The sequence below is a fragment of the Larus michahellis genome, chromosome Z (assembly GCF_964199755.1).
Source record: "Larus michahellis chromosome Z, bLarMic1.1, whole genome shotgun sequence".
Classification (NCBI taxonomy): Eukaryota; Metazoa; Chordata; class Aves; order Charadriiformes; family Laridae; genus Larus; species Larus michahellis.
Window position 1 is genome coordinate 67,787,613 of NC_133930.1, and position 144,179 is coordinate 67,931,791.

The following is a 144,179-nucleotide window of genomic DNA, read 5'->3' on the forward strand; positions in this document are numbered from 1 at the left end:
CTGTGTGGAAACATTGTCTAATATCACACATTGGGCAACAACCTGCTGTTTGTAACACTAGTAAGATTCAGAGGAAAATTAGAAAGACAGAAACCTCATTCCTTCAGTGTTGTATTTTCCCTATCTTCAACCTTTCCGTTTTACTCAGTCTTAGTCACTGATTGTTCCAGGCAAAACCTTAAGTGGAGAATAATATTTTCAAATCCACAATGAGAAAGATGAGGGGGGATGAGCAGTCTGCAAATATGATGAATATGAGAACCCAAACCCAACCACCCCTCTAGCAGGCTGCCCAGACCAGTACTAACTAACTGGGGCATCAGGCACAACGGACTTGCGGAAAGACACCAGTTACTGGTTCTGGTTGGGGGCCCAGTCCACCAGATGCTCCTCACTGGCCTGATGCTGGCTAGTAGTGACAACATACACCCACTTTGCTACTGGGAGTATTCCCAAGTGAGAAGACCTTGCTCTCTTTGGTGCATATGTGTCCCGTGCTCCTCAGTGTTCTTCAGACTGGGAATTTTCAGAGTTAGCTGCTGATTTCCCTGTGTTTTTAACCCTCTGAGTTGTTTGGGTGACCACAGGGAAGTGAACAGTGCTTAAGTAAGTCCACTAGGCTGCACACTTGTCTGCAGCACAGGCCTCTTGAGATAAAGAGCAAAGCAAGCCTGGCTTGGCCAGCAGCTGTCACCAGGCACTGGTCACAGCCTCTGACCCACCTGTCCACAGGGCTAACTTTGAGACCTAGGATGGCACCACTGATTTAAGGGGCTATAAAGAGCTACTTTAAAGCTAAGTACTAGTACTAGTAATTGGACAGCAGTGTAAACCAGCATTCACAATCAATCAGAGCCACAACGCAGGACTGCGTCTTGCAGGATTTCGATTATTAAGGGTGAACCATTTGGAGTAATATGCAATTAAAGGAAACTACAATCCAAAAAATGACAGGAGAACTGTATCAAGAACATCAAAATGCAGTGGCAAACATCTGGCTGGCCAGTAGTGTGTGGACTGTTAACCTGACCTGGGGAAGCCGGCAGCGGCAGGAAGGTGCCTTGCATCTACCTCAGTGGGGTAAAAACTTCCAGCCTGGACTGATTGTCTTCGACGGGCATCACATAAGAAATACCCTCACCACCAAACTTTTGGAGAAGGAGAACTTTTGTGTATTCTCCTCCATTCCTTTGCAAGGATTCATAAGCAAACAGCCCTTGGAAAAATACACCCAAAAGGAGTTTTGGCTGAAATCCACAGACCTTCATTCGTTTGCCTCGCTGGGTGATTGGACTTATCAAAACACGGTGTTGATGAACTCTTGTAAAAGCAGGAAGGGAGGGAGAGGCTCTCGGGCCACAGCCTGCTCCTCTTCTCCGGCAGAGTTTTGGGGAGACGCTGCCCGAGCCAGGTTTATTTGTTCTGGTGATAGGGCTAAGCCTCTCCCATGTGAAATTTCACTTTTCAATGAAAACTTACTCGGGGAGGAGCACCGCCAGTATATTTCTCGTGTGACTCATACACAGAAAACCCAAAAGTCAATAGTCAAGAGTTTATTTGATGGAGGTTTTCTCCTAATTAAGAGGTCATTAAGGGGATCCGACTGTTACTCAGCGCTGAGACGAAGGTCCCCAGCAGCTGCTCCAGCCCGGGAGATGTGCCGGCCAGCACATTTTCCAGAAATATGTTTCCTCTCTCGCTAGCGGCCCCTTCCCCCTCCCCGCCACCCCGTTTCTAGTCTCTCCAGCGCTGATGAGCTAATAGCATTTTTCCTTTGCATACTTTGGCGCTGCCCCACGGCATACTCTGGCAGCCTACGTGTGTCTGAGCGCGCCCGCCCGCCGCAGGCTCGGCTCGGCTCGGGGCGCGGGGGGAGGCGGGCAGGGATGGATGGAGGGAGGCAGGGATGGATGGATGGAGGAGGGAGGGAGGATGGGGAGCCCCCGCCGCCGCGCCGGCCCTCGCCGCCCCCACCCCCCCCCGCCACCCCGTTCCCCCCTCTTCGGTCGGGGCGGGCGGCGGCGGGCGGGGGGCGGCCGTGCGGGAACTGTCAGGGCCGCACGTTTCCAGCCGCATTACGTGAACAAATGGCGGGGGCGCAGCCAGCCCAGCCAGCGGGGCTTGTGTAACTTTGCGAGCGTGCCAGCAAGTTTAAAGTCCCTGGTCTCTCCTCCTCCTCCTCCTCCTTCCCTCGCTCCAGACACCAGCGCGGGCCGGAGGACGATGAGAGGCTGATTGTTTGCTCCGGCTCCCATTCGCATCCCCTCGCCTATAAATACCGGGGAGAAGAAAAGCCGCTCCCGCCGCCTCCCCCGGGCCGGGTTTCCTTCCCGACGGCCCGACCTGCCCGATGGCACCGCCCGGGTGCCGCCGCGCCTGAGACCCCGCTGCAATCCTAGCCCTTCCAGAGGCGCAGCCCGCATCCCCCTCGGCCTCCCCACACACCGCCACCACCACCCCCCCCACCCCCCCCGCGCCATCCCGGGCAGGAAAGGCGCCCCTCGCTCTCCGCTCGCCCCCCAACCCGTTTTCGCCCGTTCTCTTCCGCGCCGGCACTCAGGAAAGAGGAGAAGATGCATTTCGCGCCGCCGGGGCTCCTGCTCGCCCAGCTCCACGCGTGCATCTACTGGAGCTGCCTGTGGCCCGCCGGCTGCCAGCAGCCGCCGCCGCCGCGCCGCGACCCCCCGCCGCCCCCCGCCGCCTGGAGGCAGCGGATCCAGTGGGAGAACAACGGGCAGGTGTACAGCCTGCTCAGCCTCGGCTCCCAGTACCAGCCCCCCCGCCGCAGGCAGGCGGCGGAGGCGGCGGGCAGCCCCATCGTGCTGCTGCGGAACAACGGCACGCTGCCGCGGGGAGCCGCCGCCCGAGCCGCCGCCACCGCCACCGCCACGGCCGCCCAGCCCCAGCCCGCCGCCGGCAACCGGGGGGGCTCCGGCGCACGGCACTGGTTCCAGGCCGGCTACCAGGCTCCCTCCGGGGGTCGCGCCGCCGCCGGCGGCGGGCAGCGGAGCCAGGGGGCCGCCACCCCCGCCGCCGCCGGGGCGGCCAGGAGCGCTTCCTCGGGGGCGTCGCGACCCAGCGCCCCCACCAGCCCCGACGGCGGCACCGGCACCGACGGCAACCGGAGCAGTACCGGGGCGGGCGGCCTGCCGCCCCTCAGCAGCTTCAGACCAGGGCGGGAAGATGTTATGGTAGGAGACGACCCCTACAACCCCTACAAGTACACGGACGATAACCCCTATTACAACTACTACGACACCTACGAGAGGCCCCGCCAGGGCAGCAGGTACAGACCCGGCTACGGCACCGGCTACTTCCAATACGGTAAGAGCCCTCCTTCTCCATCCCGTCCCGTCCCGTCCCTTCCCTCCCCTCCCGCCGGCCCCGGCCCCGCCGCCCGTCCCGCTCCCTTCCCGCGCACCACGCTGCCAGCGCGGCGCGTCCCGCGGGATGCGGTGCGGGGGTCGGCGGCCCTGACAGCCCCTCGCTCGGGGCAAAACCTGACCGAGCGGGCGTTTGCACCGCTCCGGGGCGGCGGGAAGCCCGGTGGGCGGCAGTCCCCGCGGCTGGGGCCGGGGAGGGGGCTGGTGGCGAGCTGCGGGGGGATGGGGGCACGGCGGGAAGCCCACCGCGGGGGTCCGGGCGTCGTGCTTGGGATGCGGTCTTTGAGAAAAGCCGAAGGGCCTGAGCAAAAAGGGAGAGCGAGCTCAATGGGGAGGGCAGGGGTCCTTCGCAAAGCGACGGCTCCTAAGGATTGGGATGGAAGCCAAGTATTTGCAGACGTGTCCTGGGTTGATCTTGCTGTTATGTGGTTGGTTTGATGAACTGCAGGTCTCCCTGACTTAGTCCCGGATCCCTATTACATCCAGGCGTCCACGTACGTCCAGAGGATGTCCATGTATAACTTGAGATGTGCTGCCGAGGAGAATTGCCTGGCAAGGTAGGCATCACCCCGGCTTTTGCATCTTCGCTGTGGGTTCTTGTGCTCCTGCGCCCACCGCAGAGTACCTGAGGGCACGGTGAAGAGTGGAGAAAAGTGAGGCTGGAGGGCCCGAGGAAACATAGCCCGGTTTGTAACTTTCTTCAGACCCTGTGGCAGATGGTAGGGTTTGCATGTAAGAAAACAATACCACCATATTAGCGAGACAAACTACAGATGCTTTGAAGAACCTACATTTTTGTGAAAAGTTATATTGCACATTTCTATTTTCAGGCTCATTTGAACATATCTGAGTTTTGCAAAATAGAGGCACCTGAAAAACCCACTTGAATCTGGTGATCTTCATGTCCTTCGTCTAATCCAACCAGATCATATTCTACTCCATTAAAAAAAACACCCAGCACAAGCTACTATTAAAATTATAACATGCTAATTGCCTCTGGCTATTAGCCTTGTAATGTCTCTTAAGACTGAAATCTCCATGAAAAGTGTTTCAGCGTCTTTTAACAGGCTGAAATAACAGCTTTGCTATGAAGCTAGGTCCTGTCCAGTTGGCAAAGAGGGATTTTTCCTGTTTTGTTTGGAAAGAAATCGACATGGCTGTTTTTAACCATTTTAACTTGTTTGATACCTTATCATGCAAAACAGATTTATTTATTTACCAACACCATTAATTGATGTCAGACTGTTTCCAGGGTCAATGCTCTTTCTTCGCTTGCTGGAAAGAGTGGCATAAGAACCAGTATTTTTTATGCTAACTTTGCAGTGAAGGCTAATTGAAATGTTCTTGCTGGCTATCAGTTGATTAAAATATTCCAGTACTTAAAAGACTGTAGAAAATGGCTATGTGAAACAGGAAAATGCAGCCTGAGGCATATATTTATTCATTTTTTTGACAACAAAACCAAACATCTGTTGTGTGATCTTACATACACAGTGAGTTATTTTGGTTAACAGCAACTAATGAAATTGTATTTTTAGTACCAGAGTAATTTTACAGCTAAGTGATGATCTGCTTCAGAGATGGAGGCAGAGAGTCAGCGGCCAAACTCCTGCTTATATTATTAGAAGCGGATTTGAATCTTACCCAGGTCTTGGTCTGACACCAGGCACTCTGAGCATCACCGTGTGGAATTATTGTCTCCAATGCATGAGCTTTAATGGGGCTGAAAAGATCTTTGCTAACAGTTACTTCTGAGACAATATAAAGTGGTTTTTAAAGTGTTTCTTGCATATACTTATGATTCTCTTTTGCATTATTACAGTTCAGCTTATCGAGCAGATGTTAGAGACTATGACAATCGGGTGCTCCTGAGATTCCCCCAAAGAGTGAAAAATCAAGGCACGTCAGATTTTCTGCCCAGCAGACCCCGTTATTCATGGGAGTGGCACAGCTGTCACCAGTGAGTGAAGTGCTCAGTATGGTACCTTCTAATTATCTTTTTCACTAAGAAATTGTCACTGATATGGTGACATTTTCTAAAACTCCAGTGAAGCGGGAGGAAGTCATGGGGAAACTTTAGCTTTTTAGTGTCTGATTAATTTATGGTAGTGGTAATTACTCTTTGTATAGCCACATGAAACCAAAATGGATATGAAACTTATCTAAAGTATAGAAGTATAAATTCATTATAAATACAAGTCTCAAGTCAGTTTTGACAGTGGCACCTTTTCCCTTTAAGTGTATTTCACACAGGTTATAGTCCGGTTACATTTAAGTGGAACGAGTAAATAAAAGTCCCAATCATGTTATAATAGCTGTGGAAACCCAAAAATGTAAATTTACTATAATGTTCCCTATAAGATACCATTGTAAGCATTGACCCATACTAGACCTGCATTTCATGGGTTAGTTCTTGACACAGAGTGGTCTGGTCGATATGGTAAAGAGAAGATACTGAGCTAACTTATCCCATTATCAACATCCTTATATCATGATGCTTTCAAATAGCAGTGGTGCCCTAGAAATAGCAGAATTGCTGGACACGTGGCAATGTAAATGTAGTAGGACATTTTCAACATTTTGGGAGCAGGTAGCGCTGCAAACTTGTACCTGTTCAGAAAATTCACATGCAGCTGTTGGCAGGTTTGTTCCAACATTTGCTGTTTCATAGCAGGGCCAATTGTAAAATACTAGAAAGCTTACCTTACTTCCACCTTACTTAAAATACAGTACTGCTGTTATGGGTACATAAGTGGTAACTTAATATTATGCTATTAAAAAAATAGCATGTAATGTGGGCTTGAGCTAAAGGCCCCTGGAGTCCATGGAATATTTCTCTCTAGCTTCAGAGACTTTATGCTTTGCATGAAAAATCAGTATCATTAGAAGAAATTCTTAAAAAAAAAGACTGTTATTACTAGTTTATAAATCTTGTAAAGATCAAAGAGCTAAAACTAAATCAAACCAAACAAAAAAAAGCCTCCATAAATGCTTTAGTTAACTGCCACCCCTAAAAAACCCACCACCACCAACAAAAAAAAACCCAACCCTGATGCTTACAAAGTTGCTAAATGGATGAAATGGATAGAGAGCAATTGAAATCTTCCATTTGTAGAAAAGCAGTTCCTTACTCTGCCACGCTATCACTGTCCAGATGCAAAGTGTCTCTGATGTTGATTCAGTTCTTGGACAGAAAATACATTGCCTACAAAAAAAAAATGCATTTTTTGTGATCATTTCCATGACAGTGAAACAAGCTCATTTGGAAATGAACTATAACTGCCAATTAGTTTGGCTAGCCATCAGACTTCAGTGTTAGTCATCATCATCTGTGGACCGGTTTTAGCATTCCTGACTATGCAAGACTCACAATGCGCGCTTGTGAAACTTGTGTGCTCCCCTTCGTTTCAACAATACGTTTGGATTCTGTTTAATTTTCTCTTTTTCATATACCTCTTGAGCTGAAAGCATTTGTAAATAACAGCAGCCAAATGCTGCACAGACAAAGTGCAGGTAGATAGTACAAGTTTAGTTTTCCACATGTTTAGAAAAACTGAAACTACAAGAATAATGTGTGTTCAAGTCCACAGTAAGAGCAAGAACTCACTTTGTGTGAGAGCAAGAAAAATGCGGTGCCCAGATCAAAAGCATGCACACTTTTGAAATGGAGACTACATTAAGTATAGACTACGAATTATTGTCAGTGGACAAGATCTGCATTGCCAATACACAGAAGCTGATTTCTTTATGCAGATTTTGTTGTCTCTAATGTTATGAATGTGTACGTTTATTGAGGGCCATGGAAATGTGAAAGCAAATTGTTGGGTTTTTGCCATCAAGTAGCAAGCTTCCCTGGAATTTATAGCATGTGAGGTAAGCATTCCTAGTGAAACTCTGGCTAAAGGCAGTTATAAGATGTACAATTCAAATATGAACTACTTAATACTTACTATTGTTAATGGAAAAGAGCTGAAACGGGAAATTTTGGAAAAGCAGTGCTGCTATGGAGTCTTTCTCATAACAAATTAAAATCTATTATTTATTTATTTATAGAAGATGGCATTTTCATAGTCATCGAAGATGAGAATAATGAAAATAAAACTTAATTGAATGGCCAGTAACAGCAAAGTATACTAACACAAAAGTTCTGTATAATAAATAAAATTTGGCCGTATCTAACAGAAGGTAGTTCAAATAGGATTTTGTTAAAATGTTACTGACAAGTTGTGATCCATCCTTAATAATCTGTCTATGGTTTAACAGACATTATCACAGCATGGATGAATTCAGCCACTATGACTTGTTGGATGCAAGCTCACACAGAAAAGTTGCTGAAGGACACAAAGCAAGTTTCTGTCTTGAAGATACCTCCTGTGATTATGGATATTATAGACGGTATGCATGTACAGCGCATACGCAGGTAAGAGTTGGTTCAGAGACAACCAAGTTTCTTTCCTCCCTCTAATTTATCTTTGGATATTTTTTCCTACCAATCATCTGATGCCCTAAATTATCTGATGCCCTAACTAGCTCTGAAATTCTCCATCACAGAGGCCAGGAGAGCAACTTGGAGACTTGCCATTTGCCCAGGTGCTGCTAAATGTGGGCATCTCATTAAAACGCAGGGACACTCATTAGCCTAGCATCATTGTTAAACACAACACAAGTTCTTGTGCTTACAAGACTGGTCAAGCGAGCTAAAGGGAACTCAAGACAGAGTCAGTAAAGAAGTGGTTTCCAGTGTTCATCCCCCACAAACTGCTCGGTGATGGCCCTTGGCTAGTCCCAGTGTTCATAGCGAGTATTTTCTCCCTCGCAGAGCCCGAGGCTGCAAGGTGCTGAATTCCCGTAATACCTGTAGCTACTGGCTGGCAGCCCGACACAGAAAACTTTCAGCATACTTGTATGCGTGTATAGAAGGCTGTTCAAGAGACTGGCAGCTGTGTGGGCATTATGATAGGTCATATACAAATGTAAAGCAAGGTGTTAGGGCTTATTAAAGGAGTATATAAAAAATAGAATGTACCATTATGATATTATACAAATCCAAGATAAAATTCCTACCTTGAATATTGCATGGTCGCCACCTCTCAAAATTGCTACAGAAAAGCTTAAAAAACCAAGCCAACCAACCCCAGGAGAATAATACGATCAGCAGTGTAGTACAGCTACCACAGTAAGACATTTCGTAGACTATTCCATTTGGAAAACCAGAAGTAATGCCAAATCTTGAGTGCTCCTGGATGGAAAGAGGAAATTGTTGATATCCGTGGTTTCTCACAGTCCAAGAATTTAAGACTATCCAAAAGAACTGTCAGGCAACAGCTTTAAAACAGAGAGGAGCAGTCTTTTGACCCATGAATAAAGTGTTAAATTCCTTGCCATAGGATGTTGCAGAGATGAAAAATAACTACATGGGTTCAAAAAAAATTTAGACAAAGTAATGGAGGTTATTAAACACAAAAATCAGATGGTACCCCATGTCTTAAATACAGTTAAATGCCTGGTGGAATGAATCTGCTTGGGTAAAGGACATTACACATCTCATTTCTTCTGTTATTTTCTCCTCAAGCATCTGCTGCTCACCACTGTCAGAGACACTACACTGAGTTTGATGGATCTGTGGTTTAACTCACTGTGGCCATACTTATACATAAACTTGTATCCCTTATTCTGCAGTTTTTAATCTAGGAGGTAGTTATTTTATCACAGAGAAATGACAGCTATGCTTCACTGGCTGACGTGTCCACATTTGAATTTTAAATATAATGAATGATCTGCAATACATAAAGGCTTTGAAGAGGTTTTATAAATATCTTTCCTCCTTCTGTAGACTATGACATCTAACTAAGCAATGTACATATTTTACAGCTGGAGTATTTGTGTCACTAGAATCCCGGCTGTGTCAGCGTTTCCACTGGAAGCCCATATTTCAGGGGTTTGTAATTGGACTGTAAAACTTTCCTCCAGCCTCAGACTTGGCACATACATGCGGGAGTCTGAGCTGATCACCAGCTAGGTCAAGAGGGAATTCCTGCAGGACTTGGGTTTTGTGCACTCACTCTGTGTGTCACCACGACAGATCAGCTTTGCCTTGAGCCATCCGTATCGGCCACGGTTAAAGACACCAGATTTGAACCGCCGATACATTCGTACGTGGAGATGCTTACTAATGTTCCTAACAGCAAAGAAGTTTTCAGAAAAGATTCATCTGAAAGAAAGGCTGCATTTTCAGTTCTGTCAGATTCTTGTGTCACTATTTGCCTCAAGAGATGCCATGGAAGAATTTTTCTGTGGAAAAATTCAATGCGGAAATGACCCTGGACTCTGCTATTTGCAGATGGCACTTTGGCAGAGTACACCTGTAGCAAAAAATTGCATCATTCCTAAGGGTAGAGACAGGTCCCAACACGGTGATCAAGTTTGTACTCAAGGACCTCAGAAGCTATTGACACATTTGTTGAGATTTACAGATATTTAGGTCCAGTCTTTTTCCAGTTTTGATTTTATTCTCCCCTTTTGTAAAGAACAGTGAGTAATAGCATCAACAGAACTTACATAAAAGGAGTACTGTAACAAGTGATAATAAAATATAGATAAAATACAGATATTTCACAAATGAACAACTATCAATAATATAGGTGTTTTTTATGCAGTAGTAACACAGTGCTGTTTATAAAAGTGATATGTTAGACTTACGTGTTCTAGTTTAGATGCCAAGAAAAAATAAGTCTCATTGCCTGAGGAAATTTTCTTAGTGAAATGTGAAGGTTAAGTGAACTTCAGTCTGAGTGTCCCTAATGTCTAGAATGTTACTATTCCTGGTGCTTTTTTTGACATCCGTCTTAACTTTGTTTTTAAGGGACTGAGCCCTGGCTGCTACGACACTTACAATGCTGATATAGATTGCCAGTGGATTGATATTACAGATGTAAAACCTGGAAATTACATTCTGAAGGTAAGGGTATTGGGTGTGGGGAAGTTTGTTTTTTCTTTTGTTGTTTTTTAAAGCAGCAAATGATATGCATACCTCCTTTCGAGTGTAAGTTACCGACTTAAACCTGGAGGTAGGTAACACTGTGCTTTCTCCCCTCAAGGTGAGTGTAAACCCCAGCTATTTGGTGCCTGAATCTGATTACTCCAACAATATAGTACGCTGCGATATACGCTATACAGGCCACCATGCATATGCCTCTGGCTGTACAATTTCACCGTAAGTACATTCCTTTGTCTTTGCACCTGTTTTATATTCATAGTACTAATGTTGACAAACAGGTTTATAAAGCTTAGAGATTTACTTTATATTGAAAAAATAACTCCCACCATTCTTTAGAATGTTGTTTCTTGGGTTTCAGGATCTAGCGTGTTGATTCGAAATTCAGATGGTACTTTTCAAAGGTCATTTTTGGCAGGAATGATGGGAACAGTTGCTTTGCTGTTGGTAACTGCATGGGGTTCAAATCCAGACATCCAGTAATTAGACTATTTCAGTAAGGCTAGCACTGATTTTTAAAAATTATTTAGTCTTGAAAAGCAATCATAAGTGAGAATTTTGCTCTTGCAGTCGTGCCATCAGGATGTACAGCACTTTCAAAATTGCTGCTACTGTCTGGGCTGCCAGATAACTACCTCTGGGTCGTGCCTTCTTTGTGTTTGCACAAAAACCTTTCTGTGCTCATTCAGTACCCATTTATAGCATCCACACAGAACTGTCGAGCAGCTACAGAGTTCTTAAACCATTCTGCAAAATCCCACACATGTATGTTACTTTGCTGCTGCTGCTGACACAGCAGCCATCTTCCCTGAAACAGTTCTTCCAGACACGCTCCATTTACAGTTTAGTTCTTTAAAAGTTTAAACAATGCCACAGTTAGGCCTTTTTTCTTTTTTTTTTTTTCCCCCCTCCGAAAAGGCAAATTCATTTAATTAATGTTCTCATGGTCGATCTGCTGTAGCTTAGTATCTGTGAAACACACACACAAAACGCGATCAGCCTTATGTAACACAGAGGTAAGCAGTTCTCAGGATAATGTATTAGCGGCTCGTACGAAATATGTATCAAGGGGTTTCATTTGGATTGCATAAGGATGTGTTAACCTTGTACAGAGGTTCATGTGAGATAAATTCCGGAGCGGTAAATGAAAAGTAAAATAAATGATCAGTATAGTCTGCTGTAACAGTGAAAAAAACATACAGAATTAACGTGACTATTGCTTAATTGGCCTTTAAAATATACACTCCTTAATTTGTATTAGGAAGGCAGTAGTTAAATGAGGCTAAAATGAGAAACATTTTTTCACGCCAGTGTGGAGATCTGTATTTATCATCGCACTTTGGTCATAAAGGCGACAAGTTAAATGGCTTCAGCAGAATCCTCTGTTTGTTCTCACCGTGTGGTGGTCAGACTTGCAGGAAACAGAGGAAAAAGAACAGGCATCCTGCAGGTCATGAGCGATTATTTTTGGCGAACCCGTGGCAGTAGCTTTTAAAGCATTTCTCTGTCACAGGAGTGATTAATTGGTACTTCTAGGAACAGCGTTTCTGCTCACATGCACGTGGAAGGGAAATTTATGCTTCACGCTTTTAACTTCTAGTCTCAGCGTACCTCTGTAAATGTTATCAAGTAAATACATTCATGCAGCGTGAAGAAACAAGATTTCTGTTATTGTTTGTTGACGGCGTCTTCAAGCTGACAAAAGGGTATTTAGCAGATAACGTATGTGCTTGGTCATCTGCATAACTTTGTTTCTTTTCTTTCAACAGATACTGATAAAGATGCAAGAAAATGGATGAGATGGTGCCAAATGTTTTGAACTGAAGTATCATTATATAAACTTCGATAGGATGTAAACACTATAGAAACAAAACTGCAGAACATACATACACCCACACACCTTATGTGATTTTGAAGCACTTTGGCTGCTTCTCAGCCAAATCTGTAACTGGATTTTAAGCATTTAAATTGGCATTACATTTTTTTAGTATTGAAATGTGTGGAACTGGTGATTCATGCACAGATACGTTAAATTTTGGAAATCTAACTCATTCATTAAAAAATAAGCATTTATTAACTCCTGAAAATTTGGAGCTTAGGTGATAACAGACTTCAGTGAGAATATTACTGTGAATGAGTTGAACGTATTTTAAAAGGTAGCAAAAATTATGTAAAATCAATTAAATAAAATGCAAGAGAAAGTACTGATGTCAGCTATCTCAGAAAATACCAGAATGAAAAACAGCTTAAGAATAATGCTACAGTACCATTAAAATAAAACTTGCTAAGACATGTTGATATGAATGAGAAAAGTATGTTCAGTTTTCAAGGAATATTAACATATAGCAGAGAAGTACATATATATATATATATCAGTTATACCCCTGCAAGAAAAGTTATGTTTACATTTTTAATACATTAGAAGTTTTTCCATTTTCTTAAGTGAAAAACAGATGGGGTTTTGAAAGAAACCTTTCATCTGTGGAAATGAATTAAAGACCTTATCCACCTTTCTATGTTCAAGAGATTTTTCAAGGTGGGGCTTTTAAAAGACTTCTGCAAACTTAATGTGGATGAAAATAAATACCTGTCAAGAACAGGGCTCTGGGAGATCATGAAGAGTCCCTGATGTAGTCATCTGTGAGAAACATCCAACTTTAACAGGTTAACCATCAAAATAATACAGGCAATTAACTCAGGTGGCACCACAAACAGAAGTAGGTCAGAATCTCTAACGAAGTGTTTTTATGGTAAAAAAGCCTACTACCTGCTTCCCCCTTAAGTACTGTATTTGACTTTAAAAATGTATATTTCAGTATTAAACAATGAAGTTGAAAATATACTATATAGAGAGGGAGAACAAAAGTCAATGTATTTAACATCCTACTTTAGGCTGTTCAGGAACCAAATACAACATTGTTAAGGGTAAAAGCTTCCAGCCCAAATTAAAGTTTTTGCTGAACTGCTTAACTGGTGCTGGGTACACTACTCCTCCTCCCATCCCCAAATTATTTTGCTTTTGCAGAGCACCCTGCTGTAAGCTACAGTAGCTGTGATTTTGTTTTTAAACTGTGAAATAACATATCACAAGGGGATCTGGCTTGGTTTGGTTTTTTTTCAGAAGATTTCTGATCATGTAAAATGAAGGGATCTACTTTTGAAACAAAGGGACCTAGAAATATTGATTGGTATTGCTGAAGTTTAATCAGCAGTTCAAAACACCTAATGAAGCATGGAAAGCTCAGTATGTTTTTAAAAAAATTGAAAAATGTGCTATTCGGTATAGTTAAAAAATGAAAAATCTGAGGAGTATGGAGAGGTTTTATTGCTATTGGGAATACTTCAAGCGGCATTTGGAAGTATGTCACGCAATCGAACCTTATGTATTTAATTTGGAAGTTTTATGAATTATCGTAATATCCTTTAAGGATCAACTTGTTCTTTACTGCTACTGCTACATGTATTTAAACTTATGTCACGATTATAAAGTATTTCCATGTTAATCATAACTTGGTTACAAATTTGCACAACTGGTATGTATACTTAAAAAGAATTTAAGAGCCAGCAACCCAGTGATTACTGCGCAACACTGGGAGCGGGTGCAGAATGAGTACCATTTATACCTGCAGGTCCCTTTTTGTTTGCTGAGAGATCCATTTTAGCAGTCACTCACCAGAATGGGCAACGAACAGAAGCAAAATTTGGAAACTAGATGTATTAGAAAGCCATTTATTACATATGTCTGCAAAAATGAGGGTCTGTTTAAAGTCTAGGCTTCTGAAATCTCAGCCCAAACAGTTTTTAAGATTAAGAGGTGTTAAGGGATGCAAGTGCATTCACCATTCTAAAGACTTAGGTCAAAATTGGGGTGAAAGTCCTGATAGCAGCTTGGACGATGGACACAAAAGCTACTGTAATGGAAGCTAGGCTGTGGGCACGGGCTGCTTCCTGGAAAGAGGTTGTGTGCTCGTACCTCATTGTGCCTGATGCTGAATGTGGGACAAGAGAGCACTAACTGGAGACAGAGCAGCCACCGAAACTGAGTTTATCCTTCGGCTTACGAGCCAGTAACCTGCTTACATGTCTATACCCAAACTAGTTGCAGAACTCCACTGAAGTCAGCAAGGAGCTAGAGGACCTTGAGCATCTGTGTAGGTGGAGCAAGTTGTCGTACTGGACGTAGTCCTTTCAGTAGGAATGGCCTGGTTTGGAAAGGTGTTGAACGCCATGACTTTGAATATTGGGGATATTGTAGCTACAAAAATGTAGCTTTTTTTTCCGTAGCAAAATATTGTATTTGTTTTGAAATGTGTGTTAAGAAACATGACAGTGATGTACAATAGCACAAAAATTGCCTAAGATAACATGAACAGTCTATTTAGAAAAAACAAAGGATTTTAGGATTAAAAAAAATGAAGGAATGTGACTTTAACTTCCCCTGTTTAACTATAGTAAACCACAACATAGTAGAAGAGTTTATTGTATAGCATATGTAGAAGTAGTTCTAAATAGGGGAGTGCCAACCAATATTTTCAGTATCTTGGCTCTGCAGTTTTGACCCAGGCACCTTAACTCACTTTTTTCATAATGGATTATATTTGTGGGATTACATGCATTTTTGTTGAAAAACATCTATAAAAACTGTTTTGGTAAAAGCTTATTTTATACAGCAAATTATATTTTGGAATCCTTTTTACCAGACATAGGGCTTATTCCCATCAACTTTGAAAGGTATGTTGCCATTGGTCTGTGGGAGCAAAATCAGATTTAGAGAATTCTAGTACAAATTTGCTGTTTTGCAGTCTCAAATTTCCTTGAAAAGCAAAATCGTAAAAATGTGTGTGAAGCAGTTACCTCCCACATTTCAGATCTTTAGATAAAAATTGCACATAAGGAACATATTGTACGTCAGGCTCATTACAGGAGGGGTTTGTTATATATTTTTTTTAATCCTGAAATACATTTGATATTTGCATATTTCTAGACAAAAGTGTAACGAAAATGACAGATTGGTCACCGATGGAACCAACATATTGTGTAGATGATGTTTTTATGTTAGTAAAAGTCTACTCATTTTCTCTCTGCTCCAAAGTTTACTATGCAGTGTCGAATGAGTGCAAACACCAAATATACAATGCGTTGTTTGCAGTGTACTCATTCAAAACCAGCAGGGTGATGTCATAAATGAGACATTGAAAGGTGGTTTATCCTGTGTCTCACATTTATGCCGATAAGGCATTTTCATTTTCTCCAAATCCTAAAAGGTGCTGAAAGATTTTAACTTGAATTAAAACCAAAGAGTATGTTATTGGGAGGTTTTTATTATGCAACTAAATGCTACAGATACAGTGAAATGCCACTTGTTTTTTGCAACTTTTTTTGAAGGTTTTTCATTATTTCCTTCACTTTTCTTCCAAGAGTCTTAATTTCAGTAACTTTGCATCTTTATCTGAAGAGCTCTAATTTATAATATTCAGGCACTAGCTTTGTATTCTTCATTGCACTTTCATATTCTTGTGTTACATGCCCGTATTATGGTTGCAAGTTTATGTGAAAATGACTTGAATAAAATGTTTCAAGCGTTCTACTTGTCGAAGTATTAATGCATAGGCCAGATCCATCTCCCAATGAGAAAACTTCAATTAAAGTTGTTATATCTATATAAAAACACAGAAGATTCTGTCACACTGACATGGTCTCAGAAAAAAGTTGCGCCAGGGGAGGTTTAGACTGGATATTAGGAAAAATTTTTACACTGGAAGGCTTCTCAGGCATTGGAACAGGCTGCCCAGGGAAGTGGTTGAGTCACCGCCCTTGGAGGTATTTAAAAGACGGGTAGACATAGTGCTTATAGTTTAGATTAGTGACGGTCTTTATCGGAGTTAGGTCGATGGTTGGATTACATGATCTGAAAGGTCCCTTCCAACCTCAGCGATTCTATGATTCTAAGAAAAAAAAAGGTGCAAGGCATGATAAATTACCTCTCACAGTACACAAAGGCTTAACATGAAGTTGTAACAGGATGAGGTACGGTTCAGCTGGATAAAAAAAAGATTTCCTTACCATATCAGCCATCTCTGTAGGAACAGGAACTTAGAAACCACTTTCAGAATTTCTGCTGCAAAAACTTTACTTTGATGGAAAGATCATCTGAACAGTCCGTGGTAGAAAGTTTACGTACTCTGGAAAATTGACTAACCCCTTTAATACTCAGTTACTCCAAAAACACTTTATCCTTTGTTATTTACATTCTCTGAGTACAAACCAATGTCCCGATGCATCTATATGCTAAACTGATGAAATAGGCTGAATTGTGAACCATCTCTTGTTCCTTCATTGGGGAATTAATACAGAAAAGCATGGTTAAAAACTTTGGAATGTTCAGTCTAACAAGAGTTTGTCAAACACTTAAGTATCAACTAATGGCACTCTTGGCTTTGAGTAAATGGAGACAAAACCGATGTAGTATCTTTTAAAATTCATAAAATAAATGTAGAATTATTTCAAATATAAACAATGTTGTGATGTTTCTATACTTTAACAAAATTATTCCTATACCACTACATATTACAGCTAAGAGCTTCAAACTGAGAATTCCTGCAAGTGCTGTCCCTAGAGTGCAGAACGTGGTGTGGATCAGAATCCACGCAAATACAAAACTGTAGTCAAAAATGCATACAATTATTGCAGAAAGTCTATTCAAATTTATTGAAAATAAAGCATCTCCTAGTTTCCAAATACCTTCTACCTGCTATTCTGCTATCTCATTTTCATATTAGATCACCTGCCTAGAATCTTAAAATGATCTATCACCAGTCTACGATTAGAAAGAAGCCCAATACTTTGGGTTAAGAAAGTATTGCTGTAACTGAATTCTCATTCAAGCCCTGTTCCTCCTGACCTACTCAGTCCATAAAAACTGATGAAATATTTATGCCTGTTTGGAAATCTTCAAACTGGTGCTATCAATAGTACACCCGTCTTTTTTTTTTTTTCTTAAATCGTATTTATTTAAACAAATATTGACTCTGAAAAGATACTGAAAAATCTCAGATTGTTTTGTCAGTAAGTCTGAAGCGAAAAAATTGTGCAGCTGAAGCATTCTACTAGTATCTGATGGTATGTACCGCAACTGAGAACATTTCTTCTATGGCATGTTACTGAACTGGGAAGCACGGTTCTCAAGGTTTTTTGTATCTAATCATCACAGAATAATATAACTTTCCGTACCACTATAAAAATAAATTGGTAGTACTTTGTGAGAGGTCTCTGTCTAAACAGCATTACGGATACAAGTTATGTTAAAGTCATGTATATATTGAAAATGTTATGTTGTTATAGTGAAGAGAAAATGTTCTGAACTTTATCAACAACCTCCAGGCAAGTTCAGTTGGTTTATCAGTTCCCAAAAAGCTGCCCAGTTCCACACAAAAAATATTATCAAGTCTCAACCATCACTACTCATTTGTATAGCGCATTAAGGCTGTGACCCAGGTGAGTCACTAAGCACCAGCTAAAAGTAGTAGTGACCCACTGAAATATGAAGCAATGCCAGTAATCTAATCTCTCTTCTCTCATTCACATTCAGTGTATGTTATCTTTTTTCTTTTCTTTAAAGTAAGAGCTCAGAAGTGTTTTTGAAGACAAAAAAGAGATGTTTTGATAAGTCAGGCTTCCTTCAGGAAGAATTCTATGGCCACAAATTACAGCTGTAAGAATGGAGTAAGAAACTTGCTAAAATGCCAAGATAAACCAATGCTCTTAGATTTCAAAGCACATGCAGAAAAACACTTTAGAACATAAGCTCCTGAAAGAGTCTGGTTTGGTTTTTTTTTCAAACTATTTGCAATCTTTAACTTTTTGGACTTTACTGTGAATCAACTCTTAAAATAGGGTGCACATCTGATAAAAGGAAGATAAGCTATCTATGAAAAACTGTCTTATAGCTGATGACATCTACTTAAATTTTTCTCGCCTTTTATTGGAACCAGAGAATTCACATACCAAATATATTTTTGGTGTAGCATTTGGCTAGTTATTCATTTATTTAAAGCGTTAAGGATTAGCATTTGCATCTGGAAAACTCAAAGAGCTTGTACATAACAGGTAAATGCATGGCTTTTTCTACAAAATATGATCGATCCCTACAAAACCATAGTAAACCCCTTTCCATGTTTTATTTTGATGCTTCTGTCCTTAAATGTTGTTCCATATGGTACACTGAAAATAACAACAAAAAAACACGAAAGGAAGATAGAAGGTTATTTGAATTTCTAATTCCTCTGAGTGGCAATGCCATTCAGGAAGACACTACTACATATAATTACATTTGTTTAAGATGCAGAAAAGAAAGCCTAACTGAGCGGGGCAAAGACATGCCTAGATAGTAACACAACATGGAACAACTGGAACGTTTAGCCTTCAAGAATTTAACTCAGCATGGGAGAATAGGCAGAAATTGCTGGGCTACAAATAACAAGATACAAAGTCAGCAGAAGACAGAGGTGGCCATACCAGCGACAGAGTTACACTACATTAAAAAACCTAACCTGTTCCTGCCATTTGACTCTAATGTCATCCCAAGTGGAATACAGGGAGGCATTAAACAATGACTGTGTGGAATACAGTGAGGTATTAAACAATGACTACAGATTTTAGACACCTCCAATAACTTCCTGTGGAACTGCTGATGGTTAGGGAGTCATTGTGTGACTCCGTCCTAAGCACACAAACTCACAAGGAGTTGATGAGGTAGGAAAAGACCTCTGGGTATCATTCAGTTCAAATCCACTGTCCAAGGACTGTGTCCAGTCAGGTTCTGAGTATCTCCAAGGACAGAAACTCCACAATCTCCCTGAGCACCTGAGCCAGTGCTCCATCTCCCTCACAGTGAAAAAAGGTTTTTCTTGTTTAAGCAGAAGTTCTTGTATTGCAATTTGTGCTCATTGCCTCTTGTCCTGCCACTTGATAGCACTGGCAATCTTCTTTACACCGCCCTCTCCACACCTCCCCCATATTTATACACATTGACAGGATCCCTGGAGCCTTCCCTTCTCCTGAACAGTCCCAGCTCTCTCAGTTTCTACTCATATGTCATATACTTCAACCCCTTAATCATCTCGGTCACCCTTTGCTAGATTCATTTTGTCTGTCCTTGTCCCTCGTGTACTGGGGAGTACAGAACTGGACCCAGCATTCAGATGTGGCCTCACCAGTGCCGAGTACCACGCAAGGATCACCTCCCTCTGGCTGGCAACGCTCTTTCTAATGCAGCCCAGGAGGCTGCTGGCCTTCTTTGCTGAGACATACAAAAAGACTGTTTTTCGTAAGAGTGTAATACATAGGAAGGGATCCCCTTAGAGGGATTACAGATTCCACAAGTTTACATGGATTTAAAAGCATACGAATCTGCAGAAAAGAAATCCAATGAGGATTATTAAACACAATAAGCTACAATATCATAAGCTGTCCCTGACCTATAAAACTGGAAGCTCAATGAAGCTGAGTTGGAAGTTGGATGATGTATCACTGCGTGCTTCCTCTATCCCTATGCTTAAAGAATCCCTTTTTTGACTATTGTTGAAGGTATTAGGCTAGATGGAATTTGGTCTGAGGTGGGGCTATTCTTAGGCATTACAAAATGATACATGAATTGTACAGTGTATTCTCTTACCCACTGCAGTCATTTACTAAGTTTCTGAATTAATTTGATTATGAAAGATACAAGATTATGAAATGTAACTATATTTAAATAACACTGTTAAAGATTAATTAAAAGTTCAGAACTTGTTTCAATTAAAGCAGTAGAAAAGTCCCCTGAAGAAAAATACAATGAAGGTTTTACCTCATATCCCAACCAAATGAACTCCCAAACTCAGAATTGCACTTAAAAGTCAGATGTTTCTTAGTGTACAAAGAGCTTTTTCAGTTTTTCAGCTTTCTTTCAGAAAGTGCAAGACAGGCATGTTGGAGCACCCAGATACACCCACCAGGACAACAGTATTAAAGACTCTCAGTTCTTCAAATCGGCTGTATAATCAAAGGACAGAGATCATAATTTAACAGGCCAATATTTTATTGCTCTCCAGAAGTTCTCATATTGTGCATACTACTGATCAGCTTTTTCAGCTACATGATACATTCGTGAATTTGGGAAGTCTGTTCAAGTTTAAGAATCTCTTAATTTTTCTCAGTTGAGATGTATCTGAAAATATAGTCCTAGGATTATCACCTCAATATTTTGTATATCCCCCTCTCTTTTGACAACCAAGTCCTCATACAGTTTGAAGCACATTTTTACACCAAAAAAATCTGTACTATTCCTATAGTGCACAACTGATGTTCCTAAAAACCATTCATGCACATTAGGGTGTATTTCATAAATGGTGGCACTACGTAATGAAACATATGAACCAACTCCATATGACCATCCACTAATCAACAGACAGCACACTGAATAAACGAAGCAATCTGCATTATTAACAGATGGTTAAGTTCTAGCAGTTGCTATTTTATATGTTGCAAAGGATAAGGACAGTACAACAAAAATGTTCAAACAGCAGTTGTTACTTCCTAAGAAAATACCACAGGATGCAAATCTGCAAGATACTTTTTTTTAAAAATCTGAATTTACATATAGTCTAGTCATCAAATTTAATCTTTTTTCCTTGGAATGCTGTAATTTGAGACATTTGCTCCCGGCGTCTCTTGCTTGCTTCCCATGACGGATGAAGAGGCTGCTCCAAACGTGCTTTCTTATTGTCACATTTAATATCTGCAGCTTTTGCAAATGGTTGCTTCTTGAGCTGTTGTTCCTTTTTAAGAAGAGCTGTGCAAGAGGTACAAAATAAAACATTAACTACATTGTGAACCTTCATAAAAATATGCTAAAGCTACATTGGGATTGCAGATATTTTCAAGAATTTCTTAATAAGCCATGGAGAATACATTCATCTGAATGTTCACAACAAGATCTCCTCACCTTGCAGCCCAGAAGATTGTCACTTAGTAGGCTGCAGACAGTTAAGATTTATTATCACTGACCACATTAAAAATCTGTGTAGATAAATATTCAGTACAGTCTCAACTTTTTTCTTCACAATAAACCAATGAGATATTACACAGTGTAACTCAATGTGACTGAACTGGTATCCTTGATCCAATGCACTCCAAAATGGAACCAGATACTATAAATAGAACAAAATATTGAAGGAGCTATTGAAGGAATTACTCATGAGATAAACTACTTGTTAAATATCATAATCCGACACCTTTACCTGTGCACAGGTAACACTAACTGCTCAACACGAAGACAGATGGAAAAGCAATTTCTTGTGTAAACCCCACTTTAAGTATTTCTAATATTCAAAAATTAGCAAACAATATCCACAGATTAAAATGAAAGCTCAACAATTTGACCATTTTAACATCAAATGTTAAAATACGTGCCACAAAATTGAAATGACACAAAAAACAGCCTATCATGATTTGACTGCAGAGGCAACAAAATCTTAAGATGTTTTTACTCTTCTAACTTTACCAGGTTAAGTAATACACACCTGTTCTTCCATTTTTGAGAGGCTGGTCTTTAGTATTTCTGAAAATAAAAAGAGAATTTAGGATTTTTGAAGAAACTTGTAAGATGACAAACAACTGTGAATAAAGAATCATCGCCACCAAAACACTCATGCAATGACTTTTCAAGCATAACGTTCAAAACCCTTACATATTGTTTCCTCTTTGTTAATAAAGGAGTAAATATAGAAGTATTAGTAGTGATTTAATTTGGATGCAGGTCTCATTAGGAATCCTATGTATACGTCAGCGCTAATGTGAATATGAAAATTATGTAAGAGTTAACAAAGCACAAGAAGACTGCAGAGTAGTTTATGTAAAAATGTTCTAAGCTGTAATTGGCTGAAATTGCTTCTTGTTTGGTAAGGCCTACTAAAAATCAAAACAATGTCCATTACTGGGAAGAAAGGAGGGAATGGAGAACATAACAAGGGGAAAAGGTTTACCTTCTTCTGTGTTGAGATTTCTGATCAGAGGTAGACAAAGAACTGCAGAACATTGATTCGAGCTTGCTTGCTTTTGCATGTGGCTTTCCTTCTTCCATGATCAAACCTTGCGCTGTCCCAGGCACTGTGTTCTTTCCTTTCTTCACTATGTTTTCCTGAAGTCTATCCTTTTCTTTTGCTGAAGAAAGACCAGTATCGGCTGCTATCTTTTTCTTTCTTTTTACTTTGCCAATGAAGAAATCATCACTGCTGTTACTGTCAGAATCCGATGACTGGTTATAAAACCTCTCTTCAGTACTATCATCAAAGTAGTCTTCCTCATTAGGATGTTCCTGACCACTACCATGACAAATTTTTTTTTTTAAGGTGCTTAATTTGTTCATGCTTATATTTTCTTTGCTTTTTTGATAGCCAGTTTTCTTTTCTGTTTTATTCTGAGTGACTGCTTGCATTTCTACTGCCTGAAATGAAGATTCTTCCGGAGCATAACTCTCCATTTCCACAGTTTTCTGCTCAGCTTCACTCTCATGAAGTTCTTCAGCCACCCTGTCAGTTTCTCTTTTCATACTCATTTTTGGTTTGTGTCCTTGATCGTTTTGAGCTAGTTTAAGAGCTTGGTCATCCAAATTGCTATTGAAATCTTGTGCTGATTTAGGCTGTTCTTCTGACTTAGCCTTTTTCGAAGGAGTGGCTTTGGCTGTGTCCTTTCTTTCATCCTTAAAAGCTTTTACAGCAGCTACATAAGGGGCAGAAGAAAGATCTTTGTTCCAGCTACACAACTTTACATAAGTTATTTTAACATAATAAAATGCTTTTGCAAGTTAAATATGTTGTATTGAGTAAGCATATTTTGGAGGTCCTTATCAATCATTTACTGAATGCATGGGGCAAGAAATAATTTAAGAGCACAGCACCAACAAAAGTGAGGAAAAGAAATTATTACCAACTGAATACATTATTAAACTCAGGTTTAATTGTGAACTTCTCTTTCAGCAAATAATCTGCAGCTGATAATCATGTTCATTTAGGGCATTACTTTGTGAGTAAAAATGGCAAAGAAATAGTAAATTGCCCAGATATAATTAAATGCTCCATTTGTTAACAAAGCAATTTTTGTGACATTTTTACTAGGACTTGACCCTTTTTAACATCAATTTTAATTGGAAAATTTGAGTTTAAAGAGAACAGGAGATAACCTAAAGAGCCAGGAAAGATTCCCTAAGGATTCTGGGGACAGTTTCCAGAGAATTTTAAGGCAGTCATTTGCAAAAGCTTTTAGCTGCCTTTGGAAACCCAGTTCTAATGCTCCTTTTACCTTTGTATCTGCATATTATTGTGCTCATTGCCAGTTCAGTCCTATTTAATTTAGAGATGCTCCATTATATCCATTCAATTTTGAGAGTTTCCATTCTGAGCCCTGTTTGTCCTACACCCTATATCTTCAATGTCATATAGCATACTGTCATGTATAAGCCCATTTCAACCAACATAAATGACAAGCTCTTGACACTTGGTTAATGTGATTATAGGAGCTTTTCGTACTTTTACTTTTCTTTTTATACTACTTATTCATGTCAGGAATATACAGACACAAGGCAATGCACCAGTAATCTACTACTGAAGTCATATACACGTTAATATAATATTCCATACCTTTAAGCTCAACAAATCTGGGTTTCAAGATGGGGTGTGTTGCAAGTCTTGCAATGGCTCGCTCTGTTGCAGTACAATTTGGCTATACAAAATAAAATTAAAGGCATGAAGTCAATAGAAGTCTGTATGAGTTATGCTACAATGCATACTAATGTGATTCTGGACTATTAACTGAACAAGAGGAAAAGCTTATGATGCTATAATATTTGCGTATTTCTTATTTTTTCTGTATTACTGACATTTTAAATAAGGAAAAATCTGCCTGTCCAAACACTGACAGAAACGCAACAGACATGTAAATCTGCTATTTCTCAGGTATTGAATAGGGATAAGACGATTTTTATATTACAGGCATACCAGACAGACCTTTCAGAGCTAACATGCTGATTTTACATTGACTATTTCTTACACATGCAAAGCAAATGCATGAACCCCCTGAATAAAGAACATCATATTGGTAGAAAGCATCCTGCGTAAAGGAATACAGCAGCTTGCAAGAAGTATGGATGCCATAAAAGTAGGCAAAATGACACAGCAGGTACTGAAAGAATATACACTAAATGTGGTTGAGAGGCAAGGTCTAACCTGATCTTAAAGACAAACAGTCTTGAATTTCAAGTAGTAGAATACTGGAACTCTGTAGACCGATTCAAAGAACAAATATGATCTTCATGCTTTAATTTGAAGTAAAAAGGAGGAAAGTAGGAATTGCTTCCATTTCGGACCTCCTCTTTTATGTATTAGAAGTCACAGATATGACCCATTGTAAAAGCTATTTCATTTTCAGGTTCTTCTTTCAGCAGTCAACACTCTGCTTCAAGAACAAAATGAAAAGTATTTATGACTTTTCCAAAGACAGCTTTGCTGTCTTTTTTTTTTTGAAGGGAGGGAAAGGGGGTTTGACAAGCTTGTAAAACACAAATTTAGCAGGAAGATTTCTTAAAGCTTCCAGTGAAATTCCTTGCGAGACAGGAGAAAAGACACACCTTCCTCCCTTCCTCTTAGCGGTACTGCAATGGATACATGTTTAAATTGTTGCTACCGGTGATTTGAGCTACATGCTACAGGAAGTACTACAGCAGAAGACACCCGAACCAACAGATGATGAGCCTCTTAATGAACCAGCCAAGTGTCCTGTGACCCAACCTGAGCTGGTTTTGGTGCCCAACAACTCAACACAACATGCTGCCTCTCTTGTCCTGAGCAACCAGAGAAATCACAGGTATGTAATGGCAAGGAATAAAGGGTGGAGATTCTACTGGCTCTGCCCTGGCATACCGTTAACTTCTCCATAGCAGCCAAGATGGTGCTGCGCTTTGGATTCGCGACTAAAACATTTTCGAGTTGGTAACACACGAATGTTTTAGTTATTGCTGAGCAGTGCTTGCATGGCATCAGCCCTCCCAACAGGCAGGCAGGGTGTGGGCAAGAGGCTGGGAAGGAAACACACCTGGGACAGCTGATTCAAATTGGCCAAAAAGGATATTCCATTCCATATCAAGTCATGCTCAGCAATAAAAGCTCAAGTAAAGGAAAAGGAAAGGGGGGATGTTTGTGGTTATGGCATTTGTTTTCTAAAGTAACCGTTATATGAAATGAAGCCTTGCTTTCTAGGATGTGGCTAAACATCTGCCTGCCGATGGGAAGTAGTGAATAAATTCCTTATTCTCCTTTGGTTGCACACACAGCTTTCCTTCGCTTATTGAACTGTCTTTATCTCGAGCCACAAGTTTTTCTCACTTTTGCTCTTCTGATGCGATACCCAACCTGCGGGGGTAGCGTCAGCAAGCAGCTGCTGGGTGCTTAGTCGCTGGCTGGGGTCAAACCACAACTCAAACACTACCTAATACATCAGCAATGCATGTTTAAAATATCTGACATAGAAGTACTTGGTGGGGAATCTTACTTCTTTGTATGTATGTTTTCTTCCAGCAGAATTATGCCACTTAGTATAAATGGTTATGTATTCACTCCATAAAGATAGACGTTCAATTTCATGCCAACTACTACTGCCGAAGAGTTGCTTTCAGCGCTTTGGTCTGAATGAAACAGAGCAGAAGACGACACTTCCAGCCACAGCAGAGCCAACAGCTCTAAATGCAGAAACATTTAATTGGTTTGCAAAACATAAATCTTGTTCCTCAACCAATGCAAAGCAAATCCCATTTGTATTTCTTTTGCTGTAGTTTTAGAACTTACAAAATATACTCTGGGTATGTCTGCTCATATTTCATGTTTGAAGTGTAGAGCATCTGGGAATTCTAGTACTTTCCTTTCTCCTTAAGTCCCTGCTATTATAACTTTAATTCTTCAGGTCAAGAAAAACTGGAAAAATGTTTTCTCTGTAGACTGTCTACAGAAATATGAACACTGGCCAGAGGAGACAGGTCAAAAGATGGGTCCATTTCCAAGGGCCACAGACTGGCTTGCTTTCAGGCTAGCCTACCTCTGAGAACTTGAAATCTGAATTTTGATCCCCATGTGACAGTGCTGCACGCTGCCACCAGATTCCTGGGACAGCAAGCTCACATTTCTGAAGATCAAATGCTATTTTCTTTGGAGATTTTTCTATAGCTGGAAAATCTATTTCTGAACTTAATTAATACACTTTTTCCCTCAGCTACTTCCTGTGGGTTTTGAAAGAATATAGCATGAAGTTCAGAAAGCAGGAGCAGCTTCTGTGCAACATCTGGTGTCCTTTAATTCAAATATTTATAGAAAGGATTTAAGCATATATACATGCCAATCCATATGGAATAACTACATTTTTTCCTTATAGCAAAATACTTCTCAAACACTACTCACGCTGATAGATAGTTGCCAACAAACATTGAATATGACAGTCACATTCTTTAAAATTTCTCATTTTTCTGTTTTTTTGGCACATCCAATGCTCAATTTATTTTTCCTCAAGTATTTTCCAGTATATAAAACCTTGGCAGAAAGTAAAACTTACCAGAAAAACATCAACTGTATTTACAGCAAGAACACCCTTTCCCCCTCCTCCTGCCCCTTGTATGTTTAATTATGCAGATACTGGGATTGTACACATTTATTCTCACATGTTCCTGCTACTCCTTGTATTATTTTGCATTATTCTTTTTTTCATGCAAGAATGTCCAAGTACTTTCTGTAGGAACACTCCCTCATTCTGTGTGCAACTGAGGTGCTGCAAAATGAACAAAGCAACTGAGGACTGTATAGTCACACTTTTCAGTGAGAAGTCGTAAGCTACATACAGAACCTCCTGAAAGTCTGAGTCTCCTCAAACTTTTTATCTTGGTAAGTGATGCATTATTTCTGTATGTAGTATTAAAGTTGTCTACCTAGCATCACTGACATGTTTCATTAAATTCCATGTGGACATTTAACTGGATTTAATGCACTAATCTCTATGTTTTCAGATCTCCTAAAATGAAAAGAAACCCAAACTGCAGAAACAAGTATTCTTCATCATGAATGGCAGATATGCACACAGATGCACAAGCCTCAAAACATAACTTGTCAGTTATAGCATAATAAAGCAGCAGTTGTATAGCTTACCCATGTGCAAGCACGCATGCATGCCCCACATAAGGGAGACAAACTTTCTACAATGTGGGAATGATTGGGAAGAGAATGGACATTACAAGCTTGCTAAGATAAAAACAGATTCACGATGCAAGTTTTGAGATGCGCTGGAATAGGGGTCAGAAGAAGTACGGAAGGTCTCTGAGAGCTGTCACCACTGGGTAAAACAGGCATCAGGCAGAAGCTGTGTGTGCAGTACCTGCTTCATACAAGGCAAATGATAAAGCAGAGAAAGAGAAACTGAGTGTCTCAGGGCCTTAGGGCAGATGGGATTGCAGGAGCTGAAAAGGAACCTTGTCAGCCTGCTTGAGACAGTAGAGCTTCAGGAAGAACTAATAGGCAGAAATTTGGGATTAACTTGGGAACGCAATACAGAGACTTCTGACCATCACTTCATTCTGATTACTCCTTCTCTTGAGGTCTACTTCTGTTTGTATCCTTTCTGCTACAATTATAATCAATAATAAGAAAGAAAGAGGTCATACTTCTATTCTTCAACTGACTTTTGTACAAACGGGAATTGCCTTGTTACAGGTCTCATCAGAAACAAGGCTGGTACTGGAAGAGTATACTACTACGAAGACTACTGCTACAATTTCAGCGGGATCAAAGGATGGTGCTACCAAACTGCTAATGCGTGGTGGCCCTGCATCTGTCACCTTAAATCATCTCTCAGTTATTTAAAATAATGGCATTCAAATGGAGACAGTCAGAAACCCCACTGACAAGTATGCAGCACGTGTCAAAAGCCACGACACAAAGAAACAACCCTGAAGCTCGTCATACTCAAGTTTCTAAACTAACTGGAAGTGCAGATTAATGTTGAGTGTAACAACAGTCTTGAGTTTACGCAGAAAAAAATGGCAGAGATAATCCTAACCAGGGGAAGCATAAAAAACCCCAAAATATAAAGCCCCAATACCAGGCCAAAACAAGATGTCATTGCAATAACCTTTGTAGCAGCTTAGAAGAGCTGTCTCTCTACTAAAAAAAAACCACCCAGAAAACCTGTTAATCCACACGTTCTTCCCAGAGCTCTAACCAGTTACAGATGTCCTTCATAATAGCAGATGTAGTTAATGTGGAGTCACAGGGTGGCTGATGGTGCCAGATCATGGCTGCTACCCAAGTCCATCCCATGACCTCATACTGCTTTGGAATACGACCCTTGAGAAAAGTTAATTCCTGTCTGTGAAATGCTGCTAGTTCTCCCTTACTTTATGTCTGTAACACATATAGTATGTGATTTGTGGCCATCAGACATGGTGAAGATTTTGGTATGAGAGGCAATGGATTATTGATAACACTCGTGGCAGCACTGTTGTCTCTCGGCTCCAGACAGTAAGAGAGTGTTTGCTGACCGTGGTGCACTGACCGTGGCTGGACACGGGGTGGGCACCAATGCTGCTCTATTGCTCCCCCTTCTCAGCTGGACAGAGGCACAATCTCTCTGCTGCTCCCTCCTCCTCATGGGGAGGACTCTTTACCCGCTCCCCCTGCTCCAGCGTGGGGTCCCTCCCATGGCAGACACTCCTCCACAAACTTCTCCAACGCGAGTCCTTTTCATGGGCTGCAGTTTTTCATGAACTGCTCCAGCATGGGCTCCTCTCTCCATGGTCCACAGATCCTATGAGGAGCCTGCTCCAGTGCAGGCTTCCCATGGGGTCACAGCCTCCTTCAGGCATCAGCCTGCTCTGTCATGGAGTCCTCCACAGGCTGCAGGTGGATATTTGCTCCACCATTAACCTGCATTGGCTGCAGGGGGACAGCCTGCCATCACCAAGGTCTTCACCACGGGCTGCAGGGGAATCTCTGCTCCAGCGCCTGGAGCACCTCCTCCCCCTCCTTCTTCACTGACCTTGGTGTCTGTAGGGTTGTTTCTCTCACATATTCTCACTCCTCCCCCGGCTGAAATTGTGCCTTTTTTTTTTTCCCCCTTCTTAAATACGTTCACACAGGGGTGCTACCACTGTCCTGGATGGGCTCAGCCTTGGCCAGCGGCAGGTCCATCTTGGAGCCGGCTGGGCTTGGCTCTAGTGAACATAGGGGAGAGCTTCTAGCAGTTACTCACAGAAACCAACCCTACCAAAACCTGGCCACGCAAACCCAATACACTCACCTTGATAATAGGAGGATGGATCAACTACAGAAAGCAGTAAACAGGTCTCTGTTGGATTTGGCAAGAGTTTAAAAGACAGTGGTTCTCCCAAGTACAGAAATAACAGAGAGCAATCCCATACTATTCAAAGGAGAGAAATATCAGCACTAAATGCTTCAGACTCTGCACTGGAAATAGACAGTCAAAACCTGTTAGATTTATAATTAACTTTTACTCAGGCTTTCCTAATTTTCCATGTAACATCGCAGTGATCGTACAAGTGTTATGAAGAAGCAGCTATACAACCTTAACAGCAAGACAGGTGAAAAGTTCTTACAGCAATTAGTTCTGTATGGGTCTCAGGAAATCACGCAAGTTTCAACAAATTTTGTTTTTATTGGACTACATACAATTTTGAAAATAGACTCATGAAAAAATCCCAATTGAAGCTAAAACATATGTCTTAACAGATCTAAAAACTTTGCAAAAAAACTCAGCAGGATAATGTCTTGTAATAGAACAATAAAGAAAAACTGAACTATTTCTTACAAAACATCAAGATACACAAGTAAACCTGAAGTCCCCCTTGGCTTCTTGTTTATTACTCTTTTCAATGCTTGACACAGTTTATATTGGTTTACATTGTTTTCTGTTATGGTAACTCAACCTGAAAATATTTGAATATTTACTTTATTTATCTTGCAAGCATTATGGAAGTTGAAGACCCATGGCAACATGAGGTACTCTGGACAATCTTTTCACTCATCTGCAGAACTGCACACAACAGAAGCTAAAGGTCTGGAGAATCTAGCTGACCTTGCACTGATGGCAATAGCACTGACTCATCACTGACTTCATCAGACTCTTGAATCCAGCATCATGGAGAAGCATGAGACTTGTCTAAATACGATCAAGGTGCTTACACTTCCCTAACTTCATTTGTATATCTGGACCAAAGCTATTCTTTTCCCCATAATTTGTTCACTTAGATTTACCTTCATTCATACATCCAGTTTGGCTTGTGTTCTATCAAAAAGAATTATAAACTTGTTTCTATCACTGTCTCCTTTTAAAATAAGAATTTCAAAATAGGCGATAAATTCAAATAAAAATAGATTTCTTGCTGTTCGCTGCTGCATGCATGATAAAAAAATACCTACTAAACAAGCATCTGAAAAAGTTTAAAGGCCCTTTAAGAAGCCTAGCACTTTACAAGTGTTACAAGACCATATTTAATTGGAGTATAAGACAGTCAATAGAGTTTCTCTGGATTAACCTGTCAACTAATTTAGCCAATCACACAAGTGTGTGGGAAACACTTATTTTGCAGATTGGGAAATGGTCAAAGAGAAATGGTAGTGTTTCACCCCAAACTACCACAGTGATCTACAACAGAGCTTGGCATAAACCCCAGACCTGCCCAAGTACAAATTATGTACTTAATATTCTACTAGTTTTTTCCTTCTTCTCTTTACACATAAAATAAATTATTATTTCAATAAAGAAAAGTCAGAGCAAGAACATCCTGAATAAAGCAGGCATGGATTCTTAATTATTCCCTCATGGAGAACAGGGTCAGCCCTAGGTGTAAGTTGAAACAGTAAGATTGTGGGAATACTCAAATGCTGATAACTCTTCTTTGCTTTCTCCAGGGCTAGTAAGAATATGTGTCTATGATCCTCTCAGTTTGGCATCCCACAAAAACAAGGCACACATTTTTAAAGGAAAAAAGTTAATTTCTTAAGGTTATGAAAGACGACTTGAAGCAAGCACTGTGCATTTCATATATTTTGACATTTGAACAGTTAAGGCACTATATCACTGTAAAATATATGTGTCTTGCCAAACTGAATAAAAGAATCTGGCACACAGCACAGTGAAATAGATGCCATAAAAAAAACAAAAGCCAAACAATGAACCAAACAACAAACACCACAAAAATCCAACCAAACCCTGCCCCAACCCAAATCAGGCAAAAGACAATCATATTGAGAAAGTAAACTGGAAAGCAAAATATGATGAAATAGAAACCCTGAAGCGAAAAATGTACTGCAGGGGCAATGCTTCTTGGATTAACAGACAGTAGCTGTGAACAATACAAAGAGAAAGGTCTTTGCCACAAAATTCACATAGACTTCTTCAGAGAACATAATGAGATTTGGAGGAAAGGTCATATATAAATTAGTTTGACAATCACTATGTATTAGATCTGAAACCATAACTGACTATTGCAGAAAAGTGAAGTTGACAGATCATAAGTGGACATCTAGAATGAGGGTCTGGAGACTCGAAATAAGCAGTTGTTTATTAACTCCGAACAGGGAGTTAAGATGGCCAATCTAAAAATGGAATTTGAAACAACCACTATTTGGGAAAACAAAATTTAAAAAATTGATTACTTATACTTATTTGTTACTATTACTTATACTTTGAAACACAAAGTAGACCAACAACACTCTGACAGTGCTGCAAGCTGAGCAGGAAACAGAGTTGTCTGAGTTCACTACGACCTGAATGCATCTGAGCTCCCAAAATCCAGCTGTGCATCACAGGCATGTCCAAAGACTGAGTGGAAGCAGATGGTAGCAAATAAATTGGTGAGATACAGGGATGAGCTTCACATTATTAAAACTATTTAATGAAACTAAGAAGTTCACAGTATTCTGCCTTGGACAAACCCGAGTTTCAGAATCAAGATATCCACCAGTCCCCTTAGGAAGTCAACTTGGTGACAAAACTCTGTACCAAACTTTCAGGGATGTAATCTTGAGACATCCTTACAATATTTCACTGCAAAACCGATGCTCAAACCTCAAATTATCACTTGTCAGATACAGCCCGATACAGCACCATATGGATAAGCACATATGAAAGACAGTTTGTAACAGAGAGAGTAGACATAGTTCAGCTCTCCAAATTTAAAACAGATGCAAAGCTTCAAAACTAGATAACATTAGAAAAACAAGCTCCAATTTAATCAGGTATATTTCAGATAATTTATAATGCAAAGGTGAAAGATTTATCCCTGACAACAAAGCCTGTCTTCCTCAGACCTTCACATTTACAAGCACTACCACCAGGCAACACACCTATATATAACTGAAGTATTGTCAGGTCAATGTCTTCAGATCAAACTCTCGAGAGATGTATTTATGTTCAGAGCACTGCTGAAGGAACTAAATATGAGAGCCAGGGATTTGGAGGCACAGATGACTTAAAGACTTCATGAATGCTGCACACACTAACCAGGGGTAGGCCATGTTCTACTATGCTATTCAAAACACGACAGAATTTCTTGGCATACCACATTGCAATTTTCGTGCACAATTGAAAACAGATTTCTTTTAATCTATATGTTTTTCAGCCACTTTCTGAAAAAGACAATGGAAATACAAATTCTGTTCACTGAAAAACTATTAAAACATCTGAGATAAACATACCAGTTTTTTGGCACCAAAATGTAGATTTTCCATCATTAAGTCTATTGAGGGAGTATATGTATTCAAAACTTACTCTAATGATAAACACATGTCAGATGTATATGGAAGCCCTGATATTACTCGTGCATATCAGCACATGATGGATGTAAAATAAATGGAAATCCTGGATATTCACATTTTATAGCAGGTATTTCACCATACGGCACACACAACAATCACCTTTATGCTTAGAGGCTCTCAGGCATCTTCTAGACCATTGCGTTATTATTACTGACCTCTGGCATGCAGAATTTTCCTGATGTGTAACCATTCAACCATTTTGATCATTATGCAATTATTTATATACCAAAACAAAGAAAAATTAGACCATCACCCTTTAAGTTTAATGCTGCTACAGTTTCACGAAGTGACTAGTTAACCTCACGTTTCCCATACTTTCTCTTACCTAGAAATCTTGTCATAGAGGGGCAATATGCTGCAAACTTATGCTCTCATTTTACCAAGCTGCAACTTTTTAATGTAGCCATCTGCATTCATTGACATCCCAATAGATGAGATTTTTCTTTAAACAGAATTCAAATAATTCAAGAACATCTAATTTTTCTCCTTCTACAGTTAATTTTTAAGAAGTTAAAGCAATAGTGCCTCCAGCACTTTTCATCTAATTTTCCAGTGTTAACAGACTGATGGGCTTCATGTTGAGCTGAAAAAGCCCTCCTAATTCCGTAACTTTTTTTTTTTCAATTTTTAGTTTTATAAATCTAATTTCTTAATTCTGAGTTGCAGCACTTTAAAAACTTACATGGATAGGAAAGGGGGAAAGAAATTGGAATGGTTTTGTACTTTATTTTTACATGATACAGAATGAAAAACTGATAGAGTTTCATTTATAAAAATAAAAAAGCAAAAGACAGCAACTGTTCTTCATTTTTAGAAATATCAGGAATGTCAGATTTTATTTTTTTTTATGTTTTATAATGCAATTGAGTCACACTACAAAGTGTACATACAGAAAGAGCTTTTCCAGTTAGTAATGTGTGAGTAGCTGTCAGTCTTTAACATAAGTGATTACAACTGTTTATTTAAAAACATCTTAACACTTTTAAGTTTTCTAAGCAACCAAAAGAATGAGAGATTCCAGCTCATGTATGTTCTACCTTATGTTCTCTCTCCTTGCACTTATCTTCCATGCTAACTCTATGGTGCTTCTCAAAACAAGATCAAGAAGGAATGGCCACCTCTCCCTCAGTGGTACGCTGATCTTGGTTTCTCACACACACAAAAAACCCTGTTGGAAGTTAATGCTTTTAAAACCACCTGCAGTAGTCTTGGTTGAAATTGCTCAATGGGTACCAATACTTAGAGGATTAGCAGATAGGTAGATGGCAAGACAGGGAAAACATTTTGCCTTCTCATTTGGTTGAGCATATCCTTCTCCCTGCCCCTTCATGTGCATCAACTTTATAATTACTTTCCCAATGGATACATAAAGGATGCAATTCAAAGATTCTGTCTTTAGTACCCAAATGAATTAAGGGTAACAAAACCTCTTACTATTAATATCTGTCCTAAAAGTGTAGCTTCTTTAATCTGATTTAACATTTTCTGTTCGCCATCATCACTTTGACTGGAGGCTGTAGCACATTACCAGTACCAAACTTTTATGACAGTTGGAACTTCCATTCAAAAGACTTAGTGCTTCACTTTTCCTGTAATACAGTTGTGCTGTTGGGCTTAAAATGCAGTGCTTCACAACACAGCACCACTCACACGCACAAACGTCCTACCCCATTATCCGTGGAAAGACTGTACCTTTCATTAATTATCTTGAAGACCTGGTGGAAGGAGAAAATCTATTGTATACGTGATGAAGTTGTATGTCAGGTAGTCTAGTTTCCCCCATTAATTTTGTCAGTTCAAGGATTGGTATGGAAGCATTCATAATTTACACCCTTTCTTTGTAGCTTAGTATTGGAGGCACCAATCAACTAGCACTGTAGGCATCCTGATTTACCTTCATTCACATGCCCCCTGCTGGTCTTGTCATTGTGACTCAGATGTTCCTCCATGCATACCATCTTCCACCCACTTTTAGTTTAAATATACCTTTATGACCTTCACAGTTTTCTGTGCCAGCAGCATGGCACAATTTTGATTACGATGCAGCTCATCTTTCTTGTCCAGCTTCCTCTTGCCCCAAAGGCTACCCAAACACCTAAATCTCTCCTTTCTATACCATACTCTCATCCATGCATTAAGATTCTGGACCTCTGCCTGCCTTTTGGGCATTGCGTGCAAGTCTGAACAATATTTTGGAGAAGGATACCAAGGACATTCTAGACATCAGTAACTTGGCCTTGGTTTATTTAAAAAGAAAAAAAAAAGCCAAACCAACCATCATATCTCAAGAACCTCCTGTTATGCTACTTTTTTTTTTTTTTTCTGCATTTCCTTCAAGGAAAGCACAAAACCAAGACTACTTCTAACGTTTTCCTCTACTGTTCCCATGACAGCTCATATCCAGTAAGATATTTATACACATCACTTAAATACTCATGAAAGACAAGCGACTCTCAACTTCCCTTCCTATTTTAAATGACTGCTGTGATATAAATCTTTCTGGGTCTGAAAAAATACAGCCAGGTGCATGTGAAGCACCATGCATCACAACATCACTACCACAGGCATATTCGACCTTAAAAACACTGCCCTTCTCTACTTACCTTTTTGTCCATTTATGCTCTTGCAAGTGTTTAACGTGTCTGAGTTAGATAGATGATCCAACCCAAACATCACTTACAAAAATATGAAATGACTTCCTCTGAACTTTATTGACAACAATATGCCTGCCCACATTCTGGGCTGACACACCAAATAAGTGAAATGACCATATATTCAAATCAAAAGCAATCATATCACTTTTGAGATTGAGCCTTGTCTAAGGACAGGAATACACTTCAATAATCTTGAACAATCAGTTCAGCCAGGCAACAAAATTAAGTAATACAGCTTCACAGGAATGTAAATGAGTGGTAGAAAGATTCCTGGACTAGTAATTTAAAATTTCACAGGAGACAGCCTTTTGTGTCAAGAGATAAACATAGTATCTCTGTGAAAAACTGCCAAAGTTACTAGCAGTTTATTTCAATACTGAACTTTAAAAAGATTCTTTCCAGAATGGACAAAATCCAAGCTGTAATTAAACTGAGATCACTGCAATTGCTACTCTGCTGTTGAAGATGATGGTAACTTTGGTCTAGTTTACCTCCTTCCTTGCTCTCAAACTTAGTCAGGCACATACGTGGCAGCCTAGCTTAAATGCAAAGGGGATAATGGAGAAGATACCTACAAATTGGCCCAGAGAAAGTAAGGGATAGAGTGTGTGAGGGTAAGGAATAGCAAACAAAAGGTGAGAGGGCAACAGACAGAACATAGAATAGTCAGGAGTCTGAAGTCTCCCACTGAAAGCCTGGGAAGGGATTGATACTGGCTGGGCTAGCAGAGAGATGGGCAACTGGGTGGAGAAGTAGGTGGGAGAAGCGTGGAGAGAGATTTGTCAAAAACTGACAGACTTAGTTTCATACTGACATAAAACTTCAGTTGCAGCCATAGCAATGGTATTCTAGGCTGTAAAATATAGGGGAGTATATATGAGAGACATACTAAACAGTTTGCCGTTCAAGTGATTAAATTTGGAAGATGAGGAACCTTTGGGAAAAGACAACAAAAAACAATCAGTCACACAGAGAAAGTATTTACGGCTGAATGTGATATTCATCACTGAATGCAAAATTCTTCACTTCATCAGTAGTCTTAGGAAGACCACAGACATTCCTGTTTAATGTTAACATCTGGTGTTTGACATGGAAAATTCTCAGGAAACAGTGGCTTCATACATTCAGTGTAACTTCCATTCAAACGAGTCAAAATACTCAGGACAAAAAGCATTCAACTCTGCAACACTGATTCCCAGCATCAAGCCAACAATTTTGGCCTGTGTTACAGGAAATCATGCTATTAAATCAATGCAACACATTTCCGAAAACATAAGATGCTGACAGATCACAGAATGGTTTGGGTTGGAAGGGACCTTAAGGATCACCTAGCTCCAACCCCCCTGCCATGGGCAGGGACACCTCCCATTAGACCACCACCCCGTCCAACCTGGCGTTGAACACTTACAGGGATGCGGCATCCACAGCTTCTCTAGGCAACTCTCACAGTAAAGAATTGCTTCCTAATATCTAATCTAAGTCTACCCTCTTTCAGTTTAAAACCATTACCCTCCGTCCTATCATTACACTCCCTGATAAAGAGTCCCTCCCCATCAACTATTACATGTCTGGTATCTCATATGCAAATGAATACCTTTATTTCCATACTAAAGTAAGAAAGGAACATAACATTTTAACATGTAGGAAAATAAACAGTGTATTATTATTTTAGTATTCTCAGCATAAACACATTATTGGAGAATGGAAACATCTTCGTACATACAAGGCAATACCTTCATTCTGATCCTAAGATAAACAGAGTTGATAACATGTTTCCAATAATTGACAGTTAGAAAGAGGGGGTCAGGGGGAATGAGATGGAGACTGTCAACAGTGTGCAGGTAGGGGATCACTAAACTATTAAATTATCACATTTTCTTCTTATAGTTATGCTCTGATTGTCTATACATGATTTCTAACTTAAGAAGAGTGTAACAACCAGAATTCAGATAAAAAACGAGAATTAAATTTTTCATGGCTGTCTCAAAAATACCAGCCATTTGCCACTGCATTGACAAAATCAAACCACAAAACAGCAAAGTGCAAAGAATTAATAAGCTTATTATACAAAGTTGGTGGACTATCACATCAGTATTACACAAAGGACTGATTCATACAGTAGTCCTCTCCCTATGGTTTATGGATTGCAAAAAAAATATATTTTCATAAGCAAAGAATGTTAAAAATCCAGAAAAGTAATTATCTAGTTATGCTGCTGTTAAAGGCACTAACAACAGAAACAGAAGTTTTATATCAATAATAACATCTATCCTAATCAGAATGTTTTTCTAGTGAGTAGAATTCTTCAGGGGGGCTTGGAGGGGGAAGAAAAGGGAGGAGGTTATGGAAAAATCCCTCAAAGCCCAAACGAAAGACAGCAACTATTCTGTGCTTGATCCAAAGCCTTTGAAGTTAACGGAAAGTCTTCAATTAAACTGCAGGAGACTTTGCATCAGGCCCCTTTTATGATGAACTAGTGCATTTCCTCAGATTAAATCCACAGAGAATACAGAGGTTTTGTTTTTATATATTTTGCACTAGAAAATATATTTTTAAAATAAATTAAGGTAAAGATCACAAGTGTACATTTAGGATTGTCAGCTAAGATAGAAACCTTTGTACTTTTCAAAGTCAGAAAATACAGATATGACTGGTTACTCCTCAGATGCAGATGTGTTTAATCAAGAATTCTACTAAATTCAGAAACTACACCTTCCTTCCTTTCCCTGTCACACAATTAAATAGTACCAAGTTTAAAATTTCCTTAATAAGTGTGTTCATTAGAATATATATAATGCATTTATTGGCTGTGTAACCATGTTTTGCATGTGTCAGTGTCTTGCAACCAAAGATGACCAGCTAGTGATACGCTCGGGGAAACCCGATGCTCCAAATAATTACTTACTGACTGTTAATGCCTCAAAGTTAGTAGACTTTCATAAATTGCCTTTCACAGACTGTTGGTGTGAAACACGCTTTCAGTGTAAATCTACAAAGAACATGTAACAACACTGTGACTACCCTATCCTTGCTCTTTTTTTGGTTTCTGATGAGAGAGGTTGTGGACTGATAAACAGACTAATATCAGGCCATCACCTACATAGTTTAAAAAGAAGGTGGTATGAATCTGAGAAATGCTATTTTCATAATGAGATTTGAACACTTTTGAAAGAAAAAAAGGTAATACCTAATCAGTCCAGTGAGTTCCTGTCTTGCAAGTTCTTTTTATTCCTGTCTGTCCAGGGAAGAAATACCTTTCTACCTCTTTCTCGTGTCCTTTCTGCTCAAGGACTTCCTTAGTCCTGCACCAGAGGTCCAGTGAATTCACAGAGGAGTTTGGCAGGTAAAACAGGGTCATCTCACATGTGAATCCGCAGAATTCTCATTTGATAAATCACAGAAAATCTTTCCTTATTACTGTTAGTTTTTCAGCTGGTTTCTGAATCTCAAATTCAGGTGACCCATACAGGTAAAGAGCCATAGATACTAAATTCATTTGCCCCTGAAATAACCCCCAGAACTTTAACTGTAGCTAACAGCCTTTGGGCATCCATTAAAAATATGTGGATCTGAAGCTAGACAGCACCAATGTCACCCCTCCAAAATCATGTTAAGTACAGCTATCCTCATCAGGCAGCTCAGACTTTTAATGATCAAAATCATACTGTGCACCAGGCTGCTCACTCAAATCCTGGCACATCTCTCCATGGCTGTTCATGAGCTGCCTAAGATCCTGTTTCTAAAGCCTTTGAATTCCTTTTAAATTCCAAACAAGACAAAGTTGGTTCCTGAACATGAAGCAATCCAAAATAAGCTCACCAGGCCTTACATTAGCAAAAAAAACCTTCTAAGAGCTAGTAATGGCTTACATTTCTGGTCTAGAAGAATTTCTCAACACACTTAGAAATTGTGGCAAGCTTTTCAGTAATCTTGAGATTCAGAGGGTTGTGGCATGGCCCCAACAAACTTTGAAGATCACAATATCCTCATAATTTGCTGTGCAGAATCCTCTTTGCAGACAAGCATCTCCACGATTCAAACACAACAGGATTGGAGTAACAGGTGAAAATCCAGGACTTAGTAGGAAAAGGTGGTGCTCTTCAAGGCCACAGATTAAAGCTCAATGCAAAAAAAGGAAAATTATGCTACTAAGGTTATGTGAAGATTGAGTCTGGAAGCAAAAAATAGAGGATGTATTTATCATCTGTGAATACTTGGTATTTCTGCAGGTCAGAAGCACATGCTCAATTCAAGCTCTGACAATAATGCATACTGGTATTCTATTCTTCACTCAAAGAAAAATACAATAGTTCTTTGCATTTTCAGTTTCAATTCTGCTCCTCCTGCCTGCCCAAATCTGAAAGTTGTTGAATTATGAAGACTTTATTATTTAGAAAAAATAAGAAATATTTTGAGTTAATACAAGATAGCACTCCAGATCACTGCTTGTAGTACAGAGTTCCATTGTGCTGAAGCAGAATTCCACCACTGTTTAAAACACACGTTTTTTTTTTCTCATGTCCTACATACCAAAGACTTACTGGAAGAAAAACTAAATGAGATGCCACAATAAGTTAGTCAGTACCTGTCAGCCTAGTGCGAAGGCAACAAAACCAACTGCAGTTATGATGAAGGTGTTCACAGGTGGACCAATTTCCCCTTTTCTGAAGAAACAGCACGGATGACACAGATAGTTTCTCTAATACCAGAAAAGTATTAATACACCTTAACCTATGTATCCTGCCTGTCTTAACCTATCTAAGTTACCTTAAACCTACATTAGCAATAAGTTGAAGATAACAGTTAAGACCTTTGCAAGTTCCCAAGTCAGATTCCTGCTTGTAATGAAAGCAGTTTTAGGATTAGCTTCCGATTTATAACTTCGGTGTGCTGGAGCACAACACTAATGAACCAAGACTCCTGGAATACTTCAGGTACATATGCTGTAAGGAACACTTCAAAATGCAATCACAGCTGGAAATACCAGTTTAAAAAAACCCAAACATTAGCCAACAGATCTGCCACACACTTTTTAATTTCGTTAATGGCTGGCAAGCATACTGTAAACAACTGTGTACAGAAAGCACACAAAAACTTAGTCAAAACCTGGAAAATACAGGTTCCATTTTTCAACAGCTGTAACTATGCACGAACAATATAAAGTCCAGTTAAAGCTGCATGTCAACATTCATTACAGTTTTTACAACAGAATTTATTACCTGTTGATAGCAATGGTGCCAGCTGCAGCAATATTAAAATGGAATAAAAATATTTCAGCAGAGGTGCACAAAGAAGAACTGTTCACCTACTGCTTCTTGTCTTACAGTACCATGGTAAGCCCGATAACATGTTTATAAAGTATAAAAGTAAGAAGTCTTGTGTCATGTAGCTTGTGACTCTTCCCAATTCACTCCACAATTACTATAAATCTGATTTGTTTATTAGCAACCATCAGTACAGCAATATTGACAAGTAAATCATAAGAACTCAAGTTAGAGTGCCACTTGCTAAACACTCAGCACAATTTTATTGTACTTGTCTGAAATTTATGCAAACTCTTTTTAAATAGGAAAGTATGCTTATCTTATTCTGAAAAATATACGGGGAAACATAGTAATGGAACATAAAATCTCAGTGGGCAGAAGGAATTAAACAAATATCTTGACTACATGTCCACTATGCAAAACTAATATTCAGCATTCCACAGTGAATTAAAAGCAGATTGCCTTTTATCAATGAAAACAAACCTATTCTGAAAATGAAAACAGCCACAGGATGTTTTCCTTCAAATATTTTGAAACTCAAGTTAATGAAAAGGTAAACAGTATAGTCTGCATTTCATGTGACCTACAGAATATCGCTAGGGGTAGAAAATCAATGATTTTTTTATATTGTATGTTTAATAACTAACTTTGGGAAATTAAGAAATAATATATTGGAAAATTAAGTTTTGTTAAAGCGCAGACGGGATGCATTCTTCAGTTAGGGATATGTTATGGTCAACCAATAGCAACTAATAAAATTATGATGGCTCAGCCACCACTTCTCAACGGTACTATAATAATTAATTGTACATGTTCTTCTACTGCAGTGAGGTTAAAAACCCTCTGTGGGTTTAAAAAAGCATCAGCACCCATCCATAAACTTGATTTGAAACATGAGACCCATTCACTACAAGGTGTGAGATTAACAGACTTTCATACCACTGAAAAACAGGACCAGCAGCAGAAAGTAACAGAAATAACAAACAATTCTAAAACCCAGAACAACTCCATGAAGATACCTGTATTACCTGTTTTCATGGATTACACCTAAAGGAAAGCCTATTTTAAGAAAATATGGAAAGCATACACGAATGAATGCTTTGGCTATGAATACATCAAAAATAACAGGACAAAATAAAACAGTAAGATTAATAATATTCCTTTTGTATCCTTGGCAATAAAATAGTCCTCTTAGAAAATAAAATTCCAATGATAAACTCCTTTAAAACAACAGCATCAATTATTTCATTCTGTGGCTCCTACACTTTATGCAACCAGCATAAGCCTGATGCATTTGAATTCTTGGCAGAAGAATCACTTACAGGAAGTGAGAAAATGTCTTACTATTTGAATTTAGCATACGTCTTCAGGCATGAAATCCCTCTCCATGTGTCCTCGAACATCCAGAATCTTCACTTACGCACCATTTCTAACATTACAGTAAGCAGTTTCTCACCAGCGCACCTTCAGACTGGAAAATCTTGGTCAAACAAATTTAGAAGAAGAATGCTGCTTTTTAGCTCCATGCCAGTATATCTGTGACCCTTTTCTTACTCTCTTCTAGCATGAAGAGAAGGAAAAGCAATAAGATGCTTCCATCCAAACACTGCTCCAGAAATATTAAATCCTATCATATTTTCCTATTTACTTGATTGTGCTCACATGAAGCATGGAAATCCTGCTACATACTATGCTAATAGCTGAACTACATCACACATGACTGTGCTTTGCAACACCATAGTTCTATTACAAACTAATGATGCCATTATAAGAGGAAATGACCCAGTTCTAAATTAAAACTTAGCCTGTGGACTACAAAGATTTCCCATTTCAGACTCCCTTAGTGGACCACCCATAGGAATTTAGGCTAATGTGGAGGAAAACACAAAATTTCATGTATTGACATTGTTTGATTCAGAACTGCTTTCCGGCATCACTTCTGCAGCACATCCGTTAAAATCGTACTTATTTCTGCTCTTCTTCACTCTTCTATTAAGAGTCTCCAGTCAGTTCTTAACCTTAACTGCCAATTTCAACAAGCATCTTCCCACTTCTATGTCTTAATTTAATCTCTTACAGACACCACTAGCTAGACAATTAATATTTAATAACGTACGAATAGTTGGCTTCAGGAGAAACACTGCACTGACATTAATGTGCCACAGGAGCGTTAAAATTCCAGCCTTACTTCAGGCTAATGTTTGTCACGTTTTGCTCACATGTGGAAACTTCTCTCTGCATCTAAAAGTATTTAGAGCCTTTTTCCAACTGTTGTTGAAAGCTTAGATTATTTACACTAACTGAACCATGTATATGTACTGTATAAACAAAATAAATCTATTTATAAAAGACTCAAAACCCACTACTAAGCGTCCTGGTATTCCATTCCAGTTACTAGGGACTAGCCCACCAGCCTAGATGACAAGCCACTTGTACTAAACAGCTATACCATTTTTTTTGTAGATAGATCCTAGTGGATAAATTTCCTTAGAAAAGAAAGTAAGGTCTACAATGAAGATGCAACATAACATACAGAACACACTGTGCACATGCATGCACCCCAGCCACACAAGCGCCTTTTCCTAAGGAGTGCTTTCAAAGTCACAGAAGCAGGGGAAAGAAAACAAAAAATAACAAGCCTTACCTTTCTGCAGACACTTTCAAAATTAACTTCTGTCCTAAGAGCAAGTCTGGTAACTTCATCTGGCTTTATTTCCTGTGGGTGAAAGATATATTTATTCTTCTTATGATCAGATTTTTTGAAACCTTTCTAAGGTTCATCTTCCTCATAAACATTCTAACTTCATGGCATCTCCCACTGACCTCTTAAAGGAAGAAAACTGGTTTGTTATACAGAGATTTTTTTGTGTGTACATAAATAATACATCTACTGACTTCCAAAACATACACTTACACCTAATGTGACTGTATCTACTACTGCTGAGGGCAACAGAGATTTTTCAACAGCGAAATATGCAGAAGGGTGATTTTATTTACAGAAATGTTTAAATTGACTGTATTGTTGTGCTACAAATAAACTCTGGAAGGGTTGAAATGCCCCACTTATCTTTGACTCTGAAGTTACATCAGAACTTATCAACATATGTGAATATACAAGTTGAAGACAATGAAATTTAAGTTGAGGGGAAAAAAATTTTCTTTTCTGAAGAGACTGACTACACATGCAATTTTCGTTCCTGGACTTAAGCATTTCCATTGGCAGTTGAAATAGAGGAATGAAAATCCTGGACAAGTGTATTTGGTCAGAAGTTGAATATTTTATGAAACATGCCCAGATGACAGATTTCTCATTATTTTAAAATACATACTTTATATATGTTGTATTACAAAATGCCCTATTAGCCTTATCAACTGAATGCACTGAATATTGGGTTTTCCCTCCTAGGGCACTGCGTCAAATAAATCATGTTACATACCAGTTGTTTGCCAGATGGCCATTTTAAAAGTAGTTTAACTACAGTTACGCAGAACCCAAACAACTTCCATGCATTCATAGTTCTGAAAAACTGTACAAAGAAACCGAGTTTTAGTTTTTCTGACAGCTTTCATTTGGATCTAGCCTATATCACAATCCTGGTGGCCTCAACACCTGAAGAAGATTATCTGTTTGCTGAATTTCTAAAACTCCAGGAAAGCAGATGACTTAAACATAAAACCCAGCAATTCTGCAACACTTCTGATCAATAAAGAAAATGAAAACCTAAACTGGAAGTGCCCATTAAAAGTATTATAGTTTGAGAAACTGATACATGTCCAGGCACTTGGGCTGCGCCTATAACTAACATTATGCTCAGATCTGACAAGAAAGATGCTGACTGAAAAACCTTAAAAACAACAACTGTAACTACTGGCTCAGAATAACTAATGTATTAGCAAAAATTCAAATGCAAATCAAATTATGGGAGACATGATAATTTACAAACATCTAGAAGAAAAATGTACTATATAATAGGGACATACTTTCATGTTCAGCAACTAAATTACACATTCCTTTTTCTCTTTTTCCCTACTTAATTATCCAATAAGTATTCCAACACTTCCCTTTAACATCCTGCTCCATTGTTAACTTTCCATATTCTATCCTCTTTCTGTCCTAAATCTGGAGCAGTCTGTGCACTTCGTGACACGTAATTTCAGGAAGAACCAAGTAGTTTACTTTCTTATAAAGGGTCATACCTTGCATTTCAAAACCTTACATTGTCCTTCCTTCTATATATTAGATACGTTACAGAGAGTTTGCATCTTACCTAGATGCATATGTCTTAAAACGATAAGCAAGCATATAATAATGGGAATAAAGTAACAGAACAAAATTAAATTAACAAAAAAATAAATCTCTTTTTGTGAATGTCAGAAGAGCTTCCTGACAATGAGGTCTAAATGTCTGCAAAATCATCTACCAAAGGTACTGGTGGAAGGCCGATCTCTTGGAGGACAGAATCCAGACTGGAAAAACACTAGTGGATGTAGGAAACAATCTTCTACTGGCAGTTGGACAGTTGGATGACCTAATAGAATCTAGAGATGGAAAAGACCTATGATTCAGTTTTCCATGACTTTCCAAAGCATTTCACAGATGGTGAAAGTAGGACACGGTGGTTAAGTGACATGCTTACTGTCACATAGTAGGTTGGGGGCTATGAATGAAGCTGTGGAACCCAATACTATTCATTAAATCAAGCTGTTTCTTTACTAAAAAAAAAAAAAAAAAAGATAATTTGTATGATATACATCCCAAATAACACTGCCTATTTTCTTGCCTCCTCAGGATTTAAACGCAGCAACTGGTTTCAGAGGGGAGGCACGTAAACTTCAGCCACTCCTACACTAGAATGTCAAAGGTTTAATTTTTATATGACAATACTGCCCTTAACGTTGCAGAATCATGCATAATAATGGAGAAAGAATTACAGTTTGGAACATGAAGTCATGAATGGAGCTTCACTGAAATGCTTAGTATAAACGAATGAGGCCAAGAACCTCCTGTTAAGGTTTAAACCCAAAAATTATAAAGCACCTCCTTCACTTCTCTTAGATTTAAGGCAATACAAGCATTTTTGACTTATATAGTCTTCAGCAGCTCCCTGGTTTTCTAAGAGTAGCCATGTAAGTCAAGTTATTGGAATAAATAGACCTTTCTATGGTGTCTATTAATGGTCAGCTTCAGACAAGAAAATAGAAAAAGGATATAGTGATGTCTTTCCCAGCAGTTTTCTCAACTTTGAGATGCACATAGCTCAAGAACTCCTGACTCACAGAGAACCTTTGTATTGAGTATCTATTATGAAGTCTTCTTTCACCAATTACATTAAGGGATGTTATAAGCGGTTGCCACCTCCAGCACCTCTGGGACCAGTCCAGGGATTCCTCCTACCCTGCTGCTGGAGCCCAGCCCAGTGTGTCCAGAGACACAGAGGTCTCCATCCCAGGTCCACAGATGTGGCAGTTGCTTTCTCACTGGCAGGTTCAAGCAGTAGTGACGCTCAGCTATGCATCTAGCTGCCACAGACATGTAACACTTACAGGGCTCACACGTACAGCCAGCCAAGACCTCTTCCTCCGTTTGGTCAGGTCAGGATTGAAGCTCACTATTGAGAGTACAGAATGCCCCCTCCCAGCCCCTTCCAGATTAACAAGCACGTGCACATTCATGGATACCTCAAATATCAGCACAGCATATCCCTCTGTCCACCTAATACCCCCATGCCTGGGTCCAGAGCCCTTTTATCCACCTCATGGACCTCCTATTTGGTGGCTGGCAGCAAGTCACTAGCAGGCAGGCGCAGGCACTCAAACTCTTGTCTTACAGGTTCACTTCTCTTACAGGCACCCCACGCTGACAGGTCTCTCCCAAACACCAGCATGGGCCCTCTACCCACCTGGTACCCCTTCCCCGACCCACTGCTAGTCCCATTTGAAGTCTGCTAGTGAACTACATGTGACAGAGATATGTATTTGGGGTCAAAACACGCGGAAATACAGACACTCTGCCTGTCCCTGTTAGCAGCAGGCACCAGGCACATGGGCTGCGACCTGTGGTCCCAGTCCAGATGCTGCACCAAAAGCCTCACTTGCTTCACTTGCCCCACACTCACCCATAGCTGTGCCCAGGACACACGCTGTCCCTGTCTTCCCAGTTAGGACATGTGCTGCTCCTGCCCCTGTGGCTGGCGCCGAGACCCTCACCTGCTCCTGCTGCTGACACCACAGGCTCGCGTCACCCACACCCCTGGTCTGACTCTAGCTGTTGTCTCCATACCCAGTCATGACGGTCCCCCCAGTAGCTGGCACCTAGTCCTTACAGCACTCGCACAAAGAGTGAGATTACACAGAGAGTTAAGATTTATAAAAAGACAACAAGCTGTGGAGATCTGAACAGGGCTTGTTCAGATATGTGTACTGACTGGCACTGGTTGGGACTGGCCCCTCTGATACCCATTCCCACCTGTGCTCCCTAAACATTGTTTAGCAAATTTTGCATAGTCCACAGGTCCCCCCCCACTGCCCCAAGTCCTCATGTTCATCTTGTTTCCACTTCTTATCAAAGTCCAGGCTGGACTTCCCCAAAGCAACACCAGTAGTTTCTTAATTGCTCGTTACTTAGTGACTGTAGACTTTTTGTCTTTGTCACTGTCTGTTATCCCCTTCCACCAGCTCTATTCCTCTCTGTGTTTTTGTTCACCCTCTCCCCTTTCACTTATTATCCTCTTAGCACTGAAAAGGTCCCCTACTCCAGGCTCATAATAAAGAATGCTCTCACCACCTTCCACATGCCCTCACAGATTATAGCTGCTTTCTGAAATCATGTTGATATTCGGTATCATAACATCCTGTGCCAGTAAGTTTCCAAGACTAATGAGGTGTTATGTTCCAACATAATACAGGGAATACAAAAGTTAAGAGGGAACCAGATAAGTATGCTACTTTGTGAAGTCTCCTGTCCATAATAATCCCAGGTTAGGTAAATACAGACAAAGCCCCCCTACCAACCAACACATACACTCTCCTTCTCTCCGTGAAAATCCTCTTTGGCAAACATTTTAAACAACCCCCAAATACCTAAAAAAAAAGAAAGCAAGCCTTAAAAACAAGGTGTTGAAGTACTGACTGCCTCTTGAGGGATGACAAAAAAACCAGCTGTTGGGATCAACAGACCCTTCTGCCCTGCATGCTGACCGTGTTTGCTCTTGTGGGAAAGGTACTACAAGAGCTACTGACTGAGATACGCTGCCAGTACTGATGGCACCAGTGCCCTAGCTGGCAAATGCTGGCATGCTGATGGCTAATGGACAGTAAGCAACAAGAAGAACAAATAATTTTCTTTTAATTACAGACTGCATGCCTATCTCAACTTCTGTCACGAAACCCTTTAAGAGACAGGGACGTGAGCAAGGGAAGACTCTGTGCAGGCTAACGTAGATGACACAAAGTACAACGATGTAGCTCTCTGTTCTGGTGCCTGAGCTGAGCCAACAACCGCCACAGGAGTAACCAAGATGAGACTTGGAAGAAGGTGGCGAAGGTGACATAGTGGCAGCAGCAGGACCATCTGATAAGTCTCAGAGCTAGGATTTGCACAATTTTTCAACAATTTTCACAATGTGGAGACCAAGGCTCCTCCAGGCGTTCGCCACTCGGGCAGCTGCTCCGGCGGTGGGACATCAGGCAAACCAAGCCATCAGCCAGTTGGACCTTGTCACGGCTGCAGGCAGATGACTAGGCCTTGGCCTGAGATTAAGCTGAATAAACAGGATGTGAAAAACTACTGGACATGACATAAGAAAACTGCTGGATGTGACAGATAATGCGAGAAGCCGACAGAGTGGCTGGATTTTACAGATCATTAAGGGAAAGTTACGTGAAAAACAGACAAGCTCCATGGAAAGGTGGAGTACAGGGCAGCTTTTGGAGATGGGGTGGGTACATCTTGCAAGGCTGACAGTACCGAGGGAGCCGTACTGGCAATAGCACACGAAGCCAAGACCGCCTATGAAGTCACACCGAAATATGGAATTTGTGGAAAAAGTAACTAGGGGTGGGCAAAGCCTGGCCGGGGCTGGGAAAAGGGAGTGCTGGGGCCCAGGAAGGGATGTGTCAGCGCACGGCTGTGGGGCAGCCATGCAGCTCCGAAGCCAGCCCGCTGCCAGAGACAGCGAGCTCACCCCACTGCTTACAGAAACTGAGAACAGCAGTGTCTGTGGTTTTTTATTTTTTATTTTTTCTTTAAATGATCAACTTATTTAAATAAACCATAACTGCCTTACACAGAAAGGGGAGATCCCATTGAACAGAAGTATGTCAAGCACAAATGACATCTGAAAATACGATTTCATGCTGATATTGGTCATGGCTGCTGCGATACCACTTTATCCAAGTGATACTGAGGAAGATACAGTTTCTAGCTGAACGGGTATGGAAATGTAATTTATTGAACAGCCTTCAGAAGACAGGAAAGGCACAAAAAACCCTGTCGGATGAAGCTTTGACACATCTCAGAAATGCAAGATTATTCACATAAAATGTATTCCCAGCCATGCTGTCTAAGGCAGTTTTAGATGACTCAGAAGAAACAGTTTGCCAGTAGTGGCCTGTGGAAGCAATTTAGGAGTCCTCACACTATTAAAACCTACCCAATTTCAATTTTGTTTTGACTAGCATTTTCTGTTTATCTTTACCATGCAATTCATTAATTTTCTCATTGTTTTTTCATCTTTTCTTAGTCATATGAGTGTTAAGCCTTTCCTTATGAAATTGTTCCATATACACCATCTTTATAATATGACTTTTATCTTAAAATGGAGAAATTTCTGCAAAAAATAAGTAACAAAATCAGGGTGTACACAAGGAGGTAACAGAACACTCATACCAAAAATCAAATATTTCTGATGAAATCTCAACTGTAGTCTGTTAACCATTACTGCATTTACTTCTTTTAAAGTATTATCGTAATTTTTACCCTTGAACACGTGTAAAAGTTTCTTGCAAAGTTGCTTATATTTTTCCTCAGCTTTCAGTCTAATTTTGCTATTTTCTGTCATTTTTCTATGTTCCTTAGTAAGGAGAAAGGGATGGGGGGCGGGGGTAAAACACCTCATTTCAGAACAGGTCTTCAGTTTCTCTTTTCTGTAATTTAATCACTGCATGGCTTTCTGTCACAACCAATTTGTTCCCCTAAGTCTGTAAAAGTTCAGTATTTTAGTCATTCAGAGCAAAAGTAGTCTTTGACTCTTAGTGCAAATTCTACCGTTGTGAAAGTACACAAATATGAGATCATGCACTTAAAAGCAGAATATCTTCAAAGTAGTGAAATAAACCAGCCATGGTTCACCTGAAAGTTTATATGCTTTTCAAAAGAAACTCCATGATAAAAGTACAAGTTTGTTTCAGCTACGAAGGCCTGTTTTCAAGAAATGCAGTATTCTAATTGGTTATACCTAACTGATTATGAAGAAAAAGTAACACTTTTTTCCCCTGACAGTTTACCAATCTGTATCCTTTGTCAGTAACTGTGACCCAAATATATACATATATATATACACACACAAATGAGAATTTCTACAGATGTATGTCATATTAGTGGACCACCATTACAAACTAAACGGCACTCTGCCTATGTAAAAAAATTAAAATAAATACACCTCCCAAGTCATATCCCCCCAAGCCCCCTTTTTACCAGATGTGAAACCAAGACGAATTTGGTCTTGGTTTGGAATTAATAAACAGAATAGTAGGGCAGAAAATTTAAACTGGTAAGTAAAAATTTTGATATTGTGCAGTCAAGTGTGGCTTAAGCTTGTTAATAAGTTTATTAAGCAGATCAGCGCTACACCCGCTTTATTATAAAATCACTATGTAATTTTAGCAACAGACAAAATCAAGCACACTTTAGAGTAGCTGGCTGGCTTCCTACCAGTACTTATAAACTATTACCAAGTCACCCCTCAGCTTACTTTTGACTAATTAAATGTCCTGAACTTCATCTACCACAGAAGGAAAGTCTGTCCGTATGTAACCTCTGTAAGTCTTTCCTGCATTTGCTCTCATTTTTTAACCACAATTTTAAAAATAGGAATAACATAGAATGCATTATCTGTCTTGGAAATATCATACAGAAGAAAAGAACTCTCATTCTAGACAAAGAGCCCGTAGCCTTCCTTGCTCCTGGAAACTTAATCTTCCATTTGGCTTTACTTTTTTCCTCAATGGAATCCAGACAATCCAAGTCACTCTCGTCTTTATCCATCACCTTTAAATTACATAAAATCCTTCCAGAGAGTTCTATTGATTTGTCTCAAATTTCCCTAACTGTAACCTGATGTTAGGTAAACTCAGAATTTGCTACTTGTGACTGCATCTTCTGCAGTAATGCTTTTGATGCCTAAAGACTCAGACTTTTTTTTTTAATGATTTCCCGCTTTGTTGACGGTGACAAGTAATCCCAAAACCTCATTTATCTCCTCTGGCTGAATGACAACATGAGAATGCCCAAATGATGCAACCATACCATTTATTTTACTTGGTGCTAAGAAAATAGATTAAATAATCATTAAAATGTAGCACTACTTTGATACTAAAAATCCTGTTGCTAGCAGCCCCTAGAAATCTCCAGTCTTTGCACCCATGTACTTCTACTAAAAACGCGGCACGATATGAAAGCATGGCAAGTAAAAACTAGATGTTTTTCATCAGGAATTCAATCCAGCAGTTCAGCATTTCAATTCTAAAAAGACCTGTCACTGCCTCCTGTTGCAGCAGATTGCAAGCAGACACTTTACATAATGCTTCACATCCATGGATGTGAAAGAGTTACGCGACAGTCACCAAGGGTACTGCTGAGGCGGGCTGAGGTTTTCAATCCACAGGTGAGAATCCAGTGAGGGCCAAACCCAGTCTCATTAGAGGTAGGTTGATTCACAGGGAAGTCTAGGATGGTGCTGTTAGGCCATCCCTGTTACAGGTCTGAATTTGACTGATGCCCAGAAAATTAAGAAGGTATATAGACTGTCCAGTCACATGTTCAGAACATTATTGCCCTTTTGCAAGTCAAGTAAGTACCCTGACATCTCCATGCTAAAAGGTTTCCTCACTTTTTTTTTTATTTTTTTTATTTCCGTTAACAGTCATTTGGAAAAAAACCTGCACCCACCAATCCCTGAAGCGTGAGCTCACCCCCTGGCCCATGCTGCTGTAATGGGGATTCTTTCTCGGGTTCCTTGGGTGAATCACGCTTAGGACTCATGGCAAAAGATGAGCTGGGCAACTTTAGCACTTCAGCTCCCCCAGTTTACAGAATCCCCCAATAGTACACAGAGAAGGATCTTGCTATGCTTCCCAAGCCACACCCAGTTCATGCTAGATTTAATTAAAATGTAATCAAAAGCATTTATTTGTAATACTCGAAACACATGTACAAACATTTATAAACTGCTTAGGTAAAGAATCACACACAGAATTACAGCATGGTTCAGGTTGGAAGGGACCTTAAAGATCATCTAGTTCCAACCCCCCTGCCATGGGCAGGGACACCTCCCACTAGACCAGGCTGCTCAAAGCCCCATCCAGCCTGGCCTTGAACACCTCCAGGGATGGGGCATCCACAACTTCCCTGGGCAGCCTGTTCCAGTGTCTCACCACCCTCACAGTAATGAATTTCTTCCTGATATCCAATCTAAATCTTTTGTCTTTCAGTTTGAAGCTGTTAAGAAATCATAGAATAGTTCGGGCTGGAAGGGACCTTAAATGTCATCTAGTTCCACCCCCCTTCTATGGGCAGGGACACCTCCCGCTAGACTAGGCTGCTCAAAGCCTCATCCAGCCTGGTCTTGAACACCTCCAGGGATGGGGCAGCCACAACTTCTCTGGGCAACCTGTTCCAGCGTCTCACCATCCTCAGAGGAAAGAATTTCTTCCTAATATCTAATCTAAATCTCCCCTCTTTCAGTTTAAAACCATTACCCCTTGTCCTATCACTCCTCTCCCTGTTAAAGAGTCCCTCCCCATCTCTCCCGTAGGCCCCCTTCAGGTACTGGTAGGCTGTTATAAGGTTGCCCCCACAGATCCTCCTCTCCTCCAGGCTTCTGAAAGACAAGATATGCTTAACCTATCCACACTAGGTTAAAGATCCCTCTGCCTTGCCCAGGTTGACTTGTTTGTCTTCTCGGCAAAGTGACACTCAGGATTTTCAACATTTGTGCATATTTACACCATAGCTTGCACCTTTCAGGCAGAGCAAGCGAGGGAGTCTGTTTGGGAACTACTGTCATGGTTTCTTTGGTGATTCACTGGCACCTCACTGGCATAAACCTTTGTTTTTTAAATTACAATGGACACAAAATCTAAGTGGTGCAAACATGTAAAGCTTATAAAAATACACAGTAATCTACTGTGTGGTAACAGAGACCACAAAAGACAGTAATTAACCACTGTGAAGTGAATATGTCTGGGAAGATGGATGCTAGATTTATCCTATGCTAGATTAATCCTTTTAATCTAGTATAATGTAATATACTGACAAAGACAAGACTGTGTGTTGAGGCATAAGTGCACTCAAAACTAATATAAGCAAGACAATTAAATCAGCATATTACCAATGTATTCTTTTTTCTAAATGAAAATTACATGTCGCATTACAATGGGGGAAGGAATATCTTTCCAATTAGCAATGCTCTGCATGTTGTGGAAACGTCTCACTATTAAACTGTTTTCATCTTATCAGTCTTACAAATATTTACTAAAATTGTTTGAATAAATACTATTTCAGAAGTTTGCACATTTTCAGGAATGACATCTTCTAATAAATGACTTCAAGTAAACTTTTGCTAAGCTTACAGCCAACGTAGTAAATCTAATAAAAGTTCAAAGTGTGCGGATGTACAGATTTAGCTTTCCGTAGAAGTCAAGCTTTACTGTAAATACCTGTATTACAAAGAACAGAAAACTACAAGAAAGCAAAACCACAACAAAAAAGATTCCATGGATCTTTTTTTGTTCCACCAGTCTAGCCAACAAAGCTCTTCCCGGCAACCTGACTGGATGACTTGATTCTATATCATCACATACTGAAACCAGAGGTTTTATCCAGTAGAAATGAAGACATTTTCTCTCTAATTGCAGACAAATTAGGTGAATTATAATTTAAATACATTCCCCTGTATCATTAGCGTTTAAGATTATTATTATGTCCTACAGTAATTATAGTATTTTTCACTTATCAAATATGTAGATTCTGTATTACAAAGAGGAAGGAAAACATAAAAAGAAAGGGTTCTACAGTTGCTAATTTTCCTAAAGTACACACTAAAGAAAATCTCATGTATGTTTTCAATGACTTTGCATGTTTCATCGATTGCCTTACATTTTCAAAAGCTTTATAGAATATAATGTTGTTTTAACTTGTCTTTTATTTTAATATATAACTTCTCAAAATAAAAATTAATCTTCCTTGAAATGATTAATTTTCAGCCTTGTTGGATTAATAACAACTTGGGCAGGAATACTACAGAACAGATTAAGGAAAAATAGTAAAACTTAATTCTAATTTTAAAATAACAAAACCAAGTAAGTCACTAGAGGAAATTATCAGAATAGAACATCCCAAAAAAATAGAAAGCTGTACAACCATCTCACTTTAGATGAATATAAGGCCCTTGTTTTTGATGGGAATTAACTATTACTAACCTGTTAAAAGAGAGAGCTCCAAAATTACAGTTAATCATTGGGAATGCAAGAATGTATTTCAAGTGGAACTTGTCTAGCAATTGTTCTTTTGTAAACTACACTGGTGTCAGGTTTTTGCTGGCACCAATTTTAAACATTACTAAATGTCTACAGTATTGCTGTCTCAGTTTAGATCCAAGTGAAATTCAATGTCAATCTGTGAGTTTTCATCTACTAAGTTTCACACTGCAAAATTTTACAGTTTTCTGGTTTTATTGTTCTCTGGAAAATAAAGTTATTAAAATATTAATCAAACAAAACTACACAATATTCCTATAAATATAGTTTTGTCCATATGGTTACCTTCCTCTAGCTAAATATCCTTACTCTGCTATGCTGTACAAGCTCTCTTAAAAACAGAGCACACAGCTAAGGCAAAAATTACTTATTCATGCAGTTTAATAACAAAACAAAATGAAAAAAACAACTCCCCAGATGAAGAGTTAACATGGCTAGTTTGTTTAAGCTGTTGTAAAATACCCAAACTTTATTTGGCAAGTATATGCTGCTCTTTTCTGCCACGTTTATAAACTAATTTAATATTTCAAGAGGTATGCAAGTCAAATGCCAGCAATTACATCAGCCTACTGAGATGAACACTGTGAACTTGGCATTTTATTTAGTCAATTAGATTAAATGAATTGTTTAATTTTGGAGGTTCCCATCTGATTCAGTAGCCACATTCAGGGAGCAACAATCACTTTTCATCATATGATACAAAAAAAAGTTAGCAAGTCTGTAATCTTGTGACAATTTCAGAAGTAGAAGGTATTATGGAAGTAAACTACAATTACAAGCATTCAAAAGAGAAGTTATAGAAAAGGAAAAAACAAGCTCACTGGATTATTCAGTACAGCAAGTATGATGATGCCAAAATTATTGTTACTTAAATATTCTTTTTTCTTCAATCATCTTTTAGTTCTGAATGTCAGTGTTCACTTGGACTGGTACAATCTGTAATTTCACTCTGTACTGGCAATTTGTTCCATGCTGCTTTTCTAATATTAAAATAACAACCACATGCAATTTCAGGGTTAACATATTTCCAAGCAGCCCTGTGTTGGCTGGAACCATCTTTGGTTTTGAATTACTATCCCCGGTATTCACAGCCGCTGCCAGTATCACTGGTTGCCAGATGAACTGTTTTTGTAAAAATTAAAGAAAAACAGCGTTGCTTGCCAGAAGGGGACGCTATGCACAACTAGCAAAAAGCCTCCTCTTTCTCAGTTTAGCCCCTTCTCTCCCAGCAGGAGCTTGGGCCAGCAAGACTGCCACCAAAGCAGCCAGGAGAAGGATGTGCTATATTCTCACAATGTTCCCAGTGGAGACAGCGACTGACAAATATAATCCCCACCCACTAGGTTCTGGGTTGAAATAGATATAGAAATAGAAATGAATAATGAAGACAGAAGAACCTGGAGAGAAAGAGGTAGAATACTCAGAGCCACACACACAGCCGCTTTGTCTGCTTCAAAAGGGCATAAAAGAGCTCAAAGATTAGACACAATGGAGAAAGAAAGAATTTCCTTTTTCCATTCCCTTTCCCAGTATGCACTACCTGCATGAAAGGTACTCGTCTCCAATCTTTTCTTAAAGCGCCATGGGGAAAAAAAAATAAATTACTTTTTGTTCTTTCCCAGAGATCTTGAAACTTGAGCAAGACAAACCTGCTATCTCATTTTCCCAGGGTGAGGGGTAAAGGTGGAAAGAAGAGACCTGGCAACAAAACATGAAAAATACAGCTTTTTTCAGTACCTACTGATTTCCAAATTGGCTGCTAGAAGCTCCTGAGCAAAATATTGTTATACAAAGTGCAAAAGAACTATCCAGGACAAATACATGAATTGTGCAAAGCTCCAACATCAGTAGTTCACCCTGTATCCTGGGAAAACCTATTCCAATCTATTCCAATATTTTTTTTACACCTTCTGTAGATGCTATGCCATATCTGATCATCCTTTACACTCTTCTTTATACTTTTACTAGGTTTTCAAGTTGTTTTTTTTTTTTTTTTTTTTTTTTTAATACACTAAGAAGACTTATGCAGTATATGGTAAAACAATTGATTTAAATAGGAACAGACTTTCTTCTGCCTGAAGACAACAAATAGCAATGTAGCATTTTCACAAAGGTATCTACGGTACTTCAAAAATCCATCTCCTCGCTGGTAATACCAAATTTTGATCCAGAGAAAATGAAAAACCATTGGAAATGTAATGCTCACAACCACCACATACTTTACTTTCCATTTATCACTATTGAATTTCTTCAGTTATTTTATTGCCCATTTAGTCAGTTTTGTAGTATTATTCTGCAGCGTCTTAGTGTTAGTATCTTCACCATTCTGAAACTTTGGATCATCAAGCGCTGTCATTCATTCTCTTTTTCTGAATCACTTCCAGCACTGCTCTCCACAGAACTCCACTATTAGCTTTCCAACACCATGAAAGCCAAACACCTATTCCTCTCTTCCACCTATTATGTTTAACTCTGGGACCAAAAGAAGAAAACTCATATCCATGAACAATTTTTTTTCTAAAAAACCAAACCAAACTAAACCATAAAAAACCACCAGAGGCTTTGGTGAAAGATGGACAACAGCTTTTTGGAAATTTAAAACAATATACAAACTCAACCAGCAACATCCAGTGTCTGTACTTATTCCTTCAAAGAACTCAAACTTATTTGCAAGGCATGACTTTCATCTCCTAAAGGTACAATTATTCTGCCTCATCCTATTCATCCATGTGTTCACTAAATCCATTCTTTAATAAAAGTGCCAATGAGTCTGTCCAGCACTGAAGTCATATTTACATTACTATTACATTCCCAGAACAGACTTTTTTTTGTAAGCAGGAGGCAACCATGGGGGAAATAATATTTTACAGACAAAAGCATCAATTGGAATAAGGAGTCAGAGCAGCTGCAGACACCATTCTGAATTAATTAGTTTCCAAGTGACTATAAAGATATTTACAGTAGGTCTCTAGTTCTTTTTTTTTCTTCACCCCCACCCCCTCAACCCTCCAATCAGAAGAAATAAGAATAAAACCTTTACTACAATATTCCAGAATAATTTCTTTTATAGCTAGGAAGAACAAAACACCTAATTTCTGTGGGAAATTTCTTCAGAAGAAAGAGTTCCAAAAGGAACAGTTAAGGATACTGAGAAGCGTTAATACTGATCTACCATACTAAGTATATTCATTATTTACGTGAGATACTCTTCTTAGCTTCTTCAGAACAAATTAAGTACAAGACCAGCTAGTATACAGCAAGAAATTAACTAGAACTGCCTCAGAGATCTCACAAGGACCACCTTATTTGGCAACTTCTAGTGCACCTCAGCATGGGATGGCCAAAATGCAAAGAAAAGGTATGCAGTGCTTACAGAAACAGTCTTTTCTATCTCAGATTCAGATGAATTATAGAGAAGGTTAACGAAGAGGCACAAGTTGGTGCACTAAAGTGAAATATAAGTTGGGATGTTGAAAGATGTCAACAAGAAAAATACTATCTATTTGGAATATGCATAAGTATTTTCAAAATGAGCACAGAAACATGCTGACACTTCTGTCACTATTTTGAAGGATAATAATAACAATTAGTGTTTTGGTTTGCTGTCACTGCTCAATTTTCAAATAAATTAAGGCATATGGGTTGCATTAATTTGTGTTTTGTACTACTGCAAAGGTTGCTTCTTTATTAAAATAAACAATAAGAATACTCATACAGAATTCAGAAAGGAGATGGAGTCTCATCTGCAAGCCATATTTTTTAAAAAGTGAAAATAGCTTATTTTGCATCCTTACAAAAAAATAAGATAGTAAAACTCTTATGCAAGACTCAAGAGGAAAAAGCTTCATCTGCAAGCCATATTTTTTAAATAGTTGACAATCTTTACTTAGAACCTACTTTAATATTTTCCTTAAGTTGTCTGAAATCCAACAAAAAGCTGCCTTTGTGATCTGTTTTCACTTTGTAACTAAGAATCTAGAGCATAAGAAAAAAAGCATATGATAACTGCTTCAATTGAAGTATCTTGTCAATAATGAAGTCTTGAAAATGAAGCTGGTGATGTTTTTACTGACTTCTATATTTAAGAAATGCAGCCCATCTTTATTTATGCAATCCAAAGGAGTATTTGCTGTAAAAAAAAAAATCATTACTTCTGTTATCATAATGAAATAAAACAGTAGGAATGGCTGTCAGCCATTTTCTCATTCCAAATTAAAATTGTACAGTACAAGATTTCCCCCCCCCCCAATTTTCTCTCAGTTTTCCTTACAATTCTAAGTATTCTTTAATGCTTGCTATCTAGGAAAAAAACGTATCACATTCTACAGCTTTCTTACACTGAGATTGTTAAGCTTGCTCAGTTAAGATATTTTGACCCCGGAACAGGAGCAAACAGGAGACTGACTTGGGCAAAGTTATATTAAATACGGGGTTTCTCATTTTAGCATAAACATTAATTCTCCCTCCCTCATTCTTATTGATAAGAATACCAAGGGTCAAGCCTCAGACCTCCTAAACACTGAGAAAGGCATCCAAACAGACAGTCATTCAGCTCACCAGTTCTTCTTTGTTATAAATACATCAACAAAAAGAGAGCCAGGGAGAATCTCCAGCCCCTATTGGATGCAGGGGGGAAAGTTGCAACCAAGGACGAGGAGAAGGCTGAGATACTTAATGCCTTCTTTGCCTCCATCTTCAATAGTCAGACCAGCTAACCCCAGGGTGTTCAGCCTCCTGAGCTAGAAGATAAGGATGGAGAGCAGAACAACCCACCCGTAACCCAGCAGGAAGTAGCCAATGATCTGCTCCTGCACCTAGACGTACACAAGTCTATGGGGCCGGATGGGATTCACCCAAGAGTACTCAGGGAGCTGGTGGGAGAGCTCACCAAGCCTCTCTCCCTCATTTATCAACAATCTTGGTCAACAGGGCAGGTGCCAGATGACTGGAGGGTGGCTAATGTGACGCCCATCTAGAAGAAGGGTCAGAAGGAGGATCCAGGGAACTACAGACCTGTCAGCCTGACCTCGATACCAGGAAAAATCATGGAGAGGATCATTTTGAGTGAGCTCTCACAGCAAGCGCAGGGCAGCCAAGGGATCAGGGCCAGTCAGCATGGGTTTAGGAAAGGGATGTCCTGCTTAACCAACCTGATCTCTTTCTACGACCATGTGACCCGCCTTCTGAATGCGGGGAAGGCTGTGGACGTTGTCTCTCTGGACTTTGGTAAGGGCTTTGACACCGCCCCCCATAGCATTCTGCTGGAGGAGCTGGCGAATCATGGCATAGACAAGTGTACTCTTTGCTGGGTTAAAATCCAGCTGGATGGCTGCGCCCAGAGAGCTGTGATTAATGGGGTGAAATCCTCTTGGCAGCCCGTCACCAGTGGTGTCCCTCAGGGGACCAGTTTTGTTTAATATCTTTATCAATGATCTGGATGAGGGGACTGAGTGCACCCTCAGTAAGTTTGCAGGTGACACCAAGCTAGGTAGGAGTGTTGATCTGCTTGAGGGTACGAAGGCTCTACAGAGGGACCTGGACAGGCTGGATCGATGGGCCAAGGCCAGTTGTATGAGGTTTAATAAGGCCAAGTGCTGGGTCCTGCATTTTGGTCACAACAACCCCAAGCAACGCTACAGGCTTGGGGAAGAGTGGCTGGAAAGCTGCCCAGCAGAAAAGGACCTGGGGGTGCTGGTGGATGGCCAGCTTAACATGAGCCAGCAGTGTGCCCAGGTGGCCAAGACGACCAACAGCATTCTGGCTTGTATCAGGAATAGCGTGTCCAGCAGGAGCAGGGAAGTGATCGTGCCTCTGTACTCGGCACTGGTGAGGCCTCACCTCGAGTGCTGCGTTCAGTTCTGGGCCCCGCTGTACAAAAGGGACATTGAAGTGCTGGAGCGTGTCCAGAGGAGAGCTACCAGGCTGGTGAGGGGTCTGGAGACCAGGTCATATGAGGAGAGGCTGAGGGAGCTGGGCATGTTTAGCTTGGAGGAGACCTCATTGCCCTCTACAACTACCTGAAAGGAGGTTGTAGAGAGGTGGGTGTTGGCCTCTTCTCCCAGGTGATTAATGACAGGACCAGAGGAAATGGTCTGAAGTTGCGGCAGGGGAGGTTTAGATTAGATATTAGGAAGAATTACGTTACTGAAAGGTGGTCAGGCCCTGGAACAGCCTGACCAGGGAGGTGGTTGAATCACCATCCCTAGATGTATTTAAGAAATGTCTAGATTTGGCACTTCAGGGCATGCTCTAGTGGCAGAGATTGTAGGGTTTGGGGTTTTTTTGGTGTGTGTGTATGGTTGGACTCAATGATCTCAAAGGTCCTTTCCAACCATGAAGATTCTATGATTCTGTATACTTTAACGCCACCTAAGCTGTGAAGACCAAAACATTTGTGTTTTGATAAAAAAAGTTGCCATCATCCACTTCCAAGGATATGTGCATGTACATGTTGTCAGACAGGTGTAAGTGAAATTTCCATGAAGTAAATTCCATTTGGAAGCAACACCCTTTCTGTCTTGACTGGAGAGCAATTACATAGACCAGCATTTGCTCCAGGAATAAATATACTCCCTTACTTCTCTCTCGAAATGTAACATTGTCCTTGTTCATTATTTCAATGTTAATGTAATTTTTTTTTAATTTCAGAAACAGAAGGAGAGAAGTTGTTTCAAGTAAGAATTTGTTCAGTACCAGAAAGTCATAATACTTTTGAAACAAAATGCTCATAATTAGTGAGGAATTATCTCCTACAAGGGTATCACAGAAAAGGAATTTCATGGAACTTCATGATTAGAAAAAAGGAAGATGTATCACTAAGCACATCCAACCACCTATCATGATAGTCTTGATAGATGAGCTGGAGAGAGACCATATTGTAAAAGTGAAAGCAACAGAACTCTGACCTTGAAGTTACAGCAACCAACCCTTTTTCCCTTCTAACCCAATGCCCAAGATTCATATAGAAAGGATGATAAAACACTATGCCACAACCAATTAAATACAGAAATACACAATGCTTTCTTCACCATCTCCAGTCACGAGACATTGACTGTCATGAAAATATCTTTGCCATTTTTGCATAGAAAATGTCCTTAGGGCCACTTGTTTACATCTTCTCTGAAACAAGCCTGTTTACTGGTAATACCAGTTTAATAATACAACCTAGAACAGAACAGAATAGCTGTAAGTTTATCAATTAAAACAGTATTAAACCCCACTGTCCAGACCAGCAGAGGTACAGTACTGCTCCACACAGCATATTCTCAAGCACTTGATCTAGCTGCCTATCTTCAATACTGTTTATTTCTTCCTATGCTCTTCGGAAGGTAAATCTACAGTATAACACAGTTATTAATGTATATCAAAACCTAGGCATGCAACTCTACTGACTTATTCACAAAGCTATTTCTTAAGGCGGAAAAATAACAACTTACTGAATGAGATGGTTTTCACTCCTAACTAAAGCTAAAATATTTTATTCTTCATCTACAGTTTTACTGTTCCTAACTTTAAAATCCCTCTTACTTCTGATTGTGTAAGCATACTCCTGTAGGCTGGAAGAGACCTCAGATTTAGCACAATCTTCTGCCCAAAAAGCTCTGAACTGAGAAAGCTGTTCAAGGCCATTAAGTTTTGAACATCCCCAAGGACTGAGATCCCACACCCTCTCTTTGCTACCTGTTTCAGCATTTTGTCACCCCAATGGTAAAGTCCCCCCCACCTCCCCACACAGCAAGTCAGAATTCTCCAGGATGCAACTTATGCCCACTATCCTTCCACTGGACACCTCTGAAGAATTAACGGCTTCATCTTCCTAGGCCATCCTAGGTAGTTACAGACAGCAATAAGGTTTGCCCTTGGCCTTTTTTCATTAGGGGTGAAGAAACACAGTTTTCTTACCTTGTAAATCACATGCTCCTGCCCCCAACCAGCTTGGTGGTCCTCTGCTGGACTTGCTCCAGTATGTCCATGACTTCCCTGTACTGGGAAGCCCAGAACTGGAAACAGCACTCCAGCTGCAGTCCCACCACAACCAAATAGATGTGAAAAGACCACTGTCCTGTACCTGCCAGCTACACTAATGTAGCCCACAATGCAGTTGATGTCCCTTTCCATAAGGGCACTTTTTTTGTCTTATGTTTCCACAAAGGTCCTTTCTAGTGAACTAGTCCCCAGGCTGGACTGTTGCTTGGAGCTATTCCATCCCAGATACATGACTATGCATTTGCTTTTCTTGAACTGCATGTGGTTCCTCTCAGCTCATTTTTCTACCCTGTACAAATCCTTCTGAATAGCAGCGCTGCCCTCAGGCATATCATCCATGTCCCCCAGTTTGGTATCATCCATAAACCTATAGAGAATGCACCCCATATCATCATTTACGGCATTACTAACACACTAAACAGTACAGACCCCTAAGAGACACCACTCGAAATCACAACCAGTTGTATGTCCTGCCACTGATGTTGTACCACCCTTTGAACTGGACAGACAGAAAGTTTTTCACACACACTTATTGCCCAGTTGTCCTCTTCATCTCTCTCCACAGGATCACAGAATAGTAGAGTTTGGAAGGGAACCTCTGGAGTACTCCTCCAGCTAGAGGTTGGATCTCCAGTCCAACCCGCCTGCTCAAGCAAGTCAACTAGAAAACACTCCTTAGGACTAGGTCCAGACAGGTTTTGAGTATTTCCAAGGATATAGACTTCACAAATTCTCTGTGTAATCTGTTTAAGTGTTTAATCACTCTTACAGTGAAAAAGTGTCCTCTTAAGTTTAAATGGAGTTTCTTGCCTTTCAGTTTCTGCCATTGCCTCTTGTTCTATCAGTGGGCAGCACTACTTCCATCAGGTATTTAATACATCAGGTATTTATACAAGACCCACACAAGCCTTCTCAAGGATGAACAGTCACAGCACTCTCACATGCTCCTTGATGTTCTAGTCCCACAGTCATCCTCAGGACCGTTCCAGGATGTCCTTATCTATCTTGTATTGGGGAGCCCAGAACTGGATCAAGCACTTCAGATGTGTTTCACGAGGTCTGAGTAAAGGGGAAGGATCACAACCTTCAGCCTACTGGCAACCCCTTTCCTAATGTAACCCAGGAGACTGATGGCCTTCTTTGCCATGAGGGTGTGTTGCTTACTCATAGTCAGCTAGTGTTCACCAGCGCACCAGGTCCTTTCCTGCAAAGTCCTTTCCAGACTGTCCACCCCCATCACAGATGGGTGCAAGGGTTTACGGCTATCCAGGTGCAGGACTTGACATTTACCTCTGTTAAACTTCAGAAGATTTCCTCTCTGTCTTCCCTGGTCTGGACTTTCCCACTGGTTTCAGGGACCTAGGATTTCTGAAGGCTGCTCTTACCAGTAAAGACCGCAATGAAGAATGATTGTCCTTTTTCATGGCCTTTATCGGGAATCTCCTGTCAACTCACCAGTGGGTTCACATTTTCCGTAGTCTTCCTGTGGCTGCTGATATTCCTGCAGAAGTCCTTTGTGTTGCCCTTCATGCCCATCACCCTATTTAACTAGAGGTGCACACCTGGACAGTGTCTCTACGTTACTCTCAGGCCTTCATCCCCTGTTTCCACCTTGCATGCTTCCCTTTTCACATTTGAGTTGGGTCACAATCTCTTTGTTCATCCTGCAGGCCTCCATCTGCCTTTGCTTGACTTCCTTTGTGTTTGAATAGTTCATTCTTGAGGTTAGATGTGGTGATACCTGAAAAATCAACCTCTCCTGGACTCCATTCCAGGACTGTACCCTCACGGGATTCTTCCAAGCCGCTGCCTGAGAAAGCCACATTCTGCTCTCTGCAAGTCCAGGGTTTTGATCCTGCTTAGGTTTTTTGTTCCCTTCACTCAGGATCCTGAATTCCACAGTCTCAGGGTCACTGCCAGCGATGCGCTCCTGACCTTCATCTTGCTGACCAGTTCTTCCCTGTTTGTATATATCAGGTCCAGCAAAGCACTGTCCGTCACTGGCTCCTCAGTCACCTTTGTTAGAGAGTTGTCATCAGATTCCTCCTGGATTCCTTGACTGCTGTGGTTTTTATCGCTGCAGCAGATAGTGGGGCGATTCAAGTCTGGGGGAGGCTGTGGACATGAGGCTTCTTTTACTTGTCTGAAAAAGGTCTCACCTATGCTGCGGTGAGGGTGTGTGCAGCCACGGGGGAAAGCTGGTGGTGGGGAAAATGGGGCTGGGATGGGGGTCTTAGGCCAGTGCTGGTGGGGGACACTATGTGCAGCCCCACTACCCTTAACATGCCCAGTCTCGAAAGCTACACAGGAGCAGGAACAGTTAGTACTGGGATTGGAGGCTGCCCCAGGACATGCTTTTGCCTCTGCTCCTTTCCATTTTGGGTTTTTTCACCCTTCCTCTCTTGCCCTGGATTTCATTGTCCTCCTCCTGAAACCTCATCACTCATGATGTGGAAATTGGCCAGATGGGTAAGAACAGGTGTAGGGTGACCCTCCCACCTCCTTTTTGTCCTGCCGGCATCATGGTCTGTAGCATCACCGCCTCTGGTGCAGTAGACAGGGACAGGCATTCTCCACCTCCTTGGGGTGGGGTAGGTGGAGGTGTGAGGAGGTCTTTCCGCCCAGCTGAGGTGGTATGGAGGCTTCATTTGTCCCCTCTGAGGGGCTGGAGCAAGCCCCCAGAACTGGGCCAGATGGAGCCTCTGGTGTCCTGGGAAGCGGAGGGAGGCAAGGGCAGGAGGAGGCAGGCAGGGCCCTGATTGCAGATGGACAATGCTGTGGGTGCTGGTGGGGAGCACGGGGGAAATCAGACACTCATCAAGGCTGGACCTTGCTTGCAGATGGCCCTGAGAGGGCTGTGCTGCTGCAGTGCTTTGGCCTGGAATGCAGGGCATGAGCAGCCTTTGCATGGCGGGAGCTGTGTAACGTAGGGAAGTTGTGCTTTCCAGAGGGGGCAGGGTGCATGAAGTCATCTGGTAGGGGCTCTTCATCTTTGTATCAGTAATAGCGTGGCCAGCAGGACTAGAGAAGTCCCGCTGTACTCAGCACTGGTGAGGAAGGATGCATCTCAAGTACCGCATTCAGTTTTGGGCCAATCACTGCAAAAAAGACATTGAGGTGCTGGAGCACATTCAAAGAAGGACAATGAAGCCGGTGAGGGGTCTGGAGCGCAAGTCCTATGAGGAGTTGTTGAGGGAACTGGGGTTGTTTAGGCTGGAGAAAAGGAGGCTGAGGGAAGACCTTATTGCTCTCTACAACTACCTGAATGGAGGTTGTAGCAAGGTGGGGGTCAGTCTCTTCTCCCAAGTAACAAATAACAGGATGAGGAAATGGCTTCAAGTTGCGCCAGGGGAGGTTCAGATTGGACATTAGGAAAAGAAATTTCATCCTAAAGGGTTATCAAGCATTGGAATAGGCTGCCCAGGCAAGTGGTTGAGTCATCATCCCTGGAGATATTTAAGAGATGTAGATGTGGTGCTTAGGGACATGGTTTAGTGGTGGTTTTGGCAGTGTTAGGTTTATGGTTGGACCCAGTGATCTCAAGGGTCTTTTCCAGCCTAAATGATTCAATGATTCTATTATCTTTTTCTGATCAGGCAGTGTATAGCAGACACTCCCAATAATACGGCCCATATTGGTCTGTCTGGTAATGCTGACCCTTGTGCTCTTAACTGGCTCATTGTCAATCTCAAGGCACAATTCGATGAATGCTGCTGCTCTCTCCAATATGGTCAATTTTACCTTCTTTGTCTTCCTGGTCCTAGTTGGGCTACAAGGAAATTACAGGTGGTTGCATCACCGGCTTTGCTAAAGTCAAGGCATACAATATCTGCTGCTTCCTTCTTGTCCATGCAGACACTCATCTCATCACAGAAGGTAATCAGGTCAGTCAGGCACAATTTACCATTGGAAAATCCATTCTGGCTATTCCCAGTCATCTTCCTGTCCTTGTTCCTGGAATTAGCTTCCAGAAAGACTTGCTCCATAACATTCCCAGAGATTAAGTTAAGACTGATCAGCCTCTATTTGCTCAGGTTTTTTTTTCAGTTATTGTGACTTTTCAATAACCGTGAAAGCAGCCTCATCATGACATTAGTCGGATCCTTCTGCACCTTAAGTACAAGGTACCTGGTCCCATGGACTTGTATATGTCCAAGTAACTTATTCCTTAATGGCATCATTTTCTGCTGTGGGTAACATTTCACTCCCACAGACTCTGCTTGTAGGCTCTGGAAAATGAGAAGCCAAAAGGCAGAACTGACCAGTAAAAAAGAGGGGAAAAACCCACTGAATACCTCACCCTTTTCCATATCATCTCACTGAGCTGTGGACACTTACTTTCCTTTAGCTTTACTTTTGCTCCCGGTGTACTTACAGAAGCCATTCCTGTAGACCTTCACATTCCTCACTAGTTGAAAATCCATCCGAGTTTTGTATTTTTTAACACTATCTGTGTGCATTCATTCAGGCAGTGTCTTTACATTCCTCCCAGACAGTATCCTGTTATTTCCACCTTTGCTGGACTTCCTTTTTGTGTTTGGGCTCAGGAACACACTGTTTATGTATGCTGTCTTCTTCTGCATTATGTTAGGCGCCCTTTACATTGTGTTTCCTATTTGGAAGAGCTTTCTACTTCAGTCCTAACAGAATTTGAGATATGCAATAAATGAATATTCAGAGTTGGTGTAACAGAAATAATCTGCCTTACTAGGGCATACATTACGTAGAAGAGCCACATAATGCCATTGGCAAAGTAGAATGTGCTGTTGAGAACACAAACGGTAAAATTCAGTATTTCCTAAAAGTGCCTGTGTTCTTGCACGTGTATGCCTGAGTAATGCACACATGGATCTAACCGTCACTCAAAACAACCAAGTTTCCTGCATTATTGTAGAGAAATGCATCACGCATGGATAACAAGTCAGTCACTTGCCAAAGCAAGGATCTGCACCACTCCACTGAAGGAGGGCTGAATGACTTTGAGTTCAAATCCCTTCTTCCTTCCCTGAAATGGTCTTTAAGTGGCATCTGGGCCATACCACTGTCAAAGCTGGACCACACCTGCCTCTGCCTTCTGTTGGGAAGCATCAAAGACCCTCCCTAAAGTGATTACACTAGAGTTTAAGAGCTTCCCATTACTCTTTCAAAAACCTTTAAAGGTTAAAAGATTCTATAACATTGATATGAAAGTCTGCTATCTATTATGAAAGAAAATGCCCAAGACCGTTGTTGGAAGTAGGCTAGGAGAAAGAAAAAGCAAAACTGCAAAAAAGTGCATTAGTCCTTACTCTTAAGACAGCTCTACAGTGAAATGTTAACTGAAACCAAAGCTAAAGAAGATGAAAGCATTAGCCAAAACCCAAACCATTGCTGTTGCCCTTTCTCATACATATGACTGTTACTTTCATGAAATCGGATGATTCTTGTTCCAAGGTCAAAGACTGTGAAAACATCCTTAAGACTGAAGCTCTACCTTTACAAAATAATTTGGCTTTAAAAATCTTGACAGTAATACTGGAGTTCATACTTAACTCTGTTTCTGTTCTTATCTTGCTAAAATACAAAGTTGAAAGAAAATAATATAAAGTATTATTTTTTCCTGTATCTCTTGTACTGAACTCATTATCCTGCGATAAATATTCTGTTTTAAGTGCATTAAAACAAAAACATTATATTGATTTATCTGTTTCTCCAGTGATAATTTTCAGGATAGAGAATGTATCTTTCCAAGTCACTTAACAATGGTTGTAACCAACCGCTGCTCATTCCCAACAACTGGAAGACATTTTCCCTTCAAGCACTGCACATAGCCTTTCTTCCATATCTCATTAATGGGCACCCTCCAAACATGACATTACTACAGCAGCAATTGCCATAATACCAAGGTTTTTGTTGTAAGATAAAGGCCAAATCTACTCCTAAATACACAGTAAAGCAACCGCATAAAGTTGTGTTAAGACCTAATTTCAGCCAAGAAATTGAAACAATTCAAGATAAGCTACACATTGCTAAGAAATCACTAGACAATCACTTATTTTTGTGTAAAGAAACTTTTAAAAAATGTATAATTAATCCACTTCGACAGTACCATCAAGCCTGATAAACAAGTAAAAAAATTCCTCTAAGTATACACAATTTTGTATTTTAAAAAACTAGTATCATAGTAGATGGACTAGAAAGGATCATACTGTTCTTTTTTCCCCATCTTTCATGAATTGTTAAATAAATATTTTATACAGCTTTGGCAAAACAAAATCTGAAGAACTCAAAAAACACTGTACTATTCCAATAGCTTTGAGAACTCCTGCAAACAATTAACCCAGTTCCTGCATCCACGTTGCTGGAATTTTTAACTGTTCTCATTTTCCCACAATGTTTACTTCAGATCATTGTGCTTGAGACATTATTAATTGTATTTGCCAATTAAGTTATTTTTAATCTCCAGTTCTAACAAAGAAAATATAGAGAATCAAAAATTAAATGTCATTCCAACAATAACACAACAATATATGCTATTTGCAAATTCAAACAACAAAAACTTTCTTAATACAGCCCAGCACCAACACTTCCTAGGTTTTCAATATATGCAGAACTGTGTATGTGTGAGTATGGATAGCATATAAAAAAAGTAGTCACAGACACAGTATTTAACCAGAAAAATGAGCATCTAATTATGTCCCACTCCTAGGAAACAGTAGATTTACAGAGAAATTATATCAGCAGTGTCTGTTTAGGGTCTACTTGAAGACAGGAAAAAAACATCCTTAAGAGTTATCAAATAAGACAAGACAAGAGTTATCAAATAATAGCAAGCATTTTCTCCTTCCTATAATATCAGATTGTAAGTAGCAGAGAACCACATTAGAAAGAGAAGATTTTGTAACTGAAAGTTAACATTTGTCTCATCAGAAGGACCACAGCTCTTACAAGTCCTGCTGAGCTGCCAGTAGCCAGCCTATAAAAACAGATGCACTGTCAGGCAATTGATTCTTTTTTTTTTTTTTTCCCCCCGTTTGCAGTCTGGATGAAAGATAACAGGTGTTCCACAAAGTGGCAGCAGCCATATTGAAACACTGTGCTGACCAAGAAACAGATTCCTCAAGTAAATGAGCTAGTACAAAAGGTTTGTGGGTTTATAGGCAGCTGAATGCAGAATTCTTAAGAAGGCAAGGAATTCTCCCTTATTGGGATTTCAACCCCTCAATTTTTTTCCTGAGTAAAAGAAACTTAAGCCACCACATTAAAAACTTCCATAAGACAGACAACTGTGTCAAGGTCCCAGAACTTCAGTCTCTCTTCCCTGAGTTTGAAACAAATTCCCTGTGAAATTAAACCCTCCTCTCGTGCCTTCTGAGGTCATCAGGACACATAAGGTCCTTCACAAAAGACCTTATTCATGCCTGGAGTCCCCAGAAGGCTTTTTTTTTCCTGGATATGTGTTAGGGGAAAGGTGGTCTGGGTCTGTTCTTGACTAAAGGAAGAAAGATGCATATTTAGAAAGAGGTGTGCTGTCTTTGGCAACCGGGAAAAACTCAGAAAAAAATTGTACCATTTTCCTTTTCTTTCAAAGATGTACTTTCTTCAATCTACAGCAACTCTTTGTGTCTTTGTCCAACCAGTAAAGAAGTTCTAGAAGTTGTAAGTAGCCATCTCAATATATCTTTTAATCTGAAAATACACATGCTGTCAAACTCTGGTGTAACATCCAAATCACTCTGGCTGGTGTAATTATTTTTGTTGTTTTTTGCCTTTTCAACTGAACTTCTCTTTACAGCTTGCTATACTCCTCAAGACTAAACATTCAGTAAGAGAGAGGGCAGACATTTTTTCTTACATAAAACATGTAAACAGAAGTTTATAGACTTCTGCATATTACATGGAACACAACCGATTCCTATATTCTACACACAGTCAGTCAGTCAGTTTTGAAAGGATTTGCATCTCCTCTGACAAGGGTTTGGGATCCACACACTGAAACTGATAGAATAGTCTGGATGATACAAGCGTGCTCTAAATTGCAACTTCGTAGACTGCTTACCAATTTACCTTATTAACCATTTCTATTCTGTTCATTCATTCGTAAAAAATATAAAATATCCATTCAGGTTATGCAAAGTGTTCTTTATGAATCATCTGATCAATAACTTAAAAGGTTTCTGGGAGTGACATCTCAAATAATATTGATGATTTCTGGGAAAGCTGTCTTATTACTATTCAATGCTGAATGAGGCCTATTTCTATGCCAACACTAAAAAGCTCTCTCTTAGTCTAGAAATCAACAGCGGTGAAAAAATATGTAAACAACAAGTGCCTTTTAGGCTGTGATTCATATGAAACAGGAATTTTTCTTTCGTCTAAGAAGCAAATACACTGTAGAGCTAGTAAGCATCTATTTGTTCATTTTTGAAGACTAAAAAACCCCAAGAAAACAACCTTTTTGCTATAAAAATACTATTAATAGAAGGGTGCATTTTTTTTAACAATAAAGACCACTTAAAGCTCAATTTCAGATAACCGAGCACATGTATTAGCTATTTGCCTGAGAAGCGAGAGAGCTTTTCATCTTCCTCAGCTACTCGCTTTGAAGACTTCTCCCCTCCTATAAACTATTTCAAAGCAAAACTTGTTTGCCTTCAGCTCTGCAGATTACGAATCTGTCCTCCCTTTGCAATCACTCTTAAACTTAACACTTACAAGTCCTACACTCATTAGCAACAAGTGAAGAAACAGCTGGAATGCACTTGGCCAATACAGTCCTCAGTGCAGGCAGCATTTAAGATGTCTGCATGACCCAATCCTGGAAGGAAAAGCACAACGTGGACAAAGCAAACACTTCTGGGAGATGTGAGCAGAACGGATTTTGCAGTGAAACTCTTTCAGGAGCGCTCACAGAAGCGCCTTAAAACACAGGTTTGTGAGCTCAGTGCTGCAGCAGACCTGATCACTTGATATACACTCTTGAGAGACTTTTCCAGAATCCTCATCATGCTCCAACAGACACATAAATGTGATGGAAAAAAAACCCAAAAGTGCAACCACAAGACTAAGTTTAAGACTGATGGTAAGCCAGAAAAGCAGAATGCCTAATATGAGTGTCATGTTGCTCGACCAGTGCTTTACCCTTTAATACAGTGCTGCCCATTTTCTTTTCCCCTTTACTGATTTGTGAAGACTCTTGTTTTGCAACTACTGTGCTAAAACCCCCTGATTCCACCTGATGAATCTGTCACAACGCACATCTAAATGGGTCAATGAAGCCTTTCCAGTTACCAGCTTTTTGAAGACTGAGATTCGTGCAAGGACCAGGAAAGAGAAAAAAAACAGAAAAAAGTTAAAAAACACCCGAACGAAACACACAACGGCAAGGGTGATTTAATCATTACATTCATCAAGGAAAAACAAAGAAAACAGCCATTTTATGTTTTCTTGGCCTATACAGGACTCTTGTGCTCAAGCCTTACAACTGGAGTTCGTGTCTCATTTCAACACACACAATTTTAACCAGTATTGGTGAAAATTGAGATATGGCTTGTAGAAAACACTACAAAATTACAAAAATTCTAAAGCATTTGCTCGTATGTCATAACACACAACATACAAAAACTGTATCAACTGACAGCAAGGCTGAAAATAAAAAAAGGTCTGACTCAAGCCTTACCAGTCCCGTGCAGCTAATATTTCAAACTACTACAGAACTTTCAAGTTGAAAGTAAAATACAAGTGGCATCATCATTAAAAACTGACAACAAGCATACTGTATTGTTAGGCACAAAAAATGCCTTCCATACTCCTGAATGGCATGAGACCTTTAATTACTGTGCTTTAACTGTTACAGTAAAAACTTCAAGCACCACGCTTGACCAAATTCATGTTTAGCGTGGAAAGCTTAAGACTCAAATTGTCTTGACTGATGATGTCAAAAACCTTGACAGATGCAGCAAACAAACATGGGAATATGCAAATATGCCTAATTTTCCATCTGTGTTACAGTAATGACCAAACTGACTCTGGAACTATTTCAGTTAAGTTTCAGTAATGCAGTCCCAGAAAACAGACAAAGCTTTTTATTACTAAAATTAATTGCCTCTAATATTTAAATATCTAAACATGGTATTACCTTCATGGCATGTATTTCTTCTATTAATCTCTCAACTCGTTTTTGGTTCTTTAATTTCAAGTCTTCTGGACCCCTGCAAATGAAGTCTGACTTTATTAAAAAAATCTGGGTATTGTTCACTTTATTCCCCTGTGGGCTAATACTAAGTAGCAAAATAAAAATATCACAAGAGTGAGCATAAACACATTCCCTTGTTGTTAAATGAACATTTTAGCAAACAGTTGAACATAATCTAATGCTTCAGCTGTTCTGAACAGAGAAATAAACACTGAGGATTTACCAGAATAATAAGAAAAACAAACGTTACCTTATTAGAAGATAGTAACTACAATTGCTGTCAACAATCCATAGGAGACACTGATATCTTAAATCTAATTACATTTTAAGAGCTGTAATATTTAAATATAAAATATCATTGGGCTTGCTTCTTATTTTGCACAATTTGCTAAGATTGTGGGAGAAGAGTACACTTAATTTACACATTGAACACAGTAACAGATGTATCTCATACCGTCCCCAACAAGACACGTCCTAAATTCCTTGGGGCCAGTTATCTTTAAAAACATAATCTACAAAACGTTAACTATTAACTTAAATATTAATTAATACTAATTATTAAAAACAAATCTGACACATATACCTATGCAGACTGAACAATGTTTGTTGCTATAGAACCTTGCATACAACTGCAGTGAGAAAATGTTGCGTAACTTATGCTCAACAGCAAAATAACCTAAAAGATCAAGTCTGACACTTTTAAAAGTGCTACAAAAGGTTCTGTAACCGACTGGGATTAGCTTCCAATACTCTAAATCCTTTTTAAAAAGTTATCCCAATTCTGTTTTATGAAAATGCTTTTTAGTTAGTGTTTTTAGTCTATCTAAAGTGATACAAAAATAAGAAAAATATAATTTACGTATCACAGTGCCTTAAATTTTAAATGTAATACATGTTTCTCCCACTTCTGTTTTTGAGAAAACATTTAAGATACTGTCTCATTTATAAACACACAAACAAGAACACTGATATTTAAAACTGACTTTTTCAACTTTAATTTCCCGATGTGTCTGGTTAGTCTGCGAATAGTCAGGACTCTGGCCTTCTTCACATCTTTTCTCATCTTCACAACCTGTCAGAAAGATGGAAGACATTATAAAGCTTCTTTTCCTTGATTAGTTTCCATATACAATATGTTCATTACATTGACTTAAATTTTAGAAATTAGTTCAACAAAAAGAACTATTTTTGGAAACAGAGTGCCTTCCCCTGCTAACCAAATCCCAGTACAACTGAATTCAGATTTCATTTAAAAATCAAACTGCTTCCATAAACACCAGAGGAAGAACAACCAACAGCCTAAAAACGTGTCTGAGGTCTAAACAGAAGACAAGACATTCCTAACTAGCCATACTTTAATATTATTCTTAGAGCTAGCCTGAGCTAGAGATTTGAAAAGACTCACCTTTTGCCTTCCCTTTGTTTATTTTTGTTCTGGTGAAATAGCACCAGTACTTTTCCACTAGAACATAATATGTAAAAGTATTTTTGTTATGAAACATTTTGAAAGATTAAGGAAAGACTCCCAAACTAAACATCATTTATTATAGAACAGAATTCAAGATATAAAAATCTTATAATGTATTTGAATTGATTTTTGTTGAAAATAATATCAAAATGATTTCTAACTTGCTACAGACTCTTCCAACTTCCTATCCTACCCAGTATTCTGTTCCCAAAATGCATTTCAAAGTAGATAGTATTAAAGAAAACTTGACAACAATGTTTTGGTCTTATTTCTTCCTCCAAAATAAAAGAAACAATTCTAGTTATTATTAGACAGATGGTACAAATGGACAAATCTTTGGACTGTTTCGCTACTAAATTCCACCATGGGAAACCTTAGGCCTAGGCATTGTCTTGTCAATGATGCACATTTTGGATACAGGAGCCCATACTAATATAACCTTGCTTTTTTACAACTCAAAAAAACAACCCTAATTTGTTCAGATATATCTTACTATCACTATTAAGATTTTGTATTAAGAGTTGCACTTAGAAGTATTAAAACAAGCAAAAAAAAAATCAGTCTTCCTGACAAAAAGACAACTTTCAAAATAAGTTAGCACCTTTCAAGTTTCAAAATAAGTTAGCACCTCTTTCTCAAGGAACTTCTTTACCTCAAGTTTCTACTTTATCTTCTAATTTCTCAGACATAACATCAAAATGATAGCTTGATGGTATCTGCACCATCAAGTCAGTTCCATCAGAAATATTAGTATTATAAACCTGCACCAAGCTTGACCAAATAGAGAGAAAATAATTCTCCAGAGCTCACAAAGGAATATTTCACACCTATGAGAAGCCTGGCTAGTAGATATCCTCTGTACAGAGACCATAAAGGCGAGATTATATCATTTATTAAAAAAGAAAACCAAAACACCCACATGTTTTGCACACCTGATTATGTTTGTAGCTAGGTTACCGACATAAGCAAGCAGTTAAGCCTTGAACTGTACTCACAGTGGCTCTCCTGAAGCCTGATCAGTCAGAGCAAAACAATTTCTATAAAGGGGCACATGCTGATTGCCAACCCCACCTCTGCCAGAGCAGAGGAGGAGCGTGTGGACAAGTGCTCCCATGAAAAGTAAGGGAGGGGAATTGTACTTGGGCAATTTTACTGGCACTTGCACAGAGAGAAGGGAAAAGGTGAAGGAGGTTTTTGGGACAAGAATGACTGACTTAAAATTGGCCTCCTGTTCTAAAATTTTGTACAGCAAAGGTCAGTACTTACCTTGGTTACCCTAATGAAAATAACTGTGCATGCAGCTCTACCTACAAACATTTCTACTTCAGGTAAGAGCAGAAAGCACGTGCCAAAAAGCAGCTGTGCCAAACCTTAACACTACCATTTGCCATCCAAACCTGAAAACATTTCTTTCTATAAGATACTGAATGGAATTTTCACAGCTCCCTATATTACTACATCTTCTAAATGGACGAAAGAAAATAAAGCATCTTCTGGTTGAATACCCCTTAGGTACCATGGATGTTCAAAGAGCTTGGCACTTCAGATGCAAACTGGGTATGCCTTCTTAGAAAGTTGGGGAGGGGGTTGTTTGTTTTGTTTCTTGTTTTTTTTTAAATAACCATTAAAAACATCCACAAGCTACAAGCACACGTGAATTTAAATAATTCATACTTTACATATTAGTTACTGTGTATCCAAACATGAAGTATATTTAACCTTCTCTCAAAAAATATTTTGTAATGTATTTTTTAATAGAAATATTAATGCAGACAAAGCATGTTTCCGGGGCCTACAAGAGCCAAAACCCAGCCTTCCTTGCTGCCAGCCAATGAAGGCTGTATAGACATATGACAGCAGGAATGTGGGAAGGTATTCACTCTTTGGCAGGCTAGGAATGTCAATTTATGTAATCCAGAGTCACTTCTTTCACACGGGACAGTTTGCATCAACTGTGTTCTTGGAAGTACTCACAAAGTTCTCAAGAAAGCAGTCAGTTCTTTGGGACAGAAATCAAACAAGTTTTACTTTAGATTTACAGTGTGCCTGAAACAATGGGGCTTAGACCACCAGGGTGGCTCCTAGGACTCACTGAACCATCCGCCTCTTGTCTGACAAAGTGAGATAGGCAACTTCCTCTCAAGTTAAAAAAAAAAAAAAGCCATCCTCCCTCCCCACCAAAACCAGTAGCAGATTTCGAAAAATACTAACAAATACTTACTCATAATAAGATATTTTTTATAAATAGGTTAAGAAAAGACAAGAAAAGAAGAAGTCTTTGCACTGTAACTTAAAAAGGTTGCAGTGTATGTCAGGGTCAGACTAACCAATCCTTTAAGACCAGGCAATAAGGATTTTTAATCTAGAGATTGTAGTAAACGCAAGAAAATAATTATAAACACAGGCAAGCCTCAAAGCAAACAATCTATTCTATCAATAGGAACAAATCCTAGGATTCCTGGAAATTCATGAAGCCTGCAATTCTAAGTGGAAATAACCACTTCAAAGATTGCTTGCAACAAAGAAAAAGAGATGCTTTCCTTTGCTGAAGACGTTCCTTTACTTCTTTATTCTGTAGGAAAACATTATCTACAGGGCAATTAAGTCATTACCATTTATTAATACGAAAAAGATGTGTGTGAATTTTTTATTAATGATTAATATTTATTAATTACAGTTCTTAAATAGTAAGATGAGATAATATAAAAGGAAGGAGAGATAATATAGAAGTAAGAAGAGATCATGTAAAGGAAGAGATATAGATAACATATAAGTTATTAAACCTAAAAGAAATCATAGGGGAAATGAACTCACTTTTTAAAACAAGCCTAGGTAGTAACACAGACTAGCCTGAAAGCACACGAGCATGTTTCAAAAGCTATGGCTAGGAATAGAAATCACATCCATTCTGCACTGTGCCTTCCACGATACAGCATAAGTATTTATATTACTACCAATCCTAAACAAAGACAAAATGCAAAAAAATTCCATGGCTGCAGGTATTCCACAAAGGGAGGCTTCCATCACCCCAACAGCTTGCAACCTACAGCAAGCACTGCCACAAAACATGACACGTACCAGCCAACTGCACACAAGCCGTTTCAAGCCATAGGCAGAGTGTACCTGTTGCTGGTCCAAGAACGAGAGGGAAAGAAAGAGCACAGCATGGGATCGGCATTACGGCTCAGACAAGAACTAGAAACCCTCTCCTGCAATTTACTGTGGGGGATTATAACAGGAATTGCTGACTTCAGCATAACCTACACTGAAGGGATACTTGGCACACAGCTCCCAGCACTCACTGCTGGTAGCGGCAGTAACTGGCAATGAAAAGAGCCCCTATTTGCATGAACAGGTACACTTGGCATGGTACAAAGGAACAAGAAGGTATATGTCAAACGAAGAGGATGACTTCCAGCAAACAATGCATCTAACAAGTGTGTATTTAAAGGCATCACAAGAACTGCATTTAACCCAGAATTTACAGCTGAGGAAGGGAAAAACCAACAGCTTTAGTCACTTTGCCTTCTTACTCCAGGTTGCTCCTGCCTCTGGAGAATTAATAACCATTCTCAGAGATTTCTCCTCTTGTGTGCTAGTCCAATCAAGCCTTCCCCAACCCTCAGCATGTCCAAGCCCTTCTCATGCCCAAGGCAGGGGGAAAATAAAGGGAGAGAAATTGACACAGGACTGTTTAATGGTACCTTTGATCTTTTAAGTTTCCTTCTAGCTTTTTTTTGCAAGAAAATAGTTTGGTTTGAATACTGATATTTCACTCATAGTTACAAATTACTAAATTTCAACTAACAAAAATCTTGGAAGTGCTGAATTGGTGCCTGAATTGGACTTACTGGAAAGGGCTTTTGATCACATACATTATCCCTTTTAAATTAAATGGGACATGGTTATAGTATATAATACAAAACAAAAAACGTGTAATAGAACAGAAAGCTATTTTAAGAACTTCCCACACAATTAAGCTTTTGCAAAAAAACCTTTTATGAAAGTTTTCAAGTTTCTTTAAGAGAAACCTGAGGTATTTTTAGATGAAACAACAACAAAAAAAATCTGGTTTAGGTTCCAAAAACCTAAATCACTACAGAAAAGTCCTCGTATTGGTGATGGCAACAAAACCACACCAAGCAATGTGGACAAAACAACAGTATAGGTGCAATATTAGATTCAAATTCTCACAACTAGTCAAAGGTATTTGCCTTCACATTTTTAAGACAACAGCAGCAAAGTTCTCAAAGGAACACTACATTAGAATAAAATGTTATACTTGGCCACTTCTGAAACTTGTTTTGAGGTCTGTACAGGCAACATGCCTCCAAACTAAGCTAGTGTTCAGCCAATTAGAAAAAAATAAAGGAAAGTGTGACTAAAGATTTGTAGATGTATCAAGAAAGGTACGTGTCTACTCTGAAGTATATCAACTATACTTGACCAAAAAAAACCTCAAACCATTCTTCAAGAAATCTTAATCCAATGGATTAAGAGAAAAAATACTCAATAACATGTTTCTGCCCATGACTTAATATATTCTACGTTTAATATAGTCTATGTTTAATATAGTCTATTCAAAAACAATATGAAAAGTGGTTTTTTTTATGTTATCATGTACAAAAACTGGTACTGTACCTGAAAGACACAGAATGTCTTAAGTTCTTCTTAACTACAAGTTAATAAAAGTTTACTTATGCAGTTGGCCCCAGTTATCCAAAACGCATGAAAGCCAATAAACTGATGGCCATGTCTTTTTCCTCTAAGCAGACTAAAGCACATACAACTGTTCTCCTTGGGCTTCAGCCCATGAGGTGCTGAACATTTTGGTCCTGACCCAATAATGCACTTAAACAAATTATTAAATCCTTAAACAACCAGCACTAGACAGACTGGAGTTTCTTCATCCACTTTTGCTTTATGCCAGCACACAGTCTAGTCCTAGTTCTTGTACAAGTAACCAGAAAAGACAAATCACCCTGTTCTCCTCAAAGAAGGACATTGGACCTAACCTCATTCAGTGAAAAAAATCAGTGGAAGAATTTACAGCGTTTTGAAATATCCGTAATGTTATACAAACACACACACATATTAAATAGAAGCCTCCCTCCTCTCCCCCAACATGGTGAGGTCTCTCCTGTATGAAGATTGTCTTCAAGGTCCAGACACAATTGCAAAAAACTTTAATTTACATGTTGAAGATATCATTCCTAAGCAATATTTTGTAGTTTTACATAGACATGTCCAAATCCACTTTGCAATATAAGGTCTTTTATGTCTTTTCCATCACTTGACGCCTGAAAAAAAAAAAAGAGGGTAGTTCTGAGTTTGCATTTCTACTTGTGTTTCTTCCTGTGCTTTCAAGGCTAACAGGCTTTATCCAACATAATGGTTACATCTGAGAGGGCGATAACAAGGAGAAAATATAAAAAATCTACCCTGTAAATTCTGTGTCAGGAAATAATCTATTTTAAATATACCAGATCGTATCACTATCAATAAATTACTACATATCTGTACAAACTGGGTCTAGTGAATGAACAATAGCGAGAAACAAAACTGTGGGTAAAAGCTATACCTCAGTCCTGGTGGAGCCCTTTCGTGCCAAGAGAACGCGAACAGGTTGAAACAAGAGTCTGATCCATTAAGATCAAAATGGCTCAAAGCAGAAGGAAAATAGAATTTACATGTGCCCAAAAGTACACAATAGCTTTTTGATTTTACTACATTAAGAAATTTGGTTCTGAACCTCCTCAAGTTCAAGCTTAAGTAGAAAGGGAAAAAGTCATTAAGAACACACCAAAAACAGTTGTTTATTTTTCTTAAATTATGCATCAACAAGTGTCAAAGCATGAAATCCAGCTTAAAAAAAAGTATTTAAGTTGAGTATTCAAGGTCTCTCCCATACCTACAAGAAAAACATGAAACTAAGTAATGTTTTAGTTCTTGCTGATCTTTCCTTTCTTCGTTTTAGGGCACACCAAAAGCAATGGTTTCATTTTATAGTTGCTTGGCAGTCTCCTAACCAAGAAATTACCATGGCAACAGAGTATTCTAAATGTTAATTTTTGGTGCTATTTGGCAACAGAGAGTTTTAAAATTCAAAACACCTGCAGCTGGATCACATATTAGCCAGAACTAACAATAGTACATAATCTTTTGAGTGAATAATCTCAGTGAAAAAATGTTTCTGGAACTTCATTACAAATATTTCTCTCTATTATCTGGAATGTTAGCCTGAAAGATCTAACGATTTTTAGATTCTTAGGAAAAGTTAGGAATTGCCAAGTTTACTTTTTTTTTCTGTTTTAAAAAGAGAATCACTATATTACAGTATATATTTTATACATGTCAAAATATCTGGAAAGAGCTAGTCTTAGACTTATTACAGGTTCATATATTTGCATTATAAAAACATATATAAGTAGGGAGGTAAAGGCAGCATGAACATAAATGCACCTATGTGGAGTATCAGGGTTCAGTTGTTCAGTTCCAGAAGAGTTTTACACAAATATGTATCAATAAAAAAGAAAAACCCCGCACATCCTAACTTCACAAAAAACAAAACGAGGTGAGTTTTCAGCCAGTTTCCTGAACTGTTTCCCCTTATGGTGGTATGATCACTAGCTAGCTCCAGGGCAAAAGAGCAAAGTGAGAAGGAAACAGAGAGGTGGGCTACAACAAATGAGCTATCCTTGCATTTAATATAAGGATCAAATCCCAGCACAGAGAGTGCTAAGGAACACATAGTCTTCAGCTAGTGTCTATACTGTATCAATGTAGCGTTAATCTTGCCTTTGCTGTCTTCAGCTACATGCATGCAGGTTCAAACCAAGTGGACTCAATCATATCACAACACATCTAACAAAACGTAGACAAATTCATGAAACATGAGGCAACTTTTTCTGGGTTAAAACATAGCATCCTGCTGCCCAAAGCAGGCAGAAGCACCATTGCTAGCTGGAGGCACCTGCAAAGCAAAACACCTGCAGTCTCTCAGGCCTCTGGGCACTCACCCTGTCAGGTTCCTGAGGAGAGCTGCTAAAGATGAATGGGAAAAAGCACGCTGCCCACTTGGGCATGTTTCCGCCTTTCTCACGGGAAAAGTAATGCACACACTCCTTGTGAGTTACTGTCAAACGCTTCCTCCACACTCTGTCCGTGCTGCTTTCTTTGTACTTTCTCAACTGAAGCACTGATGCACGAGTTTCTTTTTTTCAATATAGCACCGTATTTCCTCCTGCATGGAGAACAGTTGTCATTTCTAGCATAACTTCTCCAAGTGGAAACCACAATGAGTACTCAGACTGCTAGCAAAGATCGTTTTCATCTGAAGGTTTTGAAAAACGATTCCAAATATCTCAGATAGTTGTGATGGAGTAAGGCTAGTCTAGAATTACTTGCTCATTGCCAAAGACCAAAATTTAATGGATTTACTGCTTCAAAGTCGGTGTCTCACTATATGGAGTCAGGCTCTATGTAGTACTTCAGAAAGCATTCAAGCTCTCAAATCCAAACCAGGACCATGAGCTGGCCAGACACGTTTCTAAACCCTAAATAAACAGCAGTAGTTGTAAATGTCCAGATAAGAACTAACTGTGATAAACTAGCCCAAAGATGCTATATTACATAAATCAGCACATAGGCCACCACATGGAAATAAAAATTCCACAAGTCTTCCAAAACAAAACACTACCTGAAGGTGATTTGTAACCTTATATTTAATTGATCAGCTGGACATAAGTTTGAAAACCCCCGGCTAGCACTCTGCTAAAAATATTTCCACGGAATGTTGCAGGGAGATGTGATCAAAGCAGTCAAAACTGCCAAGCTCAAATCAATGGATTTCTATGTCTAGGATTTTTTAGTTAGACTGGAGATGACTAGATAACTAGAACGCACATGTGAATTTCACGCCCCCTTATGCTTTGATTTCACAGAAGACAGTAATAGCAGAAACTACAGTAGTGACATAAGAATTATCAGGATCAAGACACATAAATAAATAATGACAGTGGTGAGGGTTCCCCCCACCCCCCCCCCGCCTTTTTCTCTTCAAATGGTGAACTTTTCACAAGGAGATGAAAAAGAAAGCACTGCTCCCATGGCAACATTATGAATCTCTACGTTACTTGTATAATCTGAAGCATAACACCACACCTTGACTATACTGACTCACAAACAATCTGTGTAATTTTTTTGCACTAATTATACAAATCGTAAACATTATCCAAACCTGTAGAGCTGAACTGCTATCATGGAAAGAAAACTGTGGCGAAACTGTGTATGACACCTTTCACACAACAAAGTCAGAAATGCAACAACAGTCTTTCCAGTATTAATTTGGTGTGCACGCATGCATGTGTTACTTTGGCTTGGGGTTGTTATTCTTCCCCCCTGCTTTAAAAATGCACTGTCATGTTGCTACTTCCTCTTCTTCCACTTCAAGTAGGATAGGCACCTTTCTGTAGAAACTGCACAGTTGTTAAAAAAAGTCACAAGAGGTTTAAAAATTACACCCCTGTTCTGAGGATATTTAAAAAACATAACATGACTCAGGTTAATGTATAGTTTTCAAAGATTAATCTCCTGTCTAAAAATGAGCCCGAGCAATACTGTTGAGCACTCACCACCCTTTCGCTTACCAAAATTCATGAACCACAGTATTAGCCTAATGACCAACAAGGAGCTAGAACTCTCCCTTCTGACTTCTTGGTACCAGATCAGCAAGCACCTTAAATTCAAGTTAAATTCAGTCTGTTTGTCAAAACATTGAAGGGATGGGTTTGCCTGACAGAACTGAGAAATGCAAGACTCCTTGCTAAGTAAACCAGCAAGAGGTCTATCGAGCACCAACTCCTTTGCAACAGAATGTAAAACTAAAGCATTTGAATAGGTATCAACTCCATCTTGCAAGAAAAGAAGCAGCAGAACAACCAGTTGGCAGCTCAGCTAAAGGACAAACCAGTGCATCAGATCGTTTTCCCTTATTCTACCTCAGTTTGTTTGTCTCAGTCATGGGGTGCACCTGAAAAACTGCACTATAGAAACATTTACAAGAGGGGAATGGTAAGAGAGTGAATAAACTTTGGCAAACTGTAAACACAGTGCTGTTTCCCTTATATTCTTCTCTACCTTCCCGCATTTACTTCTACATAGCACTTGACTGTTGAATGTTCATAGAATAGTTTGTGTTGGAAGGGACATTTAGAGGTCATCTGGTCATCTAGTCCAACCACCCCGCAATGAGCAGGGACATTTTAAACGCAATCAGGTTGCTCAAAGCCCCATCCAACCTGACCTTGAATGTTTACAGGGGTGAGGCAGCTACAACCTCTCTGGGCAACCTGTGCCAGTGTTTCACCACCCCCATGGTAAAACATTGCTTCCTTATGTCCAGTCTAAATCTACCTGCTTTCCATTTAAAACCATTACCCCTTGCCCTGTCACTACCTGTGACAGACCCTGATAAAAAGTCTGTCCCCATCTTTCTCATAAGCCCCCTTTAAGTACTAAAAGGCCGTTATAAGGTCTTGCTGAAGCCTTCTCTTGTTCAAGCTGAACAACCTCAACTCTCTCAGCCTTTCCTCATAGGAGAGGTGTTCCATCCCTCTGATCATTTTTGTGTCCTCCCCTGGAGCCGCTCCAACAGGCCCATGTCTTACCTGTGCTGAGGACTCCAGAGCTGGACACAGTACTCCAGGTGGGGTCTCACCAGACCGGAGTAGAGGGGCAGAATCACCTGCCTCAACCTGCTGGCCACGCTTCTTTCGATGCAGCCCAGGATACATTTGGCTTTCTGGGCTGCGAGCACATGTTACCAGCTCACATCCAGTTTTTTGTCTGCCAGTATCCTCAAGTCCTTCTCCACAGGGCTGCTCTCAATCCCTTCATCCCCCACCATGTCTTGACACAGGGGCTTGCCCCGACCCAGGTGCTACCTTGCACTTGGCCTTGCTGAACCTCATGAGGTTCAAAATAATGGGCTAGTAAATTGCTCTTGATTAAATGGGCATTTCAAGCATCTTCATACCATTCTTCTGGCCAGCCAGTTGTTCTTTGCATGCTACAGTTCACTTTCAAGGAACTACATAACTTCAGCATTCATAGATCATCCATCCCTCATCACTAGGCTTCCGATATCCTATGATCAGTCAGCAAGTCAGCTGTCACACTCTCTCACTCAGATAAGCATACAAATGGCTTTCTCATTAAGTAAAACATCAAGATTCATTTTCAAACCACAACAAAGCTGCTCAGCTCTAGCTGCCAGAAGATCAGTCTGCTGCGCTAGGGTACTAATTGAGGGTGGGATGGGAATGGAGAAATAGGGAGAGTGGTAGCTGTATGCCAATTAGCCCTACAAGAATGCATGCTGCCCCTTCTTTTTGCACTGGCAGAAGTGATCTCATACTATTCATGCATTCGTTTTGCAAGTGCTTTGGACAACATCCACTGAAAGCAATTATTTGCATCCAGAAAGGTGGCACAGCTTATGATGGGCTTTAAAAGAAAGCAGGGAATCAGCACCTGAGCTGACTCAAAACTTAAGATAAAAATTCCAAAGACTGACAGCCAAACTGATTCTTCTATGTACATTTTTGCTTTTTAATAGTTTATTTAGACTTGAGTTCTTTATACATCAATTTGTATAACTACTTTTATGTAACACTGAGGGTATGATAAATTACTTTAATTATATCCAAAAAAAAAAGGAAAACATATTCTATCCTACATTTAAAACATATTGTGTCCATGTCACCTTAGAAGTCCCACTTCATCAACTTTGTTTCAAAATGTAGATTTTCAAAATTTGTTCGCTGCTTAGCATTTCCAGTTGATTTTAACTGATGATCATTTTTGCAAAGAGATGGTGGTATTGCCTTCTAAGTCATCAGAGAAAAACCTCAAGAGCCCCGAGAGCCAATACATTGCAACTTTTCTCAGCTATTCTAAAAGAGTGGAACATTAAAACTGTGTGTATTCTGGAATTAAATTTGTTAACCTGGTTTCTGAGGAAATTAAGTTTGTCAGCACATTGTTTGCCTGTCAGTATCTCTCCCCAGTAACTTTCCGGCATACTAAATAGAAACCAAATTTGACAAATCATCACAGGCCAGAGCTCCTACACGTTTTGTGAAAACTGGTAGCCAATTAGGAGATAAGGACTAAAATTAGCACGCCTAGAATGGAAGAAATAAACAAGCAGAATTCACATCTTTTCCATTTTGGCTGCAAATTAGTACGCACATACTCATTTGCCAGCACATCTGGCTTTGAACCAGACACAGAACACCAGTCACATCTCCTGATGGGCCAAACAGGTGGGAAACGTGGGCCATAACTACAGTTACTGATTTGTGCTCAAGGAGAGCAACTCCAAGGATAATACATAAAAAACTGTAGAGACAGAGGAATAACTGAGGATACTGGTACGAAGTTTCAAGGAATACTGGACTAGACTCAGAGCTGTAAGATGCCAGGCATCACTGGTTCTGCAACTTGAACATACAATGTTTTATTCTGTGGACTGATGTTTTTAATCTGAGGATTGAAGCTTCCAGGGAAATTAGAACATTACTGAACTGGATAGAAGGAGGACAGGTTCTTCTTACTTCATGTAAAAAGAGTCATTTTTATAGTTACCTCAGTTACCTTCAGCTTACACTAGTCTCACATGCTAAGAAGTCAGGGAAAGAATGGTAAGCCTGTGCAGTATTACAGCAGCACAGTATTTGCCAAATATTCATACCTTAATATTAACAGAAAATGCTTTTGTGAATTTGTCATCCAAACAACCACTCATTTTGTATTAAGACTCAATCACCTCAAAATTTCTATTTCAATGTCATGATATAGTTGCTATTATGCAGACATAAAGGAATCATAAAGGAAAAATGGTTTCAAGCTTATTAAACAAATAAAAGAGAACTCAGGATCAGCTGAGGAGTGGTAAAGTAAAAGAAATACTTATTAAATCATTTCTCCATCCTCTATAAATCTGAACCAAATACCATAATTTTTAGATTCTCTCCAAAGTATAAGTATAACCTGGTTTTGTGAAAACTGAAAATAAAAGTCACTGATCTTACTATGATAAGAAATATAAACTTTTGTTTTAAAATCTAAGCTACTTTTCTTCAAATTCCTCCTCAGTAAAGTTTGTCCCTGTCCATACATGTAAGAAGAGGAATAAGTACGAGAAAGCGAAAAGGCAGGAAGGTTCTTTAGGTATGTGAAAACTCCCATCAAAAAAGGGGAAGGTCTCAACTATCAACTGCTGCTTAAGTGAAATTCATGTTTGATTAACTTTTGGATAGAAGCAAACCACACCTCAAGCTAAATCTTGCAACAGTTAACACTAATTTTCATCCTATGAGTAAGTATCACCAGTACTGATGCTCTCCCTGTACTATACTCTCCTCACAAGCTGAAGGAATTTCCATCATGCAAGTATACTTTAAACTAATGATAAAATTTTCTGTTGTCTCTATAGTCTGTAACTCCCAAGAGTGTCTACTTCTTGTCTGATGCTCAAATATGACACTTCTAAAGATTCGACAGGAAAAAAAGCCCTAATATAACTAGCATAATAATATCATAACAAAAACTGTTATGATATTAGAGAGGTAGGTCATGGAATGAGGGAGTACAAGGAAAGCAAGGAACGATATCTAGTCCAATAAAATGATCAAATAAATGTTATAGTGAATGAAGTTGGGGGGGGGAGAAGAAAAAATCGTAAGCACTTTTTTTCTGTGACTGGGAAAAAAAAGCTATGTCGATAAACACATAATAAGGATTTAACATTCATGTTATCAAAGGAAGAAATCCTCTATTAAAAAAAGAAAAGAGAGAACAAGAAAACAGGGGAAGAACAGAAAAGATTTGTACATAGTTTTACACTTTCATAATACTTGGTAACTTTGCATACCTTCTTACAAAAACTCTCTTCTCCTTATTTAAAAAATGGTAACAAGAGCACATTTGAGACGACTTCTACTAATGGACTGTAAAGTATAGTGTAAGACTTTTCATGTGCCCTGTGCTGCCGCTAGCACAAGGCCACCTAGCATGCATGTAAACTACACGTACCACAACACGTCCAAGTATCCTTGTTCAGACCTGAGGTATTCCAGTGACCGGCAAAAGCCTCAGGGACCACACTCTGATAAACACTGATATAAGGGAAATACAGATTCGCATGACAGATTTTTCTGACTTACTCAAACAGGATGAATATTCAACCTGTGTCAAGAATACTAAAATCACCAGGATATGAGGTGAGCTTCTGTTTGCTTCAAACAGCACTACTATACAACTAACTTTTTAATCTTTTTATCTTTTTGGAAGGACAGGAAGATTCTTTCTAGTGGGAATGGAAAATTACCTTGCTACACCAGTTAGTGTTCTTAACTCCCTGAGAACAGTTTAAAAAAAACACAAAACAAAACAATTTAATGATGAGAATTTTTCATAAACACAAACACACGGGAAAGTCAGTGTTTGAAAAAAAAAAAAAAGAAAAAGAAAAACCTAATAATCTGGGCTCTTCCTGGAAGTTTCTTAATGACACAAAATAGAAACTGGGTAAAAGGACAAGTACGAAAAGTAGAAGGAATAAAGAGCTTAAAATATCCCTGCCAGATGTTTGACAGACACTATTCTTTTGTTTAAAAACTATACCTTCAAGCAATTAGTTCTCCATCAGGCGGCTGCCAAGATACCAGATCTACAAGACGTTGTGTAACTATTCCAGTATTAGTTACTAACAACTTAAGGCAGTGCATGAAGGTGCCTGGAAAATCTTCTTTGTTGTAACAGAACAAGTGCTCTCACATTACCCATCTATTTTAGGTATGGTACGTTTATTGTCCATCCATTTAGAACTTCTCTCCCATACCAAGTGCTGGTTCTGCTGGGGGATTCCCTTCTGAAACTTGCTACTTTCTTCTTCAGTATCCAGCTTTTTCATACCAAACACACATATCCCCTCCTTATGAGCTCTCCTTATTCCACAGCCTATTTCCTCTTGTCCGACACACCTCATTACCCACCTATCATTTTTTGACTGTTACAATATTTAGAGAATTACCAGCTACATCTCTCTGCCCTTCCTTCCATCATTCTTGTTATTTCTGGACCGCTCAACAAGCAATCACCTTAACTGCCCGTTTGCTTTATATCATCTAGAGTTCCTATTTTATCATGCAACTAAGTGTGAGTTATGCTCTCTTGCTCCTATGCTACTCATTTCCTTTGCAGCAGTCCCCCAGTGACTTTTGCCTTGGGATGATATCCCTCTTTCATTCCTTTGAAACAGTTGCTATTCAAAACAGTTCTTACTAGCCTCTCATATCTCACGCAACCAGTCTCTATACACACATCCCTTCCTACATTAATATATCTGTACGTGACCTCAGACTTCTTCTAATGTGCTCTCATTAAATAGCAAAGAGGAATCATAGAATCATTTACATTGGAAAAGACCCTTAAGATCACTGAGTCCAACCATTAACCTAGCACTGCCAAAATCACCATTAAATCATGTCCCTAAGCTACATGACCCACATCTACAAGTCTTAAATACCTCCAGGGATGGTGATTCAACCACTTCCCTCGACAGCCTGTTCCAGTGCTTGAGAAGTCTTTCGGTGAAGAAATTTTTCCTAATGTCCAATCTAAACCTCCCCTGGCCCAACTTTAGGCCATTTCCTCTCGTCCTATCACTTGTTACTTGGGAGAGGAGACCAATCCCCACGTCAGTACAACCTCCTTTCAGGTAGTTGTAGAGAGTGACAAAGTCTTCTCTCAGCCTTCTTTTCTCCAGGTTGAAGAACCTGAGTTCCCTCAGCTGATCCTCACACACTTGTGTCCAAGACCCTTCACCAGCTTCGTTGCTCTTCTCTGGACACGCTCCAGGACCTCAATGTCTTTTCTTCTAGCGATGGGCCCAAAATTGAACAAAGTATTCTAGGTGCGGTCTCAGCAGTTCTGAGTACAGATCACTCCCCTAGTCCTCCTGGACACGCTATTTCTAACACAAGCCAGGATACTGTTGGCTTTCTTGGCCACCTGGACATACCATTGGGTCATATTCAGACAGCTGTCGACCAATATCCCCAGGTCCTTTTCTGCCAGGCAACTTCCCCAGCCGCTGCTACTGAAGCCTGTAGCGCTGCATGGGGCACTTGTGCCTCAAGTACAGGACCCAGCACTTGACGTTGTTGAACATCATACCATTGGTCCTGGCCCATTGATCCAGCCTGTCCAGATCCCCCTGGAGAGCCATCCTACCCTCCAGCAGATCAACACTCCCACCCAACTTGGTGTCGTCTGCAAACTTACTGAGGGTGCACTCAATCCCGTCGTCCACATCATTGATAAAGACATTAAACAGAGCAGGCCCCAATACCGAGCTCTGGGGAACACCACTTGTGACCGGCTGCCAACTGGATTTAACTTCATTCACCACAGCTCTTTGGGCCTGGCCATCCAGCAAAGAGTATGCCCACCCGAGCCACAAGCAGACAGTTTCGCAGGAGAACGCTATGAGAAACAGTGACAAAGGCTTTACTAAAGCCCAGGTAAACAACCTTTACAGCCTTTCCCTCATCCACTGAGCAGGTTACCTTATCATAGAAGGAGATCAGGTTAGTCAAGCAGGACCTGCCTCTCATGAACCTATGCTGACTGGGCCTGATCACCTGCTTGTCCTGTACTTGCCACATGATGGCACTCAGGATTGTCTGTCCCATAACCTTCCCAGGCACTGAGGTCAGACTGACAAGCTCCCCGGATGCTCCTCCAGCCCTTCTTTTGGATGGCATCACATTCACTAACCTCCAGTCTAATGGACCTCCCCGGTTAGCCAGGACTGCTGATAAATGATGGCAAGTGGCTTGGTGAGAGCACATCCACCCTTAGTACCCTTGGGTGGATCCCAACGGTACAGCTGATTCTGAAAATAATGATGATAGCCCATTATCACACTAAAAATTTTGAGAGGCCATCTATGTGGCCATGTCATGTGTCATCTATGATGACATAATAATGGCTACAAATTTAATGGAAAATACTCCCCTAACCACTTAGAGATTCAGATATAACTTGGCATTTACTGGTTGCTCTATGCCAGTGATACGCTGTATGTATTGTTTATGTAAAAAATCTCATTTCCGTTTGCCTTGCTCCACCACGAGCTTTGAAACACTGTTTTCTTTAAAAGAGGTGGGCTTTCTTGGGAACACTTCCTTTCAAGACAAAAAAAAAAAGTTGTTTTAAGATTTTTAGTTTAAAAAATATTAAGAATTATACTGTGGCAAATAAGTTTTGTTTTCTATTGGTCAGTTTTATTTTCCTGGCTAGTTTTCATTCTCTACTGAAATGAGCAAGGTTAGAATCTAGGGAAACAAGCAAAGAACTCCTGAACTGCAGAAGAAGAAAAGAGAACAAAAATAATGAAGGAATAAACAAAACTTTATAGACATTTTAAAGCATGTTTGGAGATTTTTATTTGAAACTGTCTTATTCTCATTATTACAGTTATGTGGAAACCAAGTAAGCCAAATCATAAGATGGCACTCTTGTTCTAAAATAGCTTCCAAAGAGCTAGTCCAGATTCACTGCTTACATTTGCACCTTACCTCAACACACAGTATGTTTTAGGATATAGACAAGCCCCAATTCCAACATTTGACTCATGAAAAACAGTGAACAAAAATTCGCTCACATTTCACTCCTCACTCTGAGCTCCTGATCCTACTGGAATTTTACTTGTTTCTGCCCCTAGTTGGGGTAGTGAATCTTTGAGACTGAACTCTTTCACACTGTTATCAACTTTAAAGACCTTGCAGTCTAACTTCTCACCCTACCAAGCTGCTATACACTAATATCTTAAATTGGTAGTTGTCCAATTAAACTGCTGAGAGCCAGTTTGTATACAACATTTCCTTGACCACAGATAAAAAGAATTTATACAGGTCTACAAACACACAACAAACTAGCTTGCAACACAACTGAATGAATCCAACCAGATCTCTAGATAGCACACACAATCTTAAATTTGTGAATTTAAGAGCTTATTTTTAGTGTCATGGAAATCTCAGTATCGAGCTTACTGGTGATTTAAATAGAAATTCTCCAAGAGGAATTACACAAATACTCTGCTGGACCCAATTTTGACCTGTTTACTCAACACAAAAATTACAGAATGGAAAAGCATGAGTCTAAGTCAGATGACTGCAGAACAGAAAAGACACCAGAATAAAAATGAACAGAATATTTGCATTCTAAAAAAATGATAACTGATTCGCATTCTAAGTAGTTAGTTTTGAATATATATATATACATGCACAGAGATTTAATTTGGTATTAAATGCCCTATGAATCGTGACACATGTTTGCAACAGAAATAGCGTAATGGTAATTTATTTTTTTCATATAAAATCAGTACAAGAATTTTAAATCCCTTCTCTTATATGATTTAAAGGACAATAAAAAGGCTACTGAATTTAGCAGCTGGCCACTTTTGTGCTGAAAATCCTAACTAAAAAACTTTTCCCTTAATTGCTCTTCACTACTGACCTCTGCAGCACAAGACAAACTGAAAAGAATTTTATCATGGCTATACCAATCGCCAATTTGCAATGAATTCACGATTGAGTTGTATTCTCCTTCTAGGAACCTCTCCTCCCCCAAACCCCATATTCTATTAGGAAAAAAATCCAACGCTACCCCTTCCCTTCTACACCCATTTCAGCCTTGCTTCCTTCTTCATTTGGCAGTAAGCTTCAGGCTCAGCAATGCAAAGGTTGCAGAAAGATGTCTGCAATGACAGCAGTAAGCAATTAAGCACGTGTACTGTAATAGAACCATTTTTTTAAATTGTATTTTATGCATGCATATATACCCATAAATTACATCTGATAAAAGACTATACTGTGTACTGCAAGTATCTCACAGTTCCTTTAAAATAAAAGTTACAAAGTTTCCCATGACCATGTTTGCATGTTTTTTTCATTATTGTACACTACCACACCAAGAAACCACAGATGTTTTGTTTTACGAGAGCATCTTACTAGTCTACGTGGCCTACCACACACACTTTATATAAACCACTTGAGCTAAGGAAAAGTTTTCATTTCTATCCTGAAGTACAGTAGTTTGATAACGGCTGTATACAATATTGCCAGAAGCAAAAAACTGCATAGTTTGCTGTGTTTAATTGCTTCAGTAATCTGCTGAAACAAAATCTGTGTGAATAGCAGATCAGAATTTGCTGTTAATATTAGTATAACTGATGATGTGGCAACTGTAGAAACTTTAGAAACAGCTGCTGGAACAGTTCCTAGGGAACAAAAAAAAAGCCACAATTCCTCAGAATTCTATCTCACAGAGTATAAGTTTGGAAATTTCATAAGCTTTCAAAAGACCTTTTCCTTAGGACATTTACATGGTCTGTAAAAGAATGTCAGTAATTTAACACTTGAACTGTTTTAAGCAGAATTCAAGCCCAATCTAGCACAGTTTTCCCCTCCTTCAAGAAACTGTTGTGCTTAGAATTATTTATTAGTAACACAAGTAATGCAAGAATTTTTACATGCATTTCCATAGAGCTAAAATGACTGCTGCCAAGTATTGCAGAGTTTAAAGAGAAAGTCCTGTTTGCTTTCTAACTTTGCACACACTTGGACTTTATAGAAAAAAAAGTAGTGATTTGCAAGTATACTGAGAAATAAACTGATGGAACACATTAGCTATTTTGTTTTGAATTGTGTATAAGTTTATTTTTCGTCAGTTTTCATAACTGGTTTATATGGCTTTCCAAGACTTTAGACCATTTTCAGTGACATATAAGAGACTGTATGACCAGCTTCAAGGAAGTATTTAAAACCACGTGCAAGCCGGGGATATGGAGATTTTGGCAGTGCCAGGATACAGCCACAGCTTCAATTTTGACGACAGAGCATTCTAAGCACCTGTACTTTTTCAAAAGTATCTAAGTGCTAGCCACTTTACCTTAACAATAATTTTGAAGTGGTGACAGATGAACCTAAAGCTGACTTAAGTTGCCCAAAAGACAGAGTCTCTCTGATCTACCTTAACCATACTGATAGATAGCCTAGGACCGTACTAGAACTGGTGTCCACCATCTGAGGAACAGTTTAGATGTTGAGGCACTTATCAGAACTGAAAAGCCTAAAATTACAGACCTTCTTCAACGTGAAGGAGTCTAGGACAAATGCTTCTACTTCCACAGAGTGACTTGGCCGGCATGACAGATAGGTGCTGGAACAAACAAGGCTGATAAGCCAGAGACAAAACAGCAAAAGGGAACTCATCTGTAGACCAGCAAGAATTTCCTTGGGGGTAAAGAGTTCTGAGTTCCAGTATTTCCTTTGAGGGAGCTCATGTATTTTATGTTAATTGTTGGATAAGCAGCCTTTGGAGCACTGCCGAGGACTTTTCCTACGGAAACGCTCACACTGGTGAAATACATGGCCAGACTCCCCTCACCCTCACCTCATCCCTTTTTTCCCTGGACAGTAGCCCAGCGTTAGTATTGGTTAGTATTTGTGATTAGTGCACTCTGCTGGTCACTGAGATCACAGGATTCCACTCAAACTGAGGGAACCTACACACCAGCTTTCTCAACTACTGGAAAATTTTTAGCAACTAAGCCATTAAACAAAAAAAGGCAGCATTTTCCCCATCAGACAGAGGCATGCCTTGAAAGAAGGCATAAAATTTTGAATTATGAGCAGTAAGACAACTCACAGCTCAGTTCAATACCGGATAATACTGGTCAGATACCTCACCTTATGCCTTACCTCCCCTTTAGGCAGCTATAAAGTCCGCACACAGGAATATTAAATTGCCCTAAAGGAACTCCTGAATTTCCACGTAGCCCAGGGGATACTACACGAAACAGATCTTTGGGGGTAGCTACTTTATTTCAAAGAGAAGCCTGGATCACCGCACTGGGCTGGCTGCCCAGTATTTCAGACTGCTTTAAACACCATAGTGCCTGCAGCACTCAGTCGCTGTTATTTTGAAAGTTTCCATATAGGATTCTTTTTCATCACTGGTAAAGAAGATCCAGGAATGCACTTAAAAATATCACAATATACCTTATGTAACACTAGACCTTTGGATAATATACTAAAAATTGAATGTCCACAACAGCTTCTTCATGCTAGCGAAAAAAAATTTCCAAGAAAACCCAAGAAAGAAGGCCTAAGTGTTCATTTCTCTGATTACTGTGGGAAATACAACTCCTGAAAATTACATCTTGCTTTACTTATTACTGGACTGCAACTTGTTTTTAAGAGTTCTTTTGCAACAGGTAAGAGACTAGGATTTTTTTTCCCCCTTAATATACCCCTGGTCACATTTTCCAAAAATAAATATAAACTTATTTAAATATAACAGTGAAACTATAAGAGTCGTCTTTCAAGTTGATTTGTAATTACTCTCCAGTGAACTTATTATGCAACATTATCAAGATCAGAGAAAAGTAAGGGCTCCTTTGGCTTCCTCTTTGAACCCTAGAGTTCTCCTGCCCTTGGACCCTTGACCACTAGTTAATTTCCGTAACAAACACCTCCTGAACAACATAACTGAAAGTCATATAATCATCCTGACTATTTTAGGGTTTGCTGGTTGAACACCCTCCCCAAATCTTATGTTGATTTCACAGAAATGTCACTGCCTAAAGACTGAAGTGAAATGAAGAACATCACATTTCTACCAGCCCCACAAGCCAAGTGACCAGCTCACTGTGGTGGAAGAGGGACAGCCCATCTCCACTCCTCTTCCACACGCCTCCCATTCATCCCTGGTCCCATGTTCCTGCTGTTCTCACTCCCTCTAAGACCGTGCTACCTTAAATCAGTAGCAGAAAACTACCCTAGCAAAAAATTTATTCTGCACACAGAAGAGGGAGGCACGACCATGTGGCTGGAATGGGTGAGCAGCAAAAGAGAGTGAGAAGCCCCAGCTTCAGAAGCAGTGAGTCCAGCTGCCCATGAAACCACAGTCAGAGAATCACTCCTTTGGGGGCACGCCGCATGTGTCTGAGACACCACATACTGAACTGCAAAGCAATTCTTCACAAAAAAGCTTATATGGAAGGCCTTTCAATGTTAAAAACTGCCGTAGTTTCTATAGCCTAAAATGGTGTGTGTGTGTAAGTCATGAATAAGAAAAATCTTGAATTATATGTCTAAATTGTCATCTTAAGTCAATGAAAACACAGAGAGGCTTGTCACATCTGAGTGATGTGGCAGTCATAATGGTAAAGAATACTGAAAATAAGGAAGATCTTAAGTAACTGCAAACAAATACCATGGAGAAGTCTTAAACTCACTTTGTATGAAATGTTTCTCTGCAAAAATGGTTATCATTCAACGACTAAAAACCTTTAAATTAACTTCATTTCAGATCAATTTAAAATTGACAAATATACAAGCACGATGGACCTACTGTATCAATAACAGAAATATATAACGCACTAAGGACTCTTATGGGTAAGTAATCTGTTTTTTTACATTTAATGCACCTTAGAAAAATCATGAAGCAGTTCCTGGCTATATAGGTCAATTCAGCTTCAGGAAGAACGCATGACCTTCTCAAATTCCTCTCTATTCTTTAACAATTCCACCTGATATGCCAGTCAGACCATGTTTTTTTCACTGCTACGCAGAAGCTTTGGTCACCAAAACTGATTTACTTTTAAAAGCATATACCTGGCCTTTCAGAAATTTGTGAATGAAGGCGTGCATAAACGCAGCTTCAGTAACTGTTTTTCTACTTACATCCGTTATCTTAGCTATGCCTGACCAATTAATGACAAACATGACACCTACCCATGCTACACCAGGCCAACCCAGCCTTTATAGAAGTATTTGCAAATGAACATTTACTTCTGGTTGCACTATGATAGAAGATGCAAGTGTCACAGAATTACAGAAATAACTCAGACTGCAGTTTCAGACTTTCAAAAGCTGTATGTCAGTCTGTCTTCACAAGTTAAGGTCATTTCCCATGGCTTTTTGTCTGATGTTTTTCATAATAAGCCATACTATCTATCTCTGACTTTGCACTACATCAGTGTAAATCCTTATCCTTATGTCCACATTGCTTTCTGAACATATCATTCATTTAAATTGCAGTCCAGATAACTCAAAGGTCAGGATGTCAGTCCTAAATCTAAAGAGTAAAAGGGCCTGTGTATCACCATATTGTGTAACACAACATAAATTTTTGGGACCCAAAACACTACTGAGTGGAATCCAACACCTTGAGCTTCATTACTAAGCTCCCTACATAGCATTTTTTAAATCTGCACTTTGTTTAGCAGACTGAAAAATGTGCATGCACACATATTACTCTGAAGATATTCTTTTATCTTGACTCCAACTTTTAGGAAAAAAGAAAAAGAACACTTCAATTGTGGATGACAAGTGTTATGTAGACATCAGGTTTTATTACCTAAAAACCATAACTTTGTAAATAAAGCTTAATCTTTTCTAATTCACTAATAGGTCCATAACATTTTTATAGTGAGAAATTACTTTGGAGGGATGCCATTATTAGATACAAATTTAAGACAAAAAAATCACCTGGTACCAAAGTTTCCATGCCCAAAAAAGTTTGACAAATTCAATTCATATGTCCCATGGACAGAAGCAGCTCTCAACTCTGAGAAGATTTAAAATTGCTTTACATAATATGATGCGTTACTAATATTCAACTTCAGCGATTACAGCACTCATATAGATACAAACTCGAACACTTATTTTTAAAACAATTCATACAGACATCATTTGCATTAGCTTCACGGTCTTTCTTCAACTTAATTCCCTGAAGCAGTTGTAAGAAAAATTTAATTCAAAAGAAAAGAAAAAAAAGGAGGCAGAGTGATAACTGTATTTGTTGCAATTATATGATAGTGTTAGCAGAGTATGACTGTAAAAACAGAACATAATTTAAGAAGCACGGGTTCTGAAAAAAACATAAATCTGGGTTGGATCTCATTCAAAAGCTTCAATTTCACACTACTGTATATGGCTGATGAACAACAATCCTTTTTCACATTAAACATGAGCTGTCTCCCTTTAAACTTGTCCTCGTCCATGGCTGTTGATGATTATGTGCTGCCATCTAGCAAATGTTTCCAGAAAAGCTTAATTTTGGAAGCGATTTTGTGACAAGACACCTGAAAATTCTTAGAAAGCTTTTTAAAATAGGAAACACATACAAGACAGAAATAGTTTTTTTAAAAAGATTCCTTCAGTCTGCATGCTTATAAAATTAACCACGAGCACGAGATGAGAATACAATTAGGCTTAATACAGACAAACCCCAAAAAAGCATGATCATATGCAGTCGATACATAATAATTTTAAGACTGAACTTTTTAATTCTACGCATTGTTTTCCCTTGTGTAAAAGAACATGATGAGTAGAAAATGGTAAGAAATACTGCATTCTTCTCTTCTTTCTCAAAAGCTCTAGTCTTCACTGTTTCACTTTGTTCTAGCTAATTGCAGTCTTTACTTCCTCCCACCACCAACTCTGTCCTGGGCACAGAAATCAAAATGCAATAATCCCTTACAGGAATGGGATGTCTGAATTACAAAAACATTTGTGTTTTTTAACTCTTTTCAATCTTAGTTTTTCAGTCATGCAGTCACACTGAAACTATACCTACCACATATTAAATTACTTAAAATTACTGCACCTTGCTAACTGTGAGTTCTGCTAAGATCTTGCTTTTTCTGTTATTATCTGGGTATGTATGCAACTAGAGAAAAATATAAAGAACATTTATACACTCTTGGCACAATACCTGTTTGTTAACATGGAAATAATGAGCTTCTGAAGCTGTTACACAGATATAAACAACTTTACATGAAAAAATAAACTAAATTATGGATAGAATGTCTAAACTGATTATTCTGTGAATAGCTGAATAATTATGACCGATTTCTTACATTTTTCTGTCTTATTTCACTTCATCACAACAACTGCAATTCCCTCTTTCTTTCATCCAGGATTCTTACCGCTGCACAGTAATTTCAGATCCCATTCATGCAGTCACATAAACAGTATGACATTTTCATTCTTTGTTCCCTATTAGATCAGAACAGTTGGGAGCATATTGCTTCATGGAAGCGCTACTCTTTAACCAAATAATAATTTTAGAAAAAAAAAACCCAACTTTTGAGGTCTCTACTCCTTTCCAAAATCTCTGAAATTAGTCAATGAATTCAAAAGCTGTCAGAAAGGACACAGACATCACAGTCCTTTATTTGTCTCATTTCCTTTGTGTATTAGATTTTCATAATAATAATATTATTAAACTTCCAAGTTTCTTTAGTGATAAGAAGTTAAATCATCACCCAGTTAAATGTTCTTTAATTTCAACACGTGTACACTTTACTTCATTATAATATTGGAATCAAAGGCTTGATTTTTACACTGTACTAACAAAACTTTCCATTAAGAGTGAGAGGGTTGTTTTGTTGGTTTTTTTTTTTCACCAGGACAGTAACACGAGAATAAGTCCTGCCACTGAATTACACTGAAGCTACCTACTCCAGTGTTTAGTAATTATCCTTGCCATTCAGAAATAAGCTACACAAATATCTCTTATCTGTACAAGCAGATGCTGTGCAGCTTTTACCTATGACAATACAACTTACAGGAATGCTGTAGACACTCCAGAACAAATAAGTTTTTGGACATCAATAACTATTTTTTTGTTAGTTACTAGTATCAAATATGTAACAGGAAGTGATGAAAATAAAGGTTAATTAGAATTAAGAAAGTTGTAAATTCACATTACTGAGAAACACTGGTCTTAAAACTATTTGCTCTTCCTGTAAACAAAATATGAATCAGTAAAAAATATTTTGAAACCCATCATCCTAGAATTTCTTAAGACTTCATAATTTTGGAGGCCATTACAGTTTATGATATTAATTAATAGCAGAAGTCTGCCTTTGCCAGAATTAAAACCTGGAATAAGAAAATATAAGACAGCTGAATTTATCAGGCCTTACACATAACTACTGTAAAATCAGCTAAGACAAACAAGTTTATCAGCTATACAAAGGTCACAAAGTTCTTCCTGCAATAACTACCGTCATGCCTATTTGATATAGACAAACGGGGGAAGACATTGGTTGACTGTGGAATGCCAAAGGTACATAGTATATACAGCTGCTTTGTAATGACAGTAAATCTTTCCCTTAGCAAATTGTAAGAATACACAAGAAAAATCCAATAGTTCATGTAAAACATTAGACTTCCAAAAATCATTACTGTATTGATGCTCAAATTCCACCATTTCACCTTTATTAGAGGAAGATAAGTATCTCTTACCGGTAAAATATGTTCTTAAAAGGGAATCTCAGTCATAAATACAGAGGATATCCAGGTATTGGTACAGAAAATATTTATTTCAGATTTTATGACTTAGGGTCATCAGAGTAATTAATACAGCTCTAATGCTTCTGAAAAGGCATAGGTAGGTGTAGAAATGGAAAAAATTGCTTAACTATTCACACTAGGTCTCCATCCTACTCTTAGCCAGCCCGACCTTCTGTCCCTCTTGATTTCAGTCTCTGTACTACCTTACATCTTGGACAGACCTGTATTTAGAGAGTGTCTACTTTTTGTCTGAGCTGTGATGAAGCTTTAGCTGTGAGAGCTGTGATGAGCTTTAGCCTGGAGAAGAGAAGGCTGAGGGGAGACCTTATTATGGCATACAAGTATCTAAAGGGTGGGCTGAAGGAGGATGGTGCCAGGCTCTTTTCAATGGTTCCCAGCGACAGGACAAGGGGCAATGGGCACAAGCTAGAACATAGGAAGTTCCGTTCAAATACACGGAAAAACTTCTTTACAGTGAGGGTGACAGAGCACTGGAACAGGCTGCCCAGAGAGGGTGTGGAGTCCACTTCTCTGGAGATTTTCAAGACTCGCCTGGATGCAGTCCTGAGTAATGTGCTCTGGGCAATCCTGCTTTAGCAGGGGAGTTGGACTAGATGATCTCTAGAGGTCCCTTCCAACTCTGAAGTTTCTGTGATTCTGTGAAAGCTCATACCTCCAGAAAATCTAAGAAACTTACTTTCAGTTTCCTCTTAGGACAGGGTGATGTTTGAACTCTAAGAAGGAACAGCGTCGCCAGTGTCCTTACTGAAATTTTTCACTATTTCATACAGAAACTCATTGTATTCTGTCTTTTTCTGAAGAACTGTTTGGTCATTCCTCAGTCAAATAACACTTCTTTTTTTCATCCCTTTTTATATGAGTATTTCTTTGGTGAAAGACTATGAATCACCACCTGAACTTGATCAATCAAAAAAAATCCCTGCTTCAACAATGAATGAAATACTCTCTTCTTTCCTTGGTGATTCACAGGCATATTTCAATGGGAAATCACCCACAACTGAACTTTTGTTAATAGCAAGGACAAAAATCTTCCAAGAAATTACCAAGTAAATATCCATATTTTATGTATTATCAAACTACAATTTTTCTGACAAACAGACTACCTCTTACTAAATTCCTGACTTGCAAATCAATCTTTCTCAACGTTACTAAATACCTAAAACATAAAACTTACTTTAAATACAAGTATAATCTGAAAATGCTTGCATAATCCGTCATTTTGGTTCTGCTGATGACATACAGCAACTTGAACCATACTGTGAATTATCTAGGAATTCTGGAAGCACACAATGCTATCTGCAGAGGCTGATACAACACATGCTCAGTAGAACTGTCAGCTACACTTTAAATGTTGCAGCAACAGTTTAAAGAGGCTGGTTGTGTCAAACATCATTGAACACAATGATTTGCAAATGCGCAGTCAACATCCACCACAGTTGAAACACATATAACTCATTTAATTCATGCTACAGAGCGGGGAAAAAAAATCCGAAAGAAACATGAAACACCAAACTTCTCACAGAACAGGAAAAAACTAGTTCTAACCCATTCACTTCTCATTCTGAACCCCTCCACCTCCAAGGAAGTCGGGCAACGCCATAACTTTACTATCCGGGAGACAGGCAGCTGAGACTTTGGCAGGTCCGCTAGCAATACCTGTAAAACTTCAGCGCGAACACACACACAGTAAGACACGACATGATACGATGATGACACGATTGACGCTCAATGACAGGACGTTGAACCGAAGCACACGCGCCGACAATTGTGTTGGGCCCCCCTAAAGGTAGTTTACTTTCTTCACAAAGCCCTTTGGCTGAGAGCCAGCACAGTGCGCAGCGTCTCCCGGGGGGTCGGAGGCGGCCCTCTCAGGCCACATGGCGACAGCGGCAGCCGGGGCCGCAACGGGACCTTCCCCACCGCTTCCACCGGCCCTGGGGAGACTCGGGTCCGGCCCGGCCCGGCCCGGCCCGCTCGCAGGGGGACACGCCGCCCCCGAGCTCTGCCGCTTCCCTCCCCTCCCGCTGCCCCGGCCCTCTCCAACGGCCGCTGCCCCGGCCTGGCCCTCCCCGGCCCAACCGTCCCCAGCCGGCCTGCTCCCACCGCCACCCCAGAGGAGGCGTGTGGCTCACCTCGTTGTTGAGGTTCAGCACAGGAGCCATAGCGCCGGCCCCTGACCGCAGAGCTCCGCCGGCCCCCGGCCCGTCCCGGCCCGCGCCGCCGCCCCTCCGAGCTCTCCCCACGCCGCTGCAGCGGCAGCGCGAAGCGAAACCCCGCGCATGCGCCGTGCCAGCCCCACTCCAGGCTGGAACTCGATGGTTAGAGCCTCTCTAGGCCGGCTCTCCAAGGCCTCGGTCCTCCAGGCCCTCCCCGGGCAGCGCGCCGGACACTTTCCGTTAGAAATGAGGGTAAAAAGGATTTTCTTCTGGTTCTAACAGGTGAGAAGCAGGAAGAGGATCCAGAGTGGCGCGTCGGAGGCAGCTTTTTGGAAAGAGCTCACCTCGCATTAAGTTAAACATGAAAATTCTCGTTGTTGTGGTGTATTTTATGCTGTTGCATTGCATCATCAGCTGGCCGAACCAAAGAGATGAGAAGATGTACACCTCTAAATCCTCGAACTAAAGAGACATCTGCCCGCGGAATTGTTTTTAATCTTAGAAATAATCTGAGATTCTTGCTTTTTTCATCTTGTTGCTGCTGTTACAGAATTAGCCTAAAAAAGATTACATGAGTTGAGACTTTGGTTTATCCTCCCCCACTCCGTTTCCTTATCATAGAAACATAGAATCATCTAGGTTGGAAGGGACCTTTAAGATCATCAAATCCAACTGTAAACCTAGGACTGCCAAGTCCACCACTAAATGATGTCCCTAAGCACCACATCTACATGTCTTTTAAATACCTCCAGGGGTGGTGGGTCCACCAATTCCATGGTCAGCCTGTTCCAGTGCTTAAGAACTCTTTTGGTGAAGAAATTTTTCCAAATATCCAATCTGAACCTCCCCTGGCCCAACCTGAGGCTGTTTCCTCTTGTCCTATCGTCTGTTACTTGGGAGAAGAGACCAACTCCCACCTGGCTACAACCTCCTTTCAGGTAGTTGTAGAGAGGGATAAAGTCTCCCCTCAGCCTCCATTTCTCCAGGCTAAACAACCCCAGCTCCCTCAGCTGATCCTCATAAGACTTGTGCTCCAGACCCTTCTCTGGACAACTCTGCCCTTCTCAGCACCTCAGTGTCTTTTTTTGTGGTGAGAGGCTCAAAACTGCGCACAGTATTTGAGGTGCAGCCTCACCAGTGACGAGTACAGGGGGACAATCACTTCCGCCATCCTGCTGGCCACACTATTTCTGACACAAGCCAGGATGCTGTTGGCCTTCTTGGCCACCTGGGCATACTGCTGACTCACATTCAGCCAGCTGTTGACCAACACCCCCAGGTCCTTTTCCACCAGGTACCTTTCCAGCCACTCTTTCCCAAGCCTGTAGGACTGCATGGGGTTGGTGTGACCCAAGTGCAGGACCCAGCACTTGGCCTTGTTGAACAAAAACAGCCTCCCTTTTCAAGCTGCTTTAAAATTTTCAGACTGATTTTTCCATTTTTGCAGAAGGCAGAGTATGGATTGTGCAGAAATTAAGTTGTCTGAAGCTTTAGCACTGTAAAATTTTATGTACACAACTCATTTTAAGTAGCTGTAGTGAAGTGGAGCTGAGCATGTGTTTCGGACTTTGCAAGATTTCAGTCTGAAAAATTTGGCAAAGTTTCATCAGAACTTTTCCTCATTGTTTCCAGTTTATTTTGCTAGAAGGAACTGTTGATTTGAATTGTTAAAAATATTTTTCTATTTTACTGAAATGGGACTTTTACAAAACTAATGCCTAAATGTAAGCAACTCAGCATGTCTAGAGAATGAATCAGTTATTGTTTCATTTTACTGTTTATCTGTTGCAGTATTGAAAACAACTGAGATCATATTTGAAAATATTTGTGAAAACCGTTTTAAATATAAAACCTTTTTGTTTATATGAGTAAAATCAGTTTCAGGAAATTCTTTGGACGTTCACCAGCAATTAGCTGGCCCCTGGATGGCACTGTTGTGCCTGGAATTCTGCTTTGAAGTCTGAATGTTTAAACAAATACAACTGTTGTCAGCTGTCTCTGTAATGCATTTTGTCTGCAGGATATAGCATTTATCTCTTGTTATATTTTAATGTTTAATTTCTCTCTGGTGCTCAGGCATCTCTTGTAAGTGAACTGCAGCTAAATCACCTTTGGCTGTAATTTTGTCAAGTATTACAGGCAAGTGGGATCAGGCCAGGCTAGTCTTTCAAAATAAAACTTTCGAGTTCCATTTAGGATGTCTCGTAAAGTGGTCCTGGTTGTTCAGTAGCACTCTAGGTTTCATTTGGATCAATATAGAGCCAAGTGAAACTACTTTGAACCCATCCATTCATAATGTAGTAATGGTATTTTGTTCCAACAGGTGCTGAATTTCAGGTTAAAAATATAGTTGCCGGCAATGCTTTGGCTCGAACTGCAGATGATAGGTATTTACCACAGCTGCTGTTTTGGAAAAATTCTGACTTGGGCAGTTATATCCAGCCTACCTAAAGTCAGCCGACTGCCGTAGAGTATTCTTTGCTTTTTAGTACCACTGATAGCAAATAGCTGTGGTGTTCTACATGAGAAGTAGCTGCATTTGATTATGTCTGCATATAAAGCGGTATTCGATGTGATGCATTCAGTACAGTCAATATATTTTCAAAAATTAAAGAATGTGATCTCATATCTAGATTGGATTTGTAGGCGCCGAGTGTAAAACTGGAATCAGAAACTCAACAAGGAAAGCTCTTCCAAGGAAAATGAAGAGGTGCTTCCCTTTGTCAGTGCAGCCTACTGGGTCATAGCTTCAATTTTCCTTTCTATATCCTCTGAACACTGAAATAACTTTCTTTGGAAGTTTCTTATAGACCATGATGACATACATGGCCCTTCTTCATCCAACAGTTTTGTTTTCTTGTTACTCAGTCAGTCACTGATGAAAATATGTATTTTTGTTACTTTCATCTTTTTAAACCTCAGTGGCCTTCCGGAGTTTAGAACCGCTGTGCCTCACAGCTGGTTCGTTGTCTCTTTGTTATACTGTTTTTTGACTTAAATTTATTCTAAGTCAAGATTTTCTTGTCAGCTTGTCACAGTCAGGATGCTTTGAGGCATTGCCCCATATAACACTTTCATACTTTGATGCTTTGTTCTGACCTTTCTTCCTTTCATGTCAGTGTTTCACTCAGCTATTTTGGCATGCTTTCCCAGTGCTTGAACACATTTTTCTGGACCATATTCTCTGCTTTGGGAACAGCTGCCTGTGTGTGCACGTGGCAGGGCAGCATGTATTTGTAAGACATAACATGTTGCAGAAAAATGCAAGGGAGTCGGGATGGTAAGCTATGCAAGGAAAAAGGGGGTTATGACTGGGTCCCATTTCCCTCCCTTTATTTTGGCACTCTCCAGGTCTTTGTGATGTGGCACCAGCTGTGCAGACCATCTTGCAGCTACATCTGGCCTTGATCCTAGAAGCCATGCATATAAGTCATGTTTTTGGAGTACTTACTGAAATTTGTGATAATTGCAGACAGTTGCATTCATATGCACAGTACAGATGTAATGAAATATGCATTAAGTGTGTTCTGTATTGCAAATGACAATACATAAACTTTAGCAATTTCAATTAATTGTTCATGTTTTATTGACCAAATTTAAGAATTTAAGAAGTTTCATAGAAAGAAAATGCCAATAATGTTAACTAGACATTGAGGAAGAAAAAATCAGAAGGTTTTGTACCTTCCTTGTACCTTCTTGTATAGCAGCCTGTGCTCTGACTTTTCCCAAAGGAGTTTCTTTTTACTAATACCAAGGCATCTCTTCTGGGCTTGCTCCCTTTCTTATATTGGAATTTTTTTTTCACTTATAATACAACTTAAAGGATCTAACTGACATTAGGATCCAGTTTTTTACTTATCTCTCTACATGTGTGTAGTAAGAGAAAATTTCGTCATCACATAATAAGCAACTGAAATAGACAGGTAAACTACTGAAACTGCTTCTTATAAAAGGGAAAGGTAGGACATAGGCATTACTAAGTGATTTATGATGGGTTACAGAAGAAAACAATGTGCATTACACATTTCAATTTAATGTCCCAGGTTGGAGTTCACCACAAGATCATCTTTCCAGGCTCCGTTTTTCATATACATTAAAATATCTATTAAATTCAGAAATATTTTTGAAATTTAATTGCTCACAGTGTTGACTGAATGCTGAAATCATTCTTCGTAGGAAGCAGTCTCAAAGTTAATTCTGCTTCTTTAATAACAGAAGGATATGATCACTTAGGATTCAAATACAGTTAATTTCACTGAAGAGTATGTTCTAGGGTGTACATAACAAGGGCAGTAGCTGGTAAGTATGTGTGAAGACACAAAAATTTTGGGAAGTGAAGAAAGTAATAAGAAAAATAAGTCTGTAATAACAAGAACCAATTTTTCTATTCTGTCCTAAAGGTCAAAATAACTAATCTCATAAAACATTTTTATAGACTACGAAGGAATTTTTTCATACATATTTTCAAATATTTTTCTTATGTAAACAAGAATTCACATTTCAATATGATAATTAAATTATTAACCACGTTCACTATATATTCAGATATCACTTCTAGTGTGTTAGCACACATTAACAAGCATTATGTATATATATATGTATAATGAAAGGTCAGTTGCATTTTCTGACTAATCTTTTCCTAAAGAGCGTGTTCACTGGATTTTTGGTGTGAATTAATATCATTAAATCACCCATATTCTAGCAACTATGTGGCATTTACAAAACACACCCTTACAGAAATAGTGCAGTAGCATTTGGTGGCGTGTTGGCATGACAGGAATAAGATCCAGCTATAACTGGGCTCATACATACACATACGGCACAGTAGATTCTGTGTGTTGAGGGTATAATACAGAAACTTAAATGGAAAGCATTTCACATGTTAAGCATAGTCTTATTTTTCTCAATATGGTGGCCTAAGACTTTGTAAAAGTTTGAAATGTTAAGGGCGGGAGAGTCTAGAAACACGTTAGGAGTGTTTCTCCTAGAGTGTAGTAAGTAGTAAGTAACTAGAGGAGTAACATTGTCTGGTAGAGCAGTTTTTGCAGCTGCTTTGCAAGCAGTGGTTTCTGTCAATGTATCCAAGTAAAATTGCTATTAAAATGTGTTCCAGAACAGTGGCAGTAAGCACAAAGGTATAGAGCAAAAGTTCTTGAGAGAAAGGTGCCAGCACTTTAATAACGTTTCTAAGACAGTAAAAAACTTATTACAAATATATATATTAAATATTCTTTTTTTTTCAAACAATAGTAATAAATTGAAGTTCTTCAAAGTATAAAAGTAGTTTGACATCTGACAAAGAAGAAAGAGCATATAGTAGTTGGTTTTCTGCAAAGAATTATTGCCTTCTTGCGTTTCCTGGTTCAACGCCATTTTAGTGTATCTTTGTTCTCCTTTCCATACTACCTTGTAAGTACACAATGCATTGTGAACAGACACAAAAGTGCTGTTCTTTGACTTCAAATACTGTTTGCTCATATTTGAAGAAGACTCAAGCTTGTTTTGTTCTGAGTTGTCTGGAAGCCATGTGAATGTGGTCTTGATGACTGTTACTCTCTTGCATTAGTGAGAGGCAGACCTCAGGTTTGACACTGCTTGCTACCTCACCTCACTGTAATAACCATCTATACGCAGTTTTCTGCTGACTCCAGTAGTGTCTGGGAACACTTTTCAAGTGTCTTTCCTGAAAGTGAAGATAAGAAGCTTTTATTTAATGCATGAGGAGGGCTGCAAAGAGAAGGGTGTTAAGGTGAAAATTACTTTCTAGGAAGATGTTCTATGTCGGATGTTGTCGTGGTTTTGGCCAAATTGGCCAATGGCCGGCAACAGGTGCTGCCCACCAACCTCTCTTACATGGAGAGAAGGAGGAGAGATGAAGAGATTTATGAGTTTAGAAGAAACTAAACTACTTCAATGAAATACTAATAATAAAATAACAATGAAAATAATTAGATACAGGATATACAAAACTGTATTAAGCACCCAGGATGATGTCACCAGCAGACACTGGGAAAATCACAGACTGGACTCAGCAATGGGTGGGAACTGGATTCCAGAGTTGGAGTCAGGATCGGGATCAAAGGCAGATGAACAGATAGGGTCCTCCTCGGGCGTCATCCATTGAAGGAAGAGAACTGACCCTTTGATCCCTCAACTTTTATACTGAGCATGGGGCAGATGGGATGAAATATCCCTGTCTGTCAGTTTTGGATCACCTGTCCTGTCTGCTTTTCCCTGCAGGTGGGACCCCTCTGTGCTTTTCCGCTTCTGACCCTCCAACAGGGCAAATAGCGAAATTAGCTGATCTTGGTTGTTATAGCAATAAGTGTAAGCAAAAGCCTCTCTGGCACAAACTGTAAACACTGGTTTTACCACTCTGAGAATGAACCGTTTTCGACACAACATGCTGTTAGTTTCAGAGAGTTAGAAGAGGCCTAGCTAAGAAGTAAAATTACTGAACAGAAATTTCGCTCTGTTTTACCTCAAACCAGGTTCAGTGCCAATGCAGAGAACTGTTATTAGTCAAGGACATAGACTACTATGTGGCAATAATTGTAATACAAAAGTGGTAACAGAAACCTTGATGAGAATATTGGCTCCATGAGTGGGTAGGAGAGACTGTATGTTTGAGGTGAAATCAATATGCCATAAACAGCAAAGTTCTCTGAATATTCAAGGCCCAGTATAGGGGCTCTGATGCCCAGTATATGTCTATTGAAAGGATGGTGCTGCTGTCATTGTTGATTCAGGAAGGAGGTGGGAGAAATGGCTGGAGGGTAAAATTAGGGAAGTGGCCTTGTTGATGAATAGACCTGACAAGATAGCAGGAAGACAGGCTGAAACACGAGTTTGACTGAGGGGCGAGTTTCAGTCCAGAGATGACTGCAGAATTTGTGATAGCAGAAAAGATTACTCAAAGGTAAGATTCAGGGGGAGAAAGGGACAAAAGAGCAAGCTCTCTGCAATCCCTTGCAGGAGGATGACTTTAAAATCAAGCTACAGAAGCACTCTGAAGAGATCCCATGAGCAGAAGCTGCATGAGCATACAGTATCCAGATTAACAGTGTGTCTTGTCACAGCACAAAAACAACTGACATGCTGGGAAAGATGAGAGTGAAGAAGGTCTGACTCTTGCTCAGAGGGAATTTGTTGAAATTCAAGTAAAAGATGCACTGGGAGTGTATACGACTTCCAGGGTGAAAGCTATATAATGGATGAATCCAAATACCGAGTCCCTGGAAGGGAGTTTGGAAGCTGGTAATGGAGCTTGGAGATGGACGGGGAAGGGCTGTATGGGATAGTAGCTGGAGTGACTGATGGGATTAGTGGGACTGTACCCACCACTAATTGTTGGTGGGATTACTGTGTTGTAAAGAAAAACCTCCAGTGAATGAGTGAGCAAGGAAAGGACAAATTGTACAGTGAAACTGAAAGTAAGTGACGTCAGGAGTAGCATGGGGTCATTAGTGCAAACGGAAAGGTGTCAGTAGGCAAGTAGTTGAGAAACTCCTTGGCTAAAATGAAAGAGAATTTATCATCTGTAGAATAATGTTATTTACTTATGTGAAACTATAAAATAAAGCACGGTATTTTAATTGTACTTGGACAACTTAGAATTTTTTTTTTTCCAGAATTTAAATTTTGTAAGCATAAATTTTCTGCATAGGCCAGAAGTTCATCACACTCAATGTTAGCCTTTTAAGCAGGATGTTTAATCAGGAGTAAAATCAGCATTAATTGTCCCTTCCATTCCATTCAGTGGGAGACACAGGGATACTTCCAGAGAGCACTTAAGCTTATCTGCAGTCTTCCTGCTGAGGATAATAGAAGTCTAGGATGACTAGATTCTTAACTTACTTAACTCAATTAAAAACTAGTTAGATAGGATGAATCTTCGCATGGGTGTCATTATTGTAGTTGTGAAGAAAAGCTCAAAAATGTGAAGAGTGTAACTGGTATTTACTGTTTACGTAAGTCTGAAGTAATGAACAGATGTGATTTACTCCAGATATAAGATGTTTCTTGTGTGCTCCCCATAGTAATTTGAAGTCAGTGCTTGTGTTAGTGTCATCTTTCATCAAGTTCATGTACAAAAGCAGTTGGGGGATTGGAGTCTCATGGTATATTCCGAGGAGCATCTGACTAATCAAGCTTTCTCTCTTTTTTCTTTTCCCTTTAAAAGCAATCTAGGAGTTAGGTCTGTGGAGCTGAGAAGAATTCAGCCAGGATTCCTTCCTCAGAGCAGTCAAGTCACAGGAACTCACCAAACTCCACAGACCAGAAGGTGATCTGGTGGACTGTGCTCACTTTTAAAGTGAACCCTTAATTTGGTAATTCAAATGATCAGAGTTTTTCATAATCAGAGTTTGGAAGAGTACTGCTTTGGAATTGCATATTTGCACAATATAGTTAGGTGGTGATTAATGAGAATTCTGTTTCAGTATTGATACTAATGACAGTTTTGAGAAATCAAGAAAGGTAACAGACATACAAGAAGAAATTTGTAACAGTGTAAGTTCTCTGAATTTTTTTCACTCTCCTAATTAAAAATTGTTTTTACCAGAATGTGCAAAGGATTGTTAAGTTTTAATGTAAGCTTCTTAAAAGGATTGTTTTCTCATATCCTGTTCTTAAAGAAAACTAAATTTATACTAGAAAAAAATCATTTTTTTTTCAGAGAAAACAGCAAAATGTAAAAAAAAAGTCTAGAATGCACTATAAGTCTTCTTAAAGTAATTAGTTAGTCACAGTAGTTCTTGGAACGATCACATTTTCTATCACTGGTCTCCTGGTTTTAAAGGAAGAGCTGCTGGCATTTATGAGCGTAATCACTTGCGAACTAAAAAAGGTTCTAAAACATTGGGGTTCATATGAGTGAAAGCTGCAATATTAGGTGCATGCTGAATTTTATGTTCCCATACATGTTCATAAACTGCCCTTATATGTCTTTACTGGGCCATCTGTTACAACTCTGAATAAGAAAGTATGGTACTTTTAAACCGGTAAATTTAAAGATACTTATAACAGATGGATTGTAGCAACTTCAGAGCAGTAAATTCTACTTGTAATCCTGTGAGTCCAATCAATGGATACTCATTTGTAGTATCCATTCATTGGGTGAATGATGGAAAGATGAATGCATCATTTCTTTCATTAAAATGAGCAAAAGGTTAAAACTAAATTTTGGATAGTCTGTCTTCAAAACATGGCTTATAAAACAGGCTGCTTTTCATTTTATACAGTTTAGAGGAACAAAAAACCCAGGAGATTATGATTTAAAATTTTGTTATGGGGTTCTGGCTTAGAAATAGTTTACAATTAGCCTTAGAAAGCAATCTGAAGCTAATGTTAATACCTAAACACAATTTTATGATGTAGCTTTGAGAGTAAGAGTGTGTAGTGGAAATTCTGACTGATGAATCTGAAACTGCAGCAGCATTACCAGAATCATGCTTTGAGGTTTTTATAAATGGATATGAAAAATACAAATGAAAAATTAATAAGTCTTTTTAATTTACAAGGTTGTCAAACCAGCACAACCAGCAAAAATGGTTTAATTTAAAAGCACTGTATCATTGCAAAAGAGTACGTTATGTGATATACCCAGAGTTTACATAACATGTGATCCTTTGGCAAAGATTAAATTTACTGAGCTTTCAAAGCCACAAAATGATGGAAAAAATCTGGTGTCTATCCAATGTCAAAGCAATTGTTGAATATTTGTTGTGAAACCAGTAAAAACTGGACATAATTTCTTGAATTCTGAAGATTTAAAATATATTATTTTTCACCTCAGATACATCTTTTCTCTATTGTGGCAATGTTTCAAAGTAACATCAGTGGCTACACACTAGTTTCTATATTCAGTTTGAAGACAAGTCATTTTGATATGAAAGTGATGATAACGAAATCGCTGCTGTAATATTTATGTTAAAAACACAGATATTCCTTATTTTTGAGCTTCCAGGAAATTTATGCTGCTGACTCTATGTTTCAGTTTTGTTCTGTTTTCAGTGAAAAACTTATAATACTTTGAGGGAAATAATATGCAAAATTCCTAGCAATAAACAACTTGTATTTCTTAATCTGTTTTACTGATTACTTCTAATTTGTGAGATAATTAAATATTTTAATTATACTTTCTTTGGGATTTATCTGGATTTGAAAATCTAGCAAAATCACACATAAACACACACACTGAACTTTTAACTCACATTCAGCATTACCAGTAGAATCCAAAAATTCAAAAGTTGTTTTAAAAAGAATCTTTCAGAAATTTCTAATTAGGGGAAAAAAAACCCACCTTTTTTTCAGTGTCATAAAAAGAGAACAGTTCTGCGATTCATGAACATTTGAGTGTGGATTCTGAATATAGTTAAATGACTCCCAAGGTAGACAGTATTGGTTTTTTAGTTTTGGGCTTTATTTTCAGGTAATTTATAGAATCATAGAATCATTTAGGTTAAGATCACCGAGTCCAACCATAAACCTAACAGTGCCAAAACCACCACTAAACCATGTCCCTCAGCACCACACCTACACGTCTTTTCTACCAGCAAGGTCCAGCCTTGATGAGTGTCTGATTTCCCCCGTGCTCCCCACCAGCACCCACAGCATTGTCCATCTGCCACCAGGGCCCTGCCTGCCTCCTCCTGCCCTTGCCTCCCTCCGCTTCCCAGGACACCAGAGGCTCCATCTGGCCCAGTTCTGGGGGCTTGCTCCAGCCCCTCAGAGGGGACAAATGAAGCCTCCATACCACCTCAGCTGGGCGGAAAGACCTCCTCACACCTCCACCTACCCCACCCCAAGGAGGTGGAGAATGCCTGTCCCTGTCTACTGCACCAGAGGCGGTGATGCTACAGACCATGATGCCGGCAGGACAAAAAGGAGGTGGGAGGGTCACCCTACACCTGTTCTTACCCATCTGGCCAATTTCCACATCATGAGTGATGAGGTTTCAGGAGCAGGACAATGAAATCCAGGGCAAGAGAGGAAGGGTGAAAAAACCCAAAATGGAAAGGAGCAGAGGCAAAAGCATGTCCTGGGGCAGCCTCCAATCCCAGTACTAACTGTTCCCCCTCCTGCTTAACCTGAAGTAGGAGGGCATAGGTAAAGGGACCTAGGTAATGTGGATCAAAAACTGGCTGGACTGCTGAGCAAAAATGGTTTTGATATCAGCACAAACACAACCTAGCTGGAGGCTAATAACTGGTGGTTGTATACTGCTGAGTTCACTATGGGTCAATAGTATTTAACATCCTCACTAACGATAGGTCATTGTCAAGGGTTTCCTGATTTTTCTTCCTGTATTTTTTCAAATTGCCGAAATTATATACATATGGTCTTGGTTCTAACTTGTTGTGTCTTTCATTTCTGTAGTAAAAGTCTGTCTTTGACGCAGTAAGTTGTGAAACAGGATTTCTAAGTAGTGATGTTAGGTTTTTTTCATTTCCTCATGTAAATGCATTGAAGTTTTCAGCTAGCACTCCAGCAATTTTATTAACCTCTGCATTTTAATTAATAATAACTGTACAAAGAATATTCTAATTTGTTATTTGCTTTTTTTTGTGACTTTTTATCATTAGCAAATTCGTTAAGCCTGCTAATAACGAAGTTGTTATGCATCAGTGTTTCTTTTTTCTCACAGTTTGACTTCTGTGTATGCATGCTTCATGGACCTGTGACTTTGTTTTGATACTACTTGAGAGAATAAATAGAAAAGTCATTTGTACTACTGAGAAAAATTTACAGGAATACATTCACAAGGTCTTCATAAGACTGGTGCAGCAGCATCTGCACAACCGAGTTAGTGCAGATACAGCTCTGCACAGATTTTTTTCTTTTGAAGCAAATGGAATAAGAGAGGAGCTAAGTGCATTACTTGGCCTCTCTGTTGCTTCTCTTGCAACAGAAAACTCCCAAAGCATTGACAACAGTGGCGGGCAATCGTTCAGTCACAATATTTTGGGACTGGTCGTAGGCTTTTGGTTTTTATTAGTTTTGGAAAACAATGACTGGCTTGATATGATGTGTAAATATTCATCCGAGTTCTCCTGAAAATGGTCACCATAAGTGACTATCTGTAAGTGGATGTCAGTTATGGTGATATAAAGGCTCTGAATGAACAGCAGTTATTTTATGAAGAAATGCATGCACATAGTGATCTTGTTTGGCTCTCTGCCAATGAATGTACAAAATCCCTACAGCCCATAACAGTATCTTGATTAATACCTGATTGTAATTCTTCAATTCATGGCAGTCATGCCTGGAAAAAGAACAAGTATATTCAGTTTGTTCCAACCAGAAAGAATCATATTTCAAGAGCAATTTTCAAATTAATCATGTGAAATGATTTCACATCTTCAGATTTCTTGCTGTCCAATGATGCATATCTACCTCTGGGATAATTTTATAGAGAAGGACAGCCACAAGAGACATGTAAAGAAGGTCTTTTTGGACCACTTAGGATTTCAGAATTTAACTTGTTAAGGTCCGAAGTGGCTTGCTCAAAGTTCTGTCTCAAATTTGTGATCAAGCCAAGGAAATAAATTTGGTTTCTGTTTTTCAGCTTTGTGGCCTATCTACTGCATTAACAACATTTTAACCACTGGGTTCCAAAGGAAAATTATGTCAGTCCTTCTTCTGGTTCCTCATTCATTTATTTATATGTGAAAGGCCTGTCTGCATGACTGTTGCGCGATGCAATAATTTTGGAAAGCAGATAGAAAGTTGATAGCTCAGCCTCCATATGACTTCTCTGCAGAACTTCTAGGGGGGTAAAGAATGCTAATAGATTCTGATTGTACTCCTCACCCTAACTTGGAAGCTTGTGGAGAAAGGAAGCAAGGTCAGGACAGTCCTTAGCCACTGAATTGTTCTCTGCAATTACTGGCAGCGGGCTATCAGGATGTTTTAACTTATGTGAGGGTCAAGTAAGCCAATTGCAGGGCTGCTGGAAGTTCAAAAATGTCAAAAACTCATTGCTGAGCATAGGTCAACTGGGAAGCAGAAAATCTAGGCTGAAATTGTTGTATGTGAAATGTGCAGTGCATAAGCACCCTTGTGTGTAGTTTTCAGCTCATGTAAGTAATTCATCCACTTAGCCAGACCTTTTTCATACAAATTAATTTCAAGCCTCTTGTTAAAGCTCACTAATTAAGATTACTCTAGAGTCCTGAGTGGTTTGCGAGGGGCAGAGGGTTAGTCTTATTATAATAACCTGACCGATGTTTTTTTTTCTATTACCTCTTGGAGGTACTTTTTAGAGATGATGAGTTTGTTTATGATACCACTAAAATGAAAAATCGCTGAAAAAGACCAGAAGCCAATTTCCACACTGCTTTTTGAATGATTATACAGTCATTAAAGTAATACATGAGCCTCCATGGACTACACAAGTACAGCAAAAGGAATGAGGAGATTCACCTTATATGCACAGCCTGAAAAATGCTGTGTGAATAATTTATTTTTGTGACATGGGGTCAAACCTGGAAACTTGAAGGAAAAAAGTTCAAAATGACCTGATTATAAATTTAAAATAGTGGTTATTTACGCCAATTTTGCACGTCCCATTTAAACCATATTTTTCCTATTGTGTAGAGTAGCATTTGAAAGAACATCTAGAAAATTAAATTTTTCTTGCTACGCCTTTCTTTGTATTATTGTCTGACAAATTATTTGAAAGTTATGAATAAATTGCCACCACTTTATTCAAAGAAGTTGCTGTACTGTCTTTGTTTTGCCATATCGTTTTCGTAACAGGTGTCTGAATGGTTAAAAAGCCCCCCATGTGATGCTTTGGATGATTCTATGATTCTATGATTCTGACCTAATAAAAACATGATTCTATGATTCTGACCTAATAAAAACATCAATGGAGCAACTTCAAAAATAAAAAAATCCACCTTGGAATATACCCTAACATGATGTTTAGAATACTGTAATAGGAAATTGCTGTTCTGGTGCCTGTGGTGAAGGATGAAATAGAGAAATGTGAAATAGACCCAAGCATTGTGCTTTGAGTAAATAACACAATCTTTTCTCCCTTGATTTATGAATTCCAGTTTCCATTCCTCCATGTTTCTTTTCTGAAAAGAGTAAGTTTAACCCCAATTTTGTGATAGCTCTGGGTTGGCTACAGCTGGATTTTTGAGCAAATAAATTATTAAAATTTGCTTGTCCCTGGAGCATGTAATTTAGAGCCTCTGTAACTAAACCTCTTTCATTGTTGTGTTTGACAGTTCAATGGTGAGAAGTGTTAAATGCATTTTAAACATGTTCAGTAAATTGAGGAATGGCAGCAGAAGTCAGTACTTCCCCTAATGGTTCAAAAGCTGAAAAAATGCACAAATCTTGCAAAAACTTATTTTATATGACTCTCAGAAGCCCGATTTGCAATTAGGATAATGCATCTAAATGAAGAAATCCCACAGAGTTTGTTATTGGCTATTATCAGTGGGAGGTCCAAAACCCACCAACATTCATTTACATGGATGTTGAGATACATTTTGTAGCATATTTTTAGTGATCCATTGATCAAATGGATTTTCAGTCTGCTTAAGTCAGCAGAGTGAAGATAGTTTATAATAATTTTAAAGTAATATTGGCCAAATTCTGTCTGCTTTGTGAATACAAATCCATGAAAGTTCTTGTTAAAGTATAGTGAGCAGGTTTTATGCCATGTGGGCTGATGTGTGGTAATTCTACTTGGTGGGAATAGTAGCCTGTGAAAATAGTTAGCCACATGATACAAGCCATGGGGCATACCACATATATTGGAACAGTATGTGTATTCTTTCTCGTAGAAGAAAGAGTAAAAATGAAAGGCTGATATTTGTAACTTTATGTTATGCAACTACTAATTAAGGTGGATATGGAAGGAGAAATTCTCCAGCTTTTAATATCACCAAGCAATGCCTTCAGACATCACTCAACAGTCGGATCTAATCATGTATTACAGCTGTTCTTACAAATTTTGCCCACTAACAAATAAATAGCCTGTCTTCTACCACCAAAACCTGCAATAATCTTTGGGAAGAAAGTATTCACTGATAGAAGGAGACTTTGTGGTGTTTATAAGCATGTGTGTCCCATCTTTTGTTGTGTTGATACTGAAATCCTTTTATTTGTAAGAAAGACAATTAAGACTACATCTGGAGTTATTCAAGGACTCGGCACTGCTAGAAGGGACAGCTTTCTAAAAGTTTACACTATTTTTCTGAAAGTTCACACTGTTAAGAGAATTATTTCCTTTTCAGACTTCAAGGGAAATCTTGACAGTGGGGATGAGATGCAGAGATGTTCAGGTCTCTTTTTCAAGATAACAAAACTCCTAACACTTGTGTATCATTAGTTGATTTTACTGCCCTGGAGTTTTAACTATGTTTAATATCTGAGACCCAGAAAATATCTGAGTAAATTAAAAATCTGTGAATAATTTTTTGAAAGTTGAATTCAATCACAAGATCCTTGCTATTATTTAAAGTCATGAGAAACTGGTCAGGTGTTTTTACTTTGTTTTGAGAGTAAGTATTCTCTAGTATTACAAGTTTAACATCTGTTCTTCCAAAATTTAGGCTCTGGTTAATTTAGAAATGTAATATTTACATATAATATACATAGATAAGCACATACATATAAAATACGTGTATACATATAATGTAATTGTTACGTATGATATTGACTTTAAGGGTGTATTTCACAGTTTTTGTGAATGGGGAGGGACTTAGTGAAACTGCTTTCCTTCATGGAGACCTTGTAGGTTTGTATATTGGTAGAAATCAATTTTGTATATACATCCTTAAATCCTGTGCTTTCTTGGGATTACAAAACTTTTCTTTAAAAAGTCCACCAAGGTTTGTCTAAAGGTTACTTTAATATTCACCTCCTTATAAGTAAAAATAAATTACAGTTAGAACTTTGGGATTTTCTGAAGTATGTAAAATCGATCCTTCTATCTACAACCCACTGTTATTCAGGTTTAGATGTGAATACCAGCCCACACCTGTAATCTCTAGTTCTTGACAGAACAAGAAATGTGAGAAACAGAATTGTACTTATACTACTAGTGTTAATTCACTCCAAAATGCTTGATACCAGGGTGATTATTACAGAAGCCTTTTGTAGGAGAGATGTCATTGCAAACGGTTGTTGCCAATATGGTTTGTGGCAAAGAATATGATGGGCAGTAGCTGAAAGCAATATTGTAACATCAAATTACAGCAGCTGAAGTTAGAGGGTAGAGTTTAAAAATGATGTAAATATTTGAACTCTCTCAGAAAAGGCCTTTCACTACTGCAGAAAAGGTGGCAAAACTCAAGATTTGTAATATGTGAAGTAGTGAAATATATGCTCTATCTGATACATCTCAACCAATATAATAAATATATGAATATGTATATGAAGTAGTCAGATATATAACCAGATACAATTCAACCAGGGTAGGAAGTATGTTTCTTCAGTTGTTCCTTTTGACTTCTTTACAAGATATGATAGCAAGCTGTAATGGGACTGAGGTGGCATTCCCTTCAGAAAAATATAACTGGACAAAGTGCCCTTGAAAGCCCCTTAGACAGCCTAACCAATCAACTGCAATCACCTGGATGCAACATAATATGACACAGATCCCTTGCAAGGGAAGAAAATGAAGAAGAAAGTATTCCACAGGGCATGTTCCCTTCCTAAACTTATGTATTGTATGGAGCAGGAAGTATATATAATGATGTGATAGAAAAGCTGTCGTGCCTTGGTATGGTCTGAGATCCTCACTGGAGACGTCACTGTATTCACCTAACTAAAAAGTGCAGTTAGCTTGCCTGTGGAGGTAAAAACAGTACATTGTGACTTTTGAAACAAAATAGGACTTTCAGTTCAGAAAAGTCTTCATGGTCATTAGTGATTTAATAATATGGCATTTAGTTTACTCCACAGGTAGTAAAACCATGGCAGTCAAAAAGCTCCTGCTGGAGCTGCTGGAAAGTTAGCATTTCATTGCTAACTCTCATTTCAGTTATGTTTTTGCCTGTGACTTTACTTTCAGAATTATTTGCTGTGTGATAACTTACAAAATCGTATTACCAAGTTCTGTATTGTAGGTTAGCATGTAATTATGTAAATCATAAATTAACTAGTTCACAAATGATTATTGAAATATGGAATAGTGTTTTCAGTACTTTTTACTTTATAGAGTTACTTTTAAAAGCTGGTATGTTATTAATTTCCGTCACCATACTGATATATGCTTCGGTATAATATATTTTCACGACATTCTTGGGGTATTCAGGGTGCTGAAACAAATAGCTGTTGGGAAATTGAATATTGTTTCAACACTTTTTCCCAACATCTGTTTCTTATTTCAACTTTCTGTACTCCCTTATTTCCCTGCCCCTGGGCCTCACTGGAAATGGAGCTGCCAAGAAGAAAAAGAAATAAAAAGAACTTTCTGGTCCCTTGAAACTGTGATTAGACAACAATGTTCTGCAATGTTTTCTTTTTACACCGCTAGACATGCGAATGTGTGCTCACCTTTACTCTACATTTTTTCCCTCAGGAAAACTCTAGCCAAACTTAAGATGGAAGAAAGGCAGCAAAAAAGGCTGATAGATGATTCTCATATTCCAAAAGGTGTTTTAGAGATTGTGGTCTGCAAATACATCTGCCAGTCTATTGATCTGGACTAAGTAATTCTTCACAGGAAAATCACTTACCAGCACTCAGTGGGTAGCAATCCTTCTTTTGAGAGTGCTTACCTCAGAAGAGCCAAGATGCTCCAAAGAGTTGTCAGGACATGGCACTCTGCTAAAGCTGGTCCAGCTTTTGCTCTGAAGAGCTGTCAGGATGCGGCACTGTGTTAGAGCTGGTCCGTGTTTCACTGACAAGAATTTGGCATAACTACACATCTTCCACATCATCAAGTGTCCAACAGAAACATTTTAGGAACCTGTTGTTTCTCAAGGAGATTTAGTGAAACCGAGATGTTTCTGGATTTTCATTAAAAAAAATTAAAAAAAAAAGCAGACGAATATTGTCAGAAAATTCTAAAGGTTTTTTACACATAAATGGGTTACGAGAACAAAATTGTATAGGACATTTTTCTCAGAGTGAATTTTTTTCTTAGAATTCTGTGAAGGTGAAATTTCTCTAGAGCAGGTTGGCAGGTCAGTCATGGACTACCAAAAAAAAAGACTTCGACACTGGGAGTCTGACATGAACTACTCTGACACCAAGAACGCACTTAAGTGATAGTGAAGTTTGTGTATTTGCAGCATGGTCCAAGACAGAAAGTGAAATCTGTGCTAGGAGCTAAAAGAGTGTACTATGCACAAAGTATGGTAAAGGAAGATTAATGGAGGCTAGGATATGTTTTGTCCAGACAGAAGTTCAGGTAGATGCTGCTTTGAGACATACCAGTCAGCTCTCAGTGGGTTGTTGGTTTTTTGTTTTTTTGTTTGTTTGGGGTTTTTTTGTTTGGTTTGGTTTTTTGTGGGTTTTTTTTGTTTTGTTTTGTTTTGGTTTTTTTTAAATTAATGTATGATGACATTTCAGTGTTCCAGTAGTCAACAAAGGAAGAAAAGACTACTTTGAACACATTATGCAATGCCTTTGCATCCAGGGTCCTTTCTGCTTTCCAGTTCATTCTACACAGAATTCAAATTTTTCTGTTATTTAGCACCAGCCAGCTTGAACAAAGAGATGTTCATACTGCACTGTGGGAAATGTTATTTGGAGAGCCTAGGCCAAAATGGAATGGAAGCCTGACATATTATTTCCATAATGCAGTATAATGCCTGGGAAATGCTATTTAATATTTTGTTATTTCAAAAATAGGAATGTCCTTTTTGGTGCAGTATAAAATGTATAAGTCAGAGAGACCTACAGTGAAATATTTTATTTTGACTTTACATCAGAAAATCCATTTTTAGGTAAAATCATTCCTGTGGAAAATTCACAATGAACTTTAGTATTACTATTAATTAAACAGCTGTTTATTCACTAAACATGTGGAATTGTTGTAGCTCTAGTAAATCTTTAATCTGAATCCAACAGCCTTCAGGATGATCAACATTTCAGTAGAAACTGGTAATCAAACATCAGTCATGTTCTGTCTAGTACAAATTAATAAGGAACTTATTTCTAAAGACTGCGTACGATTTCTGTCATAGACATGTTTATACTATGAGCATTGTGAGTACTTACACTGAATGGAAAAGAGTTGAGTTTTGCAAGTCAACCATAAACATGGAAAAAAAATCACAGTCTTTCATTTCCCCCTACTTTTACTCCTACATACAGAATTCTGTTCTTCCAAATTTTGATCCTGAAGCATCTGTAGGCATCATTTCCTCTACAACGGCTTAGTCTGAAAGTGTTTTTAACTAGAAGCAGATGTTTTCAGGCAATAATCTGATTCTGAGATGCTGCTGAGTCAGTTCCGTAGATGGCTTCTGCCTAGTTTCATGCTCAAATGTGGATCCATTTATACACCTTCACACTCTGCAACTTTGTTTTCACAATATTGTCTTGCAGGCAAGACAGTACTGTCCTGTGTAGAGTTATGCCAACAATTGTATACTAGAAGTCATCTGCACAGTTTGGCAAGAATAGCAGACAAGGTTAAATGGTTTTAGCAGTAGTCAGTAATCCTACGTTACTGCTATGAAATACAGAAAATCCTGTGGTGGGCAGGTGGGGCCTTCTCATTTTCTGCTAAGAGAAGCTGAAGTGGTCCTTCAAAAATTGTTAAAAATGGGAGAGGCCCAGGTGTCAGTCTTAAATGCTTGTAGACATGAACCCAGTGATATCAGATTCCCTAAAACTGGATTTTATGGTAACACCAGAAGGAAAAGCGGTCATCCTGCCAGATGTCATGGTTCTTATAGTCCACTCCATGTGTAAGAATAGTGTTGTGTACTTCATTGCCTTCTGACAAACACTTCACTGCTCTTAATACTACTGAAGAATAAAACCTCACAAGTACTTTTTGAGGCTGTTAGGCAGTTATTATTGTCGTTTTCAGATGTGGTAAACATCCCAATATTATTAAGGATCTGAGACAGACCTAGGGAAAAGACTGAAACTTATTGAGTTCCAGTCCTTCACCTTAACCTGTGGATGTCTTATTCTGGGTGTTTTCTGAAGAAAGAAAAGAGTTGGTTTGATTTAGTTCGTTACTTAAAACTTTACCTCTTAGGTCTGAATCTCCTGAAGGTAATGTGTGGGCTGACTTGCATGTCCCATGTTACTGGATGGCCATCAGGGAAAAAAACGCTGGGATGATATAGTAAAGAAAGATTAAAAAGATTTTTAAAGAGAAATTGCTTCAAAAATTCAGGCCTCAGTAGCTGCATGATCACAGTGTGATCAGTCTGGGACTTACGACACCACAGATACTAAACTAGTGGCATGTGCAGTTGAGGCTACTCTTATGTGTGCAGGAAGTTCCTTGCTCAGTGCTGTAAGTGTAATGTTATCGGAATTAGAATCATGAAATTCTGAATTTTATTACTGCCAAATGCAGACTAGCATTGTTTTCAGAGACCCCATCAGCAGTTCTGCTCAGGCTGTTGTACGACAGCTTTCCAGATGATGCCAGTTGTATCACTAGAAACATGAAATTCCCACGCAGTACCTGAAACAAAAATTGCCACTTTTTCTACCGTAGCATTTTGTATGACATGGAGAAGAATGTGATTTTAAAACAAGATCTGTGTTGCTGTGAAGCTGACTTTTGTGAGGTAGAGCTATGGAAAGAGGTTTAGCAGTATCACCTAGCATTTCTCCCGTCTTCCTCCTGTTGAAAAGCTGCTTTACCACTTTTTGAAATGAAATAAACTGACATCCCTGTGCAGAGTCTGCATGAAAAGATACTGCTGATGCTAGCCAAATGCAGTCTTTTTATTCAGGGAACCTAGAATTTGTGATTTATTATTAAGACAAATGAGTGGCAAAAGAAGATTGCCCTCCATTTTTGTTCTTGTGCATTTAATGAGCACAAAAAGTACCACTGAAGCAATTCTATTATAATTGGGTTAGACTATTGTATAGACCCAGAAGAAACCCTTAGATGTTATGTAGTGTAGCTCTAAAGTTATGAATTATATTTTTTTTTTTATATCTATCAAGATTTTTAAGTGGAAGTTTTCATAGAAAGCTTTTGAGTTATAAAAAATCTGGCACAGAACAAAGATGTATCCATGCTCCATGGGCTCTAAGTTTTAAAAAGCAGGCGACTTGTTTGTTTTACTAACTTCCTTAAATACTTGATTGCACATAGCCTGCGTTGGAGAGCTTCCAGTTCAGCTAAGGACATTGAACTATTGCTTGAATAACAAGAGCTTAAAGGAGGTTTTGAAGACTTCCACAGTATTTACACTAATAGGGGTCATAACTACTGTTGAAGGAAAGAGCACTTTTCACTTCTCCCTCCACTAGTGCATAATGTTCAAAGTCAGAAAGCCACATTTTCCTTTAGAAACAAATTAAAAAAAATAATAAGTGAAATGCACTGTTCCCTTGTAGTTAGACGTAGACTGCCTGCCTGTGGTGTTCTGTGTGTCAAAAAATCCTTTCATCTAGGAGGCATTAGTGTAAAGTTTAGGCAGGCATCTAGTGTTTCTGATGATATGCCATTAATAGCTTCAAGTAAACACAGATTGTAAAGTACTGAGTTGGTTTTAACGTGCTCCTGAACTCTTTTACTCTCTCAGAGATGTACCAAAATGCAGAACTAACAAAAGCAAAAAGATCAAAACTTCGTAATTCCCAACAAATAATAAATCAAAAGCCAAACATTTAGAATGAATACTTCTTCTGAAGTGTCAAAGATTTCTTGTATTTCAAGGTAAACAGGAAATTAAGCTGCTGGTTTAGCAAGAGCTCTTCTATGTAGCTGTGAATTGAGATAAAAGTCATCAAGTCAGTAGTTAGAAGATGTAAACCATATTTTATAGAGAGACTCCTCTAAACAGCTTGATAGTATAGAACTACTTGTAGTAATACACTAGAAAAGATTGATAGAGTTACAAAACATTAAAAGAGAGGAAACTTGAATATGCTTTTGAGGTCATGAAGCTAATTTATTGTAATATGTTGGAGTGCTAATGTAGAGATACAATACAAATTCTTCCTGTCATAACATGTCAAAATGAGTACCTTGTCAATTTTAGCTAAATACTATTGCCAGTAGCTCCTTGTAAGACATTACTTTTAAAAATAGCTGACGATCTCCTAAGTACTGGAAAATTAAACTCCCCTGCTTCTTTAGCTACTTTTTTTTTTCCATCTATCTACATGCAATTTGTAAGAAAAGTTTAAATTCCTGTAATTTTTTGAATATAATTGTAGTATCTTAGTGATTGCACATTTCACTTTTGGCTGGTGAATTTGAATATAAATCCATTCAGTCTAGTGAGTTAGTAGACTCTGAACATGCTACATAGGGAATAAACTCAAGCAGGGGAGGAGGAACTGTTGCCTTTTGCTTTTTATTTTGAACTGCTCAATTCTGACTAATCTTAGAGGTTTCTTGGCAGTCTTTGCTGAGGGATTAATTCAGCCTTTATTTTACTTTTATTGTCATGTATAGGATCTAATGATAGTATCACTCCTTTCAAAGAACACCTTTCTACAAAAGGTAAATCCACTACAAATTGTTCCCTGTATGCTTTCATTCATTTGGATTCCTTTTTATTTTGAGAAAGACCACTGCAAAAAGCAAACATATTAACCAAAAAACCATCAAACTTTATTTTGCATTAAAATGGAGCTTTCTCACTTATTTGGAAATAATAAAGGGAAGACTGATATGTGGTGGAGGCTCTTCAGTAGCTAATGAGAAAACAGGCTCTGGAACATCAGCTCTCTGCGTTTGTGTTGAACCTGAATCAAGGAATTAATTACTAGCTAAACAGAGCCTTGAAAAAGAATATTAAGCAGCTTCAAAGTAAAAAAAAAAAAAATAAAACCAGTGAAGTCAGTTAAAATGAAAGAACAAAGGTAGAAGTCAAGAAATGACATTGCATAGTCAATGAACTTTCTGCCTTTGTTTAAGTGCAAATGAGTAAAGGGAAGTTATTAACAATTCAAGGTGAAATCTAAATTAAATTGAAGGGGATAGTAAAAAATTAAATGGTTGCAGTATTAAATCTAATTTTCCCCAGAGGGAAGACATGACTAAACCCTACTGGCTTCATGGATGATAAAGCATAGGTGATAAAGGAGGTATAGTGAAACCGAGTAACATAAATGTCAGTAAATGCATATACTTTTTAAAATTGGTGGGGTTTTTTAAACCAAAATGTATATGTGTGCTTTTGGAATAAAAGATTGATTTATTTGGCTTGCTTATTATAATTTAATTTTAGAAGGTAATAAAAAATGAGTCATGGCATGAATATCAACTAGGAAAGCACGACAGAATGACTTGTCCACTTGTCTAATGTTCATCCTGAATAAAAGACCATGCAAAACATCAGTGGCCAAATTCACATTTTGTGAAACTGTACTGATTTATGCAAAGAGTAATTTCTTAGCAGTAGTTACAGAGGCTTAGATAGAAAAGGTATATTAGATATCTATAGCCAAGTCCAGAACACAATGTTAATTAAATCCACCAGAGGAACTTCCAGTGAGCGTTAAATTTTGCATTACAGCTCACTGCAAATGAAATAAGCTTGAAGATCTCACCTGAGATCTTAGTAAATAATCACTATCAGCACATCTGTGTAGGGCCTCTATAAATGACAGTTTTATCCACATGAGTAAAGTGTGTGTTTGTTGTTCCAAAGATTTTTCAATTTACACAAGACATGAGAAATAGCTACATAACTTAGAACAGCAAGGAAGAAAATGAGGATGTGCAGTCAGTTTCCAAGGTACAAGAGAACGGGCTGACTGTTGTGTTTGAAGCACAGATTTGCGATCTGGCACATTTCAAATATGCAGAATGGTCTTAACGGCCAGTTGTTGAGCACTGACGATTATCGATCATATATGTGCTATTGCACCCATTTGTCTGAGGTGGCATTTTTCAGTAGGTTACAACTGGTGTTGAAGCCATATGTTGGAAGGCATGGAGGTTTAAGCAGGCAAAGATGTAACACTGAAGAACTGGTAAAATAGTGAGGTTACTGGGGAAAAACAAACAAGAAAAATTAAGGAGGATGGCATAGGCTTATGAGAAGTCAGAAACTGTATCACATGAGATAAGAAGACAATAAACAGATAAAAAGTGGGACATTCTGTGATTTGTAAGTGTGAAAGATGATTCTGACAGTGGCTTTCTAAACTGAAAAGGACAAACAAAGGTAATAATAACCTAGACAAGCAGCAGTACAATTGCTATAGGAGAAGACCAATATCTACCATGAGAGTTTTAATCACAGAGATTACAAAAGACCCTGAATTTTGAGGAAGTTAAAAGCAAACAGCAGCAGACTGGATATGGGAGAGGAGAAAGCAAAAAGACTGTAGCTAAGGAGCTCTGTAGATGAGCTCTATTGGCTATAGGAACATGTTAAAACTTCCTGTTTGAATTAGGCATAACACTGCAAACTCTTGCTATATACTGATTACATACTGTAATATATTTGATATTTTATAAAAGTGTAGGGCTGGGACATTTAGGAAGCTCAAGGAGAGCTGATTAAGGTAAAAAACTGTATAAACAACAAAGTAATGAGAACATCCAATTATCATGGAAGCAAATGTTTCCTGGGGATAGCTGTCAAAACTGACAAAGCTGAACAGCCTCTTTACTACTAACATAGCTTATTATAATGCTTTAATAGTTCATGACAGGAGATAAAAATGAACTTCCTTTCTAATCACTCACAGGAATTTTATTGGGTGCCAGTGTAGTGACATTTTGTGCTGCAATGGTCAGTTAAATCTTTGTGAAGTTATGATTGATATTAATCTCATTTGCATTATTTGACCTTTATTACATTTGTGGAGTTTTTTTCCCCTACAAAGCTGCTGGGTTTGATTTCTTCTTCCAAGATCCTGGACGCTGACCTAGTTGCGACACAATGATTCTTAAAATAGTTACTTATCCACTTTGGGTAGCTGAGATCCACAAGTGAAAATGTGAACTAAATGAGATTACACAAAGTATGTGCACTAACTCTGACTCATTATCATTTGGCACTTTGGCAAATTTTAAGTTCTAGAATAGTCTAGATGAAGAAAAAGGTTTCTTGAATTAAATGTATGGTTAAGTTGGACAGTGCCATAGAAAAGGTCCACAGTTTGCTTAAGAAAGCCCTGTGCCTGTCTTGGGTTTTGAGTTCTCACTCAGTTCATTTTGGTGGCATTATAGCAGCAGCAAAAACACAGTTAAGCAAACATGCTGAACTTCTGTGAGCCCCAAGGGTCTTTTTGATTCTTATTATGGTAGATACTGGAGGTGTGAATCAGTTGAAATTGCACACAGTTTTTCTGTTGACTACAGGCCTGTGTTTAATGTTCACGTATAGGAAATTAATTTAAACCCATGTACTTCCAGCATGTGATTTTGGATTTCATCCTGATTTGTCATATCTTTAACAGTCATAAATAAAGAGTCCATGCCTAAATCCTTTTGAGCATGTAAGACCAGATCTGTTTTGAGTACAGGTATCACGAGGCAAGAGATCAGGCAGCTTCACAAGACAGGGAGGATGGCAGCACCATGCCACACCAACAAGGGCACAGGCCCACCACCCCAACAAGGATAGCGGTGCAGGGTCACTCCAGGTACAGTCAAGGGACCTGTGACCACCACACCAGCCCCAGCCAAGGGGCAGGTCCGAGGTCAAGCCAAGAAGCCAAGCCAGCGGGCTGGGGTCAGCAAGGCGTGAGGCTGGGAACAAGTAGGCAAAGGATGAGGGCTTGAGCTGAAACGTGTCTTCTGAGCAAAGACAGGGAGGCCCCAGGGAGATTCTTCACAGGTTTTTTTCCCCCCAGCTCTTCCCCAGCAGCTGCCCCAAGGCCACGGGGCTGCACCACCTCAGGGCTGTCCATGAGCACGAACCCCTGGGAGAGGGTAGGGGCTACTCTGCACCTCACCCTGGGCTCTGACATCGTGAGCTTAGAAATTCAGCTATGACTTCAGGTTTTTGTTCACTTAATGGATCTGAAGTGTGATTTTAGATGTATATCCCAAGGAGAAGTGTAGAGTACAAGACGTTTCAAATGAAATATGGATTGGTAAGTTTTCATTACTGTTGTTTTTGCATAGTCCTTCAGTTTCTGTTTATGGTTCTCATATGCTCACACGTTTCATGCTCAACTCCCAGGTCTTTTTTCTCTCCAGCAGTTGTAATTGCCATTAGACATTGTAGAGGACCCTCTGCTGAATAAACCTGACTCAAATAAGAAGTTGCATTTGAAATTAATGAAACTCCACATATGAAAAAATCATTATTAGCTCCATTTTGAGGAGACTTAAGTATACTTCTATTCTAATTAAGTTTCAGTAAAGCAATGTTTTTTTTTTATTATCTGTATGTGTTCCAAGCTCTGCCTCTTTACTTACAGAAATAAAGGGTTTTAAATGTTTGCTAAAAATGCACAGCTAAAACTATAGAAAAGTGGTCTGGAGTGATGTGGATCTGCAAATCAGTTTGTATTTCAAAGGTTTCTTAGGTATGGACTAACTGTCAGTTGCAGAATGGTAACTTTGCAACATACAAACCTTGCAGCAAACCTATTTCGCTTTAAATGCATCTCAGATAGCTTATGTTATTGGTGTTGATTAGAAAGAATAAAAGAGTAGCTTGCAGTTAGAGAAACATAATAAAACAGTATTTAAAGATTTCCTTTTCAGAATAGAACTTCATTTTATCTTTACCTTTAAAAATAATATCATTAAATTAGAATAAGAAAACGAAGTAACTGGGACCAGATTTCCTTATTTCTTGTAAACAGCTGGAGGAATGAATGTGTTCAATTCAAATTTCTGTAGAAATGAGTCCAGCTTATCTCCTCTCATCTTGCAGAACAGTACATTTTGCACCCAAATTTAATTTACATATGAAAATAATGGACAAGTTTTTATTCCTTGAGATGATGTATAAATTTTAGATTGGTGTGATTATCAGAGTTGTGGATGTGCTGTTTTACTTAACTAGTTACAACTATGATCCCTAGTATGAATGCAGTCTTTATCCCTGCATGTTCTGAGAATATACATCCCCTTAGAAAGCCTTTCACACCACAAAAACACATTTCTATTTTGGCAGATTTCCCTTTTCCAGTTGTGGTGGCACTGCTACATCAGTGCAATTTGGATGTGTTACAAGTGGTGTTTGTCAATTAAAATCATGGCGACAGCTTTATGCAAACTCTGAGAATGTGAGTGATAGATGGACACTGCCTATTAGTGTGTTCACTGGCAAGGAACATGCCGAGTCAGTTATTTTGGATAGACAATATCAGCTCTTAAACTACAGGTCATCGACATGTTTCTATTTATGGAGAGTAATGTGTTTTCCTGAGTTCACCTATTGAATGTTTATGGTTATAAAGATTTCAATTGTACTGGAATCTAAGCAGAAGCTCTATGAGTGCCAATCTGTCAAAATCACTAGATCCGTATAGAGACTGTGGCTTCAGGAATAATCAGATCTCTAAAAGTGAGGTGTTAAGAAACAAATAACCAAGATTGGGACATAATTTTGTGCAGCCTGAAGAGAGAAACCTTCTTGTATTCTGTTCAAGTTTTTTCTTCATCACAAATTGACATACAAAAACCTTTCACAAAGCCAGCATTAAATAATTTGTGTTATATTCTTAATTCATCTTTTGCTGAGGGTCTAATTGTCCCAGTTATCTGATAAAGTTGGTTTATAGATTCTTGCAATCTCTCGTGCTCTTTAATTATGTATTTACACAAACAATAATATGTCAAGCCACCTTAATCTAGTGTTTCTGACAGCTATTGAAGAGTGTTAACAGATGATTCTTGTCATAAGTCACCATGACCAAATATTGACTAATGCATAAATATTGTATACAAATTTGTTAAGCAGTGGTTTTTTTTTTTAAAGCAGGGATTTCATTAGAAAAGAGTACATCACCCTGATTTTTTCATTTGTTCATTCACACATAGACAAATCTCTCTCAATCTTAGAACAAGGCAAATTCCAATGTAATTTCTCCTTATGTATCAGAAACAAGGAAGCATGAACAACTTCTTGCAGAAGAATGCCATAGGATATGTATTCCTAAATGGGCATCCCAGATTCTTGATAAAGTATTGACTATTTTTTCTGTATGGAACACATAAATTTGTCTGCACCATGACCAGAGCAAGAGAGGCAAATGTTTAACCCTCCATACTTCATACATACGGTTCCCACAATGCCATACCAGGTATCATAAAAAACTAGCAAAGTTTTGGCCAGGTGGGAATTGAAAAATGCAGATGCTCTTTGGATAGCAGGGAAGACAGAAGATTCCCAATCGTAATGCCATGAGGCAGATCTAACAACCTCAGATGATGCTCCTTTTGTCTCCACTGTTGTCTTCCTTCTGATACCAGCCACATCTTCCCATCTTATCGTTCACTGAGTAATCGATAAAGTAATCTGACTTTTTTACTTACCATGTAGCCAGTTTGCCGTGTAGCCAGCTCAGGTCCAGAGATGATGGGAAGGAGATGACCAGGAACAAGAAGGGAAGGATATGGGAGAAAGGATGGGTAGAGCCCTTCTGGGGTCTGGTTGCAAAAGCCCAAGCACATGGAGGCGTTGGAGGAGCGGGGCCAGCATTGCTTGCACAGTGAGGTGGGCACCAGGCCAGGTTCAGGACAGCAATCCTCTCTGTATAGGGGCAGAGTGGCTGCCTGGAAAACCATGTTGCAGTCAACATGAGACTGGCCATCTTAGAAGTGGCCAAGTCAACCTGGATCTGCCCAATTGTGAGAAAGACTGGCAACAAATGCACAAGTCTGCTTGCCTCCAAAGCTCGCCACAGGCATCTCTCCTGAACTGTGGGCCATACTGGAGCCCACATGCAGCTTTTGCCCTCACTGAAGGCTCAAGTTGTGTGCAGGATAGGCAGGTGCCAGGCTGAAGTTGGTTGCAGAGAGGGGCCTCTCCTCTGGGAACTCTTAACCTTTCTGCAAGGGTTCGGGGCTTCCTCTATGTTGTAGCCCACTAGCTCTTGCTTTATTTAGATTTGTACTGCTTTTAGTTGCTTCTGTGTGAATCTGCGTCTAATGGTTCCTGTTAGGTGGTTCCTGATTATCTGGTTTTTATTTAGGGATTTTTAATTAGGCATAATTAGGGAAAGTTTCCAACTCTAGACTTTAACTGATGCATGATTTGCGTATATCAGATGACTGTCTCTGTGGGAGCATTTATCTTGTTAACAGGAGTCCAGCAAACAGGAACAACAAATAGCAAGTTTGGCAGTGAAGGTGGATGTAAAGGGCACTAGAAACTCTCCTTTAGGAAGCATGGGAGTGCTTCACACTTTGCAGTGATGCGGAAGTGATACACCAGGATGATCCCAGCACCAGCTAGAGAAGCTGTCGTGACATATCAGAGGCATCAACCTAGCTGGTGCTCTGGAGGGAGGATATTGTTGTCCAGGACTTGGAGTTCAGGAGTTGCCTGTTGCCTCTCATTCTGGAGGAGGTGGTGGTCCTTGTTGAATTGCAGAGGAAGATGCTGTGGAAGTGGGGGGCAGACTGTGTAGTGTCAGGGTGGGCAATGAGGAGGTTGCCAGGGTCTTGAGTTTCCATCCCACTAGAATGACCCTGTGGTCCTCATACATTGTCCATTTTGTTGTCTCTGGCAAGGCACAGGAGCAGGGAAAAACAACAAGAAGGGTAAATTCTTAACTGTCCCATTGCAAATTGCCAGACCTTATGAGTGTGGAATTTTAGGTAAAAGAGAGAGTGTGGACAAGTCTGAGAAAACTTATTGTGTTATTTGGAGTCAACTTACAGCAACCCATTTCTAAGAGGGATGTTGCCTTCTTCCTGCACAGTGAGGTGCCCTTCAGCTTCATCCTATAAAATGCTAGGCTGCGTCTTTGACCATCTTCAACTTTCAGTGGCCTTACTTGGAGATGAATATTCATTATTCTATATACTTTAAATAACTGAGATGAGAGAGTCTGAAAATCTATTTTTCCAAAGCAGCCAGAATTTGGGAAGCTTTCCCCCTCCACCTCAACCCCCCCCCCATTTTTGTCCTTCTAAATGGCAATTATTTACCCCCTAACAATGTATGAGTAAAGAGAGGTTTATAAAAGACTGGAAGTCGTTTACTCAGTCTTTGCAAATATACCTTGGGCAGACTAGATCTAATAAATAGAGACTTAAATGAGACTTACGCATGATATTTTGGCATTCTTCAGTGTTCAATCGTTCTGGTAGAGTTATGATACTAATAATGATGTTCATAAGTTATATACCTGACATTTTTCAAAAGCAAAGACAATTAAGACAAATTGTGTTCAAAGGAAATAGGGCTGTTTTTGAGGATACCTGAGACTGCACTTGGATGCCCTGGGGATTTTGAGAATAGTAACCTGTTGGTCAGCTCTGGCAAGTAAACAGGAATGTCTCCAAAATTATTCCCCTATTTATGAAATATCGTATAAAGTATAAATTATATAAATTGTTACATAATTGACAAGAATTAAAATTAATTTTTGTACTGAAGGTCTGTTACATGTTTATTGGAATATCCTTGTATCTCAGCAGTTGTGTACTTGTCAATGCGTGTATGCTTGAATGTAAAATATGAAGATATTTACATTCTGTTCCTTAGACTGTCAGTTTAAAAGCCTGCCTGTTATGATACAGTTGGATAGGCTTAGCTGTTAAAGTGTGGAGAGCAACTGCCAAATCAGAAATCAAATCAATTTAACTGGAAAAAGTGAAATGTTGTTGATGTCTCCAAAGAGTACTTTATATTTCAGTATACTGTCAAGGAAAAAGTAATACAATAATGTGCTTTTCACTAATATAATCATGGTAAATGCCACTTCGAAATAATTTACCAAATTACTCTTTTCTAGATGAACTCCATTATTCATTCAGCTGTTATTTAAGTATCCCATAAAGGTTTACCAAACAGAATAACAAGTAAATGGTCAGGCATTAATTTACATTTCTCTAAAAGAACTTAATATTGCCAAGAGGTTATATATCAGCATCATTGACAAACAACCTTGCTTATGAGTTGAATAGATAGGAAATTGGAAGCAATGAGCCAATGTTATGTTATTAGAGTTCTTCAGATCTGATTTGGACAAGGTATTATGTGGTCTGTTAATATATAACAGTGTTGATCAGATCTGATTAACTTAGCAGAGGCCACTCACTGAACTATTGGTTGGTAATAGTTCATGCTAGTCTGTGGCACAGATGAAAAAATAATTTCTCAAAACTAGTTTTAAATCTCAGGTTGGTTCCCATGTAGGAAAAATTCTGCTGCCTTGATTATAAGAAGAAAGCTTTACAAGAACTCTCACTGAAATAAACAGCATGTGGAACAGGTATTATTCAAGGGAAGTAAGACTGGGAAAAAACTGCTGGATCATCGGTCTTAGTCAGTGGAAAGATATTAGAGTTTAGGTCTTTGTGCAGGCTCATCTTCAGACTTTCTGGTTTTTATTGGACAGACTCAGTTTTACTTGCAAAATTATCTAACAATGCTTTGATGCATAAACAATCACAATCTATTTTTTAAATTTTATTTTATAAATTTTTCTGTAATTACAGCTCTTTTGGATCTGGCTGGGGTGGGAGTTGACTTTCTTCATAGCGGCCCTTATGGTGCTGTGTTTTGGATTTGTTACCGAAACAGTGTTCATAACACTAATGTTTTGGCTATTGCTAAGAAGGGCTTGCACAGAGTCAAGGCCTCCTCTGTCTCTTGCTCTGCCCCATCAGTGAGTAGTTTGGGAATGGGCAAGTGGTGGGAAGGGATCACAGTTGGGACAGCTGTCCCCAACTGGCCAAAGGGATATTCCATACCATATTAGACCATGAGCATCATTAAAACTGGAGGGGAGATGAGTTTTGGCTAGGTAGCCATTACTTGTGGACTAGCTGTGATCATCAGTCTACTTGTGGGAGGTGGTGAGTGCTTTTGCATCACTTTTTTTTTATTTTTTTAAATTTATTTTCTTTCTTCTTTTTTCCTTTGCTTATTAAACTGCCTTTAACTCACTTATGATCTTCCAGTTCTTCCTCCATCTTGCTGTGGGGGCAAGTGAGTAAGCAATGGGTTAGGGGTATGCCTGCTAGCCAGGGTCAACCCACACAGTTTGTTGGTAAATATGAATGCTATTTTGAGGGTGGAAATACAAGTAAACTTCTGTTCTTACTAAACAACACTTACTGTAATATTCGGAACTCAAGGAGATTTCAGATATTCCATTGTCCAATTTTTAATTTTTTTTTTTGGTGTCAATTATTTGTCAAGGAAATGGTGGAAATGTAATAACTTATCTAGCAAAGCACTTATATATGCATTTCACTTCAAACTTAGCAAACACTCTCAAAAATAAGATGAGGCTTAATGTTGATTCAATGACAGTGAGATGACTCATAAATTTAAGAATGCATTTTAATTTTTTGCTGGATTAGCACCATGCAGCATGTGTTCTGTTCAATCTGTACAAATCTACAAATAAGAAGGTCACTTTGAAGTACATATACTTACAAGAGTGAAAGGAGGAATTTTAAGAAACCAGGTGTATTTGGCCTTAATTTGATAAAAAGCATAAACAGAAATAACCTGTCTCTGGGCAGTTATATCCACTTGAGTGGATTGCAAATGACTGTCTGTTAGAGTTCCACATCTCTTTTCATTACGATTTCATCACTGTGGGATAGTTAAAGAGTAGAGAAGAAACAGCCCATGTTTAAAGTAATGTTGCTTATATTGCTGCTTAGCCAAGGAATTAATAGCTGGCCTCTAAGGAATGTGGTTGGCATCTGGTTCATGGCACGATTGAGAACGCTACTACAGAAGTTATAATACTAGTTATCTTATTAACAAGTTGCTCTCCTGTGCATATATATTATGTATACATCTTATGTCAGAACTATTCTTCCTGTGCAGAAACTTTATTTATGGTTCTAATTCCTTTTGCATTATTTATCTACAGTGACCAAAGATGAACACTGAAAGGTAGATGTACTATATAAAATAATGCCTGGCTGATTGACTGACTGAATCAATATTCATATTTATAGTGTGTATATATATATATATACACATATGTATGTTCCTAAGGCCCCCTCAGGGCTTTCCTGTAATTACGAGCAGTAATAAAATATTGCCTTGAAGAGCCAAGGTAAATGCTAAATCCTGAATTTATTAGGCTGAGAACTCCGCATCAGCACTCTCCAATCTTAAAAGTGCCAAAGCAGAAAACTTTTCACGCATCACACAATTTAGAAATAGCAACCAGGGATTTTTAACAATCTGGTGGAAAGACAGCATGGAAAAGATAGATGAGATGTATGGAGAGAAAATAGTAATATGACTCTAGTTCAGATTTAATTTGTTGCCAAGAGGAATATTTTTATGGCTTCGTTTTCATCACAACTCCCACCCCTACCCATGCTGTCACAGCGAGTCACTGGTTGTTGTTACCATAGTGACAGAAAATGGGGAAAAAAAATCTGCTTCTTGCAAAATGAGTCTAGCATTAACAATGATCATGTCAACATCATTGGCTATCTCTAATATAACTCCACCACTGTTAATCAAATTCAGTTTCCCTGAAGCTAGTGAACTTGTGCTGCTCAAAAAGTAGTCAAAATAAGATCACAGTCAGATACAAAAATGAGAAGATTGGAAGGAGGAAAAGTAGACACAGTAGCATGTGTAATGGTGGAGTACTTTTTGTAATGGCAATGGATGCAAAAAGGTATCTTGAGTTAGAAGTTTAGATCCAGACCCATATTTTGCAGCTCGTTGTGTTTTCTTCAGTGGGTCTGCTGGAAGTTGAGGATCTGGACACTGTCAGTCCCTATGGCTGAGCTGCCTCTCAGTGCAACACCCTGCCTGAGAGCTCTGTTCTGTCGTCTCAAGCGCCAACTTCTTTAGAGGAAAGGGATATAAGTAGTATAATAGTGAGAAAATAACAGGATGTTCTGGACAAATGCAGTTTTAAATAACCTGCTTCAGACAGGTTTATGTGTGCCTAACAAGTTATTTCAGTGGCTGGCTGGCTGGCTGGAGAGGTTTTGTATTATCAACAAATGAAATACTTGGTGCTGTCCTGTAACTGCACATTTTTTTTTCAGTGAGGTTAACACTTTTTTCTCCACTGAAAATCTTATAATCTACTTTACATTAAATTTTACTGTTCTTCTTGCACCCTAACATTTATCCTGCCCAATACGGAATTCATAATGTTTATTCTAACTTTTTGTGGCTTTGAAAGATAAATAACAGCTGTCAACACATTGCTTCGTGTTGCAGAAGCAGTGACAGAAGTGTCTGAATGGAGTGACTAACCAGAAGTAGGAATGTGCTACATGCTGGCTGTCATAAACATAATTTTCTTTACGCATATGTACAGGCCTTTAAAACTTGTAACGGTCAATATGGAGAACAGCCAAGCTGTGTCTAACAGGCCCATTGGGGCTTATGCATCCCAATGGCATGGTATTTCCACCCAACAAATCACTGGATCTCTGATCAAACTGTCAAGTTGTATACAATCAATTCCAGTGAAAAGGAAACAGTTAGCTCAATTATAATCTCGAGCAGCTCAAATGTTGGCAGCAAAGGTGATAGAATCAAGGATTAGTTTGCAAATTAATGAGTTAAGACATGAGCACTCAGCACTGAATATAAAAGCTATGTGGTGATCCCAGTTTTGATCTGGGATTGAGCACTTTGCAAGAATTCTCACCTTTAACCACAGGCCAGCAGAGAGGCATGTGTTTTATTGGGCATTCCTCCCCTATACCTAATTTCTTACTCTTAGGGAAACAAGGATTAAATCTGTCTCCTTTTCTTTAGAAGTGGTGAACTCCTCTTAACTATTAGCTACTCCCATCCATCAAATGACACCTAAAGCTGGATATTAAACTCCTGTATTGTCCGCTTTTAAAAGTGTGTTTTAAAAGCATTCTTTTTAAATGTGTGTTACACTAGTAAGTACTGATAACAATTCACAAGGATGTGAGCAGTAGATTGCCATACAAATTTGTTTTGAGTTCATTATAAACACACGGCAGAAAATAAAAGTATTACAAATTAACTGAGACCAATTTAACAGTAGTATATTTCCAATCTATATCCAATACTAACACCAGTAACCTGTAAATATGTGAAAAGACTAGTATAGAAGACCTTGAAGGTGTTGTTTTCTGATGTCAGAACTTCAAGAACAATGTTATAGAACATACATATGATGGCAGAGAAGAGTGGTGCAAATGAGGAGTAGCGTAACAGTGAAACTGAGTAACTTCATGCGTTTGAGAGAATAAATGAATAATCATTTGCTGATGGTAGATATGTCAGAGTTATAATGATTTTTTGGCCAGAAAATGGCTGGTAGGAATGTTACTTTTCTGTAACAATACTTCAGATAACAGCAGTAATTTCTTCAAAACACTTTTCTATTCCTTAAAGAATTGTTAGCAGTCTTACATTAAATATGAACTATTTTATAGATAATTTGTCTTGTACAAATTGAAAAATACTGTAAAGATTTGATACCACTATAGGCAAAGACTTGATCCCACTGAAGTAACTGTGATTTTTGCCATTCATTTCACTCTAACCAGAATCCTGTCAAAATAGGTCTTCCAGCTTAAACACAAGACTGCATATAATCTGGTCTAGGGCAAATTTTATTTGTTTCTGTGACAAATAACCTCTTCCTAGTTATTATTATTATTAATGTTCAATGCATTTTTAAAATACATACATAAAACTAAAGGTAAAACTTTCAAGTAATGAATAATCAAGGAACAATATCGGTGAGGCATCTTACAACAAAATAAAAGATAAACTAATTAATGTCTAGAAAAAAAGATAAAACCTAATCACTGTTTACCATTTTCTACCCTCTGAGGAAGGTACTCTTAATAATCAAGACACCTTTCTTACTGCTGTGCTGCAACTTAAAATTATTTTCCAGGTTTTTGATAACAAAAATGCAAAGTAACCTGTTTTTGTATATTATTTTAAATGTGTTTGTGTCCATGTGCTGTTGACAGATATAAGAATTGCTTAAAAATTACACAGAGGAAAAAGGCAGTTTTCAGAAATGTTAAAGCTTTATTAACTTCAGTTATGAGAAGCTTTTTAATAAAGTGATTTCAGGATGGTTTATCTAACATAAAATTTTGGTATTATTCAGAAAGTATGTAAACTAATATATGTCAATGTATTTAATAAAAGCATGCAGATATTTCTGTATTGATATTTGTAGAGTTTGAGTGTTTTTGAAAGTCTCTTTATGTTCATATGAAATTTTCTGGTACTTCACTGAAGTCAGCTGGAATTTTGCCTTTGAATTCCATGTACAAAGCAATTGACATGTAGAGCCAAGGGAACTGAATTTTCTAAACATTTGATCTGAAAACTGCAAATATGGTTAACTGTACACATATCTGAGTTTTGAAAATAAAATGGACGTGGTAGCTTCCTTCTACATTTGCACTTAAGAGCTTAAAAGTTTAATTTTTAAGTTATAATTAGACCATGAAGACAAGCCTTCAAGATAAAAATCTCTATATTATGAGCTCTTAAAACAATCACGTTAATGATTTAAAAAAAGGCAAGGGAAATGCTAATGAGTTACATTTTTATGACATTATCCTTTAGGAGAAATGCTCTTGTAAAATGGAAATGGATGATGATGTGTTCTCTTTATGTGTGTTTTTCTTTGTTTTAAAATATACTATATTAATATTTTCTAACATTTTTCAAAATTATGGCTAACCATTTATATATCTACCTTTCACGTCAATCAGTAAGAGTTTCAAGAACAAATAGGTAGTCCATATTGTGAAGGATCACAGTAACTATAGCACAAGCCCAATAGTATAGCATATAAATACAACTAGTTGCTGTGTAGTTTCTGTGTGACTATGCTGTTTCAGAATAGATATTTACTTTGTATTGGGTACTGATTTACTTGAAATTGCGCCAAAAGTTTGAAGAGAAGCTGATCGTCTGAGAACTAAAATGAAGTAAATGAGATCTTGGTTGAAATTCACATTACAATATGCAAGTGGTTTAAAGAATTAAAACTTCAGAAGAAAAGCCAAATATTATGTATCAAATTTCAGATTATAATTTTACGCAAAAAAATGAATGAAGTGTAGGTTCAAATGCAGATACCATCATGGTACTTTTTTGTTTCAAATATGCAAACCTGATTTTTTCCTTCTTAGAGCTGAGACTATTTTAAGGAGGAATATGCTTGTCAGCGTGTATTAAAAATTTAAACTCATATTTTCAGGAAGATTCTCAAACAATTAATGTACATTGTAACTGCTTCCTTCATCCCAGATAATTGTTATGTAACAAAAATATACTGTTAATATACCATTACTGATAGAAGGAATGTATGATCATGTTGTGCCTTGTTGCTCTTGCCACTATGATATGTGCACCATTTTCGTGGACCTTGCCCTTGTCATATCTCCACATAGTACATTCAAAACAGAGCTTAAGCCCAAATCTGGACTTCACGGCTCTATTCATCACCATGTATTTTTTATTTTCTGAAAGTAAATGTCAGAATTATGAAAAGTCTTGGCACGTTATAAGGTAGATTTCAGAAGAAGCTGCAGTTAATTACTTAGTACGCATGTCCTGCTGGGCATCATTGCACGGATGCGTGTGGCATGTGAGAGAGAAGTATTTATCAGGGCAATTCTTATTAATGGCAATAGGCAGAACTTTCCGTATTAAAACTTCAACACTTCATTGCCTTGAGCATCAGCTAATTCATGTTTCTGAATCACGGAATTATACAGAATAATTTAGCATCTAGTGCTTCTAGTCATGCCTATTTAGCTCAAATTTTGTCGTCTTTAATCAAATGTAAAACTTTCCATAAATGTCATTTCTGTCTTTGAATGACCTTGACCTTACTGTTTCATTAGCAGGTTTGCCATAGTTGCACAGAGTTGAACATGAAGTGTTCAACTCACATTTACAGGGACAACACCAAAGAGGCATCTGAGCTGACAGTTTACGCAGTAGCATTTCTCTCTGACACATGAAATGATAGATGTTGGAAAATCATTTGGCTATGCTCTCAGCTCTAAATTGGCTCATTTCCATTCACACCAACTACACTAGACTGAACCAATATTAACGGAGAAGCTTTCTTAATAAAATGAAAAATAAAATCAAATGAAAAATAAAATCAAATGAAAAGCCCTAATAAAGGCCCTTTAATGTATATGATCTGACCTGTCTTCTCACTTCTGTACGTGCTTTTGGTCCTTCTCTAACTATCTAGCTACTGACACATATCTCCATTGCTGATGAGAGGAAATCTGACCATGCAGACGGTGGAGGGAAAGCTCTCAGTGGAGAAACAAGAAAGTGTGGTTTTCCCACTGGTGAAACAGAGCTTCTGGTTGTCAGAGACAGAAGAAAGATATCTTGCTTTGGTAACTTGTTTGGTCTCTTGCCCATATACTGTCCTCTATCCTCCCAGCAGCAAAGAATTCTGAAGAGGGAGATTCAGGATTTCAGGTACTTCATGTTTGCAGATGAATATGAAACAGGACAAGCACATAAACTTTCCACAGCAGTAGAAGTTAAAAAAAAAACCCAAACACTGGCAGATTGCTTTGTGCCTTCTCACCAGTGAAAACTGTGGCAGCATAGAGTTTGCCCTTCTCCCACACACAAGCATTGACTTGTAGGTTTTTCTATTGGGGTGGCACACTCTTTTGTTGTGAAGGAAAGTTTTGATGATGGAAATGACATGGTAACAGTGCACTGATGACAGGTTGAATTAATTTTCCTATGGAAAGCCTGGCAGATGCAAGATATTAATTGTGGAGCACTGTGAGAATGATGCACTATAAGCTTTTCACAGAGACTGAAACCAGTTTCTTTTTTTTTTATTATGTTTTTTTTTTTTAGTTTGACGCATGTATGAGGGAAATAAAAGGACATAATCCATTAAAAAAAAAAAACAAAACTGTAGTCCAGTGTGCAACAAAGTATGATATGTCACACTGAAGTAATTTGTCACACATCTCACTAGCTTGAGTAGCACTCAGGGAGGTTTGCAGGTTGATAATATGCCTCATTGCCTACAGCAAGCATGGATCTGGCTGTGTATGAACACGATGTTCTAATTTTGTAAATGGCTCTCTGAAAAAAATGAACCAGTTCCTATGCAAGAGAAGTTGTAATATAATTGCACATGTAAAATGGGCCTAATCATGTTTTCACACTCCATTATCCAGAGCAAAAACATTCCTCTTGTGTCCTTCTCTAGCCTCCTAGCCTACTTGAAATAAAGCAACCTACAGTAGCTTATCTTCATAGTAACATCATTATTTAACAATTAATCTGAGAAATGTTTTTAAAGCTCTCACTCTTCATACACTCTAGCTAGCTGACAGACTGCACTGTCAGAGGAAGAGCAGGGCTTGTTATGTTTTTATATCCTTGAAAAACAGTTAGAAGACCTTAGCAATTCTTTATTCCTTCTCCATCAAATTATCGCTACACTGGACTCTAAATGCTGTTTGGAGCAGGGGCTCACCCCAGCTGTTTTATCAGTGTTTAGCAACACTAGGCTTGAGGATTGTCTTTTGTTTTCATTACGCTGTCAGCACCTTCAGGTGATATTCACCTTGCTCTTCTAATTCGGGCAACAGATGTCAGATATTTGCATCTGCTGTTTTCTACTCTCGTTTTGCATGATAATGTCGCTGACTATATTGCCTGGGTGCTACTGCTCTGCTGTCTCACTGGTGCCACCTTTTCAAAACTTCATCTTTAGTAGGTTTGGTATTGGTTTTGCTTTTCTCTCCTTTTTATGTGCCATACAGAAAGGAGTTGATCAAGCTTAGCATTTTGTATAGGCAGTAGTGAGTGTGCTCACCGTAGCTGAACTTTATAAATATATAAATATATGTAATTATATGAAATTTGAAATATCTTCTTCAGCACTATATTGTTGGGCAAATTCAGTAAAAAGTCACACATGTACACTTCACGGTATAGTTGGTTACATAATTCTTGTTCAGTTGTAAAATAACAGCTTTCCGTATCAAAGGCTGTGAAGGTTAATGTATTTCATTTTGGATTTTGCATGCCATTTTCTGCTTTGAGCTCAGTATCAGCTGCCTCTTTCGTATAACTCATGACTGATTCATGAATGGGTTACAATCATTAAGCTGTAATGGCCCAGCATCTGCAAAGTTGATAGATACGTTCCATCCTCATCCAGCTCTGGTGCTAGATCAGTCAAATACAGCCAATTTGGTGTACTCCTGTGCCTTGGTGAATTGGTACAACTATGAATGATGTGGCAGATTACATTAAATGATTTCTTGTTTGTTCTTTACAATATGCTGAATTCTTCTTCTATGCCACTTTTATACTAGTATAATTCCACTGATTTTACACTTGTTCTTGATACATGTATAAATGAAAATAAAATGAGTCCCAGTGTCTCTGTAGCATAACCTTCTTTTATTTGTGGTACATTCCATTCATAGCTTTAAACATTTCAAGTGCTGGAAAATGATTAGCATACAGAGTGTAAATTGGTAGCACTGTATTCTGTTACTCTGTTATTTAAGGAACACCAGGAGTGCCAACTCCTGTTGGCTTAGAACAAAGGCATATTAATCCCATTTTTTGTACGGATGAGAAACACTGAATAGTGTTGTTTTGCTCATTTCCAAGATCTAGAAAGGGTCTAGATGGAGTAACAGTTCTTCCATCTAACACCGGTGAATCTATGTCTGGCCTAGAGTAAGACTTTCCAGTACCTTGGCTTCTGGCCACAGGAAGCACATAAAGGTGCTGTTTCTGCTGGAAGTTAGGGAAGATTTTGTTTGAGCAATGGTACCTGTTATAAGATGATGGAATTCCAAGTGATGACTGATCCTAGTTCAGTCAGGGGTCTTGGGGAGCACAAAGGTACCCATAAACTCTCTGATGCCTATTTTTGTTTTCGTGAGGTTGAAGATGTATATTACATTTATACAATGTACAGTAGAAATTCATAGCACAAAGAAGCATTGATTAGTATTAAAATACTTAAAATACTTTCAGCCCAGTGTGAAGGACTAAGGTTATGCTTCCTTCCAGTTTTTTCTTTAGGTGTGTCCACTGAGACAAAAGGATTTCCCTAAGTTTTCTAAAAAAGTGTAACTGTTTATCTCATTAATTTCAATTAAATAATTGTAGAACAATATTCATTTGAGCACTAAATCAAGTGCAGACTAATGACAGTTGCGAAGGATTAAGTTTTGTCTTTTCAGTCTACAGAAAATGGTATCATCTGCTGTGCCTTCAGCACAGTCAAAAGGCTTCTGTTTGAACTCGGTATAAACAGCCTCATAGGGAGCTCTGAAAAATGACAGACATCTGAAAGATTAAATTTTAATTTATTCCCATCACTCCATGTATCCTCTGGTGTATGACAGAAGGAACTGCGTGTGGTACAGTGCTAATCCAGTGTTGGCAGTACTTCCAGTTACTTAGTCAGAGATATTTAGAAATGTTTCCTAGTGACTAAATCTGAACTTTTCAAACTATTTTCCATTAATGGGAAATTATAGCATACAGCTTCATTTCATTTCATCAGGTATTGGTTCTTCATGGATATTTTAAACACCATGGGGAGGGACTTTTCTCCTTCTTACTATGAAGTAGGAGTATCTCACAGGTGGACAAAAAAAGTTACCATGGTGACAGGGAAGTCGCTGTCTTTCAGGATTCAGCATACTGAAATAATGTACAAGTGAAACCCAATGATTTCTGTTTGAGTAAGCCTACTAGTTAGGTTTCATATTT

The 144,179-nt window shown here is 38.9% G+C and overlaps 2 protein-coding genes across 3 annotated transcripts; one reads left to right on the forward strand and one right to left on the reverse strand.

The window, feature by feature from the left end:
- Nucleotides 1-2,445: 2,445 nt before the first annotated feature.
- On the forward strand, nt 2,446-12,887 carry LOX (lysyl oxidase). 2 transcript variants are annotated; one of them, XM_074570646.1, is made up of 7 exons: nt 2,446-3,324; nt 3,832-3,940; nt 5,206-5,343; nt 7,647-7,803; nt 10,246-10,341; nt 10,481-10,596; nt 12,147-12,887. In XM_074570646.1, exons 1-7 carry the CDS (start codon nt 2,574-2,576, stop codon nt 12,151-12,153), a joined length of 1,374 nt encoding a protein of 457 aa, XP_074426747.1. In that variant the 5' UTR covers nt 2,446-2,573; the 3' UTR covers nt 12,154-12,887. The 2 variants fall into 2 exon arrangements, with proteins under 2 accessions (XP_074426747.1, XP_074426748.1); XM_074570647.1 differs by lacking the exon at nt 12,147-12,887 and having other exon boundaries at nt 10,481-10,600.
- Nucleotides 12,888-18,395: 5,508 nt separating this feature from the next.
- On the reverse strand, nt 18,396-102,610 carry SRFBP1 (serum response factor binding protein 1). The gene is made up of 8 exons (XM_074570578.1): nt 102,175-102,610; nt 74,095-74,183; nt 73,055-73,127; nt 43,841-43,912; nt 24,051-24,132; nt 22,398-23,133; nt 21,936-21,973; nt 18,396-21,205 (listed from the first exon to the last, which is right to left on the reverse strand). The coding sequence occupies exons 1-8, from the start codon at nt 102,202-102,204 to the stop codon at nt 21,018-21,020; spliced, it is 1,308 nt and encodes a 435-aa protein (XP_074426679.1). The 5' UTR covers nt 102,205-102,610; the 3' UTR covers nt 18,396-21,017.
- Nucleotides 102,611-144,179: the final 41,569 nt, after the last annotated feature.

Bases quoted from the DNA above. Each gene is read 5' to 3' on its own strand.
- LOX (XM_074570646.1), top strand. From the start codon at position 2,574: ATGCATTTCGCGCCGCCGGGGCTCCTGCTCGCCCAGCTCCACGCGTGC. The intron at 3,941-5,205 runs GTAGGCATCACC...GCATTATTACAG, and splicing joins GAGGAGAATTGCCTGGCAAG to TTCAGCTTATCGAGCAGATG. The intron at 7,804-10,245 runs GTAAGAGTTGGT...TTTGTTTTTAAG, and splicing joins CATGTACAGCGCATACGCAG to GGACTGAGCCCTGGCTGCTA.
- SRFBP1 (XM_074570578.1), bottom strand. From the start codon at position 102,204: ATGGCTCCTGTGCTGAACCTCAACAACGAG. The intron at 73,128-74,094 runs GTCAGTTTTAAA...CTTCATTTGCAG, and splicing joins GGGAAATTAAAGTTGAAAAA to GGGTCCAGAAGACTTGAAAT. The intron at 21,206-21,935 runs GTGTGTATTACT...CCTCTTGCACAG, and splicing joins TCTCAAAAATGGAAGAACAG to CTCTTCTTAAAAAGGAACAA.